This window comes from Equus asinus, chromosome 26, assembly GCF_041296235.1.
Source record: "Equus asinus isolate D_3611 breed Donkey chromosome 26, EquAss-T2T_v2, whole genome shotgun sequence".
NCBI classification, from domain to species: Eukaryota; Metazoa; Chordata; class Mammalia; order Perissodactyla; family Equidae; genus Equus; species Equus asinus.
The window spans coordinates 35,266,784-35,403,363 of record NC_091815.1 but is presented as its reverse complement, the minus strand read 5'-3'; the positions used below and the strand labels follow the sequence as shown (position 1 = coordinate 35,403,363).

General features: G+C 52.9%; 9 protein-coding genes, 1 long non-coding RNA gene and 1 pseudogene across 16 annotated transcripts; 3 read left to right on the top strand and 8 right to left on the bottom strand.

Moving 5' to 3' along the window:
* Positions 1-1,246: 1,246 nt before the first annotated feature.
* On the top strand, positions 1,247-17,871 carry LOC106822354 (SIGLEC family-like protein 1). Of its 2 annotated transcripts, XM_044759848.2 has the most exons (7): positions 1,247-1,384; positions 4,104-4,181; positions 9,411-9,701; positions 10,037-10,318; positions 10,465-10,567; positions 14,965-15,104; positions 15,997-17,871. In XM_044759848.2, the coding sequence occupies exons 3-7, from the start codon at positions 9,680-9,682 to the stop codon at positions 16,044-16,046; spliced, it is 597 nt and encodes a 198-aa protein (XP_044615783.1). In that variant the 5' UTR covers positions 1,247-1,384; positions 4,104-4,181; positions 9,411-9,679; the 3' UTR covers positions 16,047-17,871. The 2 variants fall into 2 exon arrangements, 1 of the variants encoding a protein (XP_044615783.1); XR_011498537.1 differs by lacking the exons at positions 14,965-15,104; positions 15,997-17,871 and having other exon boundaries at positions 9,411-9,844; positions 10,465-10,824.
* Positions 17,872-27,968: 10,097 nt separating this feature from the next.
* Positions 27,969-44,719, top strand: IGLON5 (IgLON family member 5). Its single transcript, XM_044759026.2, has 8 exons — positions 27,969-28,165; positions 36,370-36,448; positions 37,379-37,611; positions 39,156-39,275; positions 40,530-40,664; positions 40,860-40,980; positions 41,509-41,663; positions 43,105-44,719. Exons 1-8 carry the CDS (start codon positions 28,087-28,089, stop codon positions 43,191-43,193), a joined length of 1,011 nt encoding a protein of 336 aa, XP_044614961.1. The 5' UTR covers positions 27,969-28,086; the 3' UTR covers positions 43,194-44,719.
* A 1,324-nt stretch (positions 44,720-46,043) lies between these two features.
* VSIG10L (V-set and immunoglobulin domain containing 10 like) lies at positions 46,044-57,940 on the bottom strand. 3 transcript variants are annotated; one of them, XR_011498550.1, is made up of 10 exons: positions 56,042-57,940; positions 54,083-54,922; positions 53,394-53,687; positions 52,968-53,252; positions 52,016-52,270; positions 51,266-51,544; positions 50,202-50,535; positions 48,421-48,534; positions 48,041-48,195; positions 46,044-47,242 (listed from the first exon to the last, which is right to left on the bottom strand). XR_011498550.1 is itself a non-coding variant. In XM_070498929.1 (10 exons), exons 1-10 carry the CDS (start codon positions 56,172-56,174, stop codon positions 47,171-47,173), a joined length of 2,724 nt encoding a protein of 907 aa, XP_070355030.1. In that variant the 5' UTR covers positions 56,175-56,619; the 3' UTR covers positions 46,044-47,170. The 3 variants fall into 3 exon arrangements, 2 of the variants coding, with proteins under 2 accessions (XP_070355030.1, XP_044614958.2); XM_070498929.1 differs by having other exon boundaries at positions 50,202-50,498; positions 56,042-56,619; XM_044759023.2 differs by lacking the exon at positions 56,042-57,940 and adding an exon at positions 55,005-55,284 and having other exon boundaries at positions 50,202-50,498.
* Positions 57,941-58,089: 149 nt separating this feature from the next.
* Positions 58,090-73,152, bottom strand: ETFB (electron transfer flavoprotein subunit beta). Of its 3 annotated transcripts, none has more exons than XM_044759029.2 (6): positions 72,962-73,152; positions 64,913-65,071; positions 64,173-64,331; positions 62,086-62,148; positions 59,504-59,662; positions 58,090-58,421 (listed from the first exon to the last, which is right to left on the bottom strand). In XM_044759029.2, the coding sequence occupies exons 1-6, from the start codon at positions 73,016-73,018 to the stop codon at positions 58,281-58,283; spliced, it is 738 nt and encodes a 245-aa protein (XP_044614964.2). In that variant the 5' UTR covers positions 73,019-73,152; the 3' UTR covers positions 58,090-58,280. The 3 variants fall into 3 exon arrangements, with proteins under 3 accessions (XP_044614964.2, XP_014682967.1, XP_044614965.2); XM_014827481.3 differs by having other exon boundaries at positions 58,090-58,303; XM_044759030.2 differs by having other exon boundaries at positions 58,090-58,378; positions 72,962-73,133.
* A 688-nt stretch (positions 73,153-73,840) lies between these two features.
* Positions 73,841-91,118, top strand: LOC106822350 (uncharacterized). 2 transcript variants are annotated; one of them, XR_011498551.1, is made up of 4 exons: positions 73,841-73,979; positions 74,215-74,360; positions 89,634-89,877; positions 90,564-91,118. It is a non-coding gene; the product is annotated as an uncharacterized lncRNA (long non-coding RNA). The 2 variants fall into 2 exon arrangements; XR_006520305.2 differs by lacking the exons at positions 89,634-89,877; positions 90,564-91,118 and adding an exon at positions 74,546-74,681.
* On the bottom strand, positions 73,884-76,168 carry CLDND2 (claudin domain containing 2). Its single transcript, XM_044759031.2, has 5 exons — positions 76,032-76,168; positions 75,089-75,269; positions 74,642-74,779; positions 74,220-74,339; positions 73,884-73,969 (listed from the first exon to the last, which is right to left on the bottom strand). Exons 1-5 carry the CDS (start codon positions 76,095-76,097, stop codon positions 73,896-73,898), a joined length of 579 nt encoding a protein of 192 aa, XP_044614966.2. The 5' UTR covers positions 76,098-76,168; the 3' UTR covers positions 73,884-73,895.
* Positions 77,340-78,443, bottom strand: NKG7 (natural killer cell granule protein 7). The gene is made up of 4 exons (XM_014827482.3): positions 78,029-78,443; positions 77,792-77,938; positions 77,571-77,705; positions 77,340-77,476 (listed from the first exon to the last, which is right to left on the bottom strand). The coding sequence occupies exons 1-4, from the start codon at positions 78,189-78,191 to the stop codon at positions 77,418-77,420; spliced, it is 504 nt and encodes a 167-aa protein (XP_014682968.1). The 5' UTR covers positions 78,192-78,443; the 3' UTR covers positions 77,340-77,417.
* Positions 78,574-91,550, bottom strand: LIM2 (lens intrinsic membrane protein 2). The gene is made up of 4 exons (XM_014827429.3): positions 91,155-91,550; positions 86,934-87,083; positions 85,704-85,838; positions 78,574-85,488 (listed from the first exon to the last, which is right to left on the bottom strand). Exons 1-4 carry the CDS (start codon positions 91,462-91,464, stop codon positions 85,427-85,429), a joined length of 657 nt encoding a protein of 218 aa, XP_014682915.1. The 5' UTR covers positions 91,465-91,550; the 3' UTR covers positions 78,574-85,426.
* A 2,084-nt stretch (positions 91,551-93,634) lies between these two features.
* Positions 93,635-95,645, bottom strand: C26H19orf84 (chromosome 26 C19orf84 homolog). Its single transcript, XM_014827428.3, has 2 exons — positions 95,530-95,645; positions 93,635-94,883 (listed from the first exon to the last, which is right to left on the bottom strand). Exons 1-2 carry the CDS (start codon positions 95,562-95,564, stop codon positions 94,334-94,336), a joined length of 585 nt encoding a protein of 194 aa, XP_014682914.1. The 5' UTR covers positions 95,565-95,645; the 3' UTR covers positions 93,635-94,333.
* A 14,327-nt stretch (positions 95,646-109,972) lies between these two features.
* On the bottom strand, positions 109,973-117,798 carry LOC106822333 (sialic acid-binding Ig-like lectin 10). The gene is given in 12 exon segments (XM_070498928.1): positions 109,973-110,768; positions 112,724-112,813; positions 112,816-112,840; positions 112,979-113,072; positions 113,358-113,642; positions 113,725-113,982; positions 114,113-114,160; positions 115,773-116,036; positions 116,166-116,213; positions 116,525-116,809; positions 116,950-117,333; positions 117,413-117,798. Coding segments are annotated over 12 exon segments (2,085 nt in total). The 5' UTR covers positions 117,450-117,798; the 3' UTR covers positions 109,973-110,501.
* A 15,383-nt stretch (positions 117,799-133,181) lies between these two features.
* LOC106822315 (myeloid cell surface antigen CD33-like) lies at positions 133,182-135,855 on the bottom strand (annotated as a pseudogene).
* Between the last annotated feature and the right edge of the window lie 725 nt (positions 135,856-136,580).

Below are 136,580 nucleotides of genomic sequence, written 5' to 3'. Positions count from 1 at the left end.
AGGAATAAAAAGGACGGAATGACCACAACTAGAAGGACCCACAACTAAAAATACACAACTATGTACCAGGGGGCTTTGGGGAAAAAAAGGAAAAATAAAATCTTTTTTTTTTTTTTTTTAAAAAAAGGCAATACTGAGAAAGTATAAGAGGAGGCACCTAGTTTGGATTAGAGAGTCAGAGAAGGCCTCTCTGAGAAAGCGACATTTGTGCCGAGACCTAAGGGATTATTAGGAGCTAGTTAGAGGGAACAAAGGATTCTAGGCTCCGAGATGAGGAAGGTCTGGTGAGTTCAAGAGCCCAGAGGAAGTCTGTGCGGCTGGAGCTCAGACTGAGGGAGGAGCTCCCGAAGGGGCCAGAGCCTTCAGGACCTCAGGGGCTCTGGTGAGAAGCTGAAGTTTTATCTTCACTCACAGAGGGCTATTTCGTCTTGTGCTTTGTAATTTTGGAAAGTGGACTCCTATTCATCAGGCCCTTATCTGTGAGAATCTTGTGCCACAGAGCTTCTGAGGTGAGAGTAGAAGCCTCGATAATCTATCAAAGAAACAAATCCTCTATTAGGGAGAGGCGTACGAGGATGGGGAGAGGGAAGGTGGGTAGGTCTCGGGGAGAAGAGATTGAGATCTAGAAGAGGAATGGGGCAGAGGATGGGAAATGGGTTGGGGTAGCTCAGGGATGGATTTTTGGCATGAGAATGAAGAGCTGGGTCTTCGTGTGTCTTGCTTTGTCTATGATGGTGCCTTGGTTGCAGGACAGGAAATGGGGGTACCAAGGTGCCTTCTGATTCTCTGGGGTTACTGAGGGTCGCGCACTTGGCATTTTATTCCTTGATCAATGGCTTCCAATCTGCCCATCATCTGTTTGCCCACAAGTACTGGGTTAATTAGCCCGGGGTCTTGAGGTCTAGCAGGGGTCTAGAAACGCCTGGTCAAGAAAGACGATTCTCCCGAGGGCCCGGGGAGGCCCCGCAAGAGCCCAGGGAGCCTTATAGTAACGGTTGCTCTGGACTGGCTCAGGCTCTGGTGACCCACGAGTTCGAGAACCAACCCCGCCCGAGGTCCCAGCAGCTCCCGCGCGCATCGTCAGGCCCTGATTGGCTCCGACGGACTCGCGCATGCTCCTTGGAGCGCCTGTGGGGCAGGGTTTCGCAGCGGGAGGGCGTCCTGGCCTCGTGTGACCTCTGGCTGTTGGGACCTTGGTGAGGCTCGGGGACTCCCAGGCGGCCTCCTGAGCTGGTTGTGAGCCAACCAGTCAGTTAACCTTCCTCTGCCGTAATCGCTTCTCGGTGAGTCACTCGGCCGTGGTGCATACGGTTGTTCCAAGGATCATCAGTTCATCCGGCTGGTCGTGAGACGTTAAATCCGGTCCGAGTCGTCCCTCTGGACAGTAAGTTCTCCAGTCACTGTTTCTATAGGAGTAAGTCAGCCAGCCCGTCACTTGATGCGCTCAGCAAAAATCGAGGAGAACGTTAAGTTTCAAGGAAACAGCCGGGTGGAGACGTGCTGAGGAAGGGCCAGGCTGGAACTGTCGCAACCCGAGAAGAAGGGGTAAATTCGGAAAGGGAAATGATGGTTTAGAGGGAGGGGAAGGAGGTCGCCTGTGGAGATGACCCGTGGGTGCGCCAAGGCCTGGGAGGGCATTGAGGCTGGGAAGAGATCAGAGTTAAAGTCTGCAGGACCGTTAAACACTGGGCAAAAAACCCTCTCGGTTTACGGATGAGGAAAAGGAGGGGAAACCAGAGAGGGGACAGCGCTTGCCTAAAGGGCGTTACTGGCGAAGCCCTGGCTGGCACCCCAGGGCTCTTCTCAGTCTTCAATTTGAGGTTGTAAATAAATCAGTGTATTCTCTGAAACAATTAGATTCTGAGAATTAATTACTAACTAAAATTTTTTTAAAAAACTAATCTAGGGGCCAGCCCCGTGGCCGAGTGGTTAAGTTGGTGCGCTCTGCTTGGGTGGCCTAGGGTTTCACAGGTTCGGATCCTGGGTGCAGACATGGCACTGCTCATCAGGCCACACTGAGGCAGCGTCCCACATGCCACAACTAGAAGGACCCACAACTAAAAAGACACAACTATGTACCCCGGGGGGCTCTGGGAGAAAAAGGAAAAAAAAAAAAAAAAGCTAAGCTAACTAACAGGAGAACTAGACACAGCAACTCACCCCTCTCAGTAATTGAACAAATAGATGAAAAAATTGGTATAAATTGGTATAGATATAGAATAGTATCAACCAAACTGACTTAAGTGACATTTAGAGAATGTTTCACCCATCAGTAGTAGGATACACATTCAAGGGTTTGTGGAACACTTACCAACATAGAACATATTCTGGGCTGTAAAACAAGTCTCAACAAATCTAAAGGAATTGACATCATATGAAGTATGTTCTCTAACCACAATAGAATTAAACTAGAAATTAGTAACAGCTAAAAAATCAACAAATATCTGGAAATTAAGCAAGGCACTTCTAAACAACTAATGGATCAAAGAAATAACATCACAAGGTGTCTTAGTTTTCTAGGGCTGCCATAACAAAGTTCTGCAAATTGAGTGGCTTAAGACAACAGAAATGTATTGTCTTATGGCTCTGGAGGCTGCAGGTCCAAAATTAAGGCGTTGGCAGGCTTGATTCTTTCTGAGGGCTCCAAGGGAGAGCACGTTCCGTGCCTCCCTCCTGGATCCTGGTGATGACTGGCAATCCTTGGTTGTCCTTGGCTCGTAGATCCATCACTCCCGTTCTGCCTCGTCTTCAAATTACCACCTTCTTGTGTGTTTCTGCATCCAAATTTTCCTCTTTTTATAAGGACACCAATTGTATTGCATTAGGGCCCACCCTTAACCTGATTGCAAAGGTACACCGCAAGGCCCTATTTCAAATTACGTCACATTCACAAGTATGTGGGAATAGGGCTTCAGCATATCTTTTCTTGGGGGCACGATTCAACCCCTAGCACAAGAGAAATTAGAAAACATTAGATTTGAATATACTTTAAAACACAATATATCGAAAGTTTTGAGATGTCACTAAAGCAGTGCTTAGATTAGAAAAGAAGAAAGGGCTCAAATCCATGGTAAGTTGCCACTTTAAGAAACTGAAAGAAAAGAAAATAAACCTGAAGCAAGCAGAAGGAAAGAAGTAATAAAAAGTAGAAATCAACAAAATTAAAAACAGAAGTAATACATAAAAATCAATGAAATCAAAAGCTTGTTCTTTAAAAAGCATTCAGTTGATAAATCTTGAGTAAACTGATCAAGAGAAAAAAAGAAGACACAAATTATAAATATCAGGAAGGAAAGAGTGGCTATAACCACAGATCCTAAAGACATTTAAACGATAGTAAGGGAATATATGAGTAACTTTATGCCAACAAATTTGATAACTTAGGATGGAATTCCTTGAAAGATAAAAATGACCATATTTCATTCAAGAATAAATAGATAGCCTGAAGAACCTTATACTATTACAGAAATTGTATTTGTAGTTAGAAATGTTTTTGTCAATAATACTCCAGGGGCTGGCCTGGTGGCACAGCAGTTAAGTGCGCACATTCTGCTTTGGCGGCCCTGGGTTCTCCAGTTTGGATCCCAGGTGCGGACATGGCGCTACTTGGCAAGCCATGCTGTGACAGGCATCCCACATATAAAGTAGAGGAAGATGGGCACGGATGTTAGCTCAGGGCCAGCCTTCCTCAGCAAAAAGAGGAGGATTGGCAGCAGATGTTAGCTCAGGGCTAATCTTCCTCAAAAAAAAAGGAAAGAAATGTCATACATATTGGGAAGGAAGAAATAAAACTGTCCTTATTCACAGATAACATGATTGTCTACATAGAAAATCCCGAAGAATCTGCAAAAAAAAATCTACTTGATTTTATGAGTGAGTTTAAGAGAGTTCCAGGAGACAAGGCCAACATACAAAAACTGATTTGATTTCTTTGTACTAGCTCAAAAAAAAAAAGGCCGATAAAAGCATTCTATAGCTTGACTGGGGTGGTCATTAAGTGTGTGCACTTGTTTGTCAAAACTCATTGGACCCTAGATAAAATGGATACCTTTTATTTGATGTACACTATACCTCAATAGGATGACTTTTAAAAATATTTTCAGATCCCCAGCAGACTTCTGTTTGCATCACATTGATCAGAACTATGTCATGTGGCCACTCCTAGCTGCAAGGGAAGCTAGGTAAGTGAGTATTCTTTATTTCTGTCCCTTATGCTGGTGCCAGAAAGAGAGAGCATGGTTGGGGATGTCCAGTGGGTCAGCAAGAAAGTGGTGCCAGGCACAATGAACAGCTGAGGCTCAAAGTCAGGCGTCCCAGTTCCAGGCAAACTCTCTTCAAAAACCAGGAAAAAGAGTACCCGGAAAGGAGAGACTTGTGCTTGTATATTTTTTTTCAACAAATACTTATCAGACAAGAACCTTTCTAAGCCCTGTGGAGGACACAAAGATCTGTTTGAGGCAGAGCCTTCTCTCGAGGAGCTCACTCTTGGGTAGATTCCCTCATAGGATGTTTCACCAGTTTCCCGGCTAGAACAACAACCAAATAAAGACGACACACGGCAGTGGGCTGTGCAGGGTGGATATAGCAGCTGCGCACGGCTGTCAGAGAACCAGGATCTCCATACTGGTGTCAGTCGGTGGCTTTGATCCTCGTGGTTGCCAGATGGCTGCTGCCCCTCCAGTATCACATGCGTATTCTGGGGAAGAAGAAAGCAACAAGGAGAAAGAGTGGTGCCAAAATCAGAAAAACTCAAGTCCCCAAAGTCTCCAGCAGATAGCCTCATATGTTTGATATTTTAAGTAGCTAGTCTCTCAAAAGTCTTTACTTAATAATAAATCTATCAGAGTCCAAGATGTTTATTTTTGCATTGTACATGTGGGAAAAGAGAAGAATACAGACAAGTATACAATTTAGGAAAATAGAGATGTCAATTACAATGTCATTGTTAGCAGAGCAAGAAACTATCAAGTCAGACCACGAGTGAGAATGCCATTCTACTTGAATATCATTTTCACAGACATGGAATAATTTCTAATGTCTTTGGAGTGTCATAAGACCACTTTGTTCAAATTGTTCTTCCAAGGGAAGATTTGTATTAACAGAGAACAGAGCAAGTCAGTAACAGTCGTGAATATTCATATAAAACTATATTGTAGAGGGGAACATAAGTTATATTCTTATAAACATTCTCAGTTTTGCACAATATCAAATCAGATTCCTTGAACCCTTTTATAACACAGAACAATATCTTTTTTTTCCTTTTTTTTTTTTTGAGGAAGATTAGCCCTGAGCTAACATCTGCTGCCAATCCTCCCCTTTTTGCTGAGGAAGACTGGCCCTGAACTAACACCTGTGCCCATCTTCCTCTACTTTATATGTGGGACACCTGCCACAGCATGGCTTGCCAATTGGTGCCATGTCTGCACCCGGCATCCGAACCAGTGACCCCTGGGCCAGTGAAGTGGAATGTGCGCACTTAACCACTGAGCCACTGGGCCGGCCCCAGAACTATATCTTTTGATTTATAGCTGCAGGGGAAGGGAACATCTCCTTCAATTCTTTCTGACACTTGTTTCCTTTATTATGAAAACATTTTTTTAACCAGGATTTGGAATTTCATTAGTTAGTGTTATATACAAAAACACCCCAGACCTTCAGAGTTCAATTGTGATGGCAAAAAAAAAAAAAAAAAAAAAAAAATGGGGTGAAGTCTGAATAGGCTTTTATTTGCTGATAATAATTTAATAGCATTGTTCTTGTACTTGGCTCATTGGCCAGAACTGTTACATGGCAGCCCTGAGATATTAAGGAGGCAGAGAAATAGAGTTTTTCTCATTTAACTGGGGACTTGATCACCTGAACAAATTTGAAATACTAAGAAGACACAGGAGGGTGGGTATCACATAAGCAACTCTCGGGGTCTGCCTGAGACATTGCCCTAAAAGAGATGGACAGATAGGAGTGCGGAAGAGAGTGTGAGAAAGGAGGCTGCTTGCTGGTTGTGAAGATCCTGGAAGGATACCAGAAGGAAATTACATCTGACCAGGACTTGAAAAGAGAGGTAGGATCTGTATGGGGGCAGAGGAGAGAGTTGCAGAAGGATGCTGGGAAAAGGGTAGTGGCCTCAATAAACATGCAGAGGTAGGAAGGTATGGAGCATATGTAGAAAGGTACCTTTTCCTCTTTGGCATGCAAGGAATGGCGGAGGCTTAGGGAAGGGGGCAGTGGAAATAGGGCAAGTGAGGGGCAAATTCATGGAGAGCCTCTGATGCGAGGCAAGACAGTTTAGAATTTATTCTGTCAGCCATAGAAATGTCTTTTATTGGTCAGATATCTCTTAAATAAATCCCAGCCTCTCCTTCCCCCATAGCCACTGTTCCAGCACAGGCCACATCGTCTCTCTCCTGAACTCTCGCTTCCTTAATGCAGACCCGGAGGGACTTTTTTAATGCCCAAAACTGTTCCCCCATGGATCAAAACCTTTCCGTGATTTCCGTGACTTCTTCATCGACTGGGGAGAGAGCCCAAGCTCCTCAGCCTGGTATTTGAGGCCCTTTAAAGTGGTAAGGGGTGGAGTGAAGACTATGGGGGAGAGAAGAAAACAGACATGGTGTTGGGGCTCCACAGAGGGTCATGGGGACACTCTTGTCTTCTTGAAGCTGCTAGCTGCTGGTCCCACGAAGCTCCTATTTGCGAGATGAACAGACCTTAAGGGTGGTGGAAGAGACAATAACCCCTAGTAAGCAGTGAATTTATTTATACCCCCATCCCATGCCTCTTACTGCTGCCCCTCTCCTCATCCATTCCAAATCCTTTCCTCCAGGACGTACAGATCTGAGGTCAGAGTTAGCAGCAGGGTAGGTCCTGGTCCTCTCTTGTCCCTGAGATCCTGTTGGTGCTGATGGCACTACCACTGTTGCGGTTGGGTAAGTAGAATGAGAGACAGGGTGGGAGGTGTCTGTGGAAGCCATGAAAGGGCTGAGATGGGTGTGAGTGGGAGTGGAAGATGGGCAAGACTGAAGTAAAGTGAAGAAGTGAGGACCTAAAGAATTAAGTACTTGATAACTAATAAATAATACACACCTTCCATGTGCATATTCTGTGATTGGCGTTGTGACCCACCATGTGTTCCATTTCATCAACCCAACAACTCCCTGAGGAATTGTTATCCCCGTTTCGCGGATGAGGAAATAGGCTTTGGGGAATTAAGCAACTTGCTCAAAGTCACTAGAAATTTGCCTGATGCTGTTACTCTTTCCTCCATAACCTGGGGCAGGGCCCTTTAATCTCTCTGAGCCTCACTGTCCCCGTCTGTCTAGGGGAGTAATAACAAAACCATTATGAGAATGACTTAAGCTGATTTCTGTGAAGGTGTTTGGAAATCTATAAACGTTTACACAGGTTGGTGTTACAAGAGTCATTTTAGAATATCATTACTAGAAGTGGCCTCGGGAACCAGAAAGTTTACCGATATCTCCATTTTGTACCTGAGAGAGTTGCTGCCTAGGAAATGGAGAAGGAAGGAAAAGAAAGAATTGTTCACTAAGAGCCAACAGCTAAGGTACAGTCTGCAGTTATCATCACCAGCGCCATGTGCCTCTGTAGTTAATATCTTTAATTCTCACAACATTGCAGCTTTGGTATTATCGTACCCCTTTTTCTGGTTGAGAAGCTGAGATTCAGAAATGATGCTACATAGCCAAGGTCAAAAGATACACTTACTACCAACAACAAGAACAGTGGAAAACCCAGCAGTCTAGATTGGGTGGTGCAATTTAGGAGTCCCCAAGATACCCTAGGTTCAGTGATTTACAAGAAGTACCTACAGAACTCAGCAGAAGAGTTATTTTCATAAAATTTATTATAGCACAAGAATAGAGATTAAAATCAGTAGAAGGAAGAGGCACATCAGGCAGGGTCTAGGAGAGACCAGGCATGAGCTTCCAGTTGTCTCTCCCAGTGGCATTGTGCAGACAGTGCCTACTTCTCCCAGCAACAACGTGTGGCAACACGCATAGTATTGCCAAGCAGGTACACTCACCAAGCCTTGGTGTCCAGGGTTTTTACTGGGGGTCTGGTCCTGTGGGCATGGCTGATCACGCCCACGTCTGACCTTAGTCTCCAGCCCTTCCAGAGGTCAAGCTGATATCATGTGGCCCAAGGTCCCACCATCAATCACATTGTTACATAGGCTATCTGGTGTGGCCCAAGGCCCCAGGTAAACAAAGACACTCTTATGAGGCAGGATATTTCAAGAGCCTAGAGGCTACCTTCCAGGAGCTGGACAAGGGCCAAACCTTTTTAGGGTAAGGTTAATCCTTTAATGCACCAGTGGGATACTGGGGCACACTAGCTGAGTCTGTTTTTCAACTTGAATCCCCACAGGGTTGCTTTCTCATGTTTTGATGAAAGTCAAGAAGATATCAATGGAAGAGGGCCTGTGCACTACAATCTCTGGCATATTTGAATTTCCTGAAGAATCCCCAAGCAATTCCATGATCTTGGCCTACTGGCTCAATAAAAATACCACCTCCCCAGTAGACACAAATCAACCAATGCTACCATGGTCGATAATACCACGGACAGATTCCACATTATTTGGAATCTTGAGGAAAAAGACTATACCCAGCTGATCTACAATATACTCCAAAGGGACAGCATATTTATTCTATGCAGATCTAGGAGAACACAAGAGTGCTTTCCTGAGGGAGAATATTGAACTTTCCGTCTCAGGTGACATTCAGTCTCATGCGATGGGTGCTATGGAAACAAGAAACTCCAGAAGGGGTCATGGTAGTTGTGTGGTTTTTATTTCACTAGGCACTGGGCTTTACATAACCATAGGTATTTCATTTTTACAACAATAATACAATGCGATAAGTACAGTTGATAAGTATTTTTCTACATAGAAATGGCAAAGAGGGGAAGAGACTTGCCCAGCAGCATCCAGCCAGTAAGAGATGGAGGCGTAAATGATCGCAAATCAGCTGGGAAGGGGCAGAGCCTAAGAGGAGAGTTGGACTGGGAGAGAGGGAGGCAGAATAGGAGCTGGCCTAGGAAGTCTAGGCTGGGAGACAGGTAAGGGATGTTAGGCAATGTAGACACAGGAAATTCACTCACCCTCGGTCTTGAAAGTCCAGGGTCTGGTTCAAGCTCTGCCACCTTAAGCAAGTATCTTCAGTTTGCTCATCTAGACAATGGGGGTGCCCCTTCCACACAAATACGCTTGTGAGAAGCCAACCAACAATAACAATCCCAGGTTCCATGAGGTCGTCGGAGTGGGGGAGGGGTACCAAGTGAGCTAATGGGTGGGAAAGCACTCTGTAACCTGGAAACACTGTGCATCAGTGAAGTGTCCACGAGGGTCCCTTGTCTCCAAGGTCTGAATGCAATCTGTCTCTCTCCTCCAGACCTGATCCCGAAACCGGAGCTTCACATTCCTGAGATTCTTGTGGCTGAGGAGCCTGTGACCTTGACCTGTACCTTCAAAGGCACCTGCAAAGAAACCAAAGCCCCACTCCTCTCCTGGAAAGAGCCCATCACACCCTCCAACACAGACAGCTCCAGCAACTCCTCCACCTCCTCCTCAGTGCTGCACGTCAGCTAGAAGCCTGAGGACCATGGCACCACTATCAGATGTCATTTGAACTTCTCTCTAGCTAACTTGACCAAAAGTAGCATGCTCAAGCTCCAGGCAGTCTGTGAGTGCTGGTGGGTCAGGGAACGTTCAGAGTCCGGGAGAAATGGTGGTCCCAAGAGAAATTCCTGAGTCCAGGGAGAGAAGGTGGAGAAGTCTGGGAAGCAGTCACGTCTTCCCCTGGTTTCTGGGGCTGAAAGGCCAGAGGTAAAAACTGAGCCCAGTCAGATGGGGAGAGAGGGTGAAGGGGAGCTGCTCGGAGTCCCGGTCCCTCTGGGCTTCTGGAAAGTCTTTCTGAAGCTCCCTGTGAATCACCAATAAGGAGAAGGCTGGGACCTGGAGGAAACAGAGAAGGGACATCAGGGTGCCTTGCTGACTCCTGACCCTCCCTCCCCACAGCACCTCCCAGGCTGCTCTATTCCTCTTGTTCCTTGAAGAAGACTCTGCAGTGCAGCTGTTCCTTCCAGGGGATCCCTACACCCTCCGTGCAGTGGTTGATGGACCGTGTTCCCGTGAGTGTGAACAGCATGAGTAACATCCTCCACATGACTTCAAGCGTATCTGTGCCCTGGGCCAACAGCACCATCAGCCTCACTGGGGATCCAGAAATAGTCACAAAACTCCACTGTGAGGGGAAGAACGAATATGGAATCCACACTTCAAGCATCTTCCTCATCCCACGTGAGTGTACGGAGGTCTAGTGACTGGGCTAGAGCAACACCACCTAAGGACCAGGATGAGGATGGGCACAGGGCCACTGGAAAGAGTAGTAGCTCGAACTTCGCAGCCTTAGGAGGAAAACTACTCTTGCTTCTCTCTGATTCCAGATAAGAATTCAGTTTCCAATGTGTTCTTGAAAGGGCTGATCCAGGGCGTTGTATATGGATCCATTGCGTCAGCACTACTCTGCTTCTTCTTTGTCCTTCTTACGTGAGTATCAAGTTAAAATTCATCAGCAAGCCTTTCCTAAAGCCTACTACATTTATTTATGTTCTTTATTTCCTTCCTTATAATTCTTCCCAGTTTATTCTTCTTTTTCTGCCCTCTTGGTATGGTCTCTTGTATCAGTAAATTTCAGCCATTCTTCTTTTCCTTTATTTGCATTTAAGGCTGTGAATTTCCCTGTAGCCGTGACTTTAGCTGCATTTCACAAATTTTAATATAAAGTATTTTATTATCATTTGGTTAAAATATTTCTGTCTCATTATGATTTCTTGACCCATGAGGGTTTTCTTAGACACATCGTTTTCTAATAATCCTCTTTATTTCTGGCTTAAATCAAATAAGGTCAGAGAATATACTATGCTTGGTTTCAGTTCTTTATTTTCTTTGTGGCACAATTTTTGTTTAGTTTTTATAAATATTCCACGTGGGCTTGAAAAGAATGTGTATTCTACACTTGTTGAATGCAGTGTTCTACATATATATAGCCTTTAAATTGAGTTCATTAATCATGTTGTTTAAATTTTCTCTAGTTGTGCTGTGACTTCTGCTTGGCGCCCTTCTCTACACTTCATCTCCCAGCCCTGTGCCCCTCTCACACCTAGCTGATGTTTCCTCATCATTTAGGACTTCAGTCATGTGCTCTAGGAAACCTTCCCTGGCACTGACTGGGTACCTTTTCAGAGCTCCCATAGCCATCTGGGCTTTGGGGAATTAGCATTAGTGATTTCACTCTGATGTGACTAAGTGTGTATATCTTTTTTTGTTTGCTGTTATTTATATTTCTTTGGCCTCTTTAATCTATGCTTTGGTGTCTTTTATCAACTCTGGAAAATTCTCAACCATTGATTCATATATTGCCTCTGCCCTTTCTTTTCACTATGAGGCTCTTATTCAATATTTGTCAAATTTTATTTTTTTCTTTCTGCCTCTTACCCTGTATCCTGTATTTTCTAGGGATATAGACAAATAAGCAAGTGCTAGGTTAGAGGTCTGTACAAGGAAAATACTAAGGGAACCCTACCCATTCAGCATCTCCATCCTTGGGGTCAGGGGGCATCAGTGCTGACCAGAAACCCTTCAGCCTACCTCTAGAGAGCCCTCTCCAACATAGTACTTTGTCACTATTACAAATGATTTCCTTTTTCCCCAATTATCTTATCTCCTCCTTTCTCACTCTCAGCAATAAGGTTTACCCGCTTCACAGGAAAAAAGCAACTCCCCAACACCTACAAAGTTATCACCATTGGCACTGATGATTTATCCTTACCTTTTTCAGGGAAAGAGGCATCCCTCTTCCTGCCCAAGGTTAGCCCCACCTCTTGTGCTTGGGAATCCATCTTCTCCACATTCCATTAATCATCCTTTCTGTCTCCTAAATTTCCACTCATTCTTTCTTTACTGGCTCGTTCTCTGAAGGATATAAACATGCCCAAATCTCTCCCATCTCAGCCCACAAACTCCTTCTCTGTACCACCCAACATTTTTTTAGAGAGAATAGCTTACACCAATTCCTGATTCTCATCACCCTTACCTTTTTCAACCCACTACAACTTGCTCTCCAGCACCATGCCACTGAAACAACAGTGTCTAAAGCAACCAGTTATCCTTATTCTCAAAATCCAGTGGCAGATGTTCTGTGTTTTTCCTGTTCATCTTGAGGCGGTGGTTATGATTTGGGTGGGTGGAGAGAGGCCTTTCTACCCAGTGGCTTCTTTTCATAGTGAAGGAACATGGCAAGGCCATCTGCTGAAAGTGACGTGGGTAGGAGCAGGGGTCGGGGAAGGGAACTAAGGACAGTGGGGATGGTATTAGGGGTGGCTGGAATAGCCACTGAGGAGAATGAATGGGATGTGTACAGGGACAAGGAAAACAATTGGTGAGCAGCAGCAAAGGCCCAACAGTGACTGGAGATTATTCATTGTTAATGGCATCAAGTGTCATTGCTGTGTGGTGTTCCTCCCAGCAGTGGTCATTGGAAGAGAAAGTAGATGGGAGCATTGATCTAGGTTTGGGTCTTTGTAGACAGGATGCCATGGAAGGGTGATGAGGTGGGAGACAAGGGAGGTGAAGAGGCTGGAGGGAGAGAGCACTTCAAGCGGGTTGCTGTTTGTACCCAATTGGGTAGGGAAAGAAGGAAGAGAAACCAAGAGAGTCTTTACAGATGCTAGAGAATGTGATGTCTTGGAACTGAGGCTTCCACCCGTGAGATCCAAGAAGAGTAACATGTGATTAGAATGAGAGCATGAGAAAGCTGGACGGAACGGAAGAACCAGCAGAGCATGAGGTAGTGGGATTTAAATTTTCACAGGTAGAAAAGTTTGGGAGGATAATGGACCCCTGGTAGCTAAGAGAGATGAGTCACATTAGTCAAGACTCTTCCAATTATGGGTGACAAGAGCTGAACTCAACAAGTTCAAGGAAAAAGGAAACAGTTCTAGTTATCTGTTGCTATGTCACTACCACCCAAAACTTAGTGACTTTAAACAATGGTCATTTGAGTATATCTTGCAGTTTCATGAGTCAGGAATTTGGGTAGGACTCAGCTGGATGATTCTTTTGCTTCCTGACACATCCATTGAGGTCACTTGGTGGTATTCCGCTGGCAACTGGGCTGGGCTGGAGGATCCAAAATGCCTTCACTCACGTGCTTAGGATTGACTCAGCTGAGCCCCTCTCCCTTTCCATGGAGTCGCATGGCCTCTCATCTCTTCCAAGACAGAAGTTGCCAGTCCTTTTTAAGGCTAGGCATGGAATTGACAGAGTGTCATGTCTGCCATATTCCCTTAGAGCAAGTCATAGACTAGCCAAGCATCAAGGGGAGAGGAAATAGACCCTGCCTCTCCATGGGAAGAGTGCCAAAAATTTGCAGCCATCCTTAATCTGCCACATATTGACCATCTATTAAGTCTCAGACTTAAACAATGAAGATTTGTTTTCTCATAATCCTAGAGGCTGGAAGTCCAAGATCAAGGAATCAGTGGGGTTGGTTTCTCCTGAGGCCTCTCTCCTGAGCCTGGAGATGGCCACTCTCTTGCTGCCTCTTCACATGGTCGTCACTTTGTGCACACACACCCCTAATTTCTTTTCCTCTTCTTACAAGAACACTAGTCATATGGAATTAGGGCCCCACCTAACAGCCTTAGTTTAACTTAATCACTTCTTTGAAGGCCCTATCTGCAAGTAGAGTCACATGGATTAGGGCCCACCCATATAACCTAATTTTACCTTAATTACCTCTTTAATGGCCCTGTCTCCAAATACAGTTACATTCTGAGGTACTGGGTGTTAGAACTTCAGCATATGAAAGGGCGGAACACAATTCAGCTCATAACATGAATATCTACACTTCAGGCATGACTGGATCCAGGCACACAAATGATGTCATCAGGAGTCTGTCTGTCCCTGTCCTTGGCTCTGCCTCATTCTGTGTTAGCTTGATATCTGGGAGCTCGCTCCACCTAGTGGGCAAGGTGACCAGCAGCAGTCCCAAGTTCACACCCTCCTACCTCAGCAACTTTAGCTAAAAGAGAACTTGTCTTCCTCGTAGTGATAGATCAGTCCCAGAGAAGACTCTGACTGTCCCTGCTTGAGCCACAGGCCTGACATGGACCAATGGCCGAGTCCAGGTGGGCAAGGTACTTCGATGAGCCAATCCTAAGTCTGCTTACCCTGCTGTGTCCATTCCCACAGAAACCACAGTAAAAGCTCCTAGCGATGCATCTCCCTCACTCCTTCCACCTCCTGACAACCTGGGGCTTCACTGTGTGGCCCCGCACACTATGGCATGCCCCCTCTTCTTGGAACTTTGAGTAACAAACTGTCTTTTCAATGGTAGTTGTCCCCTGATCTGTTGGCTTCACCACACCTGAATGCAAACACAATTCCAGGTACATTTTGAAACTGCTTGGGAAGAGCCAGACCAGGCAAAGCAGGGGACCAGCAAACAGGCCCTTGCAGTTGCCAGGGCAAGAGAGAAAGGGACTGGTTATCTAGTCTTCGGTTCACTCACTGAGCAGAGCACTACACAGCTCTGAAAAAAGAAGAGAGGTGCAAAAAAGATCTGTCCAGAAAAAAAAAATGTATACGTATCCAAACATTACGGGGCTGGGAAAGAAGCAGAGGAAAGGCACAGTCATGAAGGGCCAGTGGGCCAGAAGGCTGGGACTCTGGGGATGCTGGGGAGCCATGGGAGGGCTGCGAGCCAAGAGAGGGCCCAGGCCAAGAGAGTGCGGATTCATATCCCTTTTTGCTGAGGGAAGGGGAGTACTGGTCACAGAACCAGCCAATGGAGGGAGATGCGGTCTTCTGACCCCGAGCCTAAGCCTCCCTCTGGGAACCGGGGCCACTGAGCACAGCATTAACCACAGGGCTCATTGCCTTAGAATGAAGATCCTTAAATGGTGGGAGGAGACTCAAATCCCCAAGGCCAAAGAGGCCCTGATCCTCAAGGAACCAGAGCCGCTGGAGGAACCAGAAACACCCAAGGAGTCTGAAGCTGAAACCCCATGGGCCTCAGTTGGAGGTAAGTCCCTAGGCCAGTCCGAGCCCGGGCTGTCCACCAGCCAGGCTGCCACACAGCTGAGGCCAGCGCTCACCCACTGCCTGTTGGGAATACCAAGGAGCACTCGTTATCAACAAAGATTCCCGGGGCCCCCCTGCAGAGGGCGGGAGCCCAGAGGGTCTGCGCTGGCGGCAAACTCCCCAGCTCACTACGATGCATGGCCGCCAGCACAGAGAACCCGGGCTGAGCATCTGTCTGGTTCTTCAAGTCGAGGCCCCCTTCCGGCAGCAGGGAGCCCTGCACCATAGACAGTGAGAACCCGAGGGATGCCAGACCAAGCCCCTGCCCCAACAGGGGAGGCAGACTCCGCCACAGGCCGCCGCCACTCTGCCAGAAAAGACAGGAAGTACTAGAAAGGGGGCTTTACTGGTCTGCTTGGGCTGCCATAACACAGTACCGTGGCCTGGGCAGCTTAAACAACAGAAATGTATTTGCTCACGATTCTGGAGACTGGAAGTCTGGGATCAAGGTGCCGGCCAATAGCATTGGGCCCTTCTGAGGCCTCGCTGCTTGGCTTGTAGACGGCCGTCTTCTCTTCGTGTCCTCGCATGGCCTTCCCTCTGTGTGTCTGTGTCCTAATCTCCTCTTCCTCTGAGGACAGCGGTCACACTGGATTAGAGCCCACCCTGAGGCCCTCGTTTTTTACCTTAATCACTTCTTTAAAGGTCTGTCTCCAAATGCACTCGCATTCTGAGGTACTGGGATTAGGGCTTCAGCGTAGGAATTAGGGGGGACCCAGTTCAGAAGAGAGGCTTCAAGGAGCTACTTGGATCCCTCCATTTGTGGGAGACCCAGGGGGGAAGGGTCTGCCCACGGCAGGGGAACGGCAGGATCTGGTTCTCCTGCGGTCTAGGGCTCTTGAGAACGAAGACCGTGGCCGCTCGAACTCCAGATGGATCGTGACAAACACGTGGCGTCGCAGACGTGTGGATCTGCCTGCCCAGTCAGACCTGCGCAAATCTGCAGAGCAGGAGCCGCGACTCCATCTCAGACTCTCAGACCAGAGGCCACAGCTCAGCCCTCACCCAGTCACTCACTCGGCAGATGTCCCCCGAGGCCTCCGAGTGCCTGGCCTCTCATCAGCGCGCTCTGGGGACACACCTGCTCCCTGCCCTTGAGGAGCAGGCCGTCTGCGCAGGCAGGCCGACCCCTGGGGCACAGACGACACACAGAGCACACTGCAGGGAGGCGGCACTAGGAGGTGGACTGCTGCTAATGCAGAGGCCACACGGGCACTGTGAGCCCAGAGTGACAGCGACCCTTCTGCAGCCTCAGGGGCACCAACAACCCAATCCAGCCCCAGCATGCTACCAAGAGAGAAACTGAGACCGTAGGAGGGAAGCAACTGAAACATTAAAGAAGTCCCCAAAGTCTCTCTGCAGGGACATTGGGGATCGTGAGGCCCCACCCTCCACATCCCCACATCACAAACGGAAACTGAGGCTCAAAGTGCCTCAGGCCACACCACAAGACTATGCCCTCCTCAGGACCCCTGAATCCCAGGGGCCTTGGTGCCTGGAGCAGCTGTTCCTGCCCCTGGCTTTTTCTCCTGACCTTATAAGACTCTAGTGCAGGGGTGACAGACTCAGAAGCCCCCAGGGGCTCAGCAGGAGACACAATGAGCGCAGAGGCCTGGGGGGCCCGCCTCCCTCTGGAGAGCAGGTGCCGCCCAAAGGGGGCGCTAGCGCCAGTGAACTCCGCTCCGCCACCATCTCCTTCTCCCACCTCTGAGCAGAAATGACATTTCTATTGCCAGGTCTTCTGGATTTATTTTTAGAAGAATCCGGAGGTCTAGATTTCACTGTGAAATTTCTGGATTCGAACACGTTACTAATTGAGACCATGTTTTTAAAAAGCAGCATGAGTCTAAGCAAAGCCATATGTGGACCTCTCATTTGCAAATGTAATCAGAAGCATAGACGTAGAGGGGACACCCTTTTTCTAAATCCGTCTTCCACCAGAAGAAGGTGTCGTTCTTCGGATGGTAAACCTTGCCAAGTGCAGCAGAATCCCGGGCACTAGGAAGAGCCTTGGGTCTGGAGGGATGGGGAAGACTTTCCCAGGTGGAGGAGGATGTTCCAGGTGTTCATTCCCTCCTGGGGCCGCAAACATCCCCTGAAGCCGCCCCTGTGCCAGGCCCTGGGTTGGAGATACAGAGATGAGTCAGATCCGGGTTGTGCCCTCAAGGATCTCCGGGTTGTCACAGCCTGCATGGCCAGGGCTGTGCAGAGGGAGCATCTGGGAGGGGCGAGGGCCCAGCACTGGGGAAGGCAGGGCTCGGTCTCCTGGGGAGCCGGGGCATGGCCACCTGAGCTGGGCAGACATGCTGGGAGGGCTGGTGGCATTGCAGGCCTAAAGCAGGAGGCACGTTGGGGCCCCGGAGCACTCCAGCAAGGGCAGGCGACAGGGAGAAATGAGCCAGACAAGATGCCACAGGCTGGGCCCGGTGAAGCTCCCCTGCAAACAGGCCTCAATGGTCACCCGACCCGCTCTCAGAGAAGCAAGAGGGCCTGACTCCTGGGCGGCTCCCCCTCCCCATGAGGGACACACATGGCAGTGACAGCATCCTTGAGTTAGACTTCAGAGGCCCAATGCCTCATTGTTTAGGGGATCATGGAGACAGGGAGACCGACTTCAGGAAAAAAGTGATGTCCCCATGGGTGGGCAGTGGGGTGGGAGTGGCAGGGAGCCAACAGCAGCTCCACAAATAAAGATAAGATTGGAAAGTGGATCATCTTCCAAAAAGTGGTTACAGGGCTGACTTCTTTCTCCAGAGTCAAGGGAGAGGCATGAGAGGGCAATAAGGGGTCAGACAGACACGGCTCCAGCCCCAGGCTGTGCAACCTTGGGCCAGTCACTTAGCTTCTCTGAACCGGGCTAAGCATCAAAAGCTTGAAGGGCAGTCATGAAGCTCATGGGGAGATCCCATGCAGAGGACTCAGAGGAGCCCACAGCTCCTCCCCTCCTCAGCGGACATTTACTGATGTCTCCTGTGTTGGGGGTCCCCAAGACCACACTCGGGTTTGACAATTCACTAGAAACACCAACTCAGCAAAGCTGTTCTACTCACCACTAGGGTTTATTACTAAAGTCAGCAATGGGAAGAGGCACACAGTGCAGGGTCCCCAAGAGACCAGGAGCGGGCTTCCAGCATCTCCCGGTGGAGTCATGCAGACGGCGTTTGAGTCTCCCAGCAACCACGTGTGACAGCACATGCAGAGTGTTGTCAGCCAAGGAAGGTGCCTGAGCTTTTGTGTCCAGGGTTTTATTGGGGGTGGTTACCTAGACATTAGTTTCCAGCCCACACAGAGGTCAAGTGGCACCACATGACCCAAGGCCTCCCCCGTAAATCACGCTGTTAGCATTGACTATCTGGTGTGTCCCAAGGTCCTCAGATAAACAAAGACTCTCTTATCAGGCAGAATATTCCAAGGGCTTAGAGGGTCCCTCCCAGGAGTTGGTCAAGGGAGAGACCCCTTTTTTTGGAAGGGACAGAGTTTGGACAACCCAGGCCCGCTGAGTTAATCCTCCATTGCACAGCTGTCTGGTGCCAGCTCCGGGGCTGGGGGTGCAGGAGATGCAGGCGAGTCAGCCGTGAACTGGCAGGAGCAGCAGATCCAGACGGCCCAGGACAGAGCAGGACATGTGGTGGTGGAGGTGGCATGGGCGCTGCAGAGGCCAGGGAGGCACCTCTCCCAGCATGGCAGGTCGGGGCTCACAGAGAGAGGCCTGAGTTGAGTCCTGTAGGAAGCGTGGTGGTTCCCCAGGCAGACGGGAGGAGCGGGACTTCCAGACAAAGAGACACACGCTCTCATTCATTCATTCAGCAAACCTGTCCCAAGGCTTTCTGAGGCCAGGCTGGGCTGGGTGGTGCTGGGGATCCCACTGTGCCCTTGCAGGTGTGTCACACACAGTCCATTCCCCAGGCTGGCTTTGTCTCTCCTTTCCACTATTTTTGCTCTCTCTCCCTCTGTGGATCTCTCTTTTCTCCCTCTCTCCACCTTCCTCCTTCTCTCCATCTGGTTTATCTCCTGGTCTCCACCTCCATATCATTCTCTACCTCAGCCACCCCTCTTCTCTCTCCCCCTTTCTGTTCCTCCCTTTCTGTCTCTCTCTTACTGTTTCTCATTCTTCCTTCATTTGCTCATCTAGCAAACATTTCCCCATGGCCCCCATGTGCCACACTCCGTGCTGAGCACTGCAGGGACACAGAGATGAGACAAGCCACTCCTTGTCCAGAGCGGGACACCAATAAACCCAGTGGGGGTGGGAGGGGAGCGGGGAGGGGCTCTGTGAGTGGGGGGCCACCAAGGCTAGAAGTGGGCGCTAAATGGCCTGAACTGCAGAGACCCATCATCCATCAAAGGAGGATGCTGTTGTCCCCATCCAGGCCCAGCTCACTCCTGTCTCCTCAGGATGCCCCAGCGGGGCCAAAGAGAGGGTCTGAGTCCCTGGGACAAACTCCTAGTCCTCTGATTATCCGGTCAACAGTCAGTCACGTAGCTGAGTAAATCTTGCCGTTTCTTCTCTGGATCCAAGGAGGAGATCATGGGGAGACGGACTTGTATAAACCTCCTCTGTTCCTTCAGGAGATGATGGAAACAACTGTGATAATGTCACTCGCCAGGACAGAGTGCCTTCGCTCACTTAACCCAGTGCCCCTCGGGAAACAGTCCGGTCATCATGCTCATTTTACAGAGGAGGAAACTGAGGCCTGGGGAGGTTAAGAAGCCCCCCTAAGGTCACACCCCAACCTTATGAGACAGGAGCTAGTCCCCAGCCTCCAGAAAGGGGAGGGTCCTTCCCAGGGGCTCACAGCCTGAGGGGCAAGGCTAGTTGTGGGTGCCCCTGCCCTCTCCTGCCTGTTCCTGGGAGCTAAGTCCACCAGGATCGCCTCTCCCCATCTCGGAGACAGGGAGGCTGAAGCGTAGACTGGGGAAAGGATCTGTCTGGGGCCACACAGCCACTGCAGGCTTTGCTGCCTGAGGAGCCGGTCCAGGTGCCCCATCTCACCCCTGTGTCTGTCTCTCTCATCCGGTTCCATTCTCAGGCAGTTAATCCTTTGCATGCCTGCACCCTGCTGGGTTTGGAGAATGGCCATGATAGGGCTGTCAGTGCCCCTGCCTCTCCAGGCTGGGGCCCCCACTGGCCACTGCAGCAGGGTCACGGGAGCACGAACCTTTGTGGTCGGCCGCTGCTCGTGGAGCTGAGCTACCTGTGTTGGGGTTCCGGCTCTGCCCCTGAATGTGGGTCACGTCCCCCAACACAAACTTCACCTGCAGAATGGGAGCATAACAGACCCTGCATCACTGTGAGGCAGAAAGGTGTTCATGGCTATCCAGCACCCAGCATGGCATTAAGGGCACCGTAAGGGCAGCTCACGTCTATTGAACTTTTTGTCTGCCCCAGGCCATGTTCTAAACATTATATAGATTCATTTGCACCCATCAGAGTTCAACCTGAGAAACAGAACCAGTGGCCAATCCATATTAAGAGATTTATCGCAAGGAATTGGCTTGTGTGACCAGGGGGTGGGCTGGCTGGTCTGACGTCCCAAGCGGGGGCGGGCAGCACAGGTGGGCTGGAGACTCTTGGGCAGCAGCTGAAGCTATTGTCCACGAGCAGAATTTCTTCTTCTTACGGGAAACCTCCATTCTGCTCTTAAGGCCTTTCAACTGATCAAATCAGGCCCACCTACCTCACTGAGAATCCTCTCAACTTAGAGGCGTCAGTCACATCTCCCAAATGCCTTCACTACTTCATGTTTGATTGAAGGACCGGGGACTCTGGCCTAACTAAGCTGACACATAAAACTCACGGTACCACCATTTGATCCCCACCACAGCCCTGTAAGCTGGACGCCATTATCATCCTGATCCTATAGAGAGGGACAGTGAGACTCAGAAAGGTTAAGGATCCTGCCTGACTGGACACAGAGACACCTGAGCCAGTGCTCAGAGACCCCCAAGTCCCACCTCACTCAATGACTGTCTTCAGGTGCTGTGATGAGCACCCAGCACCGTTCCAGGGACAGGACAGCGGCAAGAATAAGGAAACGCCATCGCAAAGTGGCTAACCGTGCATGACCTCTTCTTGGAGAAGGAAGCCAGTGAAGAGGGAAGGGACTCATTTATTCTTTCGGAAATACATTGAGTGCTAGCTGCGTGCCCAGCACTGAAGACATAGCACTAAATAAGACAGACGTGGTCCCTGCCCTCAGGGAGCTTAGAGTCTAGTGGAGAAGAAAGACAAGGAGCAAGGAAGAGGACAAGAATAAATGAAGGAAATGCACAGCAGGTAAGAGAGCGACAAAGACAGCGGGCATCCCTGCTTGGCCAGGGTGGCTGAGGAATGCCTCGCTGGGGAGGTGAGACTTAGAAGGTCTCGGGAGAAGAGGGTCCGGGCAGAGGGCAGAGGTGAGTCAAGGCCCAGGGGCCGAGTGCCCGTGTGTCCACAGAGCTGAAAGAGCTAATGAAAGAATTCTCCAGAAGGATGCAGTGATTCTCCAGGGACCCAACCAAGAGCCCCTTGAAAATCCACAAACACGAGCATGGGCCACTGTCAACACCTGCTATTCTTAACTCCCGACTTTTGGGTTTAGTGAATTACTCATTTTCGAAGAGGCTTTGCATGAACAAGTTATGAAAGGGGATGAGACAAAAGTGCAAGACCCCTGCCTCAGTCTCACTCCCCAGAGACAAGCGCTGTTCCTGGTTCCTAGTGTGGTTCTCAACAGGGAGCCATGTGGTCCCTCCCAGGGGACACTTTGGGCCGTCCTGACTGCAGGAAGGCTACTGACATCTAGTGGGTCGAGTCCCGGGATGCTGCTCAACACCGTACGACACACAGGACAGCCCCCACCACAAAGAATCATCAGGCCCCAAATGTCAGTCATGCCAAGATGGAGAAACCCCATTCTGGAGGAACAGGGTGGACATACAACCATATGTGTGTGCATATTCATTTCTTAAGTTATTACTCAGCATTACATACTTTGCTTCTTTTTGCTCACAGAACACTATAGAATCCATATCATTACCCTCTCTTTTCAACAGGTGCCTAGGAGTCCATCATATCAATACCCTGTCGTGTATCTAACCAGCCCCTCCTTGAGCGTTTAGGTAGTTTGTCCTCTGAGCACAAACACTACCTTGATGTCTTGCCCCTTTGCCTCTGGGCGTCTACAAGAGTACCTGTAGGAGAAATCTCTAGATGTGGACTTGCAAGGTCAGAGGTCATGTGCATAATTTTCATGAATAATGCCAACTTGCCCTCCATAGAAAGGGAATTGATTTCACTCCCATCAACAACTAGTGTTGCCAACCTGATGTGTTACAGGGTTCTTTGAACTCTACCCATCTGATGGATGAAAAAATGGTATCTGTGACCATCAAAACTTGTATCTTGGGGCCCGCCCGGTGGCATAGTGGTTAAGTTTGGCATGCTCTGCTTCTGCAGCCCAGGTTCGTGGGTTCAGATCCCAGGTGCGGACCAGGCTGTGGTGGCGACCCACATACAAAATAGAGGAAGATGGGCACAGATGTTACCTCAGGGCCACTCTTCTTCACCAAAAAGAAAAAAAAAATTGCATCTCACTTGTTAGGTGTGAGTTAAGCATCTTTTACACTCCTGAGATTTCTAAGCATGATCTTTTTTTTTTTTTTTTCCTTTTTCTCCCCAAAGCCCCCCGGTACATAGTTGTATATTCTTCGTTGTGGGTCCTTCTAGTTGTGGCATGTGGGACGCTGCCTCAGCGTGGTTTGATGAGCAGTGCCATGTCCGCGCCCAGGATTCGAACCAACGAAACACTGGCCGCTTGCAGCGGAGCGCGCGAACTTAACCACTCGGCCACGGGGCCAGCCCCTCTAAGCATGATCTTCAGTGTGCTTTGGGCCTTGACTATAAAACACCTAGCAGAGGCCGGTCCTGTTAACCGGAGAGGTTAAGTTCATGCATTCTGCTTTGGTGGCCCAGGGTTTTGCCTCATCAAGCCATGCTGAGGTGGCGTTCCACATAGCACAACCAGAAGGACCTACAACTAGAATATACAACTATGTACTGGGAGGCTTTGGGGAGAAGAAAAAGAAGGAGGAGGAGGAGGGGAAAGGGAGAGGAGGAGTGGGAGGAGAGGAGAAGGGAAGGGGGGGGAAGAAAAGAAGATTGGCCACAGATGTTAGCTCAGGTGCAAGTCTTTAAAAAAAAAATTGCTGAGGGAGACGGCCCCTCCAGCGAGATTCCTAAACAGGCTCTCTGTTAGAGGTGCCATTTACAGAGGTGTGAGCAGGGTTAGGGCTCCCAGGAACCAGCAACAGAAAGAAAGGGTTCCTTCCAGATTCTGCTGCAACCTGGAGGAAACGGGGAGAAATGGTGTCACTGAGGCCTAACTGAGAACCAGAGCCGTGGCAGAGGTGCCATCTGATGAGAAAAACCACATTTGAGGAAAATAACTTTGTTTTTCTGAGTTGCTGCCTAGGCATTTTACAGCACGATAACCCTGCTCACTCCCAGAGTGTGGACATTTAGATAAGGACCCCGAGTCTAGGATTCCTGCCAGAGGTTCCCACTTTGCCTTTCCTAGGGCACCTTTTAGGATAACGACTTAGAGTTGAGCTCGCGTAAAGTTAGTGACTTCCACCCCAACCATCTTATAAGTAACGAGTGCTTAATACCCTTCTCCCTATCTCCTGCTCCCTCGTGACCTGGGACAGAGGACCACCCTTCCCCAGGCTCGTTGCATCCCCCGCCTGCTTCTGGGATTTGTAAGTTACAAAAAAAAAAAAAAAAAATCTTGTGACTCTGCTTCCTTTGTGTGGGTGTATAAAACAGGCACCGTCAATCAAAAACGACCCTGTGGGCTTCACTTCCCCAAAGTAGGAGCTGGGATGCTGAGGGAGCCACTGCCTCCCTGTGTGAGTTGCTTGTGCCTCCTCATTCTCCGGGTCATAATCTGCATATTCTCAATTCAGTATGCCAGCTCTGGCTTCTCCACACCGCCAGCCGCCTGACAGGCACCACGGCAGGGCAGCGGGCAGGGAGGAGAACATTCCCCAGCCCGCCCCCCCAGTGCCCAACCTGTGCCTCCCTTTGACCAAACCCACCTCGAAGTCAAAGGGCAAGGGATCTGCTGATGTGGTCAGTAGAGGTCAGCCTCTAGGCATAGAGGAGGCTGGAGGAGGATGCTGTGGGAGGCTGAATAAGGGCCCCCAAAGATATCAGGCCCTAGTCCCTGAGACCTGGGACTGTTACTTTATTAAGGAAAAACGGTATTTGCAGATCTGATTACATTAAGGATCTTGAGATGAGGGGATTATCCTGCATGATCCACGTGGGCCCTAAACACAATCAGCATGTCCTTACATGAGGGAGATCTGACTGCAGACAGGAGAGGGAGAGGCCCTGTGACACAGAGGCAGAGCTGGGAGTGATGTGGCCACAAGCCGAGGAATGCTGGCAGCCACCGAAAGCTGACAGAGGCAGGGAACAGATTCTCCCTCTGTCCCCCAAGATTTTCGCCCAGTGAAGTTGATTTTGGACTTCCGGCCTCCAGAACTGTGTGTGGTCTCGAGCTACCACGTTTGTGGTAAGTTGTCACAGCGGCCCTGGGAAGCTCAGGCAGGTGGGGAAGGTGGCAAATGGAGAAAACCCAGCACACCAGGAACCGTCACTCCAGGCCCGAGGCTGGGCTCAGTGCTTTTCTTATATTAGGGACCTCCATTCTCACAGCAGCTCTAGCAAGCAGGGGCTATCATGACCCCCAGTCTTTTGGAGGAAGAAACGAAGGCACAGGAAGGTTAAGAGCTTGCCCTGCCAAGTATTTTCTTTTTTAATTTGAACAGGGAAAGTTTAACATAAGGAATTATCAACCATAACAGGTAACAATCTATAAAAGGATAAAAGATAATTGCAAAGAATACTGTAGGACTCAGGGCGGATGCCCAAGGAAGGAACAAACTTGGAAAGGGCCCTTTCCCCCAAAGCTGGGACTCAGCCCATGTTGGAAGAGGCACGGTGGTGGCTCCGTGGATGGTGGGGAACTGTGCTGGCTTGCACGGACCAGAGCTGGTCCACGGATGCTGAGCAAGCCAAGAACACCCCTCCCAAGTGCAGGCAGGCTGAGGCTGGGAAGCCATCAAGTGAGATGCCATGGAAACGTGATGAGAAGACATCCATATGGGTGCCACTGAAACCCGATGGAGGTGAGTGCCACTGGACTTACCCCACACGTGTCACTGGCAACCACAGGACAGGAGCAAGAAGAAGCCCAAGGGAAAACCAGAACAAGGAAGAGAAGCCCCGTCCCTCCAGCCGTGTCCCTCTGCCTTCCTCTACCAACAAAGTTCAACACCCTACACATTGCGAAGGAGGAATGTTTAGAGGTTCCAGCTCCATTTTTGCAGAGCAGGTAGTGGAGGATGGGCTTGGAGCCGAGAGGCAATAAATAGCCAAGGAGCATTCTTACCCACTTGTCGTGTTGGGTCTGGAAGGGGCAGGGTATTTTTCATGTGATTATTGAATATCCTTTTTTTTGGTGAAGTGCTTGTCCAAGTCTTTCGCTCATTTGAAAAATTGAGTTGTCTCTTTTTTGTTGATTTGTAGGAGCTCTTTATATATTCTGGCTACAAGTTCGTCATCAGATTCACAAATGGCAAATACCTTCAGCCATATCTATGGCTCTGGGCATTTTTTTGCTCCTCTATGTCTCCGCGTCCTCATCTGTGAAGTAGAGATAAAGATAAGACACACCTCGTAAGGATGTCATGAGGCTTCAAGGAGATAATGTGTAAAAAGTGCTCAGAAAGACGCCAGCATGCAGTAAGTGTTCATATTGTCATCGGGCCTGGGATTCCAGGAAGAGGGAGCTCCTGTCTTCCTCCTAAGTCTGAACGGCCCTGAATTAAAAGGGGAGCGATGAATGGCCTGTTGGCAGGGTCACAGTGGACTTTGTACAGCTGCATGCTGGTACACCAGCTCTCCCAAAAAGACAGTCCTGGTTGTAGCGTTTGCCAGTTGCCATGGTGTAAATACTCCCACCGTGGCCTATTTCAAGCTAACAATGGTTTAACACCCAGCTTAGAAAATTCCTGAAAATTTAACAATCAGTTGGAGCCAGCAGCAGCATACCATGAGCACTCACACCACAGGTGTGTTCACGAAGGTGGGCCTCTTCCCCTCCCTGCATCTAGGCTCCCTCCATCTGTCCAGGTGAGGCTCATCCATGAGTACATATTTACTGAGTACCTCCTATGTATCAGTCACGGGGCAAGGCTCTGGAGGTACAGCCTTGAGCAAAAGCAGGCCCCAAACCCTACCCTCACAAAGCTTACATTCTAGAGTCAAGGGGTGGAGGGAGGCAGTGGTTGAAAATAAACCAGTGAACACATGAAATAAAGGAATCGTGAAGGCTAGGAAGACAACACAACAGGTATGAGAGCTCTTGTGTTGGGAGTGGGGGTGGCTTTGCATATAGCACGATCAACAAAAGCTTCTTAAAGGCGAGACCTAAATGATAAGAAAGAGTCTTGTGCCATTCTGGTGGGAAAAGCATTCCAGCAAATGGAACAGCAAGTGCAAAGGCCCTGAGGCTGGAACAAGTTTGGCTTGCTCAAGGAACAGGAAGAAGGCCAGAGAAGCTGGAGCTGAGTGAGCCTTTGAGGCAAGATAGTTACATCAGCTAGTTTATGTGTTCAGTGGTTGTCGATCTGAAGGTGGAAGCAAAGGTGGAGGCCAGGAGACCAGGGCAGTCACTGCTGCAGTCAGAGCAGCCGTCCAGGGGGAGATGGAGGCAGCTCAGACCAGGGCGGAGCGGGAAAGAGAGAACAGCACAGAGATCCGCTTTGGAGGCAGAGCCAGCCACTCTTGCAGACAGATTGGATGTGGGGGGAAGAGGCAGGTATGGAAGATGGATCTGCTTTTGAAGTAGAACGGCCTTTATGGGATGACTTGAAAAACTCCTGCCTCCAACTGCCCCAGACAGGCAGTAGGCTCAGGCAAGGGGACAGGGGACAGGGACATCTCACCTGGTGGGCCAGGAGGGAAGGTGACCTTAGTAAATGGATGCCTAGTGGGACCAGGAAAAAAGAACAAACCACAGGTTGTTGGGACGCTGGGCAGAACCAGCATCTCCCCCAGGGACCTCTCTTATTTTTGTCAACAACCTTGGGAAATAGAGATGATTCCATCTTGCGGGGGAAGACGCTGAGGTTCTGGGAAGAGAAGTGACCTGTCCAAGGTCACACAGCCAAGTAAGGAATGGGGAGTGGAGATGTTTTGCACCTGGATGACCATGTCCTCCCTACTCCCATCCCCAAGATCAGACCCCTCAATTCCTCCCTATTCCCTTATTATCCTGAGGATGAGGGTTGGGGCGGAGGGAAGAAGGAAATTTCACCCCAAAAGTCAGTGTTATTCATGAAAGTAGATGAAGAAGCTGAACTGTGTTCCACAGGAAGCGGGGGCTGGGGGCCTGGACTCCTACATCTGAGGGAGGAGGGCTGGGGGCCCGGACTCCTGGGTCTGAGGGAGGATGAGATTGAGACCTGAAGCAGGAGGGAGGTGGGCTCCAGGAAGTGTCCCAGACGCGGGGTTCTGGGGATCCGAGGTTGGAAGACGTGGGGACGCCCGGAGCAGGAGGGGGTAGGGACCGGGCCGCAGTAACAAAGGCCTCTCCCTCCAACAGGCACCCACCTAGGCCCCGCCTCCCCGGCCCCCCGCCTCCCCTGATTGGTCGGTCTTCCTGCCCGTCAGCGCCGCCCCCCTCCCCGGGTCTGCAGCAGCTCCGGCCGCCTCGTCGCGCCCCCCCGGCCCCCTCCCCCCGCCCCCGCCGCCCCCCGGGCCGGTGCAGCCGCAGGCGGGGTCCCCCTCCCCCTTCCCCTCTCCCCCCAAGCCTCGCGCGCCCCGGACCGGCCCCCCCTTTCCCCTCCCCCTCCGCGCCGCCGCTGCCGCGATGCCCCCCCCTGCGCCCGGGGCCCGGCTCCGGCTTCTCGCCGCCGCCGCCCTGGCCGGCCTGGCCGTCATCAGCCGAGGTACCGCAGCGCCGGGGACGGGGGGCTCGGCCGGGACGCCAGGGTCCTGGGCAGGGATTGGGGGCGGGGAGCTGCATCCTGGGCGGGGAAGGAGAGGCCCCGGGACGCCGAGGTCTGGGCCCGGGGGTGGGGGCTGCGTCCCCTGGCTGGGAAGGGGGTCCTCGGACGTCTGGATCCCTGTCTGGGGGCGGGGTTCCGCGTCTTGTCGCCCGAACCTGGGCCTAGGGGTGGAGGTCTGCTTCTCCGGGCGGCGAGGGGGTCGAGGACATCTGGTCCCGGCCTGGGGGCGGGAGTCTGCGGCTCCGGATGAGATGAGGGGGATCAGATCCCAGGCAGGATCTCTGAACTGAGTTGGGGTGTGGGGGGAAAGGGGGAGATGCTCTGTCGGGGGCATCATCTCTACATGGAGAGGGTCCCTGTGGGGGTCCTGGCCTGAGGCCTGGGGTAGGCGTTTATGGGCAAAGGTGGGGGGATGGTGTCTTCCCAGGGTCAGTAAGAGGAGGGGGCAGGCGTGTCCACAGACTTCTGTCCCAGGGCCAGGGAAAGAAGGGGAGGGGGGTTCTGGTCTCCCAGCTGGGAAGGGGCTGGAATTCCCCAGCTGGGTCCTCTAGGTTGGGGGAAAGTGTTGGCATTGGGGGGTTGCAGTTATGTGGGGAATGGAGCTGGTGATCCAGGAAGTTGGGGGTGCTGGGCTGGGCACTCAGATGTGGGAAGCTCTGGCTGAATATGTGGGTTCCCCAGGCTGGACAGGGGCTGAGAGATGAGCAGATTGAGAAGGGAGAGTCCACTCCGAGAGCAGGCATGGGTTAACACAGGGTCAAAGGGTTAATCTAAGCCCTGGTCGGGGGAATGCTGGGGGCTGGTCTGTGGAGCAAGGAAGGGAGAATAGAAAGTAGGGGCGTCAGAGGGTGAACTGGACAGTCTCTGGATGGAGGATGTGTAGCTGGACCTTATGTCTTCCCAGCAGGCTGGCAGGCTGGGGATGGTCCAGAGATGCCCCCTAAGGAGGGGGAGGGGAGAGCAAGAGGCAGGAGGCAGGGAACAGGGTTAATTCAGTGCTTCTGGAGGATTCCCCCAGGCCCTACCCTGAACCAAGGATCAGAGTCAGGGACACACGTTCAATCAGGGACAATCTAGAGCCCCCAACAGTCTCAGCCAGGCAGCCACTCTTCGCCTCCTGCCCACACACATACCGGGTCACGCACAGCCACGTAAATAGCAGTCACCGAGTCTGACCCTGAGCCGCACCTACAGACACCCAGTCACACAAACACCGCCCCATGCACGCAGGACGCCCGTCTGCACACGCAGAGGATGCCCGGCCTGTGGGTCGGAGCGTCAGTCCCTCCCTGGTGCAGACTGTCTGAGCGCTCCTCCCGCCTGACCTGTCTGAATGGCTGTCTGACTTTCTGACTGTCTGTCTGTGTCTCTCTGTCTCTGTCACTTGTCTCTTGAGGTCTCGCAGCGTCTCGGCCATTTCCGGAGGCTCCCTAGCTCTAGGTGACATTCCGTTTGTCTCTGTCTCTGGGTCTCCGTCTCTCCAGCCTTGCTGGTCTCAGCACAATTTCACATCTGTCCGTCGCTGCCTCTGGAACTGGTCCCCATTATCACCCCATTATCACATCACATGTGTCTCCGTCTCTTCCTGGTTCCCTCACAAGAGGCTTGGTCCCCATTCGCCTCTGGGAATCCACGTCCCATCAGTCAGGGCACCTCTCATTTTTCTCCTTGTCCTTCCCTTGTCTCTTGACTTCTCTCTTCTGCCTCTCCTCCCCTCACTCCTTCCGCTCTTTCTCCACCTCCCCCGTCCTCTCTCTCTTTACTCTCAAGAAAACTTGCCGCTTTGCACTTGGGCTCTCCAGGCCCCCAGAAATCACTGTCGTACGCGCTTCCTGGGCTGGGAGCGTAGCGCAGCCAGGAGTTGGATGGTGACCTAGGGCGAGTCCTTTCCCACCTCTGGGCCTTCGGTTCCCCATCTGAGAACGGGGCAGGAGGGGATGGGGCGGGAGTGGGGCTGAGAGAGAACCCACCCCCCCACCCACTGACAGTCAGGCTCTCTGAGAAAAAGCCCACAGCCAGAGAGACAAAATTGCATCTTCTCCTCTCTTCTCTTTTATTCATTTGGTGTTTTCCAAAGTGAACAATCCACTACAAATATGCGCAAGAGTAAACCGCATCTTGCCCGGCCCCTCCCCAAACCCACTCTCAGCCGAGCACATCCTCCCACAGCGTTCTCTCACTTACACAGAGTCAGACACGCAGCATCTGTAAGGGACTGGTTGGTTTGTTGATGTTTTCCCCAAAGTAGAAACACAGTAAACCCATTTCTCTGCAACTGGATTTTTTCCACTTAACTCCACCTCCCTGGCATCCATAGATATTGTTCTATCTTTATTTTTTTTTAATTCTTTCTGCCATCACAACACACATACACTTACAAAAGTAGCTGCAGCAAGTGCAACAGTTCCTTTGCTCCGTGGCTCCGTGGCCCGTGGTGTGGCTGGCGGAGAGGGGGCGGGGTGAACCCGGGAGCACAGACCACTCTCCACGCACCCTCTGGGCACCTGGTCTGTCTCAGCCGTGGGCTCTGCCTCATCGGTTCGTGTGCCACGTATTCACTGAGCACAGAGCGGCTGTTCTAGGCCCTGGGGGTCTGTATGTGCACAGCAGTGAGGGAGCCAGATGAAATCACTGCCCTCACGGAGCTTACATCCTAGTGCGGCAGAGAGATCCAAAAACTGAAACAAAACCTGAAAACAAGCAAGCAAGTAAACAGGTAATTTCAGCACATGACGGGGAATGTAAAGAAAATAAGAGCGACCTGGGGGACTACTTGGCCATGTGGACTCAGGTGCCACTCAGGGGGTCGAGGGCGTCGTCTCTGAGCAGCTGAGAGTGGAGTTCAGACTGAAAGGAGAGAAGTCAGCCTATAAAAGATCCCAAGGGAACAGCAGAGGCAAAGGCCCTGAGGTGGGAACAGCAGAAAGGCGCAGCCAACGTGTTGTGGAAAGTTCCAGGGCTCTTAGCTCAGCATCTGAGCTCCAGGCGTCAGTGACTCAAAGGTCCCTAGATTTCTGAGGTCAGCAAAGAGGAAGAGAGGTCTGGGGGCTCCTCAGTGCCAGCACGGCCAGGCCCAGCCCCTGCTCACAGCTCTTCCGTGCCAGAGCCACACTCCCTTCCCAGCGTTCCCCCACCCCTCCCTCAGTCCAGCCAGGCTTCTGCCACCAGCTCCGAGTGACCACCACAAGCCCACACTCCTTCCTGGGCCTTGGGTTTCCCATCTGTGGGTTCTGGGACTGTGGAATCCAAGCATGCCCCCATTGGAGGGTCCCAGCTTCACCTAAGTTCCTTTGAGGGGCAGCCGGGGGTTCTTATCCCCAACTCACGTCGTTAGAAATCCCCTTTTCTCTTAAGGGACGGGAATTCACCTACCTTCAACCTTCGTCCTGTGATTTATCAGAACGGTATGAGGACCACTAGTCTGGACTGTCAGACCCTGTGGTCCACCGCTGGACCCCCGAACAGGCTGGCACCTGCCGCATAATCATCCGCTCAGCCAGCACATGTGCAGCTGTTTGCAAACACTTAACTAGCAGGCGCTGTATTAACCCGTTACTTGGACGACCTCTTTTCATCTTCCGCCTGCAACCCGATGAGGGAGGCACTGTGATCTTCCCGCTTACAGGTGGGGAAACTGAGTCCCAGGGAGGTGAAGTAACTTGTGCAACTCAATGGCAGAGCTGGGATTTGAACCCAGGCAGCCCAGCTACCCAGTCCATCCTCCCAGTGGCCTGGTTGTGCTGGCCTGGTGGTGTGAGAGCGGATGTTGGTGGGCATCTGTACCTGAGCCGCTGACTCGGGTGGGTGCTGGGCAGAGAGCAACCTACAGCCCGGACCTGCCCTGCCCTCCCCCCACCACACTGCCGGAAACCGAGTCCGAGCCAGGGAGAGCAATGGCTGTTTCTTAAAAAAGGAGGTGCTGTTAGGAACAGCTGGCATTTACTGAGCCCTTTCTGCATGCTAAGCGCTGAGCTAAACGTTTTGCTTGCACGTTCCCACGGAATCCCTCACACAAACCCTCAGAGGGAAGAACTGTTATTTTTCTCCTTTTACAGATGGGGAAACTGAGGCTCAGGCTGTCCAGGGGTCACCCAGGCAGGAAATAGAGGAGCAGATATTTGATCTCCCAGGCCAGGCCCCTCAGGGCTTTCTTATCCAATCTCTAGACATCATCCATTCCCTCTACAAACGCTTCCCTGCTCTGAGCTGAGCCCAGCTCCGGGGGACACAGCCAAGATTCAGACCCTCGGGGAACTCCTGGGCAGGTGGGGAGGCACCCCTGGACACTGTCCCAGCTGAGTCAGATGGTGCCTAAAAGAGGGAGTGGGGACTCCCTGCCTTGAACAATCAGGGAGGTCCTCCTGGAGGAGGGGGCATTTGAGTTTGGGTCTTGAAGAATGAGTAGAAGTTCAAGAGTTGGAGAAGCGTGTCATAGGCATCCATTTACATTTGTTCATACAACAGATATTTCCCAAGTCCTCATAGCAGCCAGGCCCTGTGCTGGAAGATGCTGGGGACACAGACCTGAGTCAGATCCAGGTTCTGCCCTCAAGAAACTTCTAGTCTGATGGGAGAGACAGTCACCAGTGTGATCTGAGCTGTAATGGAAGTAGTCCAGGCATTGTGGGAACTCAGACCAGGCCTGGAAGGGGCAGGGAGGGCATCCCAAAATTGAGTCGGTTTTCCAAGCAGAACTACTATAGGGTGGCCCTCATGTGCACTAGCTTCTTTGTTTATGCATTTAACATCTCTCTCTCTTTTTTTTTTTTTTTTTTTGAGGAAGATTAGCCTTGAGCTAACTGCTGCCAATCCTCCTCTTTTTGCTGAGGAAGACTGGCCCTGAGCTAACATCGGTGCCCATCTTCCTCTACTTTATATGTGGGACGCCTACCACAGCATGGTGTGCCAAGTGGTGCCATGTCCACACCCAGAATCCGAAACGGCAAACCCCGGGCCGCCGAAGCGGAACGTGCGCACTTAACCGCTGTGCCACCGGGCCGGCCCTCATTAAACATCTCTTGAGGCCTCCTGGGGGAGCTCCTCCAAGGCCGATGGAGCCTTGGAGGTGGGTCAGACCCAGGCCCTACCCTGGAGGGGCTCCCATCTGGCAAAGGAAGCAGACCCAGACACAATCCAGGAAGACTGGGACCAAGACAGGGAGGAGCCGGGCCCAGAGACAGAGCGGTGGTGGAGTGGCTAACCTGACCCCCATCCCCATTTCCTGAAGCCCAGACAGGGGAAGGGACTTGCCCAGGTCACACAGCATGGAGGAGCCGCCCGATCCTGGTGTCTGGGAATTATGTGAGACAGATATGCAGACCCGAGACATCTAGATTTATAGACACACAGACCAGGAATCAAAGACTCACTTGAGACATGGACCCTTTATCACACATCTCCTGGGACTGTCCTGAGCCAGGCCCCAAACTGTGTGTGCTGGGGACACAGATGGTCTGAGCCACGCCCTGCCAGGACAGGAGCTCAGATGGGCTCAGCTGAGCTGTCTCTCCTAGGAGAGGCCCCACTCTACGAGGTCCCTGGAGAAGAAGCATTTTGACGGGAAACTATGGGACAGAAGGATGGGGAGAAAACTGGGTAACCCAGAGCTGGGCCACACAAGCACCAGGGGAGAGCGCAGCAGAGGGACGCCATTGCCCAGGAGGCCTGGCTGAGCGCTGGGGGAGGCGGGGATCTACGGGAGTGGAGGGTGCAGCTCTGAGTGTCAGAAAGGTGCTTCTGGCAAGGGGTGCGTGTCTGTATTTCTGTCTGCCAGGACATTTGGTGAGGGTCCTGCCTGCCTCTGTGGAGTCTACTCCTCACCCAGGGCCCTGGTTTGTGGGCCCAGCTCCTATGGGTGGCACCTGGTTGGAGTCGGGCTGAGCCTAGGAGCCCTGGGGTCCCTGAAGCTTTGGGGGCACCTTGGACAGATCCCTTCTCAGCCCAGGAGGGGGTCCCCCTCCTTTGATCTTAATCTTGAATAGTGGCTGTTGCGGGGCGGGTAGGAGGAGGGGGCGGTGGTTTTGCCCCCATGGGGCATCTGGCAATGCCTGGAGGCAGCTGTGGTTGTCACCACTGTGGGGTGGGGGAAGCTAGTGGCGTCTAGAGAGTGGAGACCAGGGATGCTGCTGAGCATGCTGCAATGCACAGACAGACCCCCAGAATCAAGAATCTTCCAGCCCCCAATGTCATGGTGCCAAGGTTGCAAAGCCCTGGCCTAGAATGTGTGTGACCAGGAAGATGACAAATCCTGCGTGGGGGTTGTGTGGATGTGGGCGTGTGTGATCTGATCCTAGGTGACAGCATGACTGCGTGCACTCGATTCTTGGCCCAGGGCAGCCGCTTTGTATCTGAGAGGCTGTGACGGTATAGCTGCAGCTTCATGCATGAATTTCCAAGTGGGCGGTGGGGATGAGCACGGCCCTCAGGCTGGGAGTGTCAGAGTGACTGATTAGGCCAGCGTGTGTGTGTGCACGCACGCATGTGTGTGCGCGCGATGGTCCTCTGGGTAGGGCTGTAACTGTGCGTGGACATTGCACCTGCGTGTGTGGGGCTGTCGGTGTCAGTGTAACCATGTGGATCCAGTTGTATATGGTGGGGTGACTCGGTGTACAATGGCTGTTTGGCCTACAGCTGTCCCTCTGTGGCTGAACCTGACAGCAGAGTGCTCCTGAGAGAGAGGTGTCCTCCCTAACTGACCTTCTGCTGGGTGTGTGTCGCCAGGCTGTGTCGCCAGCCTGAGTGTGTGTGCACCTGTCCTTCTGAGCAGGGCCCAATGCCGTGTGTGGGACTGAGCGCGTGGGACTGTTTGCTGGGCTGGTACTGGCTCTATGCGTCTTTCCGGGGTCCTGTGACTGTGTGTGTCCAGCCCCTGGCCGTCTCCTGCTGTTACTAGGGCTGCGTGTGGCAGCGTCCACTCTGCACAATTCATGGAAGGCGAGCCCCTTCCTTCCATCCAGGGCTCTTCAAAGCCTGGGGCACCAGGAGGACCCACCACCCTGGCTCTGCCCCAGCCCCGTCCTGAGGGGCTGTGATGGAGAGGGCCCCCCGGGAGGCATTGGGGCGGCACGAGCAATTCATTCATTAGATTAATTAGCTCCTCATCCCCAGGCGGGGCGGCAGGGCAGAGCCCAGGTGTCCAAGGTCATCCAGCCTTCTCCTCTCCCCGGCCTGGTGCTGTCTCCATGCCGCCTCCGCATGCCCAGCCCCCACGCCTTGGCCCCGGTCCAGCCCGCTGGCCACAGTCCACAGAGAGATGAAGGGGTGGGGGTGGGGGCCCTGCTGGGCAACGGGGCCTGCAAGCTGCTCTGGAGCGTGCGGGCAGGCGTAGGTGTGCGCCTGCGAGAGTGTGCCCTGGTGAGCACGGCCCATGGGTGTGTCTGTGTAGGCATGTCTGTCTGCAAAGGATGGGTGTGGCTGTACACCACGCCTAAGGGTGCGTCTGTGCGTCTGTGATGGATGTGTGCCTGCGTGGACGTGCATCTGTGTTTGTGTGCATGTGTCCGCATCTGTGTGTCTGTATGTCTGTGTCCACATATGTGGGTGTGGAGTGTCTGCATGCAGCTGGCTGTGTGTGTATGGCTTTCGATATATTTCTGAATTAATGTGTGTACATGTGTGTATCTCTGTGCATGTTTGTTGCATATGTACATGTATCTGTGCACACATGTATGTGTCTGTGTACTCATGAATCTGTGCATATGTGTGCCCGTGTACCTGTGTGTGTCTGTGTGTATCTGTATACGTGTGTTTATTGCATGTGTATCTGCGCACCTGCGGATGTATATGTGGCTGTGTATTCCTGAATCTGTGTACACTATGTGAATATTATGTGTGTGCGCACATGTACATGTGCATATGTACACGTGTGTTTGTGTGCTGTGATTGCAGTGTTGACTGAGTGTCTCTGGAGGTGTGTGGGTTTGGGCGTCCCAGTCTGTCTGAGTCATTGAGGGCCTGTGGGAAGGTACATGTCCAAGTGTCTGCTCTGAGTGCGTCTGCCATGTGTGTCTCTGGAAACATCAGTGAACATGTGTGCCGGGGGTGTGGGAAATGTCGAGTGTGTGTGCGTGTGCATTCGCATGTGCACACGTGTACTGTGCCTGCTGGGCTGCCAGGCTGAGCTGGCCCTCCCTTCCTGTCCCCAGGGCTGCTGTCCCAGAGCTTGGAGTTCAGCTCTCCCGCAGACAACTACACGGTGTGCGAAGGCGACAACGCCACCCTCAGGTACCTCCCACCACGGGGACTCGGAAGATCTCCCGGAGACTGCCGGCCGTCCTGCTCCTCACCTTCCTTAGGGGAAAACAACCCTGAGCTGCAGGCACAGCCCGGCATCTCCCACATCAGGAGAGAGGCGGTTAGGGGCACTGACTCTGGGCCTGGTTCAACCCCCGGGCCTCAGTGTCCCGGTCTGTCAAATGGGCAGAGGAATGGTAACCACTGCATGGGCTGTTGTGAGGATTGAAGGGTTTGTACAACCCCCGAGCTTAGGGACCTTGGCTGTGACAGCTTAATACATGAACGCCAGGAGTATTATTCCCCCAGACTCTCCTCTCCCCACTCTCGGTCGCTGTCCCCCTCTCTCTGGGTCCCTGTCCCCCTCTCTCTGGGTCCCTGTCCCCCTCTCTCTGGGTCTCTGTCCCCTCTCTCTGGGTCCCTGTCCCCCTCTCTCTGGGTCCCTGTCCCCCTCCCTCTGGGTCTCCGTCCCCCTCTCTCTGGGTCCGTGTCCCCCTCTCTCTGAGTCTCTGTCCCCCTCTCTCTGGGTCCCTGTCCCCCTCTCTCTGGGTCTCTGTCCCCCTCTCTCTGGGTCTCTGTCCCCCTCTCTCTGGGTCTCTGTCCCCCTCTCTCTGCATCTCTGTCCCTCTCTCTCAGAGTGCCCCACACACCTCTTCTCGGGTCTCTGGTACACAGCAATCACTCAGTAACCATCAACTACCATTCCATTGTGCCTTGGGCTCATGGCTTTCCCTCTCTGAGCCTCAGTTTACCCACCTGAGTGGGTAGAGGGGGAGTCACCTCTGCCTCACAGGGCTGCAGTGGGAACTGGAGAGGTATGGGCCTTTCTCTCCCCCCTTCCCAGTCCTGCAACAGGGGAACCTGGAGGGCCAGCTGGGATGGGGGAGAGAAGAACCTTCCCCACTTCATCCTCCCCAACAGCTGCTTCATCGACGAGCATGTGACCCGCGTGGCCTGGCTGAACCGCTCCAACATCCTGTATGCGGGCAATGACCGCTGGACCAGTGACCCGCGGGTGCGGCTGCTCATTAACACGCCCGAGGAGTTCTCCATCCTCATCACGCAGGTGGGGCTGGGCGACGAGGGCCTCTACACCTGCTCGTTCCAGACCCGCCACCAGCCGTACACCACTCAGGTCTACCTCATCGTCCACGGTGAGCCCTCGGCAGAGGCCCTGGGGGTCCGGGGGGGTGGAGGTCACAGGATCGAGGGGACTCACGTGTATTCACCAAGTGCCTGCTCCCCAGTCCCAGGGGCACATCCGTGTGGAAGGCAGACACACCCTGCCCTTGAGGGTTTCACAAGCAGAGGGAGGGTCAGTCACACAGATAGTGACCCTTCAACGTGACAGCTTCTAGGGCAGGCGAGGGGGTGCTCAGAGGAAGACCACATTCATTTGCTCAGCCCTATTTATTGAGCACCTGCTGTGTACAGGCGTTGCTCAAGGCACTGAGGATAGAGACGGAGCCAGGCAGGTTGTCCCAGCCCCTTTGGAGGTGACTTTCCAAGGAGAAGTGGCTTCCCAGACATAATGTCTGAGCTGAGACCTTCAGCTAGGCACAGAGCTGGCACAGGAAAAGGGACAGCACGTGCAAGGGCTGGGGGAGAAAATGAGTCAGGTGTGCAGGGACAACTGTGGCTCGATGGACAAGGGACAATTCTGGCTCGATGCGCCAGAATTCAGAGCAGGAGAGACGGGGCTGCAGAGATCCACAGCGGGGCAGGAGGCAGAGAGGGATGGGGGGACCGAGCTCAGGAGGCTGCCTCCCATGGCATCAGAATGGGTCTGGAGGGCAGGGGCCACTCAGAGACATGGGGCGCAGACACAGCCCAGCATGGGCCAGGCCACCCAGGTTCCAACCTCAGTGCCACCAGTCACCAGCCGAGGGACCCTGAACAAGCAGGGCGGTCTCAGACCCCTCATCTGCAAGATGGGATGACGCTGTCATGCACCCAACCCAAGACATCGTCAACTGGAAGGGGCACCTTTATTTTATGCTCTGCTAGAAAAGGAAAAAAAAAAAAACCTACCAATTAAACTCTGGCATCTTACATTATAAGGCCAGCTTGATTGGAGAAATGTTCAAATGGGGGGAAAAACACCCCGATGTCTTAGAATTAATGAATATAGCAACATCTACCCCAGAGCGGGATAATGAGGGCTGAACGAGTTAATTTGTATAAAACACTGAGAACAGGGTCTGCCACCCAGTAAGCACCATAGGTGTATTTGTTAAATTTTCAAAATAATAATGATAATAAATAAGTAAAAATAGAGATGGGGAGGGGGAGGGAGGAATTCAGACCAGAAGATAGAGAAATGAAGGTGGAGAGAGAGACAGAAACTGAGAAAGAATGACAAAGACAGAGGACCAGCAGGTAGACAAGGAGCCAGACCCAGAGGAAGAGAGAAACAGAGGAATTCTTACAGAAAGACATAGGGAATGTGCTGGACTCCTGGGTCTGAGGGAGGAGGAGCTGGGGGCCTGGACTCCCGAGTCTGAGGGAGGAGGGGCTGGGGGCCTGGACTCCTGGGTCTGAGGGAGGAGGGGCTGGGGATGGACTCCCAGGTCTGAGGGAGGAGGGGCTGGGGCCTGGACTCCCGGGTCTGAGGGAGGAGGGTCTGGAGGCCTGGACTTCTGGGTCCTGGGAGCCCATATCCAACCTCTGGCTGACCTCTCCCCCCACTGGCCTGCAGTCCCCGCCCGCATCGTGAACATCTCCTCGCCTGTGACGGTGAATGAGGGAGGCAATGTGAACTTGCTTTGTCTGGCTGTGGGGCGGCCAGAGCCCACGGTCACCTGGAGGCAGCTCCGAGGTGAGGACCCCACCCCTGACCCAAAGCCCCTTCCCCGACTCCACAGTTTGGGCCCCTCGACTCCCTGTATCCCTAGCTAGATTCCCAGAATCACCCTTCCCCCATTCCTGATACCCCCAACCCTTGTGATGACTTGATTTCCCCCTCCCACCCTGATCTCCAGCTAGACCCCAGCTTGCCCCCCATCCCCACCCCCAATATCCCAGTCTCTCCCCACAGCCCACAGGATTCTCCCGGACTCAGATCCCCACCACTAGATGGCTGAGCCAGGGTACAGCCAGTGCCCCGGCCCACGGTCCGGTCTCCTGGTCGCATCACTTTATCTCCTCTGTTGGATGCACCAGCCCAGTGGTTTTCAAAGTGTGGTCCCCAGACCCACAGCATCAGCACCACTGGGAACTTGCTGGAAATGCACATTCTCGGGCCTACCCAGCCCTCATGAATCAGAAGCGCCCCCTCCACCACGGCCACAGTCTGCTTTAACAAGCCCTTTGGGAGATTCTGATGATGGAGCACCAGTGCTCTAGTCTACCCCCGAACATGGTGCCAAGGTCCCTGAACATGACCTCCCAGATCCCAGACTTCTCCCACTGCCCTTTTTACCTGGATCCCCACCACCAGTTCCCAGATCCCTAGATCATCATTCGCTGGGTCTTCGGAGGCCAAAGGTGCCAATCACTGGATCCCCTGAGACCCCTGAACCTGATACCTAGGTCTCAGATCCCTGGCTCCTCCCCCACTGAGTCATCTGAGCCCCACAATCCTGCTCTTGAGATCCTGGATCCCCAGAAGCCCTGAATGCCAAAGGGTCTTCTGAGCCTGGAGATCTGTCGTAAGACTCCACATAGCTGGATCGCTGATCCCAATCACCAATTCCTGATTCCCTGGACCCCCCAAGCTAGATCCCAGAACTCTGGACCCTCCCCCTTTGGGTCTGTATTCCTCGGATCTTTCTGAGTCCCAAGATCCTAGGATCCTCCCCACTGGGTCCTCTGAGCCCTGTGAGCTGGGTCATGAGCTCCCAGATCCCTGGATCCCCTGACCCTCAAATTCTAAGGCCCCTCTCTCTGGGTCCTAGTTACCAAGCCCCAGAACCTCACTCCCTGCCCCACCCCTACCAGGAGGCCCCCACTGACCCGGGCACCCAAGGCCCTGCGGTGCCCGCCCCGCTGATGTGTGTCCGTGTTGTGCCGTGTTGTCCCGTGTTAAGTGTTTGTGTCCGGCCCTGCCCCCTGCCCTCCCCTCCCCCCACAGACGGCTTCACCTCGGAGGGCGAGATCCTTGAGATTTCCGACATCCAGCGGGGCCAGGCCGGGGAGTATGAGTGTGTGACTCACAACGGGGTTAACTCGGCGCCCGACAGCCGCCGCGTGCTGGTCACAGTCAACTGTGAGCCCCCCGGCACCTCGCACGAAGGGGAGGCGGCCCCGGGTCCCTGGAGAGGAAGGGTCTGAGCGGGGAGGAAGGGTCTGAGGGAGGAGGGGCTGGGGACCGGACTCTTGGGAAGGAGGCAGGAGAGGGCTGGGGCCAGGACCCTCAGTCCCCACCTGGCTAGGAGAATCTGCTGACTCTCACCCCTCGCAGATCCTCCAACCATCACGGATGTGACCAGCGCCCGCACGGCCCTGGGCCGGGCCGCCCTCCTGCGCTGCGAAGCCATGGCGGTGCCCCCCGCGGACTTCCAGTGGTACAAGGATGACAGACTGTGAGGACAGCATGGGGCCGGGGGGGGGGGTGCGGTTCTTGGTCCCTTGGGCTGGGGGGATGAGGGGGCGCGCGGAAGATAGCGGAGTCCTAGGTTCCCAGAACTGGCGGGTGGGTGGGGGGTGGTCCAGCTTCCAGGTGATGGGATCCGCTGGGCCCTGGCGAGATTGTGGGGACTTTCTGGAAACTCGGGTCCCGCCATCATGAACGCTCCTTGGGCTATTCAAGGAGAAGGTCGGGGGTCGATGCTGTGGATCTGGCGGGGAAGGTTTAGGGGACATCTGGGGTCGGGGTCCAGCAGGGTCTGGGAGCCTCTAGAGATTGGTGGCACAGACCGGGAGAATCCAGTGCCCCTGAGGGGCTGGGGAACCTGCAGAGGGGCGTCGGTGAGAGCGGCCCGGGGTCCACAGGGAGCCAGAACCCGAGGCTAGGGGTCGCTGGGGTAGGGGGCAGAATCGGGGAGCCTAAGAGTCAGGGGTTGGGCTCTGCGCCCCGAGGGGGTCCGGTTCCTGACCCAGGTGCCCGGCAGGCTGAGCAGCGGCACCGCCGAGGGCCTGAAGGTGCAGACGGAGCGCACCCGCTCGATGCTTCTCTTCGCCAACGTGAGCGCCAGACATTACGGCAACTACACGTGTCGCGCCGCCAACCGGCTGGGAGTGTCCAGCGCCTCCATGCGGCTCCTGCGTGCGTCCAGCGAGGCGGCCGGGCGGTGGGAGGGGCGAGGCCTGGTGGCGTGGGCGGGGCCTGGGAAGAATGCGCGGGGGGTGGGGCGGCGAGAGGAGCCCGGGGCCGAGTGGGCGGGGCCTTGTGGAGTGGGCGGGGCCTTGTGGAGTGGGCGGGGTCAGGGCAGAATGGGCGAGGCCGGGGCGGCAGAGACGCTGGGACCGCCCCAGATCGACCCCGAATTCAGGAAAGAGACAGACGCTGAGACTCAAGCGATGCGACTGAGCAAGAAACCGATCGGTTGGATGAATATCGATTCACTGAGCGCCACTAAGGGTCGGGTGTTGGGCGCTGGGGGATACCACAACGCACAAATGAGACAAGGTCTGGGGACTCACAGAGTTCACAATCTAGTAGTAGTAGGAAAGCAATAAACAAGTAGGCATAAATCAAATAAAAAGCAAACAAATACGTATCCACATAAATAAGCAAAAAGTAATTTTGGATATCGATAAGGGCTACGGAGAAAATAAATAATAGGGTTGGGGATGCTCCAGGAAAGCTTCCTGGAGAGGTAACATTTGAACTGAGACGAGAACGGTAAGAGGAAGCCCACTTTGCCAAGACTTGCGGGAAGAGCTCTGCGGGCAGAGGGAACAGCGTGTGCAAAGGCACAGCCAGGAGGCTAGCAGGACCCCAGCAGAGTGATCACGTGGAGCCTGAGGTTAAAGAGGAAGGGAGAGCCAGTCTCATGGGCCGTGGTAAGGATTTTGGATTGCATTCTACTGCAGGGCGAGGCCACTGGAGGCTGTTAAGCAGAATGGCATGCAGTTGATGCTTCTAAAGAGAATCACTTAGACTACTATTTGAGGGGTGGACTGTAAGCGGCGCGAGAGGAAGGCAGCGAGGCCAGAGAGGAGGCTGCCCCAAACCCCAGGCCAGGAGCGGTGGGGGGTGGCACAGGGTCTCTGGATCCGTGAGATGTTCTGGAAGTGGAGGGAAGAGGGAAGTGGGGTCGAGGTGCTTCCAGAGTTCTGGCTTGAGCGGCTGGATGGATGCGGATTTATGAAGTGTTGAAACAGAGAAATACTGGGTGGGGGCGGGGAGAGCAGTAGCCAGTCTGGGGGAGAAAAGTCAAGAGTGCAGTTGGGGACGCGTTGACTCTAAGATGCGCGCTGACAATGCTGGACAGACGGAAACTGTACGACAGACAGACACCGAGAGCCCCAGGCTGAGACCGTGAAAACGAGGTGGAGAAGATGTGAGAAAGACAGGAGTGAGACTGAGCGGCAGAGAGACAAATGCTCCGCGAGATGCTAAGACTCAAAACAGTCAGAAGAGCAGGCACGCTGAGTGAGAGAGGCCCAGAGGGGCCCCTGGAGAGGAAGGCTCGGACGAGACCCACACAGACAAGGCGTCTCCCCTCCCGGGCCTCCTCCCGTGACCCTCTCTCTTTCCGCAGGCCCAGGATCCCTGGAGAACTCGGCCCCGAGGCCCCCAGGGCCCCTGACCCTCCTCTCCGCCCTGGGCTGGCTGTGGTGGAGGATGTAGGAAGAACCCAGAGCAGCTGCCTCCCGCTGCGGGGGGCCTGAGGCCGAGAGGGAGAGAATAGGGGAGCAAGCGCCGTGGGTCTCGAGGGGGCAGAAGAGCTCTCGGCCACCGAGGAAGAAGAGAGGAGGAAGAGGAAGAAGAAAGATCTTTAGAGAACCCATCACTGTGAGGGATAACGCAAAATTATGCATCTTTCTACAGCCATTCTCGCCACCCTTCACGTTTCCGATTGTGACTCACCCCCGGCCACCCCACACCCCTCTCTTAGCTCAGGCTGTCGACCGGATCGCGTGTGTGTAGTGGGTGTGTGTGAGCGTGAGCCCGCACGTGTGCGTCTGTGTGTGTGTGGGTGGGTGGGTAAGGAAGGGGGCTCAGCGATCTTCCCTCCCCCGACGCCCCCACGTCCACCGCTCCCAGCCCTGCTGCCTCTCACCTCTGGCTGAGGTAGGCATAAGGGCTTCGTGGTAGAAGCTGTGAGATGTTTCCAGGCTCCCTGCTTTCCCGATATATGCACGCACACCGCCCCGCCCCTCCCTGTTGAGAGGGTGTCTCTGGTGGCGACTGGGGAGGGGTGTCGCGCTCCCCTGTTGAGCTGTCATTCAGCCTTTGCTAGCCGGTGGGGGATCTCATCTTGGCTCCGGGCCTCCCTGCTGTCAACCACCAGCTGCCTGCAGCCAGAGGCCCCATCACTGGCTCAGCGGCCTGAGACCTTCCCACTTTCCCTGTCCCCCAACCCTGGACTTTCTGGCCCCCTCCTGGGCCAATCGGTGCTTCCATTTTACTGTCAGGCTGGTGACTGTAGTCACCTGTCTGTCTCAGAGCTTTGCCCTGCCCACACCCCCCACTCCGCCCGCCACCTGCAGCGCCAGCCAGCTGCCCTCAGTGCCCCTGCAGCCGACCCACAGGTGTGGGCTTGCTGGCCTGCCACCCCCTGCCTCTCCACCAACTGTACCTCGCAAAGGCTGACCTGACCACCCTCACACACACTCAGATAGACACACACACACACGCACCAGCGACTGTGACCAGCAATAGCCCCCTGGCTCCAGCTGTCCTGTAGCTGGTGACCAGCTGTTGTTCACTCAAGGGTGGGCAACTGTCATCGGGAGGGGGCGCTGAGAGGCTGCGACCTCAGCTCTGATTGTAGGAATACCCCACCCTGGCCACACCACATCCCACAACGCGAGGGAGAGAGGCATCACACAGACATCCCCAGCCCAGATCAAGATGTCAAGGCACCAGCTCCAACTCCCAGGAGACCCTCTATAATCACCCACCCGGAACCACACCACCCAGAGCTTGGGGGGCACGAGGGCAGAGCAGGGGCTGGGGCAAGGGGCAGTGACTGTACCTCAGACAGGGGCGTGGGCCCCATCCCACATCGTCTTCCATTCCCAGGGTCCGGGGGACAGGGACGGGAGGGGGAGGGATACAAGGGAGGGGGCGGGGGGGCCCTGGGGGCCGTGTGTTCCGATTCATGGGGAGTGTTGAGACCACCACACCAATAAACGCCTTTTTCCAAAGTCTCTGCCTGCAGCTGTCAGTGTCATTGAGGATTTGGGTGAGTGGAGGGCAGAGTCTTGGTCATTTGGTGTTGCCTCCCCAGCATCATTCCTACCCTCTCCGATTTCTCCTTGGTAGATTTGACATTGACCCATTGCAGGGGTGGCCCCTGATTGGCTTAAGCCACCCGACATAGCCCATTTCCCAAAGTGATGGGTTCAGTGGTGGGCACGTGACCCAGTCAGGCCAATGAGAGTGACAACCAGGGCTGTATGGAGGCACAAGGAGATGCTCTGCTGGATAATGTGGCTGAATGACATGAGGTCTAGATCTGCAGGGCTGCTTTTCTCCATCACGTGGAGAGGTCTTGGGTCTGTGGGACAGCAGTGATGGGGAAGACAGCATCTGGGGCCTGAGAATGAGAGAAACACCATGGAATGCAGAGTGGAGTGTCTAGAAAAACTGAGTCCTTGAGGACATCATTTGAGCAGCTGGATCAAAACTTACCTGATGGCCACCTTCATTTACATAAGCAATAAAGTCCCCTGCATGTTTAAGTGGATTTGTGTTAGGTGTTCTTTTAGACACTAATATGATAGTAAATCACAGTCTCTAGTGACTAAAAACGAAATGAAACTCTGATGTTATAGAAGAGATTTAGAGGGTCCAGGTACCCAGGACCCCAGCCCTCACTTTTTCAAAGGATCCAAGAGCTCTATTTCCCAAGGGCCTCTTTCACCCCAATCTTTAACCAGAATGCCTCATATCCTTTCCTCCCTGAGATGGATGGTGGTCGCCTATGCTTTAGTTATTTGCTTCCTCTTTCTTCTTGGCTGTCAGACCCACCTTCCATGACACAGGTTGAGAGATTTAGTTTCCCAGCCTCCTTTGCAGTAATGTGGCCAGGTTTTGGTCCATGAGACATAAGGGAAGTTCGCTGGAAGGCTTCCAGGAAAGTTTTCTCCCCATTCGTGAGGTGGGTTGAGGGGAGGGGGAGGGGAAGGGAAACTTGTTCCCTTCCTTTTCTCTTCAGATATAGTTGTATGAAGATGTAATACCTGGAGCTGCAGCAGCCATCTTGCTACATGAGACAACATGCCAACCCACTGAGGGTGGCAGAGCAGAAGGATGCAAAGACTTCAAGTCCTTGATGGGGTCACTAAGTTGCTGAGCCAGCCTGAAACCACCCACCTCCAGATTTTTTGCCACTATTTATTTTGTTCCTTGCAGCCAAAAGAATCTTCATTGACACACTCCCTAAATTTCCAATGAGAAACCCAGCTAAAAAGGAAGACGACGTGCTGGAGAGAGCCACAGCCAGCCCAGCCCTTCACTGGCACCAAAACATTTGATCAGTCAACCAGTATTTATTGATTGCCTACTGTGTGTCAGGCTCTGTGTTAAGAGCTGGGGATAATGGCACAGTCTCTGCCTTCAACAGGCTCTCAGTTTAGAGAAGAAGTCAGAGGCTAAACCGATAATTACGTATTTACTTAGGAGGAGCGGGATGTTCAGGGACTCTGGGACCTAATCATGACGAGGCAGGGGTTAGGGAAGGGTCCCTAAGACAGTCATGGTTGGGGGCCGGCTCCGTGGCCCAGTGGTTAAGTTCGCGCGCTCCGCTGTGGCGGCCCAGGGTTCGGATCCTGGGCACGGACACGGCACCACTCGTCAGGCCACGTTGAGATGGCGTCCCGCATCCCGCAGCTAGAGGGACCTGCAACTAAGATATACAACTATGTACCGGGGGGGGGGGGGGTGATGCGCGGTTGGGAAATAGAGCAGAAAAAAAGAAAAAAAAAAAAGACAGTAATGGTTGGGCTCACACTTGAGAAATGAACCACACACGGGAAAGAGCCGTGCTCCAGGCAGAGTCAACTCTAGGGGCCACTGCCTGGGGGCAAAATAAAGTGTGGTGAAGAGGCAGCCTGTGCTACTGGAGTGTCAGAGGGGAAAAGTACTGGAAAGGGAGATCCAAGAGGCCGACAGAGTCCAGACTACTGGGCTTTCAAAGTCACAGGAGACGTCTGGACAATGTCTGCAAGGCAATGGGTAGCCCTAGGAGGGTTTAAAGAGAAGAGAGATGGATCCGATCGGTTTTAAGAGGAAGACTCTGGGAGCCGGGTGCGGCGTGTCCTGGAGGAGACAGAGTGGATGGACAAAGACCATTGCAGAGAAGTAGGCTGGGCCCCTCCCTGGCTCAGAGCAGCACAGTCCACCCAGGGCCGGCATGGCTTGAGGTTGTGCAGACCACACTGTTAGATGGGCAGGAGTCTCTCCCAGCCCAGGAGTCCCATCTCCTTAGTTGCACAAATTCAGGTAGAGTCTTTCTCTGCGCTGAGAGGCAGCCAGGAAGTCCCACTTCTGGCGCCAACCCTTAGTGGTAGCAGGACAGGAAGGCCCTGCCTGCTGCAGGGGGCAAAACAGGAAGTCCCACCCCAAAAGTCCTGCACGGAGCGGGCAGCCAGCCCTGGTCACACCTGCGTGGCTGTTCGAACAGTCTTCCGGCCCCCACCTGCAGTGATGACTGGACTGGGGTCGGTGACCTGGAAGAGAGAGGAGGGGTGGTAGGGGATGACCTCAGGGGTCACCCTGGATGTGACATGACTGGCCCTGTTCTAGCACCAGCGCACACCATTCAGAAATTATCTGGGTTCTCTCCATTTGCAGGGGGAAGAAATGCCTAGCCACCCTTGGGAGAGATAAGACATGCAACAACCCAACTTTTACAGGGAAGAAGACATTCCATCCCACTTCGGAGAGAAAATGGAAGTTTTGCCAATTTTTATGGAAAAGAATAAGGAGATCCCACCTTAACTTTTTTTAAAAATACCTTAATAAATGCTTTGTTCTTTGGGGGGAAATTGGAATTGCACTCTTCTTTTAATATACAAAAAAGTTGGATGGGAAGTCCTGTCCAAATTTTATATATTATATATATATATAAAAAGGGGTATAATGGGGGCTGGCCCAGTGGCATAGTGGTTAAGTTTATGCACTCAGATTCCACAGCCCAGGGTCACGGGCCCAGATCCCAGGCGCAGACCTAGCACTGCTAGTCAGCTGTGCTGTGGCAGCATCCCACATAAAATAGAGGAAGATTGGCACAGATGTTAGCTCAATGGCAATCTTCCTCATGCAAAGGAGAGGAAAATTGGCAACAGATGTTAGCTCAGGGCCCATCTTCCTCACCAAAAAAAAAAAAAAAAAGGATGTAATTTTACCAACTTTGTAAAACAACAAGTAAAGCTGGAGGAAGGGAATTCAAACCATCCCCTCTCTCTGACTAAAATACAAAAAGTCCCGCCCACGTTCCAGGAGGACAATGGGGCACCCACACTCACTTGGTGGGCCCTGGTTGGGCTAGAGTCCTCTAGCGGGACTTTGAGGGGCAGAGGCTGTGGGGTCCGCACTGGGGTCACACTCTGCATCTTCTTTTCAGGTAGGGGGACCACAGGGGTCAACGCCGGGGGACACTTCTTTTTCTTGGGAGCCTCTCCTGGGAAGGAGGGAGGAGGAAGAGAAATAGAAACACCTGATTGGCTGTTCCAATATGCGACCCAGCCAATGGCAAGGGAAGCTGGTCAGAGAGGTGGGGCCTTACTCTGATTGGCTGATATGGAGGCAGAATGGCAGGATGGATGACCTATCACTGTGCTGATTGGTTCAGTCAGGTTCCAATGAGGCTCTTTCTAGGGACCCTCCCAGTTGGTCCCTCACTCACCCCGAAAGCGGCACAGGCAGCAGATGCACAGGAGGAGAAGTGCTGCCAGGAGCGCCAGGCCCAGTAGGGAGCCCAGGACGATGCCAGCGATGGCCCCGGGGCTCAGGGTGGGGCCTGGAATAGACAAAGAGAAGGAGGATAAGCGCTGGACCTGTTTCCTAAGCCCCCTGCCCCGACTCTTTCAAAACCCAGGAATCTGGGACCCCAGCACTCAATTCCTTTAACATTTACTGAGCAACTGTGTTGTGCCTGGCATTCTACCAGGTGGTGAAGATCCATTGGTGATCAAACCAAGATACCCACTCTCGTGGGGATTAATTTTAGGAGAAAAATCAGAAATGAATGCGCAAATAAATAACATAATTACAGATTGCTCTAAGACGAAAAATAAATGTGCTGTGATAGAAATAATGGGAGAGGAGGTGACATTTAGAAAGGGTGGTGAGGGAAGGTCCCTGAGGAAGTAACATTTGAGCAAAGACTGGAGAATAAGGAAGGGGCCAGGCATGCTATACCAGGGGAGGAAGGGTGTTCCAAGCAGAGGGAACAGAAAATGCAGAGGCTCAGAGGTAGGGAAGAGTTTTCTGTGTTCGATGAAGGCCAGAGTGGGTGGAGGACATGGAATGAGGGGGGAAGAGGTAGAGGATGAAGTTAGAAGGGTTAGCAGGGGCCACAGCCTAGGGGGCGTCTTGTAGGAATTCATGAAAGGCCTTTAAGGAAGGCAACAGTGTCGCGATCTGATTTGCATAAATTTGGCTTCTCCCTGGAGAATGGATTGTAGGAGAGGAAGAGGGGCCCTAAAGAGACCAGATGAATGGCCGTTGCCGTCCAGGAGAGAGAGGACGGTGGTGTCTCACTAGGGTGTTGGAGTGGAGAGGGAAAGAAGTGGATGGATCGGGAAAGAATTTTGGCAGGAAAACTGACAAGGCTTCCTGGTATTTGGGATGTTGGAGGTGACTTGAGCATGTGGATGGTGCCATTGACCAGGACGGGGAGGATGGGAGAGTTGGGGGGGGGGGTGCAGTTTGGGGGAAAAAAATATCAAGAGGTCTATTTTAGACATATGAAGTTTGAGCTGCCGATTGGACATCCATAGTGAATGCGTCAAGTAGGGAGGTGGCTTTTCAAGCCCGGAGTTCAGAAGAGAGGGCTGGGCTGGGGATCGTTCATATTCAAGGCAATGAGCGTGGACAGGGTCACACTGGGGAGAAACACAGGTAGAGAAGAGATCTGAGGCCTGAGCCCTGGCACAGCCAATACTTAGAAGTTGGGGAGTGTTATGGGCTGAATTGTGTCCCAAAGAGATATATTGATGTCCCAACCCACAGCACCTGTGAATGTGACGTTATTTGCAAACAGAGTCTTTGCAGATGTAAGCAAGTCAAGATGAGGTCCTTAGGTAGGGGCCTACTCCAATATGACTGGTATCCTTACAAGAAGACAGAGAGGTGCACAGGGAGGAGAAGGCTGTGGGAAGCTGGAGGCAGAGACTGGAGTGATACAGCTGCAAGCCAAGGAGTGATGGCCATCGCCCGAAGCTGGAAGAGGCAAGCAAGGATTCTGCCCAGAGCCTCAGAGAGAGCACGGGCCTGCTGCCACCTTGATTTCAGACATCTGGCCTCCAGAGCTGTGAGAGAATACACTTCTGTTGTTTCAAGACCCTCAGTTCATAGTGCTTTGTTATGGCGGCCCCAGGAAACTAATACAGAGAGAGGAGGAGGAGCCAGCGAAACAGACTGAGGGAGGCAGCCCAGGAGAAAGCTCCGACAGCCCCAACTCACCGGCCCTGTAGACTCGGCTTTGCGATGGGGTCCCTGGCTGGCCCCCCAGGGTGGGCAGGATACGCAAGACCCAGGTCCTGGGGCTCTGAGAAGGGAGGGGCACCACGGCTGACCGCTCCCGGGGCCCCAGGATGAGCAGGGAGACCCAGTCCTTGTAGAGGGTAGCTCTGCCCAGGTCAGGCTGCTCTGACTGTGCCTGGATCTCAAAACCGCTGATCAGGGCCCCGCGCTCCACGTCCCAAGTGAGCACTGCCGCATCGCGGGCTCTCTGCAGCCTCCATGAGGAGATGGAGGGTCCTGCCGGGATCAAGGAGGAGGGCTGGATCGTTGGCTCCTTGAGGGGAAAGGGAAGGGGGCTGCAGCTTGGATTCCTAGGTCCCAGGGACAGAGGGTCTGGAGACCCAGACTTTGCGGTCTATAAGAGGAAGGGACTGGGGACCTGAATTCTTGGGTCTGAGGGAGGAGGGGCTGGGGCTGGACTCCAGGGTCTGAGGGAGGAGGGGCTGGGACTGGACTCCTGGGTCTGAGGGAGGAGGGGCTGGGGCTGGACTCCCGGGTCTGAGGGAGGAGGGGCTGGGACTGGACTCCTGGGTCTGAGGGAGGAGGGGCTGGGACTGGACTCCTGGGTCTGAGGGAGGAGGGGCTGGGACTGGACTCCTGGGTCTGAGGGAGGAGGGGCTGGGACTGGACTCCTGGGTCTGAGGGAGGAGGGGCTGGGGGCTGGACTCCTGGGTCTGAGGGAGGAGGGGCCAGGGGATGGACTCCCGGGTCTGAGGGAGGAGGGGCTGGGGGCCTGGACTCCTGGGTCTGAGGGAGGAGGGGCTGGGGGCCTGGACTCCTGGGTCTGAGGGAGGAGGGGCTGGGGCCTGGACTGCTGGGTCTGAGGGAGGAGGGGCTGGGGGCTGGACTCCCTGGTCTGAGGGAGGAGGGGCTGGGGCCTGGACTGCTGGGTCTGAGGGAGGAGGGGCCGGGGGATGGACTCCCTGGTCTGAGGGAGAAGGGGGCTGGGGTTCCAGACTCTCGGGTCTGAGGGAAGAGAGGGATGGACGACCAATGGGACTCACCAATGAGAGTGATCTGGTCGCCCCCAGCACCCAGCGCCCCACTGCACAACACGGAGTAATTTCCCAGGTCCCAATCCAGGCTGAAGTTGCCAATGAGGAGCCTCCGCCCATCTTGACTGAGCCGCAGGCGTCCCCCACCTCCCGGGGCCAGGGGGCGCCCTTCCCGGGCCCAGGATGCTCGCGAAGGTGGGAGACAGCCAGAGGCCTCCAGCGCCACCTCTGCCTCCCCTGACCGTGTCTCTGCCACCATCGGATGCAGCAGCACCTCTCGAGGGGCCTCTGCAGGTGCAAGAAATCTGGTCAAGAAAGTCAAGCCCCTACCCTGGAGTCAAAGAGCAAGTCCTGGGTCCTTCGGTAAATCCAATAGCAGTGAAGCCCCAGCAGCTTAGCCAGATGAGGAAGCACTGCCCATTCATTCATTCACCCACCCACTCACTCACTCATTCATTATCTGATTTCCTTAACGAGGATTTATTGAGTACATACTACAGGCCGGGTCCCGTACTGGGAAACTCACTATTTTCACCCATTTACAAGGGAAGGTGGCAGCCTTCTTCCTGGGTCCAGGGAAGAAATTTTGTCCCTGCCCTTCCTCGGGATATAGGAAAAACCTTGGTTCTACTATAGGCTTAAAGCAAAAGGAAACTCCTGTTCCTGGAGTTAGGAACTCCCCCTTTCCCATGTCCTGAAGGAGCTGAGAAATACCTCCTCCTCCTCGGGAACCGGGGAAGAAGTCCCACCCGTTCTCACCTGGCGTGACGGTGCAGGTGCGTGTGGTCACCAGGTGGTGAGCGTGGCAGGTGACGGGAACGCCGCTGAGCCGGGGGTGAGCGGGGACAACGGCCAGGAGCGCAGAGGGTACCGGGCCCGCGCGGACACCTTCGGGGAGACCCTGGAACTGCAGGGAGGCGGCAGGGACCCCACCGGGCCACGAGCAGCGGAAGCGGAGGCTGCGGTCCCCGGGACCCCCTTCGACTGAGCACTGTGGGACCCCAGGGGGCAGATCTATGGAGCGAAGCCAGAGGTCTAAGGCAAACAGTGGGAGCCAAACTGTCTCCCCTCTAGCCTGGTCTCCGCTCGCTCACCCCACCCCTTCTTCACCTAGCCCGCCCCAATTCTCTTGCTGACCTGGCTCTCTTTCCCCAGCAACCCGCCGGCCAAGTGGGCTGCCGCAGCCACGCTGCCCGCCTTGAGTAAGGAGACTACATCTTTGCACACGGACCCCCTTCCTTCCAAATGTAACCGCCCCCCTTCCTTGCTAGCTCCACCCCTTCTGCCGGTCACTCGGCCCTTTTAGCCAGATATCTCCGCCCTTCATGGTGGACCCCGCCCCCCGCCAGAATGATCCTACCCGTTTCCCTTATGACTCCGCCCCCTTCTCCAGGTAATTTATTTGCTGATCTCACTTACTTGGCCCAAGCAACTTAGTCCCCTTCCTTTCTGGCTCCCACTGTTTGCCATTTAATTCTGCCGCTTAATTTGTTGTGCTTGCTCCTTGCCCAGGAATCTCTGCCCGCTCAGGGCTGGCCTCGTCCCTTCTCCTAGCCATCCTGCCCCATCGCGCACGTCCATCTGGCCCTTGCTGGTTCCGTCCCTTCTCCAGAGCATCCCATCCCCTTTTACGGGGAGTACCCCGCCCTCTCTGGAAACCCCGCCCTTCCTTGCTGGCCCCGCCCCTCCACCCCGCCCCGGCCGCGCTCACCTGCTACCGTGAGGTTGAACAGCGAGCGGCGCCGGCGGCCGGTGCGCGGGTTCGCGGCGAGGCAGGCGTAGGCGCCGGCGTGGCCCTGCCGGACCGCAGGCAGCAGGAGGCGCGGGCCCGCGGGCACCGCGGCCTCGGCCGGGTCGGCCAAGCTCCACGCGATGTCGGCGGGAGGCCGCGAGGCGGCGGAGCAGCGCAGGGTCACGTTGCTGCCCGCGGTGACATAGAGGGCGGGGGCGGCGTTGCGGTCCGAGGAGACCGTGATGACCGGCGGGTCCGGGCCGTCTGCATGGAGGGACAGCGGGAATCGCAGTCACCGGGAGTCCTCCAGGACCCGGGGGGGCTGCACCTTCAGCCCCTCCTCTCCTGGGACTCGAGAGCCCGGGCCCCAGATCCCTGGCCCGACCCGCGGATCCCCCCACTTACAGAAGACGCTGACGTCGGCCGAGGCCTCCCTGTGGCCGAAGGGGCTGCGGACTCGGCACGTGTAGCGGGCGTGGTCGCTGCGCACCGGGCGCGAGATGAGCAGCTGGTTGCCCTCTGCCCGGACCCGGGGCGGCTCGGCTCCCGCAGGATCCGCAGCCTCCAGGGAGCGCCCGTCCCGGCTCCAGCTCAGCTCCCCGCGACCCGGTCCCCACCCAACGCAGCGCAGCCGGAGCTCGGCCGCCCCCTCCTCTGTCTCCGGGGTCTTGGGCTGCACCGACAGCTGGGGCAGGGGCTCTGGGAGAGGGGGAACGAGCTCAGGACCAGCCCCCAGCCTCCCCCCATCCCCACCCCTCCAGACCCTTAGGTCCAGGACTCCAAGCCCCAGCCCCTTCCACCCCTTATACTCAGGACCTTGGGACCCAGCCGCGGGCCCCTCTTAGCCCCAAGAGGCCTCCTCTTCTCATAGACCCATTGAGTCTGGGTCCTAGCTCTCTCCTCTCCGGGCCCCCAGGAGCCTTGATCCCCAGGTCCAACTTCCCTCAAGCATTCCTATCTTGGCCCTCAGCCCCTTTTCTCCTCCCTCCCTCCAACCCAGAAGTCCTCTCTCCCCTGACCAGGGACCCTTCCTCTGGGCGGGTTTAAACATATCCTCAGAAGACCAGTGTCCTGCCTGAAGAGTTCCCACTTACCATACACACCCACCGTGAACTCCCGAATCTCCCGGGAGACTCCGGCACGGATGACTTCAGCCGTGTACACCCCGGCATCCTCTAGCTGGGCAGAAGTGAGTTCCAGACCCCCTCGGGCCTGGTCAAATCGTAGGCGGCCTCGGTTTGCGGGGTCCAGGCTGATCAGAGGGGCCCCTGGCCCCAGGCCCCCTGCTGCCAGCACCTTGGAGCCCCTGCGCCAGACCACCAGAGGAGCAGGGGGTCCAGGGCTGGGGACTGGAACCAGGGGCAGCTGGATGGTGGCCCCCACCAGCACTGAGAGAGGCCCCCCCACCTGCTGGGAGAAGCTGGAGGCTGGACGGGCCTCCGCAGCAACTTTAGATTCGGGGATCTGGGCGGAGAAGTCAAGATCCAGATCCCCGGGGGAGGACGTTGAAACTGCAGCCTCAACAGATACTTTAGTATCTTGAGCAGAAATGTTTGCAGCTGGGGTCTTAACAGAGAAGGAAGGCTCCGTGTCTTTGGCAGGAACTTGAGAACCCGAGACATCAGAAGATACTTCAGGGGCGGGGGTTTCAGAGAAGGTGGGATCCAGGGTCAAATTTCGGGCCTCAGCAGAAACATTTGACCAGAAGGACCCAGGCACGTAGCTCGAATTCAGGGCCCCGGGAACCCATTCGGCATGGGGAATATCAGCCGAGGCTTTTGAATCTGGAGACTGATCCGGAAATTTCCAGCTGGGGGGTTTGATGGTGGGAAGTTTTGAACCCGGGCCCCGGGAAGAGCCTTCTGAGTCCGAGGAGAAATCGGTCCGCTGAACTCCAGAAGAGGTTCTGAGGGCGAGGACCCCTCCTCCAGAGGCTGCAGGGGAGAGGAGGGGAGAGTGTTGGGGGGCGTTGCTGAGAAGGGGGACTGGCGCGGAAGGGCTGAGCAGGGAGCTTACCCAGGAGCAGGAGGAGCCGCAGAGCCCGTGAGGTGTCCATGGTGCTGGCCGCACCCGGGAGGACACTGGAGGAGACCCAGAGCCAGCACCTGTCCCTCCCTGTCCCTCCTACCTCCTGGGTCGGGCGAGTCAGACAGGACTGGTAGCTTCCTGGGCAGGGAAGGGAGCCAGACCCAGTGGGAGGTGCCAGGATCCCCCACCCAGGTCTGGTGGCAGAGCTGCTCGCCCCACCCGACTCATCCTCATCAGCTGGTCCCTTCTGAGGGGAGATCCAGCCTCTGACCCCTGCAGTTCCAAGCCCGGGGCGGGGGGGGGGGGGGGGGGGGGGGAGATGGTGAGAGCTGAGTCTTAGCTGCAAACTTGGCAGCAGCCCCAGCAAAGCCAGGAAGACTTCCTGGAGGAGTGTGAGATGACCTTTTAGAGAGCCCCACCTCTGACAGCCTTGGTCTCAGCTCAGGCTTCCTCCTCCCCAGCCTCCTGGCCTCTGGTCCACTCTGTCCTGCCTGCAGCCTCAGATACCCGCGTCTGACCCTGCTTTTCCTCTGCTCCAAACCCTCCCATGGCTCCCTGTTGCCCGCAGACCAAGTGTCAATTGGCTTTCTCCCACCCAGTCTCTCCTGAGACCCAGAGCTGCCTCTGTGCTCCCCAGGGCCCCACACGCCCTGCGTCCCACTAAACCCAGTGCCTTCCCTCTAACCCCATACTTCCCCAAGGCTCCACCATCCATGCAGAGGCTGGGAGCCTTCCTCCCTCTGCCCTCCCCCTCTCTGCTGTCATTCTCTGAATTCCACCCCTTCTGCCCCCTCTCTTCCTCTCTGTTCCCACTGGCCAGGCCCCAGCACAGGCCCCCTCACTAGCCTCCTCCTTCCAGCCTCCAGTCTCCTCCAGCCATGGATGCCCTCATGGCCTCTGAGTCTTTCTGCCCCCAGAACTGACCCTGCCCCTCCCCCATTTACAGCTGTCCCCCAGCACCCTCAGGAGACATCCAAGCTGCCAAGCTTAGACCCACCCACTCCCTCCCTGCTGCCAGCACTTACTCTGAACACGCTGCCATTCATATGCCCCATCTCTCCCCTCCCAGCCTTTGCAGGCACAGTTTCCTCTGCCTGGAATGCTCTTGCTCACGCCTTGCCCCGCTCCCCCAATCCTGGCTACACCACAACCTGTCATTCAGGTCTCACCTTATTAAGAACCATAATAATAATTACCACTTATTATGTGCCAGGAACCAGGAAAAATGCTTCCCAGGCATTATCAGGCTCAACCCATCCAGATACCCTATGAGCTACGTGGTTATCCTCATTTTACAGGCCAGGGGACTATGGCTCAGAGAGGTCAAGGGACCTACCAGAGGTTGCCCAGCCAGAGGGAGGAGCTGGGCTTCAGCAAAGGACAGACTGCTCCCTCCTTCTGAAAGCTTTTCCTACCACCTCATGCCAGGCTTAGGGCCCCTGCACAGCTCCCAGTCCTCTGAGTTCACCCAGGCACAGTTCTGGCCAGGCTGCTATTAATAATAATGTAATATATAGCAAGCATTTTCTGTGTGTTAGCTGTGCTTCTGGGGGGTGCTACATTAATTAATCCTTCAAAACCCTCTGGGGGGGGGGGGTGTTGTAGTTTAAAGACGGCTGCAAATTCGACCCTCCTCCCTTTAAGGAGTAGGGCCTATGTCCCCTCCCCTTGGATCTGGGTGGTTTCTGTGTTTGCTAGACCAAGAGAATAGAGTGGAAGTGACCTCATGCCAGTTTGTGCATCTTAGCCTCGAGAGACTGGCATATTCCACTTCCCGTATCCTCTTGGAACCCAGCTGCCATGGTAAGAGGAAGCTCCAGCAGCCCCACAGAGAGGAATCTCGGCCTCTGGTCAACGGCCAGCTCAAGCCAACAGCCCCAGCCAGCTCACAGGCCATGTGACTGAGCCACCTTGGAGATGGATCGTCTGGCCCCATGTGAGCCACCCCAACTGATGCCGCTCGGAGGAGCGAAGCGAGGTGTCCCTGCCAAGCCCCAATTTCAGATTTATGAGCAAAATAAATGATTGTTAGTTTAAGCCACCAAGTTTTGGGGTGATTTTATTTTTTTGTTTTTTTATTTTTTTTAAAGATTTTATTTTTTTCCTTTTTCTCCCCAAAGCCCCCCGGTACATAGTTGTATATTCTTTGTTGTGGGTCCTTCTAGTTGTGGCATGTGGGATGCTGCCTCAGCGTGGTTTGATGAGCAGTGTCACGTCCGCACCCAGGATTCGAACCAACGAAACACTGGGCCGCCTGCAGCGGGGCGCGCAAACTTAACCACTCGGCCACGGGGCCAGCCCCCCTTGGGGTGATTTTTTTAGATCACAAGAGACAACCAGAACACGGGTATTATTACTAACGCCATCTGATGGAGGAGGAAGCCCAGGCTCAGAGAGCAGGAAGGTGCCGAGGCTCCCCCCAGAGCCAGGGTCTGGCCAGGCTGGGATCTGAACCTGGGGCCTCGGGACCCAGACACTACACTAAGTTCTTACTCCTTCAATCTGCCAGATGAGCGAACGGCAGCTCAGAGATGGGAAGTAACTCACTCACGTCCTCACAGCTGGTAACTGTGGGAGTGAGGGTCTGAAATCACGAAGTCTGCCTCCAGGCCCCAGGTCCTCATCCCCGCGCTGGGTGTTGAATGTCTGTGCTTCCGGCCTCATCCCTTCTTGCATCTGAAGTTCTCGGTGGGGGCCTGGCACCCGGGAGTCCCCAGCAAACCCTTGGGGGATCAAAGTCCCTATTCTCCCCTACTTCACCAATGTCTGTCTTCCCAGACTCAACTTAGGCGCCATCTCCCTGGGAAGTCTCTCTGACCCCACAGGCCAGGTCAGATGCCCCAAGTGCCCAGAGCTGCCTCTGCTCACAGCAGACAGCACCCCACCTCATACCTTGGCCCATGTCTGTCCCCCCATCAACATGGAAGCATCTCAAAGGCAGGGACTGGCTGCGACTCACCTGGGTCCCCGGCGTTGCCCAGCCCAGAGCGCAGCACACAGGACACTTTAAGTGAATATTTGTTGAATGAATCAAAGAACAGGTCTCCAGGGAATGAGGTAACAGAGACAGACGTCAGGAGCGTCACACTTTTATTGCCAAGTTTCAGGGAAGAGGCTCAAATTCGCCCAACCTCCTTCAGCTTGGCCACCAGGTCCTCTGTGGTCTCCACCTTGACGCCAGCTGTGCGCTCAGGCGGGTCCTCCACGCTAACCACTGAGAGCTTGGAGGTCAGGTCCACGCCCAGGTCCCCGGGCTTGATCACCTCAATCTTCTTCTTCTTGGCTTTCTGCACACGGGAGGCCACGGTTCACAGGGCGGCCCTGGCCCAGCCTCCTGCAGCCCGCTTCCATGGGTGCCACGTCTGCAGAACCATTCCCACTGGCTGAAGCCTTGGGACCTGCCCCCTGACCAGGACACATGTGACCTCCTAGATAGCCACACTTGGTATGGACAATTCCTGCTGGCTGAGATGCCCTGGGAAGCCTCCTATTGCAGGAGTCCTCCAATGGTCAACCTCCTTGGGAAGCCCTTCACTGGCTGGAATAGACTGGCAAACTCATCCATCTGGCAGCCATAACTCCATGGGCTATTGGCCAAAATGACCCACTGAACTCTCCCTGTTGGCTGAGAGGACCCAATGAACCTTCCCTACTGGATGAGATGACCCAATGAACCCTCCCTACTGGCTGAGATGACCCAATGAACCCTCCCTACTGGCTGAGATGACCCAATGAACCCTCCTACTGGCTGAGATGACCCACTGAACCCTCCCTATTGGCTGAGATGACCCACTGAACTCTCCCTATTGGCTGAGATGACCCACTGAACCCTCCCTACTGACTGAGATGACCCACTGAACCCTCCCTATTGGCTGAGATGACCCAATAAACCCTCCCTCACAGCTGAGATGACTCTTGAACCCATCCTATTGGATAAGATGACCCACTGAACCCTCCCTATTGGCTGAGATGACCTGATGAACCCTTCTATTGTCTGAGATGACCCAATGAGCCCATTCGACTAGCCATCACAGCGAACTCTTCCTGTTAGCCAAGAGAGCCCAAAAACCCTTCCTAATTAGCCATATAGCCTAAATGATTTCTTCCTGTTGGCAAAGAATACCAGGGGCAGCTCCCTAATGAACCAAGACGACCTAATGAATCCTTATTTGGCTAAGAGTACACAACGAACCTTTCCCGTTGGTTGGAAGGACAGGGGAACCCTTTTATGGTCCAGTGAAGGCTTTCTGTTGGCTGAAGTAACCAGCAAACCCCCCCTGTTGGCCAAGCAGCCCCCATGAATGCCCACCACTGGCAGAAATGACCCAGTGAACTCTCTGTTGGCCAAAATGACCAAGAGACGATCCCCTTCCTTGGGATGAGATGTCCTTTGGATCCTCTCCTCCCCTCTGACCACTAGGCAGGCGCTGGGGCTGCAGCACTCACCCATAACCAGGCCCTCAGGGACCCATCTGCCAAGCGCTCACCATGATGTTGGGCAACGTGGCGTAGCGGGGCTCGTTGAGCCGCAGGTCGGCGGTCACCACGGCAGGCAGCTTCAGGCGCAGGGTCTCCAGGCCCCCGTCAATCTCTCGCTCCACTTTCACTTTGTCCCCTTCCAGCGTCACCTGGGAGGCGAATGTGCCCTGGGGAGGAGCGGCATGGGGGGAGAGTGGGCGAGGTTAATTCAGGGCAGGCACAGAGCCGTCCTCCATGGGCCACTGCTGAGTGCACGCACGGATGAGGGGACGGAAGAGGGAGAGGCCCACGACATTGAGCTCAAAAACAGGAGGAAGCCACAGAAGGGGGGCTCAAAAATCCGGGGTGGTGGTGGGGGGTTCTTTACTTTCACCGGGAGCCCCGGTGTAGGTCCTAACTCCTGAGCCTGCCGGCTGGGCCTCCCCACCTTGGTAACAAGCAACAGGTGTGGAGTGTTGGGCACCATTCTAAGCAATTTACTCAGATTAAGTCACCAGATCCTCACAAGAACTCTATGAAGCAAATGCTATTATCCCCACTCTACAGATGAGGAAAACTGAGGGAGAGAGAGGCTCAAAAACGTGCCCACTGGGGCCGGCCCCGTGGCCGAGGGGTTGGGTTCGCGTGCTCCACGTCAGCAGCCCAGGGTTTCGCCGGTTCGGATCCTGGGCACGGACCTGGCACCGCTCATCAAGCCACGCTGAGGCGGGTCCCACATGCCACAACCAGAAGGACCCACAACAAGAATATATGACTATGTGCTGGGAGGCTTTGGGGAGAAGAAAGAAGGGGGGACAAAAAGAAGATTGGCAACAGATGTTAGCTCAGGTGTCAATCTTAGAAAGAAAAAAAAAGTGCCCACTGTCACCCACAGGTGGAAAATCCAACAGCTGGCAGTCTGGTTCTGGGCTCCAGGTCTTGCTCTCACCCACCCACCATCCTGTCCCCAAGAGCTCCCTTCAAGGCCCCTCTGCTGGGCCGACAACAGAGTCTCGTGTGCTCACCTCAACCCTCGAAACATCTCTGGGACCCCATCTTCTCCACCCAGTGCCCTGTCTCTGGCCGAGGCCCCCGCCCCTCAGATGAATCAATATTTCCTGACATACCTACACCCTCTTTGTCTGAGCCATCTCTTCTCTCCGTTCCCTTATTCACTGGACAAACCTTTCAGGCCTGAGGTGGAATCATGCATCATCCCCAGTTTTATCTGGGGGCCCCATGAGCCTGACTCCGGGAATACACCGTGAGCACGACCAACGAGGCCCCGGCTTTCACGGAAGACAGCCAGTAACCAAGGAACATGGGCGGCCCCAGCCACATGTGGCTTCGGAGCACATGAACTGTGGCTGGTGCGATCGAGGGAGGGACGGCATTTCTCATTTTGTTTAATTAATTAAAATTGAAAAACAGATAAGTGGGGGGCCGGCCCGGTGACACAGCAGTCAAGTGCGCTCGTTCCACTTCGGCGGCCCAGGGTTCACTGGTTCGCATCCCAGGTGCAGAGACGGTACCACTTGGCACGCCATGCTGTGGCAGGTGTCCCACATATAAAGTAGAGGAAGATGGGCACCGAGGTTAGCTCAGGGCCAGTCTTCCTCAGCAAAAAGAGGAAGATTGGCAGCAGGTGTTAGCTCAGGGTTAATCTTCCTCAAAAAATAAAAACAAAAAAACCCCTGATAAGTGAGATACATTATCACAATGGTGGTGATGGTTTCATGGGTGTGTATACCTGTGTCAAAGTTTATCAAATTGTACATTTTAAATAAATGCAGTTTATTGTAGGTCAGTGACATCTCAATAAAACTGTTAAAATATGATACAGGGTGTAGTTACTGGAAAACATTTAAGTCTGTTTGGAACAACTTGGGTGTGTGACCGCTTTTCTACTTTTCAACTACTTTTTCTACTGTGAATTTCAGGAATCTAAATTAAGTAGTTCTGAGGGAACTTTCACATCTGAATTGAGACGTGTTGTACATATAAAATACACGCTGGATTTCAAAGACTTCGTACAAAAAGAAAAAAGAATGTAAAATAGCTCCGTATTTTTTATATTGACTACCTGTTGAAGTGATATTTTAGATATAGTGGGTTACATAAAATATTATAAAAATTAATTTTGCCTCTTTCTTTTCACTTGTTTAACGTGGCTAACAAAAATTTTACATAACTTATGTGGCTTGCATTTCTGTTAGACTGGCACAGGGTGGATTCAGGAGTGTGGAGTGTGGAAGGGCATGACTATTTCATATGGGGGGTGGGCAAGGAAGGCCTCTCTGAAGAGGTGATTCTGAGCAGACACCTGAAGGAGAAAGTGACAAGCCATGAGGCAATGTGAGGGAACCGTGTTCCAGGCTGAGGGAACAGCAAGTGCAAAGGCCCTGAGGCAGAGATGAGCTTGGCGTGGTTGAGGAACAGCAGGGCTGGTGCGCAGGGAGCACTTGAAGGCCCCGGTGAGGCCTGGTGCCCCAGCTGTGCATTCCTCCTTCCTTCCCGCTTTATGCCTGCCTCCCTCCTGAAGGGACAGGGGTGGCCGTGCCCTGAGCCCCCAGGCCTGGTCCTCAACAGATGCTCCCCACTCCAGCCTCACCTGAGGCCAGTCCAGAAATCCGGCTGTCATCTGCCCGGTCTGGTTACAGTCATCATCGATGGCCTGAGTGGGGAAGAGAGACGATCGTATGATGAGGGGGCTTCTCATGTACCTTCGCCTAGACAGGCAAAGGTTTTCTATGCAGGAACAGACAGGAAGTATCATACGGTCTGTGTCACAGCTACTCAGCTCTGCTGCTATGCATACAAGCAGCCACAGACAATACGTGTCTACGTAAACGAATGGGTGTGGGGGTGCCAATAAAGCTTTATTTACAAAATTAGTGGTAGCCACAGGCTACAGGTTGCTGACTCCTCTTCTAGAATGATCCCATCCCCTTGCTTAGGCCCAGAAACAGCCAGTCACTCATCCAGGGACATGTGAGGGCATCTGGCATCCCCAATGTCAGATCTTGGGCCCCTGTATAAATATTCATAGAAGACTTCCATGAGCCAGGCCCTGGGAACTGGATGAACAGGATCTGGGCCAAGGAGAATGCTCTATTTCCTGATCCCAAGGATTAGTTCAGGGATGGGCACGTGACTCAAGCTGGATCAATGAAGAGTTAGCCCTGGGAGCTTTGCTGGAACTCTTGAAAAAGAGGCTCTTTTCTTTCTGCTGGGATCGCCAGCCCAGTGGGATGTGAGCCTGGAGATGCAGAGATTGAAGCCAAGACAGAGGAGCAGAGCTTAGGAATCATGTGTGACCCTGGATCAAGCCGTGCCTGAAGCTCACCTTACATGAGCTTATAAGTTCGATTTTTGGCGTAAGCTAGTTTGAATTGTAATTCTGTCACCTACAGCAAAGAAGGTCCTGACCAGTTCACCTGGCGTCTCTCCAGCTGGAGGCCCTAGCCCTAGGAACTGTCCCTGACAACCAGCACAGGTAGGACAGCAGAGTCTGAGACCCACCAGCAAATGCAGGAGGCTTCACTAGGCCATGCAACCAGCACCCGTGCCCTGGGGAGCTGGTGTGAGACTGGGCCCCCCAAGCCTGAGCCAGACTGTGACTTTTTGGCGTATTCTATGGTTAGGCCCTCTGCCTCAGTTTACATCCTATAGCCCACATGGGTCCCATCAGCCGCCTCCTCTCCCTAGGGGGCTAATCCAGCCCACTAGAATCCCCATCTGTCTCTCCCTGCTGGGGCCCCACTTCCAGCTCCCACGCCCTGTCTCTGTGCCCCGTTTGACTGTGCAGTCTCTGCCCTTCTTTCTCAGCCTCTGTCCCTAACCCCCTGTCTCTTGATCCCTCCCTTTCCACTCCTGTCTGTCTGTGGCTCTTCCAATGGCCATCCTCTGCCCCTGCCCTGGGTGAGGCCACCACGAGGTCTGTCCTCAAATGGGCTGGGGTGGGGGAGCTACCCTCCTGGAAGGGTGTCCCGGGTCTCCTGAGGGGACAGCTGAGCCGGAACACGTGCCTGTCACCCGGGCGTGCCGTGCGGCGGGCAGGGTTCTAGCTGAGTCCTCGCCACAGCTCGCTCTGTTAGCCCTCAATGTCCTCCCCAGATGGCCAGCCTCAGTTTTCTCTCCCTCCAGGCCCCTCCTCGGCCCCACAGGGGTCTTCCTGCACCCAGAGCTGACCCCGTCACCCCTGCGCACAACCCTCCTGTTGCTCCCCAGTGTCTCCAAAGCCCCAAGTCTGCTTCAAGCTCAGGCCTCCATCCTGAATCCACACGACGTCCCCCGCTGCCCTCTGACCTGTTCTTGCAGAGTCTCCCCTCTGCGCCTCCAAACCAGACCCCTGCACTGTCCCTCCCTCCACCTCACTGCCTGTCCCTCCTGCCACATCTGTCTCTCTGTTCTGTCCCTTCCGCCTCGGCCCAGGCCTCCGTGTCTCCCACATGGACCATCAGCACGGCCTCCGGGGCCCCAATCTCACCCCACAGGACCACAAGGGATCTTTCTAAGGCCCACAGTGACACTGCCCTCCCCTGCTCACGCTCTCTAGGAGGGGTGACAGTGAAGTCCCAAGATGCTCATCCTGGGATGTCTGGACGCCCCAGGCCTGGGCCACGGGCAGTCTCACCTCCCGCCCTCCCCACCTCCGGAGCAGGGATGGGGGGTGGGGAAGAGGCTGGCGACACCTACCTGCTTCCCCAGCAGTACCAGGTCCACCTTCTCCTTCTCTGCCAGCTTAGCCAGGACCCGGGCCACCTGTAGGGGACCCAGGCGATCCGCCTCTGCAGCTGGCACCTCCACGTGGATGCCTCGGTCTGCGCCCATGGCCAGAGCGGTGCGGATGGTCTCCTGCCAAGGAAGGGAGGCGCTTGACTTGGCTTCTAGTCCCAGGAGGACCCAGGAGTCCAGCCCCAGCCCCTCCTCCCTCAGACCAGGAGTCCAGGCCCCAGCCCCTCCTCCCTCAGACCCAGGAGTCCAGGCCCCAGCCCCTCCTCCCTCAGACCCAGGAGTCTAGCCCCAGCCCCTCCTCCCTCAGACCCAGAGGTCCAGCCCCAGCCCCTCCTCCCTCAGACCCAGGAGTCCAGCCCCAGCCCCTCCTCCCTCAGACCCAGAGGTCCAGCCCCAGCCCCTCCTCCCTCAGACCCAGGAGTCCAGCCCCAGCCCCTCCTCCCTCAGACCAGGAGTCCAGCCCCCAGCCCCTCCTCCCTCAGACCCGGGAGTCCAGCCCCCAGCCCCTCCCCGCTCAGACCCAGGAGTCCAGCCCCAGCTCCTCCTCCCTCAGACGCAGGAGTCCAGGCCCCCAGCACCTCCCCGCTCAGACCCAGGGGTCCAGCCCCAGCCCCTCCTCCCTCAGACCCAGGAGTCCAGGCCCCCAGCCCCTCCCCGCTCAGACCTGGGACTCTGGGTCCCAGCTTCCCTCCCCGGAGCACCTGGCACTGGGCGGGCCCACAGCTGACAGCAATGATCTCCTTCACCAGCTTCTTCTCCTTGAGCCGCACGGCCTCCTCCACCGCGATCTCGCAGAAGGGGTTCATCGAGTGCTTCACGCCATCCGTGACCACACCGGTCCTGTCTGGCTTCACCCGGATCTGCCCACCAGGACAGGAAGGGGCAGGGGGAAGCAGGCGAGAAGTTAAGGGCCGTGGCGCCAACCCTCCCTCGGGCCGATGGGACCACAGGGGCCCGGAAAGGGGCGCAGCCTTGTCTGGGGTCCCACAGCTCCAGGGACGCAGCAGGGTTAGAGTTGACAGGCGGGTGGAAGGTCACCCTCATTTCTCATCCGGACATTCCCCGAGCACCAGAGACATGCGACATGCTCGTCCCTACTGTCACTGGTCCTTGGACCTGAAATAGTATTTCTCAGATTTCCGATTACCATAACCCACAGCGAGAAACACATTTTATGACCTCCCCGCGTATATTATAAATACATAACCGATATTTCACATCAATGTAAATACACTGCAACACGAGGTTCGGCACACCTTATTACCCCGACTTTATACACTGAACCGTGACATGGTATTTCCTCTTCTTTTGTTTTTGTTTTTTTTTTTTTTTTGAGGAAGACTGGCCCTGAGCTAACATCCGTGCCCATCTTCCTCTACTTTCCATGTGGGACGCCTACCACAGCATGGCTTGCCAAGCAGTGCCATGTCCGCACCCGAGATCCGAACCGGCGAACCCCGGCCGAATAGGCGGGACATGCGCACTTAACAGCTGCGCCACCAGGCGGCCCCTCTTTTTTGCTTTTAAATGCCAGCCGTCTACGTGCATTTCATGACCAACGCATGGTCACGACCTAGTCTGAACACCAGCACCAAAGGCCTCCCTCCGCCAGGCAGGCAAACAGCGCGGGGGGCAGGCCAAGCCGGCTCATCCCTTCCCTCCCCGCCCCCACCGGCCCCCCCCCCCGGCACCGGCACCGAGGTGTGCTCTGGGGACCCCGCCACCCGCGGGGAGAGAGGCCCGGGGCGGGAGCCTCTAGCGCAGGGCGGGTGCGAACACTATCCTCCTCTGAGCTGCTGTGGCTGCTCTAAGACCGCAGACTCGGTGCCTTCATGTCTCGCGGGCCCGGAGGCCAGAAGCCCCAAATCAGTTTCAGCGCTGCCGTCGAGGGGTCACAGGGCCGCGGTCCCTCCAGCGGAGGCTGTGGGGAGAGTCCGTTCTTGCCTCCTCCAGCTTCTGGGGGCTGCCTGCCTTCATCTTCAACTCCGTCTCTGCTCTGTCTCCACAGGGCCCTCTCAGTGTGCGTGTCCCCTCTCCCTCTGCCTCTCTTACAAGGATCCTGGAGGCGGCATTTAGGGCCCACTCGGGGGAACCCAGGATAATCTCCCCACCTAAAGATCCCTAATCACGTCTGCAAAGACTTTGTTTCCAAATAAAGCACCATTCACAGGTTCCAGGGGTCAGGGCCGGGATATCCCAGGGGAGCCACTTCTCAGCCCACCGCAGTCCTCTCGGTAGTGAACAGGGATGGTACAGTCCCTGGGCACTGAAGAAACAGCACGTAGGAGCCCTGCTCTAAGCAACTACACGTATCCTAGCTCATTAATTCTGGTGACAGCCCGATGAGGGAGGCACTGGCATCATCCCTGTGGGCAGCTGAAGAATTGAAGTACCTGGCCCAAGGCCACATGGCCAGTCAGCGGGCGGGACTCGGGGCCCCAAGCACTCAAGTCCCCTGCGCTCCCACCTGGCAATTCCCTGAAGAAGTTGGGGAGCTGTGACACAGATCGATGGGGGACCGACCTAGTCTGATGTTGGAGGCTGTCGGGGAGGGCTTCCCTAAAGCTGTGGCACCTTAGCTGAGGCCCGAATGATGAACTGGTGTTGAGTAGGTAAAACGTGAGGAAAAGTGTTGGGTGGGGAGCATGTGCAAAGGCCCTGAGGTAGAAGGAGCAGGGAGGGGTTGAGGGGTCCCAGGAGGCTGGAGTGGCCCTGAGGCCAGAGAGGCCAACAAGGGCTGGACGGTTGTGGTAGGCACAATAACAGATCTTCAAGATGCCCACATCCTAATCCTGGAACCTGTGAATGTCACCTACATAGCAAAGGGACTTTGCAAATGTGATGAAGTTAAGGATTTTGAGAGAGGGAGGTTATCCTGGATTATCTGGGTGGGTCCGCAAGGGTCTTTCTAAGTGAAACAGGGAGGTGAGAGAGTTAGTGTCAGGCTCAGAGAGAGACTGAAGATGCTACACTGCTGGCTTTGAAGGTGGAGGAAGGGGCCACAAGCCGAGGGATGCAGGCGGCTCTAAAAACTGGAAAAGGCCAGGAAACAAACTCTTCCCTGGAGCCTCCAGAAGGAAACAGCCTCCTGCTGACACCTTGATCTCAGCCCAGTAGACTGATTTCAGACGTCTGACCTCCGGAACGGTAAAAAGAACAAATCTGCGTAGTTTTAAGCCACTAAGTTTGCGGTAACTAGTGACAGCAGCCACAGGAGGCCACGGTGGGGAGCGGCTCTCGAGCCAAAGAATAACAACGAAAAGTAAAGAAGGGGGTGGATCCAACTTAAGTTTGTACAGGATCCTTCTGGATTCCTGGTGGAGAAAACTGGAAAAATGGCAAGAGCGGAAGTGAGGAGAGAGCCGGGCGGCTGTTAGTCATGGAAATAAGAGATGACGGGGAGACAGAGGGGGACAGACTGGGGAGGTCTCTGGAGGTGGAACTGACAGAACTCGGTGCTTGGCTGGGGGAGGGAGAGGGAAGAGCCAGGCAGGACTCGCCGGCTTCTGGTCTCAGTACAGCCGGGAAGATGCTGAGTTCGAGCCCAGAGGCGCCTGCATGATCTGGCCCAGGACCTGCCCCCACTCTCTTCTCCCATGTGGCTGCCACCCAACGGCTTGGCCAGAGCAGACCCGAGGTGACGGCCTGGCCCAGCTGGGGACAGTGGGACGCTCTCTCTTTCGATCTCCCTGCGTCTTTCTCTGTGGGGCTGTGGGGGTGTGGCTGTCCCTCCCATCAGCAGGACAGAATCAGAGCTGGGAATCTGGGATTCCGGCAGGGGCTTCCCAGTCTGGCTGTGTCTCATGGACCGGTAACATTCAAAGGGGGAAGAGAAAGAGAAAAAGGGCAGCTATCATTTTTTATCACCAATATTTCATTTTTAAAAAGTCATTTTAGGGGCCAGCCCAGTGGCGCAGCGGTTAAGTGCGCATGTTCTGCTTCGGTTCGGATCCTGGGTGTGGACATGGCACCACTTGGCAAAAGCCATTCTGTGGCAGGCGGCCCACATAGAAAGTAGAGGAAGATGGGCACGGATGTCAGCTCAGGGCCAGTCTTCCTCAGCAAAAAGAGGATTGGCAGTAGTTAGCTCAGGGCTAATCTTCCTCAAAAAAAAGAAAAAAAAAAAAATCCAAGATAGGACTTTCCCCTTGAAACAGCAGGGCCGCCCCCGATCCATAACAGGCCTGTGCGGGTGAGCCCGGAGCTGTGGGAGCCGAATCCTGCTCCAACTCTGGAGGACTCTCGACCTGGGCTCTGAGTCCCCAGGAGATGGGGCAACAACCCTCGGGCACCGAGGACACCTGCCAGCGTTTCTTCTCCATGAAGACCTTTTGAGCTTGAGTTGCTTTCAAGCTTCAGAAACACTGTTTAGTTAAATTACATAAGTCAGGAAACAATGGGTAGCCTGAAAAGTCAGCGGCAGTCTTTTTTTTTTTTTTTTAATAATGACGCTTTATAAAGTGAGGCAGAGGACTCAGCATGAAGCTCCCAGGCTTTCTCTCAAATATGCAACGTGTTAACCTTTTGCGGAAACAGCCACGGCCCTGACGGGCAACGCTCCCAGCGCTTCGTATCCATGAACTCATTGATCAGTCCTAACAGCCCAGGAGATTGGTTCCTGACGTGACCACCCTCATTTTAAAAGATGGGGCAACTGAGGCACAGAGAGGCCAAGTGCCTTGAGCAAGGTCACACAGCAAGGAAGTGGCAAGACCAAGGGTGTAACCTCAGGTCAGTTTTGGGGACCATGAGTCTCTTCAGGATGCCAAATGTGCCCTTGGAGGTAAGAGAGTCGGTCTTTTCATTGGTTGCCCACTCTATCCAAGCGGCTTTTTATAACGTGATTTCTGACAGCTCTTCTTGAAGCCCCGACACAGCTCAAGGATTTCTGGTCAGTTCTGTCCTCTAGACTTTTTTATCAGGTGAGTCACTGTGCGTGTGCTGGGGCAGAGTGACCAGGACACAGAGCTACCAGGTCAGCCAAGGCCAGACAGGCAGAGGGCGGCCAGGAGCGATGCCAGCCACAGACGGCTAAGGCGGCGGTCAGTGCGAGGAGACCCTTCCAAAGGAGACCTCATCTGGGGCAGACGGAGAAGATCGACATCCCCACGGAGGTGACATGTGTGGCCTGAGGGACGAGGAGGTGCCAGCCAAGCCAAGAACAGGAGGAGTAAGTAGGGGAAAAAGCCGTGTGCTCCCAGAACCGACAGACGGGGTGGCTGGCCAGGGTTGGGCCCCGAGATGGAAATAGGGTTTCTGGGGCCTGAAGTTTCCATTCTTTGGAGAGACCCCTTTAAGAAAAGGAACACTAAATTATGAACGCAAAACTGCTCCAGCCTCTCCCGGGGCTTCAAAGAAGCCGTCAAGGGTCGGCTTCATCAGCCTCCCAGAACACGGGCCCCCCTGCCGGAGCTGGCTATCACTAGATTGGCTATTAATGTCCTAGACACACACCCCCAGAGATGCAGCCACACACACACTGGGCAGAACATGTGTTACGTTTTGAAGAAAGGACTAAATAAACTTACATTACTATGACTATCAATAATAACAATACTCACCGAGGACCAGCCAACCCTTATGTACCAGGCACTGTTCTTTTTTTCTTTCCTTTTTTTTTTTGAGGAAGACTGGCCCTGAGCTAACATCTGCTGCCAATCCTCCTCTTTTTTTTTTGCTGAGGAAGACTGGCCCTGAGCTAACATCTATGCCCATCTTCCCCTACTTTATATGTGGGATGCCTGCCACAGCATGGCTTTTGCCAAGCGGTGCCATGTCCACACCCGGGATCCGAACCGGCGAACGCCAGGCCCCCCGAAGCGGAACGTGCGCACTTAACCGCTGCGCCACCAGGCCGGCCTTAGGCACTGTTCTAAAAGCTTGTTTAATCTTCACTACAAGCCAATAAAGGAGGTACTACCACTATCTCCAGTGTACTGGGGAGGAAAATGAGGCTCAGAGTGGTTAAGCAACTCCCCCAAGGGCACACAGCAGGAAGCAGATCCGCGTGGCTGGGCTCGCTCGGAGTCCCTGCTCCGAGCAGCTCTATCAGTGTACCCACCATCTAAGGCAGCAGTCACTGCATCAGACAGACTCTCCTGCCCATCCTGGAGCTCCAATTCCAGAGGGGGAGACAGACGCTAAAGCAATAGATGGGTATATCACGCTGTGGGTTACAAAGCAATGAGTATGGGGGAAAATACAGCAAGGAAGGGGACAGGGACCATGGGCACTGTGATTTTAAGAAGGTATCCAGGGAAGGCCTCACAGGGAAGGTGACATTTGAGTAAATACTGGAAGGAGGTGAGGAAGCAATGCTGGGAACACAGAGGTGGGTCAGACCCTGCACTCCCCAAAAGGAGCTGCCAGTCTAGGGGTAGGGGTGACATCTGGGAAAAAGAGGGTCCCAATCCACTATGAGGGGAAGCTGAGACAGGCAAGCCCAGGGGGCTGCAGGAGCCTGAGGAGGTGGGGTGGCGGGCTTCCTGGAGGAGGTGATGCCAGAGAATCTCCAAAGGGAGGGATAAGAAGCAGAGGTTGGAGGGTGGAGCGGCAAGGGCACCCAAGGCAGAAGGCACAGGAGGGGCAAAGGCCCACAGCAAGAAGCGGCCTGTTCTGTGAGGAAAGTACAAGCCAGTGGGAGCAGTGGAGGCACCCAGGTGAGGGTGGGAGAGGGAAACGTGGATGGCTGAACAGGGGGCCAGGGCCAGACCACGAAGGGCCTCGAACGCCAGGCTGAGGGGCTGGGGAGCCACGGGAGGACTCCGAGCAGGGGAGGGGCGGGGTCTGCTCTGGGTGCAGGAAGACCCCTGAAGCTGGGAGGGGACGGACTGGAAGGGGAGAGACTGAAAGGTAGGGAGGGGACTAGGGCGAGGGTCCAGGAGGGAGAGATGAGGCCTGAACAGTTGGGGCCATGAGGATGGAGAAGAGGGGACAGGGCAGAGAGAGGAGAGGGCAGGAGGCAGGGGGCTGAGGAAGGACAGGCGGTGGGCAGTGAGGGGAGGAGGGGCAGGTGCTGCCCCGGGCCTGGCCCGGTGATTAGGTGGTTGGCAGTGTTTGAATATTTGGTTGTTGAGAAAGGGATGTCCACAGACACAACCAGTGGGACAGGATGTAACAGAGGGCACCCTGGGGCCCTGTGGGAGGGGCAGGCAGCACCGAAACCTGGGGACAAGATAGGAGCTCATAAAGGACACGTTCATGCTCCCTGAGGCAGCACACGCACTGAGGCACCCATGTGCCAGGCCCCCCGCTGGGCAATGCTGGGACCCAGAGCCGAGTCGAACACGGGCCTACCCGGTAGGAGAAACAGATACCACCACCCCAGACATCTCAGGCCAGGGGCCAGGGCTGGGGCAGAGGGAGGCCCAGGGGCTCTGGAGCCCAAAGGAAAAGTCGGAGGCGGGAGGCAACCAGGAGAGTTGGGTCCCAGGACCCCAAGACGAGCACGTGTCCAAAAGGCTGGAGCCCACAGCCCTGCCATACGCCCGCCAGAGCTGTCAGGAGGCAAGTGGCTGTTGAGTGGAGATGCGAGGGGCACAGAGACCGGAGCAGGACTCGAGTGCGTTTCAATCCCGACTCTCGTTGCCTCGCTGGGTGATCTGGCAGGTGAAAGACCCTCCTCGGGCCTCAGTTTCCTCATCTGTCCATCACGATTACTAATATCTAGAGGGTATTGAAAGGACTGAATGGGCTCATCTCTGTCAAGGACTTAGATGGCTGCCTGGTGCACAGTGAGGACCCACTCAAGGGGACCTGTTAACGATCACTGAAGTTTTCCTGCCCGGGTCTGGCTCCCGGGCCCTCCTCCTCATCCCACCCCCGCAAGCCGGCAGGGGCAGTAGCAGCATCAACTTCCTAGCCCTGGATTCATCCACCCCAAAGCCTCGGGGCATGCCAGGCCCCTTGCTGGGCAAGGCTGGGGACACGGAGGTGGGCTCCCAGTCTGATGGGGGACAGACATGGATGGACAGTCACCACCTTCAGTCTGGTGTAAGTATTGGGAGAAAGTGGAGGGACTGTGTCTGATTCACCTCTGTCCAGACCAGCTTCTCTCTGGGGACAAGCCAGGCCACGGAGACACTGTCCCCAACCCTTCTCATGGAGCACATGAGCCAGTCCACCAACTCAATCAGACTGGCTTTCATCTCTAGCAACCACGCCTCCGTCCCTTTCTAGCTAAAGCCTCCTGGCTCACCCTGTGGCTATCTATATAGGATGAAAGACGGCTCTGGGCTCCCGCAGTGCCTTGTCTGACCTCCCTTATAGCTGGTTCCTATGCTGAGTCAACAGTGTGCAATGCAGCCCAGTAGGTGAAAGCTCGGCTTGCATGCAAAGCACTCGCAGGGAGGAGTCAGAGGAACCTGGATAGGAATCTCGGCTCTGCCCTTTCCCAGCTGAGTGGCCCCTCTGTGCCTCAGTTTCTCCGTGTATTAAACAGGGACCACGACTCCCCCAGCAGGTAAGAAATAGCGAAGGTAACTCGCCCTGCACCAGTGATCCAGAGAGTGAGTCCAGAACTGGGGAGAGGGAACGAGCCCATGACTCCAGAGGGGCGGGGTGTGAGTGAAGAGGGATCGGCTGGCAGACCCTCAGTCCTTGACCTTTGCCCTCAGGTGTGACTTTGATGTTTGGAGGAAGAGCGACAGAGATCAGAGGTTACGAGGAGACACCCCCGCATGCGGTGTGCGCTCGTGAACCTGGACGCACACGGCCGCGGGACACAGGGAGGTGGGAGGGGGCCCGGTCACCTTCACGGCGAAGTCGATCACCCTCTTGACAGCCACGAGCGCGCGCAGCTCCGCCATCTTCCTGCCGCAGCCACCTCGCCGGGTCGGTCCGCAGCCTCGGCCTCGGGGTCCAGACACCCAGGCGCCGTCCTTCTCTGCGCCTGCGCGGCACGCCGCCAGCCAGTCAACCGCTGCAATGCCCGCCTCCGCCCCGCGAGAGGACCAATCGGAAGGCCGGAAGGGAGGGAGGTGTGGCAAACCGTTGCGGACCAATGGGGAGCGGATCCCGGGGAGAGAGGCGGGACCCGGGGGAAAGGGGAAGCCGGCTTTGTGAAGGGGGCGTGACCGGGAACTAGGGGAAAGGTCGGGCGGGGGAAGGAAGCGGCGCGGGAGTGGAGCTGCTCCCGGTTGTCCTGAACCTTTCCCAACGCCCTCGGACCTATCCGCTCCTCCAGTTCCCTACCTCCTCCTCGCCGCTCCAAGACGCAGTGCCCGTGTCCCCACGCCTCTGAGTCCTCCTGTGTCCGTGTCCCCCCATTTTCTCCACGTTGCTTGTCCCATGATCACGCCTCTACCTCCCTCCATATCCGTCCTCCCTTGTCCGTGTCTCCACTTTCCCTCATATCTCTGTCCCTACATCCCTTCTATGTGCACATGTCCCCTCCTGACCCCACTCCCCTCGTGTCCCCGTTCCCCTCCAAATCCGTGTCCCTTGTCCACTCCATGCTCGTGTTTCCTTGCCCGTGCCCCCCCATGGCCCCACGTTCCCTATAGGTTCATATCCTATGTTCTTCCTCCCTGAGCCTCCATGTACCCCTGTGCCCGAGTCCCTGTTCATGTACATGTTCCCACGTCCGTTCATGTCGCCCGTGCCCGCGTCCTCACGTCCCCAGAAAGACACTCGGAGCTGCGGCGGCGGAAGCGCGTCCTTTATTCTACCCCAGGCAGGCTGCGGTCACAAGCACACGGGGAATCCACTGATGGCATCCGTGCCCTGCACGATCATATCCGCCAGCAGAAAGCAGAAGCCTGGCGGGGGGTAAGCGGAGGGCGGGTGGAGGAGGGTGGGTCCTGGGGCGGATGACCAGGAGGGCCCCGGGGACTGGGCTTTGGGGTTCAAGGGCATCTCTGCGGGGTCTGCAGGAGTCAGGAGAGGACTGTGTTGGGGAGTTCCTAGAGGGTCACTGTGGGGTTTCCTGGTAGGGGGCTGGGGAGTCTCTGCGGGGAAGGGGGGTCCTCTAGGCAGTTTTGTCCACCCTCTTCCCACTGTCCAGGTTACCCGCAAGAACAGAGAAGGGTAAGGCCAGCCACCCCAAAAAATAGGACCAGGAGAAGATGATGTCGTTTTCCCACGCGTTCTTCACCGTGTAGCCTGTCAAGGCGATCAGCAGCAGCAGGCCTGGGTCGCCCCACCCGCCAGGTGAGCTTGGCCCGGGGGCTGCAACCAGGCCCCACGCAGACCGCGCCCACTGCCCCTAGCCACGCTCCCTTCTGGCCCGGCAGGTCCCTGCTCCACCAGGCCACGCCTCCGCCTCCCCCTCCCAGTCCCTGCTCCGCCACTCCACGCCCATCGTCCCAGCACCGCCCCTGGCCCTGCTTTTCCAGCTCCGCCCCCTCCTCTGGGTCTCCAGTGCCTCCAGCCGCGACCCCTGGGTCCCGGTCCCTCCAACCCCCTATGCCTGGGGGCCCGCTGCCTCTCACCGCAGAGGAAGAAGATGGCGCTCGTGGTCTGGCCCCGCGAGTTGCCCTCCTGGCACAGAATCCGCAGCCCCATCACCAACCCCACGATGCCGCAGCCGGCGGCCAGCACCATGCACGCCCCAGTCACTGCCAGCATGGCTGGGGAGAGCCGGCCGCATCAGCCCCACGCTGGCTCCGTCCCGACCCCCCCCCCCGACCCCCGCCCCAACACACCCGCCGGTGCAGGACTGGGAGCAGAGTCAGAGGTTTGCATCGGGGCTTGAAAACTGTGTCATGAGGGGCTGTTAATGTCGCGGCAGGAGGATCTGAGACTGGAGTGGAATGGGTGGGAGTGGGGGCACCGCAGGATGTGCCCAGCGGTTGTGTCAGGAGATGGGGCCAGCTGTGGTCAGTGCTAGGGCCTGTCTCTCCAGTGGGGGTCTGACATCTGGGCGAGCGGGGCCTCACTCTGGCAGGGGATGTTGGAGCAGAGGCTGCCGTTACACTCCTGCCACAGGCCGCTGTGGCCCCCAGTAGAGTGGTTCCAGTAGTTGGTGGCAGTGGAGAGAATCGTCAAGACGTTGCCCAAGAGGCCCAGCAAGGTGCCCCCGCTCTGAAGACTCCGCTTCACCCCCATCCAGAGAGGCTGCTGCCGAGGGGCCACAAGTGCCGGATTAGCCAACACCCCTCCCGACCCCAGGTCCATCTCCCAGCTCCTTCAGACCCCCTCCCTCTTGTCCCTCCATATCCCAGACCCCTGCGTGGGGCCCCTACTTCTGGGGATCTGGAGACCCCTTTCCCTCAGGTCCTCCCGTGCTCCAGGCCCGTCCCCCAGCACCTCTGCCTGGGGACCCCTCGCTTAGGTCCCTCCCAAACCCAAGCCCTCCTTCCCCCGTGCCCTGGTGCTCCTGCTGGGGACTTGGAGACCTTCTCCCAAGGAACTTCCCAGTCTTCCAGAGACGTCCATCCCCCAGTGGGATGTTCTTTTGGCCTGTCCAGTGCCCTCCTCCCACCCCCACCCCCACCCCCACACACACCTACCTAAGTGACTTACACCCAACTCCCAGGGCCTCTTAGACACAGAGCACAGAGGGGTGGGGGAAGGGAGACTGGGTCTCTGTGAGGCAGCAGGAGTTCCAGAACCGTCTGTCGCAGCAGCCGTTTAAAGAGATAACCACCCACCCACCCATACACACACACACACACACACACCGAGGCAGCTCTCCTAGCAAAGTGACAGCTGAGAGTTGGATGGGAGCCGGTCTGTGGGGAGCCTGAGGGCCATGGCATGGTAGACCGTGTCCTAGAAGCTTCTCCTCCCTCTCTGACTGTGCCCTCCCAGCTCCTCCTCCTCCTTCCCTTTACTTCTCAATGCCAGTTTTCCTTGAGGCTCCATCCTCCACCTTCTTACCAGGTGAGCCTCCTCGCTCCTGCAGCTCCGGGGGTCACTGATGCTCTGCGGCATCCCAAACTCCATCTCCAGCCCAGATCTCTCTCCCGAGCCTTAGACTGGAGTCCTCACTTCTGAATGTCTTCCAGACGCCTGACGCTAGACCACCTCCCAGCTGAGCTCAGCATCTTCCACCAAGCCAGGGATGACCCCACCATCCCACCCAGTTCGTCGGGTCAGACCCCTGGGTGCTATCCTTGCCCCCTTCCTTCCTGCCACCCCCACAAAGCCCTGGGATCCCCAAGTCTGCTTCCTCCTGCCCCCAAATCTTTCTGGCTCACTCCTTCTTTTCCATCCCGTGCCCTGGTCCAAGTCAGGCCTTTTCCTGTCTCCTGTCCCACCTATTGCATTGCCAAGCTTCTCTCTCCATTCTGGCCTCCCGGCACGTCCCAGAGGAGTCTTTCTGGCATCTGGAGCTGACGCTGACTCTCTTCCTGCTCACTACCTTCTGCTAGCTCCCCACCACCCTTACGAGAGAGTCAAGTGTGGTGTTAGAGGCCCTGCCCCTCCCACCCCCCCCCATCCTCATTTTCCTCCACCCCCAGTTCATTCCGGCCACAAAGCATGATTCTCCATCCTCCAAAAACTTCCAGCCATTCCACGCCTCCACCTTTGGGTCCCTCTGCCTGGATTACCTTTCCTTGGCTCTCGAGAAGTCGCTAAACACCCTCTCCCCAGAAAGCTCACCTCCACCCTCTTTGACGGGGACAGTCTTTCTCCCGCGCCCTCTCTGCTGTCTGGCCTGTATTAGCCACCTGCCCCCACCAGACTTTTAGCCCCTGGTGGGCAAGGCCCAGGTCTGACTCATGTCCGCATCCCAGCAAGGCCCAGCGGAAAGGATGTGGTCAGGAAAAACCAACTGAAGGAAGGAAGGAATGAATGAATGAATGAATGAATGAAATGAGCAAGGAGGACTAGGGTGACGGCGAGGGTGACAACATCAGCGAGGGAACAGGAAGGAAAGAGCTAAAATGAGAAAGACAGGGAGGAAAAGAGAAGGAAGGGCGAAGAAGAGAGATGGAGACAGGGAGAGAGACCTGGGGCAGTGCCTGAGTCCACACTGGTCCCCACACTGGCCGGGAGCACCCTGAGGGCTGGCGGGAGGCTTGACTCCTCTGGTGTCGCCTCCCGTGGAGCTGGCGTATGGTTGGCTTATGTCGTGATTGAATTAATCTTGGAATAACCAGATCTCGGCCAATTTTTGTTGAATAGATGAAGAAACAAATGCAGGGGGCTGCGGGAGGGCTGGGGGTGAGGGCTGGAGGGGGCATCGTGTAATCCCATGGCTCCTGGCGATGCCTTCAGAGGACAGTGCTCCAAACCCGTCCTGCTATTCTCGCCCTCAGCTCACACGGCTTCGTAGCCAGGAAGGGGGGCGCTGCAGTGAGCACCCAGGCTCAGGGCACCTGGGGTGGCATAGAGAGGTTAGCACCTGTCCCGCCCTGCTTCCTGAGAGCCCCCAGCTGGCCCTCCCGAGCTCCCAGGGCAGCAGTCACCTACCTGCACAGACCCAGAAGAGGGCTGAAACCCAGCCCAGGTAGAAGGACCAGGAGAAGAACGTCTGGATCTGGGGATTTAGAGGCTGGTTCCACCGCTCAATGGTATAGACCGTCATGGCCACCATCACGAAGAGGGCTGAGGATGGAGAGGAGAGAGACGGCTCAGCCCCTCTGTAGGAACTCGGCAGTCCCCAGTGCCCAAGGGCAGCCCGGAGCCCTTACCTGCAGCAAAGGCTGTGACAGACGAGACCAGGGGCCCACGGCCCGGGACAGACAGTGAGGGGATGCAGGACAGGACCAGGAAGCTCACGGACACCAAACCCCCCAGGGAAGCCAGAATGCTGAAGGCCTGAGTCACGTGGATGTAGCCTGCTCAGAAACAAGACCTCTGAATGCCTGTCCCGTCTGGTCATTCTCCCCACCCAACCCTGGCCCGTAAGAGAGATCTCTCCCTGTTACCTGCTACTGGGTCCTGATGCTCTTTTGGCCAAAGGCCCGAGTGAGATGATGTGGTCCCCATGGCCACGAACCAGAAATCCGTGCTCAGAGCAACCAGGACAGATAGAAGGCCCAGGGAGCCAGAGAGGAGGGCCAGGGACCGACAGGGTTCCATGGGGGGCATGCTGGGTTTCCAGGTCCAGGGCGATGAAGGGGCTGGTGATCCAGACTCCTGGGTCCTCTGAGCTCAAGAAAGAGAAGCCAGCAAGCAGTGGGCACCAGTGCTCCTGAAGCCCAGGCTGGTTTGGTTTCACTCAGTTCCCGGTAACTGACTTGTCTCACACCCTCCCTTCCTGGGTTGTGCTGACAGCATCCTCCCCTCCCCCAAGGTTGTTCCCCTGTCAGTGTGTGGTGTGGACTGCACTGAGGGTGTCAATCATCAGTGGTGGTGGGGGTGTTGGTTCAGAACTTGCCTCTGTCTGCGGCCTACCTTAGAGGCCTCAACACCAGAGGGGGCTTCCTGGAAGAAGTGAGAGAGAAGCTTGGGGGCCCGGGGGTGGAAGGTGGTGAATGAGGCCAGAGTGTGAGTTAAATAGGAGGGGGAATGTGGCCAGAGGAGATAGTTGGGGGATGTGTCATGTTTTGCTGTGGGTTTTGCTACCTTCCGTTCTAGGAGGGCCGGGGACCCACTTTAGGGTCTCCATAGAAGGAGGGCGCTGGAGGGCAAGATGCCTGGGGCTGAAGGCGGAAGGGTCTGGAGGCCTGGACTCCAGGTCCTGAGGGAGGAAGGGAGAGGCAGGTCGGGGACTCAGACTCCTGGATCCCTGCTTGAAGTTATGCCCAGGGCCAGCAAATGGTGGAGAATCACAATTCTAAAAGTTTGTGGAGGGGAAGACACCCACATCCTCATCTGATAAGTGCGTTCACACACAGCGCTGCTTTGAGTGGGGCCTCCAGTGTAGTGGGCTTCCTCATCAAGATCAGAGCCTGGGGGGGCGGGTGGCACAAGGGTGTCTGTGCAGGACCCTCCAGCCCTCCAAGCACGAGACCCCTCCTCCCGCACCAGCATCAGGTCCCGAGCAAAATGTCACCTGATATGTGAGCAGATATAAGGTGAAGGGGGCACAGCCCAGGGAGAGACCCAGGCAAAATTGACCTCTATGAAGCAGAGAATGGCCCGAAAGAGGACCTCTGTCATGAAATCAAACTGAGTCAGCAGTCCCTGGACAGCCGGCAAGGGGAAAAACCAGAGGGACCCAAGAGGCCAGGTCTTCTTCTTTTAGTAGAGACCAACTCGCAGGCCCCCATCTGTCACTCACACCCTCACTAATGCGGTAACTGGCCACGCTGAGAACATGCTCATGAGGACAGGCTGCCAGGGGTGGATCCAGGTCCTGAGCAGCAGGGAGCCGGCGCAAAAATGGCTGTGGATACGGCTCTGGCTCTGGCCAGACAGGCTTCAGGGAGTCTGGGCCATGGGTGTGTAGTGAGGGGGCAGTCAGATCACAGAGCCCATGTGTGATCTTGACCCCATCGCAAACTCAACCCCTAAGGGATCCTTAAAGCCATCCCTTTCGTTGAACCCAACGCCATCCCTGCCCTCCAACCCAACCCCATCCTTAACCCCAGCTCCAACCCCATCTTTAACCCTAGCTCCAATCCTATCCTCAACCCCATCCCCAACCACAAACATAACCCCAGTTCCAATCCGAAAATCAACCCATGCCAATTCCCAAACCTAACCCCATTCTCATTCCCAAACTCAACTCTAAACTCAATCCCATCTCCAAACCCAAACATAACCCATTCCTTAACCCCAGCTCTAACCTCTAATTTAACCCCACCCTCACCGTCCAACCTAAGCCCATTCTTATTCACAAACCTAAGCCCAAACTCAACCCCAAACCCAAACCCATCCTCGTCCCTAGACTTAACCCTGTCTTCATTCCCATCCCCATGCCAGGTTGCATTTCCAGTCCCAGTCCCACGCTCACTTCCTTCTTCATGCTTCTCCCCACCCCCTATAATTCCCACCCCAAACCCCCATTTTCATCTTTGTCCCACCTCTAGGTCCAAGGCTGTAACCCTGTTTCTCATCTCCCTGAGTCCCACCACCACCATTGCACACACAAATGCATGCACATACATGACCTGTGCCGGGCTCCCACAGGCTTCTGCATGCATAGGCATCACTGGCTGACTACAGGCCCAGGTCCTTGGTGCCCCCTGGTTCACACACCTCAAGCCAGTAGGGGCAGACAAAGGCCACCAGGAAGAGCCCAAAGGAGCAGCAGCTGAACAGGACACTGAAGAGGGAGTTGTCCCACAGAACCTCCATGTCTGTCCTTGGCAAGGTGTTGTAAAGCTCCCTGATGACCTGGGGACCTGGTCTCCATTCTGTTGTTTCTGTCTTCCAAGCTGAGGTCCCCCCAGTCCCAAGGCCCCATGCTCAGTCCAGGGCACTGAATGCACACCCCCAACCAAATTATTATCTCTCCGGCCCTCCTTTATTGGCTTGATCCACAGTGTCTCTCCTTCCACCACTTCTTATTCTCCAGACCCCAAGAACTTGAAGACAGGAACAAAATCTGATTAATTTGGGGGCCCCCAGGGCCCAGCATAGGATCTGGCCCATAGGAGGCCTCTGGAGATATTCAATTCAACCAGCCCTTCTTATAGTTCAGGCATTATGCTAGGCCCTGGGGCACAGCAATGCGCAAGACACACCAGACTCGCCCTCATTGAGCCTACATTCTATTAGAGCAAAGAAGTGATGGCTGTTTATAAACAGTTGTTATGGAAGGTGCCATCATTTCTATTGAGGCCCACTCAATAATATTTAATGTGGTCTCTTATGATGATAAAAATATATTAAATCTCAGTGAATATTGATGCGGGGTCGGTGAGCCCAGGAGTCGAAAGAAAGATTTCTTAGACTCTTAAGATCTGGCAGTGATGTGGGGTTGGTAAGCCGAGGGTCAAAAGAAAGATTTCTTAGACTCTTAAGATCTGGCAGTAGTGCTCTTTTATTTAGAGAATAGAATAGCATGGGGACAGGACCCATGGGCAGTCAGAGCTTCTGCTGCCGCCGCTTCTGCTGACCCCGCTGGCATGGGGACAGGGCCCATGGGCAGGCAGAGCCCCTACTGCTGCCCCCGCTGGCATGGGGACAGGACCCACAGGCAGTCAGAGCTGGTGCGTGGGGACAGGACCCACAGGCAGTCACAGCTCCTGCTGCTGCCTCTGCTGCTGCCCCGAGTTGAGGGTTAGGTCTAAATTTAAGGCATAGGTATGTGAGTTATCTCTTTACGAGACAAAGAAAAAAAAGTTAAAATGGTACCAGTGCCGGTAGGGTCCGGCCGTTGTGCGGTCCCACAACTTTTAGATAAGAATCAAACCGGATTGAGTAAACGGCAGAAGTCACCGCTCAAATATTATCTTCAACTAAAGACAAAGGAGGATTTTGGGGTGGGGGGTCAGTTACATGAGGTTGCCAGACAGTAAACAACTTAAGTTCTTGCCTTCCCCATTAAGAGTTTCCAGAGATAAGGCCATCCCCCCTTCCTCCTGGCGCAGAGAGGGAGGCATGGAGATTTCCTTCACAAATGCAACTGTCTCTGATCAAAGGGCAAACAAATTCCACTCCTCAGAGCCTGCTTCTTATCTGTAGTTTTAAAAGTAACCAGCCTAAAAATCCTCGTCATAAACCGTTTTAAAATTAAGCAGCCTAAAAATCCTCATCAAATATCATTAGGGTAAACTCCAATAAATAATCTAAGTAGATAAATATCATTTTTTTCCAATGCTTTCGGTGAGGAAGACTGGCCCTGAGTTAACATCTGTTGCCAACCTTCCTCTTTTTTTCTTTTCTCCCCAAAGCCCCGGTACATAGTTGCATATCCTAGTTGTAGGTGCTTCTGGTTGTGCTATCTGGGAAGCCACCAGAGCATGGCTTGATGAGCAGTGCTAGTTCCGCACCCAGGATCCAAACTGGTAAACCCCAGGCTGCCAAAGCAGAGGGTGCGAACTTAATCACTCGGCCACAGGGCCAGCCCCTAAATATCATTATCAATGGGCCTGAATAAATATTTACTTTTCAACAAATATTCTTTAGAGTCATTACCGTGTGCAGGTGCCGTCTTATAAGCACTGAGGATGTAGAGATGACCAAAAACACATTTCTGCATTGGTGGCATCACCATTCCAGCTGGAGAGACAGACAATATGATAGATCTGAGAAAAATATGTAGTATGTTTGTGAAAAGTGCTGTGGGGAGGCAAAAGCAGAGAAGGAGGGGAGGGATGTGATTATAGGTGGGGTGGCCAGAGACACCTCAGTGAAAAGGTAACTTTGAGGCAAAGACCTGAAAGACGTCTGGGAAGCGTGGTCCAGGCAGAGGTGGGCGCATGCCTGGACCAACATGGAGGCTGGCAAGGCTGGAGCAGAGTGAGTGAGGAGCAGAGCATTAACCTTGACCAAAGAAAGGGTTAGCTTTGCCTGGCTCCTGGGAGGGAACCTCTATGTCCTTGGATTGTCCTGCCTGATAAGAGTGTCTTTGTTGGGCCGGCCTGGTGGCATAGTGGTTAAGTTCACGTGCTCTGCTTCAGCAACCTGGGGTTCACAGGTTTGGTCCTGGGCGCAGACCTGCACACTGCTCATCAAACCACGCTGTGGCGCCATCCCACATATAGAATAGAGGAAGCTTCTCTATTTATCTGTGACTCCTTCTAGTGAGTCAGAACCCGAGGCTGGTCTTGGGGACCCCTGAACTGCCGTGAGGGAGGGCAGATCAAGTCAGAGAATTAGCAGGGTCCAGAACACATGGCACTTTGTACGACCTTGACAGACTTTAGCTTTTCATCTGAGATGGGAGCCACTGGAGGGCTTAGAGCGGAGGAGTGACAGGATTCGAATCACGTTTTAACAAAACTCCCTCTGGATGCTGTGTAGAGAATGGACCACAGCGGGCAGGGGGCAGGTAAGGGCGGAGGCAGAGCTGGTTAGGAGGCCGTGGCAGTAAGCCAGCTGAGAGATGATGGTGACTTGGATCTCCGTGGTGACTGTGGATGAGCAAGGAGTCAACCTCCAGACATAGTTTTAAGGAAGAGCCAACACGGGGGCCGGCTTCGTGGCCCAGTGGCTTAGTTTGCGTGCTCCGCTTCAGCGGCCCAGGGTTTCACCAGTTTAGATCCTGGGTGCCGACATGGCACTGCTCATCAGGTTATGCTGAGGAGGTGCCCTACACACCACAACTAGAAGGACCCACAACTGAAAAAATATACAACTGTGTACTGGGGAGATTTGGGGAGAAAAAGCAGAAAAAAAAAAAAAAGAAAAGATTGGCAACAAACAGTTGTTAGCTCAGGTGCCAATCTTTTTTTTTTTTAAAAAAAGGAAGAGCCAACAGTATTTGCTGATGAATCAGATGTGGGATGAAACAAAGAAAGCAGCTGAGGATGCTCCCAGCGTTTTTGGGTTGAGCAGTTGGATAAAAATGGAATCCTTTACTAAGATGCAGGAGACCATGGGAGGAGCAGATGTGGGGTTGTGAGAGATCAGGAACTCAGTGTTAGAGATGTGAGGTGCCTCTTCTTTTCAAGTGGGAATGTTGAGTAAGGAGTTAGAGATATGAGTCTGCAGTTACAAGTACAACATCCTTATTCTTGCTGGAGGAAGCCCCGATAAATATGATTACTGGGATAAGCCTCAGTAAATATTCCTACTTAAATAGACCTCAATAAATTATTATTAGAGAAGGCCTCAGTTGCCATTATGCAGGAAGCCTCTATAAATACGGCATTACTGTTATTTGAGGAGGCCCCCAATAAATATTATTTCTAGGGAGTAAGCCTCTGTTAATATAAGTTATTAGCATAGGCTGTAATAAATATTCTTCTTGATAGAATCGGCCTTGCTAAACAGTCTTATTATTTTATGATCGACATCAGTAAATCTCATGGCCGTTGGTATCCGTTTATTGAATGAACTAATGAATGAGTGAATGAAGAGAAGGTCAGGGTCACGAAGGGCGTGTGCAGAGGCAGTTGCTGGAGGCCGAGGTGCAGGTCAGAGTTCTGATGCGTCTTGTTGGAGGGGCCGAACCAGAGAGGGGAAGAGAAGGCTGGGAGATGTGGCCAGAGATGGGGTGAGGAGCCAGGGTGGTGGCTTTATCACAGGTCTCTTCAGGCATCCGATTGTCCTGCTGTGAAATCATGATTAATAATAAGCAATACCTGTTTGGTCTTTGTCCCTGTTTCCGGCACAGTGCTCCTAAAACCCTTGGAATTTCCTAAGTGATGAGAGCTGTAAATATGTCTTGTTATGTTAATGAGGTGACTTTGGGAAAGCACCTAAGGGTGGGGCCTGGTTGCCAGGGAGCCAACCCGGTGATTAGAGGGTGGGAACTCTCAGTCCCAATTCCTGACCTCCGGCCACGGGAGAGGAACTGGAGGTTGAATCGGTCAACTGTCAAAGATTTAATCACTCCTGCCTGTGTAATGAAGCCTCCAGAAAAACCCAAAATGGCCAAGTTCATAGAGCTTCCAGGTTGGTGAACACGCGGAGGTTTGGAGAGAGTGGTCTGCTCAGGGAGCGTGGAAGCTCTGCGCCCTGTCCCCATACCTCACCCTATGCATCTCTTCCAACTGGCTGTTCCTGAGTTATAATATCCTTTTATAATAAAACAGTGCTCTAGGAAGTAAAATGTTTCCCTCAGTTCTGTGACCCACTCTAGTAAATTAATGAAACCCAAGGAGAGGGTCGTAGGGACCTCTGATCTATAGCTGGTCGGTCAGAAGCACAGGTGACAACCTGGACTTGTGTTTGGTGTCTGAAGTGGGGGCGGGGGACAGTCTTGTAGGACTGAGCCTGGAAGCTGTGGGATGTGACACTATTTCCAGGTAGATGGCATCAGAATTGAGTTAACTGCTTGGTGGTGTGGGGTTAAACACACACACTCATCGGAATCGGGATCAGAACTGGACCTGCATGTCAGTTTCCTGAAGTTGAAGTGTAATGAACCCCTGGACGGGGACTGTGGGATTTGCTTCCGTCCCATCCCCACAGAACCGAGCAGGTTGGGTTGCCGTAATACGACCCCCAACCCCATCCACCAGACTCCCACCTGTTTCTCTCCAGCCCCTCGGGGACCACACTTCAGTAGTTTCACAACGGTTTTATTAGACTCCAAAAAGTCGCTCTAACGCACATTCCATTTCTCTAACACCCCCCCAATGGGTGGGGCCTTGGGTCCTCTCAACTGCCGCCCACCAGGCCCCATTCTTCCTCCTTCCCCCTTGGGACACAGGAGTCCGGGGCCCCCACCCAGAGTCCAGGCCTCTGGACCCTCCCTCTCCTCTTCAGTGACCTCATTATAACTTCCAGATGCAGGTGGGTCTGGGATGCATATGGATGTGGGCTCAGCGGGGAGTGGACAGGCGCCGGCATTCATGCATCCGGTAGGCACACATGTAGAAAATACCTACAAGACAAGAGATCCCAATGGATTTCCCCCCTCAAAAGCCTTCCCAGCCCCTGCTCCCACCCCAATCCCCACCCCACCACTCCCCATCTCCCTGGAGTCGGCCTTCCGGCTCAGTGCTCTGCCCGTGGGGGACACCCCATCGTCTTGCCCTCTGTAGCGCTGCCCACTCTGCCACTGCCGCTGACCTTCCCACCCACAAGCCCCGCTCGTACCTGCAAAGAAAGTCATGAGGAGGGCCACCCAGCCCACGATATAAGACCAGGAAAAGCGCCAGTCCCCGAAGCGGCGACCGAGGAAGCTGACGGTGACTCCAGTGTAGATGGCCAAGGCCAACAGCACGAAAAAGGCTGGGGAAAGAGGGGCGAGTGTGGCTGGGCTGGGTTTGGAGGTGGGGGTGGGAGCGAGACTGAGGAAGGGGTGGGGTGGGCACGGGTAGGGATTGGGGTGAGGAGGGGAGTTGAGTTGGAAGTAGGAATAGTGATGAATGGGGCATAGGTTGGATGGGGACGGGCAGGCATGGGCGGGGTTGCACCAGGTAATAAAGAATCTGACTGGTCTTTGTCTCTCCTTCCTGGGAGGGAGAGTATAAATCCTTGAGATTTCCTGAGTCATAGGAGCGCCTTTATCATCCTAGAGCCTCTGGGATCACATGTGAGTTTATGCTGCTGAGCTGAGATGACTCAGGTTAGGAGCTGCTCACTGGAAAGACCAACGGTGAGAGGAGAGGGTTGGGGCTTTGAGCCACTGGATGTCAGCCCAGCCCTGGGGAGGAGCAGGGAGCTGGAGATTGAGCTCAATTACGTGGCCAGTGATTCAGTCGGTCCCGCCTTCGTAATGAAACTCCAATAGAAACTCTGGATGCCGAAGCGCATGGAGCTTCCTGGTTGGTGAACACATCGATGTGCCGGGAGGGCGATGCAGCCTGAGCCCACGGGAGAGGCCACGGAAGCTCCGCATTCACGCCTCTCTGGCTGCTCCCTGTGCATGTCTTTATTTGGCTGGTGCTGAGTTGCATCCTTTATGCTAAAACTGTAATTGGAAGTGTGGTGCTTTCCTGAGTTCTGTGACCTGTTGTAGCAAATTTTTGAACTTGAGTGGGTCCTGGGGAGCCCTGGAGTCTGTAGCCAGTTGGTCGGAAGCACAGGTGGCCTGGGGACCCACATTGCAGCTGAAGTAGGGGCAGGCTTGGGAACCGAGCCCTTAAACCTGTGGGATCTGACGCCAATTCTGGGTGGTTCGTACCAGAATTGAATTGCAGCACATGGCTGGTGTCAGAATAAGCCGGAATTAGAAACAGTCCTGGAGTCCACACTGGGGGTGAAGACGAAGTTGAGAGGGAGAAGGAGTCGGGGATGAGAGGGGTGGGGGTGGGGTGGGTTGGGTGTGAGATGGGCAGGGAGTTGGGGGTGGGGAGTGGTGTAGGGTTAAGGGGGTCCACTCACTGGAGGCAAAAAACATGATGCCCGCGGAGAAGGGCCGGGAGAGGCGGGCAAAGGAGGGCTGCTGAGCCAAGGCCAGGATGCCCATGATGATGCCGGAGGTGGCACACAGGGAAGACAGGATCATGAAGGCCCGGGTGGCATTCCAGTATGCTGTGGGAACACCCCACGGTCACTCTCACGCCTCCCCTGCCCTCAGTGGTGAATGCTGCTACCTCTGAGGGCCAGAGTGCCTTGCCTCTCTCCATATGCCTGACCCAGCTTCTCTTTCACCTCTCTGCAAATGCCCTCCTCTTCACCTGGCAAACTCCTATTCATCCTCCAAAGCCCAGCTCCCAAGTCCCCTCCCCTGGGAAACATCCCTCCACCTGCCAGGTATCATCCTCACTCCCTGCTCTGGGTTGGAACACTCTTTATCTGTCTGCCCCTCCACCTGATTGCTCTCTGAGGACAGGAAGTGGGTTGTTTCCATGTGGAGAAATGTTCGTTGGATGACTGAATGACTGAATGAATGCTGATTCCCCATATCCTCCTGCTATTCACTCTCTATCCTCTCTCCTATGCTCTCTTTCATTTCCTTCATACTGCTTGCCCATATCTCAAAAAGTCCTATTTGTTTCTTCCAAGAGCCTATGCTGTGAGCATTATTTTCATCCCTATTTTTCTTTTTCTTTTTTTGCTGAGGAAGACTGGCCCTGAGCTAACATCCATGCCCATCTTCCTCTACTCTAAATGTGGGACACCTGCCACGGCAAACCCCGGGCCACCAAAGCAGAACGTGCTTACTTAACCACTGCACCACTGGGCTGGCACCTATCCCCATTTTTCAAGTGAAGAAACTGAGGCTCAGAGAGGTGAAGCGACTTGCCCACGGTCCCATAATTAGCAGTGGGGCTGGCGTTAAAACCCAAGCTCCAAAGCCCTCACTCTTAACTGCATGGTGAGTCTGTTCCTCAGAGCACCAGGACCAGTACTTTCTTATTGAAAAGTAAAAAGTCTCAGATCTCGGGCCAGCCCAGCGGTGCAGTGGTTAAGTGTGCACATTCTGCTTCTTGGCAGCCCGGGGTTCGCCACTTCGGGTCCCAGCTGCGGACATGGCACTGCTTGGCACACCATGCTGTGGTAGGCGTCCCACATATAAAGTAGAGGAAGATGGGCACAGATGTTAGCTCAGGACCAGTCTTCCTCAGCAAAAAAAAAAAAAAAAAGAGGAGGATTGGCAGCTAATATTCCTCAAAAAAAAAAAAAGAAAGTCTCAGATCTTTGCAAAATGTAGTCTTCTGTCTTGCACGAACCTCAGTGAGAAAAATCCCTGGCTATTTCTCCATGGATGCTGTTATGGGTTATACTGTGTCTCCTCCCACCCCTACATTCATATGTCGAGGTTCTAACCCCAGTGCCTAGAATATGACCTTATTGGAAACAGGGCGGTTGCAGACATAATGAGTGAAGATGAGGTCACACTGGAGTAGAGTGGGCCCCTAATCCAAGATGACTGATGTCCTCATAAAAGGGGAAATCTGGACACAGACTTGCACACAGAGAGAACCCCATGTGAACTTGAGGACAGAAACCAGGGTGATGCATCTACAAGAAACACCAAAGATGGACACACAAGCGAGGGGAGAGGCCTGGAACACGTCCTCAGAACCCGCAGAAGGAACCGACCTTGCCGACACCTTGATAGTAGACTTCCGGCCTCCAGGACTGTGAGAATAAATTTCTGTTTAAGCCACCCAATGTGCTGCTTCGTTATGGAAACACAGGAAATTAATGTGATGCCTCTGGGTATTTAAATGCCTGGAGGACTTGGGGCCGGCCCGGTGGCGCAGCGGTTAAGTGCACACATTCTGCTTCGGCAGCCTGGGGTTCGCTGGTTAAGATCCCGGGTGCGGACATGGCACCGCTTGGCAAGCCATGCTGTGGTAGGTGTCCCACATATAAAGCAGGGGAAGATGGGCATGGATGTTAGCTCAGGGCCAGTCTTCCTCAACAAAAAGAGGAGGACTGGCAGGAGTTAGCTCAGGGCTAATCTTCCTCAAAAAAAAAAAGTCTGGAGGACTTATGGGTACGTTGTAGCCTATTTCTTTCCTGTGGTTTTGCTCATGCGGGGGTGGAAAACGCAAATGCCTCTGAGGCCTCACTGCAGCTGCAAATAAGGGCAAGATGTGCTGGGAGACCGCAGACTGCGTGAACCAGACAAGCATGTCCCATGTACCAGTGGTCACTTACTGCCTCTCGGCTCCAACTTTAGAGAAAACCGTCTCTATTCAAGGCACTGTGTGGTTTCTGCCTCCTGAAGGGACTCTGACTGGTCCACCCCGTTTGAAGGGGACAGCTGTTGCTCATCCTCAGCTGACCACTGTGGACCAGGAGGGAGACGCGCCAAATTGGATTTTTCAAAAAGATCTGCAAGTCTAGACTTTTATGTAAAATCTCCAGATTTTTTAGTCCTGGCAACAACTTTAGAAACTTTAAAAACACTCTGCATACACATCCACGCCTGGGTTCGGCCCCTGGGAAGCAGGCTCAGGATTTCTGCTCCAATTATGGTGAGCGGATTACCATTGATGAGCAAATTAAGCCAGCTGTTTGGATAAATACCCAAGGATCAATTGGAATGAGGTATGTCCCCGTGGTTCTCGATTTTGGTGTCAAATGAACTTGAGGATCTCCATCACTCTCCCTCTCTCCCCTCCCCAGCAGAGAGAAGATGCAGAGGGGACTCAGAGATGTCCCTCGGGGTGTCCCTAGTCTGAAGCAGGAGAGATGGTCGAAATGAGACAAAGCAGACAGCCGGAAATGAAAAGGATGCACAAAGTCAGGCAGACTGGGCTCTGAAGCTGGCGGCCCAGGGCAAGTCTTTCCACCACTCCCTGCCTCAGTTTACCGCTCTGGCAAATGGGCACCTGCTGCATCTCTCTCAGGGCAGGTTCAGCGAGGTGGGGTAGGTGAAATTTCCTGGCATGGGCCTGTCAGGTTGTGGGGCTCAGGGAGGGTCAGCTCCTCCTCTCAAACCCCCTCAAGACAATGTTTGGCTTTTTGAGGTCAAGTCTCGTGTCTATTCCCAGACACAGTGGAACCGCCCTCTTGTGTTCTTGGGAGACAGAAGGGAGTTAATCCACAGAATGTACTCAGAATATCATGTAACACACAGTAACACTCAACAAGTGCCAGGTATTATTATTATTATGACTACTACTATTATTGGATATATAATATGCAATATACCATATATTATTAATTTATTAATGTATAATGTATATAGTATAATATGTATTATGTAATATACTATATATATCTCTATGTATCTCTCTTTCCATATACATGTATGTGTATAATACACGCAAATATATATGGAAAGAGATACATAGAGATACATAGAATATGTATATTATTATAATATAGGTTGCAAGAGCCCTATAGTGTAAGTACTATTTTATCCCCATTTTTACAATATATATTGTAATCTATACATGTATATACATATATACACACATGTACATTACATGGCATGGTACGCAGCAAGGATTAAAAATACCTCATCCAGTATTTAGCAAATTTAGGGTTCGTCTTGCTTCTGTCTCCCCTAGTACCTAACATAGCTCTTTTTTTTTTTTTTTTTTTTTTTAGGAAGATGAGCCCTGAGCTAACTGCTGCCAATCCTCTTTTTGCTGAGGAAGACTGGCCCTGAGCTAATATCCGTACCCATCTTCCTCTACTTTATATGTAGGACGCCTGCCACAGCATGGCTTGCCAAGTGGTGCCATGTCTGCACCCAGGATCCGAACCAGCGAAGCCTGGGCCGCCGAAGTGGAATGTGGGCACTTAACCGCTGTGCCACCGGGCCAGCCCCATGGCCAATGGGTTGGGTTCACAAGCTCTGCTTCGGCGGCCCAGGGTTTTGCCAGTTCGAATCCTGAGTGTGGACATGGCACTGCTCATCAGGCCACGTTGAGGCAGCATCCCACATGCCACAACTAGAAGGACCCACAACTAATATATACAATTATGTACCAGGGCGCTTTGGGAGGAAAGGGAAAAACGAAATCTTCAAAAAATAAAAAATACTATTCCGACAACCCCAGCCCCAACTGCTGTACCTGATATCTATTCCTGCCAGGAAATGTCACCTCTCTACTTAACTCCTAAATCAGTATATTCTGTAATTGTACATACTAGAAAACCTGAAAGCCCAATTCTGCTCCTTCCATGCTGAGTGACCTTGGGCTTGTCCCTTTCCCTCTCTGAGCCACAGTGTTTTCCATCTGCAAAACGGGTGGCCCTTTGGCTGTGAGGTTCTGCCCTGTGAGGGGCTCCGACCCCAGGCGTGGCCCAGACCCTGCCCCAGAGCCTCACCGATGCTGTCCGTCTGCAGGTAGCACTTGCTGCCCAGGCAATACCGCCACAGGCCCTGGTGGGCGAAGGACCCCGACAGCCGGTACTGCATCCAGTGGTCTGTCGCTGTGGCCACCACCAGGAGGATGGTCCCCACCCAGGCACAGAAGAGGCCGCCACCCATGAAGCTGTACATGGTGATCTGTGGGGAAGGGGAGAGACGGGGCAGGAGCTGGACTCCTGAGTCCTGGCAGAGGAGGGGACTGGCGGCCTGGACTCCTGTGCCTGAGTGTGAAGGAGCTGGATACCAGGACACCAGGTCCCTGGGAGAGGAAAGAGGTAGAAGACAGAACTCCTGGGTCCCTGGGGAGGAGTGGACTAGAGTCCCGGACTCCAAGTCTGAGGGAGGAGGGGCTGGGGCCTGGACTCCTGGTCTGAGGGAGGAGGGGCTGAGGCCTGGACTCCTGGGTCTGAGGGAGGAGGGGCTGGGGGCCTGGACTCCTGGGTCTGAGGGAGGAGGGGCTGGGGGCCTGGACTCCTGGGTCTGAGGGAGGAGGGGCTGGGGGCCTGGACTCCTGGGTCTGAGGGAGGAGGGGCTGGGGGCCTGGACCTCTGGGTCTGAGGGAAGAGGGCTGGGGGCCTGGACTCCTGGGTCTGAGGGAGGAGGGGCTGGGGGCCTGGACCTCTGGGTCTGAGGGAGGAGGGGCTGGGGGCCTGGACCTCTGGGTCTGAGGGAAGAGGGCTGGGGGCCTGGACTCCTGGGTCTGAGGGAGGAGGGGCTGGGGGCCTGGACTCCTGGGTCTGAGGGAGGAGGGGCTGGGGGCCTGGACTCCTGGGTCTGAGGGAGGAGGGGCTGGGGGCCTGGACCTCTGGGTCTGAGGGAAGAGGGCTGGGGGCCTGGACTCCTGGGTCTGAGGGAGGAGGGGCTGGGGGCCTGGACTCCTGGGTCTGAGGGAGGAGGGGCTGGGGGCCTGGACTCCTGGGTCTGAGGGAGGAGGGGCTGGGGGCCTGGACTCCTGGGTCTGAGGGAGGAGGGGCTGGGGGCCTGGACCTCTGGGTCTGAGGGAAGAGGGCTGGGGGCCTGGACTCCTGGGTCTGAGGGAGGAGGGGCTGGGGGCCTGGACCTCTGGGTCTGAGGGAGGAGGGGCTGGGGGCCTGGACCCCGGGGTCTGAGGGAGGAGGGCTGGGGGCCTGGACACCTGGGTCTGAGGGAGGTGGGGCTGGGGGCCTGGACTCCTGGGTCTGAGGGAGGTGGGGCTGGGGGCCTGGACTCCTGGGTCTGAGGGAGGAGGGGCTGGGGGCCTGGACCTCTGGGTCTGAGGGAAGAGGGCTGGGGGCCTGGACTCCTGGGTCTGAGGGAGGAGGGGCTGGGGGCCTGGACTCCTGGGTCTGAGGGAGGAGGGGCTGGGGGCCTGGACTCCTGGGTCTGAGGGAGGAGGGGCTGGGGGCCTGGACTCCTGGGTCTGAGGGAGGAGGGGCTGGGGGCCTGGACCTCTGGGTCTGAGGGAAGAGGGCTGGGGGCCTGGACTCCTGGGTCTGAGGGAGGAGGGGCTGGGGCTGGACTCCTGGGTCTGAGGGAGGAGGGGCTGGGGGCTTGGACTCCTAGTCTGAGGGAGGAGGGGGCTGAGGTCCTGGACTCCAGGGTCCTCGAAGAGGAAGGAGCTGGGGGTCTGGGCTCCTGGCTTCTGGGGGAGGATGGGCCTGGGGGCCCAGACTCCTCCGTCCTAGGTCAGGTGCGGCTAGGACTCCAGACTCCTGAGAAGGGACGGAGGACCTAGACCCCTGGTCGCTGAGAGAGAAAGGGGCTGGGGGCCTAGGTTTCCAGGTCCTAAGCCGGGGGGGACTGGGCACTGGGACACTGAGTCCTTGTGAAAGGAGGGGGCTGGGAGCCTGGACTCTTGGGTCCTAGGTGAGGAGGGTGCTAGGTCCCACCAGGTCCCTGGGAGAGGAAGGAGCTGGAGGACTGGACCCTTAGGTCTTGGGGGAGGAAGGGGCACCCCAGGTCCCATCCTGGTCCCTACCTGAGTGGCAGAGCCTGCCCTGAGCCCTCCGTTTGCCTCGGCCCCTCTGTGCACACTGAGCCGAGCCAGGCCGCTGGCCTCTCTGCTCCCCGGCTCCCCCAAATCCCTTAAGCCTCCCCACACAATGGCCCCTCATCCCAGCAGCTTCCAGCAGGCAGAAGTGCAGTGGTGGCAGAGGCCCCAGCTGGAATTCGCTGAAGCAGGCATCTGGGCGCTCCCCCGCTGCAGCCCCTGGCCCCACTGGCCTCTCTCTGTGACCCTCCCAACGACCCTACCACCCTTCCCAGGCCTTGCTCACCCCCTGGGTGAGCCTGAGCTTTAAGCACACACAGAGACACAAGACATAGAAACAATCATCCATTTATTGTCCAACCAGGGCCCCTCACCCCCAAGGGCAAGAGACGGGGTGGGGGCTGCAGGTGTCTGGATGTATCGGGTCAGGGGGCTCTTTGCAGGGTGGGGTCACAGGACACATGACAGTTGGAGCTGGGACAGGAAGGAGGTGGAGGACGAGATGGGGCTGGCTGGGGTTGAAGATGGGCTGGGTTTGGGGTGAAGTGAAGGATGAGGGCGGGGCTGGCGTGAGGTAGGTGTGGAATGAGGTGGGTTGGGGTGGAGATGGGGACATGAATGGGAATGCACGGGATGGGGACCATGGTCCTAGAGTGGACATGGCCCAGGGGTTGCTGAGGGAGGTGAGAATGGCTTTGGGGCTGGGGTTGGAAGAGCCCTGGGGGGTGAGAATGAGGGTGGGGTCGTCACTGTAGCTGAGGATGGTGTCAGGAACCGGGAGAGGCATGGGTTTGGGCCTGGGTATAAGGTTCAGGGTTTTTTCTGGCTTGGAATCCTAAGTCAGGTCCGGGTTTCACCAGGTGATTTGCAGGTCTCACTCTTGAGGCCGTGGTTTTGAGGGAAGAGGGGTGGGAACACGATGCTTCTTGGTGTATCTCTGACAGGGCTGAAGTCACCCTGGGCTCTAGGACAGCCCTCCTGGTGACCCCGACGGGCCCTCTCCAGAGTCCGGGGTGCTGGACTCCGGAGCTCCTAATACTCTGCCTCCCAGTCCTCAGCAGCAGGTGGCCCGTCCGGGGGTGTCTCCAGACCGCGGGCTTCCCTCTTCACATCCTGGGCAGGCGGTGTTGGTGGTGGCGTTGGCGTCATCAGCGGGGTCTTGGGGCCAGCCCCAGAGTACCCCGCCCAGCTCCTCTCTGGCTGCTCAGCCCTCCCAGGTCCCCATCGGCGCTGGCCCTGGCCCCGGCCCCGGCCTGGCCTGTGCCAAACTTCCCACCCCCCGCGTCCCCTGGATGGCCTCTTGGCGGTGCCTGGCCCGGTGCAGCACGCCTGGTGGGAGCAGGGACAGGAGGGCAAGGACTGCTGAAGGGTGTAGGCCCCCAGCAGGGCGCTGTGCAGGAGGTAGGAGAGGGCATCCAGGCGGATGGGGATGGTGACAGAGGCCAGGCTCTCGGGGAGCCCCAGGTGGGCTGGGTCTGGGGTGCCCAGGAGAGAAGCTGGCAGGGCTGGGAAAAGTGCCGGGGGCCACAACTCAGTGCCAGGTGACGACTCAGTCCCAGATGACAGCGGGGACAGGTTGTTCCTAGAATGACAAAGGACAGGTCAGTGGGTCTCACCACCTGCATGAGTCGTTCCTTACAGCAGCCTCGCTACTTCTGTGCCTCTCCTGGGAGGGAGTCCAGCCCTCTCCGCACTCAGTTCTGTGTCCGCCTCTGACCTCCTCACCCCCTTCTCTCTCTCTCTATTAGTTTCCTCCTGTCTCTCTTTACAGAGAGACACACAGCTCTGTAGGAGCTTCAGCGTCAGACAGAACTCAGTTCCAATTCCAGGCTGCCTCGCTCACGGTGTGTCTCTGGGCCAATCATTTTTCCACCCTGAACCTTAATTTCTCATACCGAAAGATGGCTTTTGATGGTACCAAAGGTGCGTATTCAAGGGTTAGGTCTGGAGAGCGTTCAGTGAAATGTGGACAATTATTATTATTATTTCTCCAGCCCTACGCCTGTTGCTGGCATCTGAAATTCTCCTGGTTCATTCTTGAAATTTCTCTGTGTTCCACGAGTAGCTGCTTCTAGCGCTCCCCTTATTTCTAAGTATCTCGCTCAGCTGTGTCACCAAGATTCTCTAAGATTCTGTTTCTGCGTGATGACACCTGAGACTTTTTTTTTCTTTTTTGATACTCTCTCTGGGTGTCTGTTCCCCCCAACGGGAGTTCTTGTGTCTCTCACCCCTCTGGCCCAGTCCTTTCCTTCTGCTGTTCCATCTTCACAGGGGTCTCCGAAGTCTCTTCTAGCACCTTCCCCTCGAAGTCTCTAGAGCGCAGGGAGGCGGGGAGGGGTCCGGAAGAAAGTGGGCGGGACTTTGTCGGAAACGGGGCGGGGCCCTCGGGGCGGGTCGCGGGGGATCTAATTCCTTAACTCCACCTACCTCAAGTCACAGCCCCACTCTCCCGGCCCCCGGCCCCTCCTCCCTCGGACCCGGGAGTACAGCCCCAGCCCCTCCTCCCTCGGACCCAGGGGTCCAGCCCCAGCCCCTCCTCCCTCAGACCCGGGAGTCCTATATGCTATATTCTAGGCTGCAGGCTCGGCGCTGGGGATCCAGCCCCGGACGGTAAATGTGGCCCCTACTCTTATGAAACTTACTTGCTGCGAGAGAGGCAGACAAGACACAAATAGTACATTTCCTATAAGAATAAATACTGCGAAGATGTGAAGACAGAGCAAGGAGATGGGTTTATTTTAGGTGAGACGGATATGGAAGGCTTCTGTGGGAAGGAGCCAGAAGACCTGAGAATTGAGTATTCCCGGTGGGGAGAACAGAGGGTGGAACACGTGTTTGAGGGGCTGGAAAGGAATGAGCTAAGCGGAGAGGCATAGGTCCATTTTTTCTTTTAAATAAATTTTTTATTTTGGAAAACTTATATGTACAGGCAAGTTGCAAAGATAACACAGACCGTTCCCAAATACTCCGCCCCCAGCTTCCCCTCATGTTATCTTCTTACACCGCTGTGGTACATTGGTCACAAGTTTGAAACCAACATGACTCTCAACTAAACTCCAGACTTTAGTTGGATTTCACCAGTTTTTACACTAACGTCCTCTTTTTTCTGTTCCAGAATCCAGAGCAGGATACCCTTAGGTCAGCACAGCTCCTAAGTCTTCTCGGGCCTGTAGTGTTTCAGTTTTTCCTTGTTTTACCCAACCTTGACAGTTTTGAAGGATGCTCGTCAGTTATTTTATAAAACAGAGGTCTATTTTAATTAATAATTGTAACTTATTTAATCCAGATTTCACACATGATCAAACTATGCCTCAGAGAGGCTAAGTAAGTTACTCAAGGTCACAGAGCGTGTACGAGGCACAACTGGGATTTGAACCCGAGGAAGCCTGGCTCCAGAGTCTGTGCTTTAAGACGTATTCTGGAGGAAAAACCATCAGGACTTGCTGCAGGACTGCTGGGGGCCGGGAATGGGGAATCAGAGATGATGCAAAGTTTTTAGCCTGAGCAGAGCTCTTTGAATATGAATTTTCTTCCAAGAAGGTCACAACATCCCACTTTATGGATGAGAAATCCCAGATACTAGCTCTCACTTTCTGAGTCCTCTCGAATCCAGTCCTGTGCTGGATGCTGCTGCTGACACCTATCATGCAGAACCAGTACCTGCCCTCGAAGGGCTCTCAGTCTTGCGGGGTGGGGAACAGATACAGAGATGGACACTAACATTCTAGGGTGACCAAAGCCCAGACACTGGGAGGGACAAAACGGGAGGGGGAGGACAGGGACACGGGAAACGACAACGGGGGTACGGGGCTGAGCCTGGACCTTGCCTGGAGGGGAGGGGTGGAGAGTGAGGTCAGGACCAGGAAAACACTGTTTCCTGCAGGCAAGGGCCTCGAGGGGAGGCTCCTTTATTAGACGGCCTTGGGGCAAATTCTAGGGTGAGTGGGTATTTGATGCACAAGACACTGTGAGCAAAGGCCAAGTGGCTGGAATCGAAAGACTTTTATCAAGAAGGGGGGCTTTCCTAACGACTACGATTAGGATCTGGGTCTCATTCATCGGTTACGTTGAATCGGTTATCCCAAAGAGGCAGCTTAGGTCGAGACAGGCCTCGGAAATCAGGGTTCGAATCCCCGCCCCGCTAATTACAAGCGCGTGACCTAGACCAAGTTGCTTCAGCTTTTCGAGTCTCTGTTTCATCTCGAGCGCTTACCGCTCAATTCCAGCATAAAAGGATTGCTTCCGTTTTTGTTCTGTCATTGTTTCTCCTATTTTTGCGACTAGGGTCCAACCTCATCAGTCGCCAGGTACCTGGCCCTTTAAGACCCTCCCCCGCCACGCTGGGAGAGCGGAGGCGGGATCTTGCGTCTCTAAGGAAATGCCTTTCGCCCATCTCCCAAGATTGACAGGCAACTTCGGAAAAGCGACCAATCAACTCCTGCGTCTCGGGGGGGCGGGGAGCAAAGCTTCCGAATCGCGGAGGAACTCGGGCGACCGTTGGTGTGAGCCCCGCCCACTCCCTGTTTGTATAGCTGCGCGAGACATCATCCTCGGCTCTGATTGGCTGGTGAGCTCGCGCTGCGGTCGAGGCCCTCCCTGCGGCCGTGAGGACCGCCAGCCAACACCCTCACTCTTTGATTGGCTACGTTCCTGAGCGCGAGCCTCGCTCTCGCCCTCTGATTGGTCGTTCCCTTCCCGCATCTTCTCGGGCGGTATCTGACGTGTTTACTCCGGTGTTTAGCGGCTTGTGTGGTCGGCGGTCCGGCAGGGTGGCAGCGGCGGCGTCGCGGGGACCCAGCCCGGATCTGGAGGTGCCGAGCGAAGCCTGGAGGGGGGAGGGGCCCCGGGCTGAGAGGGGAATCCCCCGCCGGGGTCTTTTGGGCGTGCCCAAGAACTCCATTGCCCCGTCCCCGCCGTAGGACCAGACTCTTCCTTTCACTGCCCCCTGCAGTCCTCGGACTGTCAAAGTCCCCAAATCCGGCCTTCAGGGCCCCCAGCCCACAGGGCTCGCGGATTCCAAGCCCCGCTCCCCGCCACTTCTGTCCCTTCCAGGACACTGTGCGATGCCGTGGGGGGGCCGCCCTCTCCCTCGAGCCTTACCCACTAATTCAACCCCTCCAACTTGGGGGCCCTTCCAAGTGCAGGGTGGGTGTCAGGGCCTCCTGGTCTTGGGGGCTCCTCTCACTGCCACCCCGACCCTTATATCCTCCCTCCACCCCTCAGGTCCAGGAGGTCGTCCTTGCCTCCCTTCCTTGGAGAATCTCTCCACCTGTGGAGGCTCTCACTTCGCTGATCCCCTCCAGCCCCTGCAAGGGCCAGGGGTCACCCTTAGACTTTGACCCAGGAGTTATACTTCCTAATGTCGATGCAAAATAACCAATAACCATTCTCTAAAGGCAGGCTTGAGGACTATAATCTGGGAAGGCAGTCTAACAAAGGGAGAAAGCCTTCTGGAGAAGCATGGTTTTTCAGTACGTTTTCAAACCTTTTTTAGAACAAAGAACGTACATTAAACTGGCCCAGGATACATAGTCATCAAAGTTTCAAAGAAGTATTCAGTTGCAAATTAGCAGGTCAACAAGACCCTGATGTCTAGGAAAGGGAACTTATCTTCAGTAGTACTAATCTGGGCTACTGATACTGGTGGGCGAAGGAGGGGAAGTATGCCTTCTTATTTTAGAGCGCCTTTTACGTTCAGATAAGGTTTAGTGAATTCTTTAATGATTAAAGCGGATGTATAATGTATGTGTGATAGGCCATAAATCAGGCTTTTTGAATTAGAGCTGAATCAGTTTTGAACCAGAATAGCTATCTCATATACCTCAATTTGTGAAAATCTCTTATCACTAACTACCCCTTATTTCTAGCTCCCAATCCCCTTGGAGGACCTGGAAAATCCTGCAGACTCCAAGGAGTGGTCCCTGACCCACAGAGTCAGGATTCCTACACTTCCTGTTGTTTGTGCACTCCCTCCCCCTCCTCCAATTTCTAGGTCCTTAGGGATGTGGATCCCGACCTCCCACCTTCAGGAGTCCAGCCTCCCCTCCTCTTAGCCCCTTTCCTCTTTGTTCCAGGCCCACTATTCCCTTGGGAAGTCCTTGAACCCTGCAAGTTCTAGGGAGTGGCCATGCTGGGGGCCCCCACTCCTTCAGGAGGCCCCAGGCATCCTTCAGGATCCAGGGGAGGTGGTCTCCAGGGAAACCTCCACCTTCAGGTGCATGTTCTTTCCCCTTCCTTTTCCTAATCCTTAGGGCCTAACCCTCACTACCATTCTCCCCTCCTCCACCCCCATCTTTTCAGGTGTTTTTAAAGATTTTTTTTTATTAAGATTATGATAGTTAACAACCTTGTGAAATTACAGTTGTACATTATTGTTAGTCATGTTGTAGGTGCACCACTTCACCCTTTGTGCTCTCCCCTGGCCCCCCCTTTCCCCTCGTAACCACCGATCAGTTCTCTTTGTCTATATGTTAACTACCACCTATGAGTGGAGTCATACAGAGTTCGTCTTTCTCTGTCTGGCTTATTTCACTCAACATAATACCCTCAATTTTCAGGTGTTTTATTGACACTTTTGAAATTTGACAGGTCATACTTAAGCCAGCTAGGGGTCTTCTCTGCCAGTTCCTCCCCTGCCGGATTCCCTGCCCCTTAGGCATCCTGCTGTCTCCCTAAGGCCTCCCACCTCACTGCTAGCTCCTTCACACTCAGGGTACCGCAGGGTGTCCTTCATAATAAAGGGGGGTCAGCCCTGCCCTGTAAACCCTGCTCTGCCTCCCTAGGGGCTGCCCTCTCCTGGTTCGCCCCCACCCCCAATTGTCAAGAGGACTATTCAGGGATTATCCTCAGGGCTTCTCCCTCCTTTGGAGCTGCTTCTCCCCTTTTAACACACATTTGGGATCATCCCTTTCATTGTCATCTTTTTTTTCAGAGTCCCCTGTATTCAGGGAGTCACCTTCAGGGCTTCCTCACATTTTGAGAACTTGCACACAGCACTTCCCCAACACCCGGACGGTCCCCGCAGCCCTCAGCGAGCAGAAACTACCTTCTAGGCTCACAAGGTAATCGTCAGGGCTGCCCCCAGCCTTGCGAATTTCCCCACTCTGAGGGGAAATTTTCTTCCTGCTGACTCCCTCATGCTCCTGGAAACCCAACGTCTTCTAGATCAAAAGTTTCACTTTCAAGTCCTCTGGATTCCTCCCTGATACATAAGTGACAAGCAATAGGAGATATTGGCGTATATGAGGAAGCCATTTGGTGTAAAACTAATTCGGCCTGACCTTGTTTTTCCAAAAGGGCCTGCCATGGCTGTGGAGCATGCGTTGTAGATCTGCTTTAAGATTTGGTATGTCCCAAAGACAAGAACAAATGCCCTTAAGATAAGGATGTAACTCTCCCCACACTGGCATTTCCTTAAGGATAAGCATCTCTCCCTGGGCTAGGGACTCATTGCTCTGCTCACCTGTGACCACCCAGCTGGAGACAGCAGACCTGCTACCTGCTGTGCCCATCAATCTACAGGGCAATCTCGTGACTGTTGTAAAAGGGACATTCCTATCATATGTGATGTATGCTCTTTGTTCCATGACTATACAAACACTTTGTACACCCTACTTCTTTTGTACCGTTCCTTCCTTGGAGAAGGAAGGTTCCAGGCTAGTCCTCAGATCTGGCTCATAATAAACTCACTCCAATTTTGATTTATAGATTGCTTATGGGTTATTTGCTTTGACATCCCATTCTTCCAACTGCCAGTTTTCCCTTCCTCCCGCAGTCACTCTCTTAAAAGCCCCCCTTCTTCAATTTCCACCGTCATTGCCGCCCACTCTCAGGCACCCCGGGTCATCCTCAGCATCCAGGCCATCACTCTTAGGCTCTCCTGTGCCTCCTCCCTCAGCAGCGTAACCTCCTGGGCTCTCCCTTTCCCCCACATCTGGGCCGGCCTGCTCTTACCCTCACAAACGCCTCCCCTAGAATCAACTGTGGGGCCCCCCAAGAATCTTCTCTCTACAGCCATCACACACAGAAGTCCCTCACTCATCCACTTGACTTCAGGATTCCCGACCCTCCCCTAACACCTCCCCAGCCTGGTCCACACTCTAATTTGTGCTCCCGATTCCCTGCGCCTTCGAATGATACATGGAGAGAGCTCTCCTGCTTGAATGAGGAAACTGAGGGGCCACATTGCTGGACTCCAGTCCAACATGCTTAGCCTTTAGCCAGCAGTCACTCATTGGGCCCGAGTCTCCCTGGAGCCTCCCAGCCACGCAGTTTTGTCACCTGTGCGGGAAATGGCTGGGCAGCTTGGCTGGAGGCTGTTGGCGTGAGAGTGACTTTAGCGGTCAGACTTGTGGGCTGAGGTCTGAGCTGGAATGAGTCTCTCTGGGTTTATGTGGCTGCCATGAATGGTTTTCAGACTGCTTGAACGTCAGGATTTGCTAGAAGCATCTGCTGACGTGGCAGTGGGGGTCTGGAGGCCAAGGGGGCCCCAAAAGAAAGATCACGTAGACACTTTCACTTACGTTATTTAAATTTCATCTTTTAAAAAGTGCTCAACGTATTTTGTGTTTGTATTACGTATAATACAGTAAGATTCACTCCCTGAGTTTTGAGAAATGCATAGAGCCGTGTAACCACCATAAACAAGATGCAGAATATTATAATCCTCAAATTCTCATCTTGGCCATTTGTCATAATAACCTTTAAAAAAAAAACCCAGGGGCCGGGCCGGCCCAGTGGCGCAGCGGTTAATTGCACACGTTCCGCTTCAGCGGCCCGGGGTTCGCTTTTTCAGATCCCAGGTGCGGACATGGCACCGCTTGGCACACCATGCTGTGGCAGGTGTCCCACATATAAAGTAGAGGAATATGGGCATGGATGTTAGCTCAGGGCCAGTCTTCCTCAGCAAAAAGGGGAGGATTGGTGGCAGATGTTAGCTCAGGGCTAATCTTCCTCAAAAAAAAAAACCCAGCATTTCCCTGGGGGACAATTTGGCCTTATCTAGAAAAACTGAAAAGATCCGGCTCCTTAGACCTGAGAATACTTTTGCTGTGGGGTCACTGATGGTTAGATGAGCAACCCCCCCATTTTACTGATCAATAAATAATGGCTCAGAGAAGTTCCTCATGTCATATTAGCAAACAAGCAACAAAACCAGCCAGGATTGAACCTGTCGTTTTGACTTCTTTTTCTTCTTCCACATACTGGATTCTAGAACTGGTGGCGATGATGATATAATAACAGTAGAAATAAACTAATACCTATTTTTGAAGACATACAAGGTATTAGACTCTATTCTAAGTGCTTTTATTGAATTCTCACAACAACCCTGAGAGGTGGTATTATTCTTGTACGGATGAGGAAACAAGGCACAGAGAGGTTAAGGACTCGCCCAAGGCCACACAGCTAAATATATGTACTTTCTTAGCTGCTCTGGCTACATTCCTCGTTGGGTTTTATATCCTCTTGGAGCCTTGAGGAAAATGAAGGAATTTTGATGTCACAAATTAGGTGGAGATCCACCTGTGAAGAATGAGGTGGATGGTGTAGTGACAGCTTCTGGGGAAGAAAGTATTGAGGGCAGTCTCAGAGGAGGAGGAACAGGACACCTGTTATTTAGGGTGAAAAATAGTTGGCTTCTGTTGTGTAATGAAGAATTTGTCTGGCCTTTGTCCCCGGCTCCTGGGAGAGACCCTCTAGACCCTTGGAACATTCTGAGTGAAAGGAGTGTGTGTTATTTCTGGTGGGGCCCCTGGTCCACACTTGAGTTGATGCTAAGAAGGCATCCCATGGGGGACCCCTAGCTGCTTCCAAGAAGGGGGCTGTCCATGCCGGAAACCAGAAGGACCAACCATGTAGTTAGGGCTTTGAGCCTTGTGATGTCAGCCTGACCTCACAGGAGGGAAGTGGGGCTGGAGATTGAGTTCCCCCACATCCCGTGTCCGGTGGTTCAGTCATGCCTGCATGAAGAAACCCCACCCAAAACTCTGCGTACCAGGGCTCAGGTGAGCTTTGTGGTTGGTGACACCCATCGACGTGCTAGGAAGGCAGTGCATCTTGAGGACACAGCGCTTTGCCTTTGGGACCCTCCCTGACCTCCCCCTGTGCATCTCTTCTTTTGGCTTGTCCTGATTTGTATCCTTCATAATAAAGCTGTGATCATATAGATAGCACTTTTCCTGAGTTCTGTGAGCCGTTAGAGCGAGTTACTGAACCTGAGGAGGTTGTCGGAACCCCCGAAGTTGTTGCCAGTTGCTCAGAAGTGCTGGTGGCCTGGGATCTCTGAACTTGTCGCTGATGTGGGATGTGAGGGCAGGGCTGGTGCAGCTGGCCCCATGGTCCAGCATGGTTAGGATGTATGAGGCAAGAGGACACCCAGGAGGGTAGCTAGGCTTCAGCCAGCTAGAAGGTGCCTCACCCAAGAGGGCCATGTGGCGTCTGCCAGTGCTGGAACTGGAGAAAGTGTGTGAAATAATAGAAAATATATATATTGGTCTCTGCCCCTGGTTCCTGGCACAGAGCTCCTAAAACGCCTGTAATTACATGAGTGAAAGGAGCATTTTGTTCTAATGAAGCCCCTCTGGGTGGGCTCCTGGGTGGGGCTGGTCACCAGAAAGACTAAGCCACGATTAGAAGCTTGGAATTTTGAGCCCCACCCACAATCCTTCAGGAAAAGGGGAGGGGCTGGAAATGGAGTTAACGATCAAGCACGCCTCTGTGATGGGGCCGCCATAAAAATCCCACCAGTATGAGGTCTGAGGAGCTTTCAGGTTGGTGAACACATGAAGATGCTAGGACGAGGGGTGCATCCGCCGAGGGCATGGAAGTTCTGCACTCTTCCCCATACCTCGCCCTGGGCATCTCTTCCATCTGGCTGTTCCTGAACAATAATATCCCTTTACGATAAACTGGTGAACGTAAGTAAGGGTTCCCCTGAATTCTGTGAGTCATTCTAGCAAATTATCAAACTCAAGGAGGGGGTACTGGAAACCCCGATTTATAACCGATGAATCAGAAGCACAGGTAACAGCCTGATCTTGTGATTGGCGCCTGAAGTTGAGGGGGGCCGTCTTGTGGGACTGAGCCCTTAACCTGTGGGTTCTGCTGCCATCTCCGGGTGTATAGTGCCAGAACTGAGTTAAACTGTAGGACACCCGGCTGGTGTCAATGAATTGCTCGATGTGTGGAAAATCCACACATCTGGGGTCAGAAGTGAAAGGAACTTTCTTGGCCCCCCCAGTCCACTTTTGCTCCATGAGAGAGCCAGTGTTTGGATACCTGCCACGCAGAGGGCCAGCCAGGGTTGGCCAGAGAGCAGCGTCAGCCAACAAGAGGCCACAGCTGTGGCCAGTTAGGTCAGGAGTCACATAGTATGGTCCTCATACCTGTCCTTCCTCTAAGCGCCAATACTTTGAGGAACCAGGGCTTGAAATGGGAATGGAGAAAAGGTGTGTTGGGGACAGGTGGTCTCCAGTTCTTCTCCAAGGCGTCAAGTCCCAGCTTAAACCTCCGCTGGATGGACAGAGGAGGTGATGGGGTTTAAATCGAGGTTGAGGTGAATACTGAAGACCAGGCTGAGTTTTAATAATCAGAACAGACCGGAAAGTTATAAAACATCTGAGACACTGTCAGGGGCCGAGAAAAAGAGTTTTAACGGAGCACAGTTGAGTCAGTGATGAGAAACACAGAACTTTGTGTACTTCTAGTTCCTGGAGTTGATAGTCTCCGATTAACGGGTTATAGCCAATATCTGGCAATGCAGAAAGTCTGAGCTGGGTCTTCTGACTCTAAGCCTGTTGTTGCTGTTTTCATTTACACAACATCGCTTTCCCTGAGAGGAATGGATATCAACACCCTCCCCTACCTCCTCCAAGGTCCCCGTCATTATGGCAGAAGTCAGGGACTTAAAAGACAGTATTTCAAAGTTACTGACCCCTGGTCAAAGTTGTTGCCGTAGCAACACAATCTTGTAATTTCCCAGGTCAGACAATTCTATTGTTCTGTGTAGACTGACTTCCAGTGGCCAACATCAGTCCTTGAAGTTAACTCAGTTTTTTAAATGTTACTCAGCACCCGGAGGCATTGGTACACTTAGGAGGCAAAATGTGTCCGAGAGGGCCTCCATATCGTGTCATGAGTTACCGGGAACTACCCATCAGGACTCCTAGGGTGACGGGGGGGAGAACAGAGAGAGCAAAGGAGACAGCGAGCGTGGCACTGTCCTTTTGCTCTCCATCTTATCCTCCAAAGCTGTTTGCATCCCCCTGCAGACTGGCATGCCATGGCGAATTAAACTGGGTTAGTCAGTTAATACCATTTTTTTTTTAAAGATTTTTTAATTTTTCCTTTTTCTCCCCAAAGCCCCCTGGTACATACTTGTGTATTTTTTAGTTGTGGGTCCTTCTAGTTGTGGCACGTAGGACGCCACCTCAGGATGGCTTGATGAGCGGTGCCATGTCCACACCTAGGATCCAAACCGGCGAAAGCCGGGGCCCCCGCTGCAGAGTGCGTAAACTTAACCACTCGGCCACGGGGCCGGCCCCAGTTAATACCTTTGATGAAAAGAAGAGTAATAAGAAGTTTTCACATATCGAGGTATGTGGGTTAAATCTATTCAGCTTAAAACTTGTTTTTCCCAGAGCAGCCTGACTATGGCCCACCAAACCTGCATCCTCCACCTGCTTCAAATATTTTCTCAAAACGAAGAATGCCCTCTTTACAGAGATGGATGAATGTCTCTTTTTCCCTGATGCTGATACCAGGACTTCTTTGAAGATGAGCTTTTCTTCCCAGAGAACCAAGGTCAAGCTGACCTGCTGTGTATGTGCTAAACTGGGGCAAACATCGCCTTGTGACTGGAAAAAATTGTGTTCCTGTCATGCGTGATGTATGTTCTTTGTTCTCAAACGTCTATAACCGTGCTGGAAACCACGCTTCCCCACAGTGCTTTCTTGTCTGAGAAAGAGACCGCTTCTGGGCTAGCCCTCACATCAGGCTCGATAAATATCACTCTATCTTTCTCTTCTGTAGATTGATTATTCATTATTTGCATCAACCCCTTCTACAAGCTGGGAAAATTTAAAATATTATAGTTGCCATTAAACAAATGCAAGATTTGCATCTTGAGAACATTCTCTGTTCTGCGTCAAAGAAGGATACCCACCCTGCTTAGATAATCGTACTTATTGATCCTCAGAGAATCACATGATGTCTGGTTTTGGTTTACAGTTTATAAAGAGCCTTCATCTTTGCTCTCTCCCTCAATCATGATGACACCCCTTTGAGACAGGGGTATTACCCTCATTTTAATAGGTGGGGAAATCGAGGCTCAGAGAGAGAAAGTCACTTGCCCACACTTATTCTGGGAAGAAGTGGTGCCATCTGGACACCAGTGCAAGTGCTTTGTCCTTTCCATATACTGCACCTGCCACGCCTCTTGCTGAGATGTCCTCCATTCAGCAATCCACCAGGAGGCCAGTATGGGGTCTTGACCAAGAGCTCTGGCTCTGGGGTCAGACTGCCTGGCATTGAATCTTACTAATTGTGTGGGCATGTTTGGAGCCTTTCTCCGCCTCAGTTTGCTCAGTTGTATAATAGAGATAATATCTGCATAAAGGAACTCTTGGAAAATTGCAACTCAAAATCTTGTTTTTCTTTCTCTTCTTTCTTCTTCTCCTGCTCCTCCTCCTTTGAGACGATTTGCTGTGGAGTGATCTTCATCTGGGAAACAGACTGACTTAGACTGTCACCAGGAGAGCTCCATACCACAAAGCTTGGGCCATTTCATTCACAACTGGGGATTGTCTTTTTTTTTTTTAATTGAGTTCATAACAGTTCACATCAATGTGAAATTTCACTTGTACATTATTTCTTGTCTGTCACGACATAGGTGCTTCCCTTTCACCCCCTGTGCCCACCCCCACCCCCTTCCCCTGGTACCACTGAACTGTTTCCTTTGTCCATGTGCTTGTTTATATTCCACACATGAGTGAAATCATCTGGTGTTTGTCTTTCTCAGACTGGCTTATTTTGCTTAGCATAATTCCCTCCAGGTCCTCCCCATGTTGTTGCAAATGGGATGATTTTTGTCTTTTTTCTGGCTGAGTAGTATTCCATTATATATATATACACACACCACAGCTTCTTTATCCAATCATCAGCCAATGGGCACTTGGGTTGTTTCCATGTCTTGGCTATTGTGAATAGCACTGCAATGAACGTAGCGCTGCATATGTTACTTTGGATTATTGATTTCAAATTGCCCAGCTGGGAATTTTTATAAGCTATGACTAGTAAAAGGAATAAAATTATGAGCTGCTCTATGTCATGAGAAGTTTTACATGTCAACTTCTTTGTAATATTTATGTTGGAGGAAAGTCAGAACCTGCCTCTTGGTGCCTCTAATGAGAAGAAAAGTTGTGCTTGGACATAGGGCCTGTCAGTCATCTCAGACACAAAGAGAGGCTACCTGGTCACCTCATCTCAGGAGCAAGCAGTGGCTAGGCTGCGTCCATGGAGCTGGCCACCATTGAGCTTTTTTTTCTGCCTTTCTGAGATGATGACGGGGGTGGGTGTGGGTGTGGTGGGTTGATGTCTTTACTCCTTAAAAGGATAAACACAATTAGATAAAGAAGTGATGTCAGTAAGTGACTAAGAAGCCAGTGCAGGAAATGGCTCATTATTATTGACTATTATCTTAAGTAGACAAATTAAGAGGTTTCCTTGAGGGCCAGCCTGGTGGCTAGTGGTTAAATTCATGCTCTCAGCTTCCGCCGCCCAGGGTTTGCGGGTTCAGATGCCAGCTGCAGACCTACACACCGCTCATCACGCCATGCTGAGGCAGCGTCCCACATACAAAATAGAGCAAGATGGACACAGATGTCAGCTCAGCGACAATCTTCCTCAGAGACACAAAAAAAGAGGTTCTGTTGAACTCTTCTGGACTAACATCTGTCTCTCTTAAAGTTCTGAACCTTTTCCTGCAGCCTTATTAAAAGAACCAGCTAAATAGGGCCTGGCAAGATGAAGGGAGATTTCCCCACTGTTTGGCCAAAATTGCCCTTAAGGCTTTTTGTGAATATTAAGGGGGATGATATGAGCATTAAATGACAGGGCCTGGGTTAGGGGCTCAATATGCCTTAGTCAGTGTTATAAACATTTTCACAAACAAACAGCTCTGGAACTCGAGAGGGTTTAGCTGAAGGGGGTGTTATCTGTGACCACGCTCTATTCTCACGCTCAGACATGATGGATGCCTCAGCACCCGGCCAGACACCTCTGCACGTTCTTGGAAAATGTGAACATGTCCACTACTGACTTTTTCCTCTCAGTCTGAGTCATCACCTTTTAAAATGATACCCCTTCCCTTCGCACCCTTCCCCTGCTCTGTAGCATCTTGATCCTGTTGACTCTGACTTAGGTCAGAGACGGGGTCTTCACGTCTCAGTTCCTCCACGGAGCAAACCACGCGCCCCGGGTGCTGGCCTGCTGTTCTCAGTCCTTTCAAGAGCGCCCCATCAGGCGGGATTGCAAAAAAGAGGGGAAAGCTTCGGTTTTAGAGTCAGACAGCCACGGGCGGGACTCCTAATTCTGCTGGTTTCCCCTGGGTGGCTTTAGGTAAGTTACTTCACCTCTCTGAGTCTCAGACATCTTCACAATGGAGATGCTCTTTACTAGACATATCGGCTCCCAATGTGATCCTGGTGGGTGCTCTTTATCTTATACTGCCACTTAGGGACCATCTCTGACCTGAGAAAACCCTACCTGACCTGCTTTACCCGTTTTTTTCCCCAGCTCTTCCTGTCTTCCAATTGTGTAATTTATCACTTTTTTTTTTTTAATGCAAAAGCCAGCATCTTTTCCAGGCTCCTTCGGTTTCTGCCTGACAAGTAGGAACCGTCCCCCGAGAAAGCTTTCTGTGAAGCAGTCAGAAGTGAGCTCTGGGGAAGGAGGAGGTGGGGCAGGAGAAGGGACATGTCCCGCCCTGAGACATAGACTCTCACCCTTTCAGTTCACCAGCTGGCTGACTCAGAGCGCGCTGTCAGTTGGTATTCTTTCCATTTTGCAAATGTGCCTCCACATGTTTGCTCTTTCTTGGATTTGTGGGTCCAAGGCCGCCTTCACCCCCACCCTCTGTGTGGTCTCCCTGCCTTGGGGGTCCTCCCCTTGGGAACCTCCCATCTAGTCGCATAGCTAGTCATTTTTGACTTGGCTACTCTTTTCCCTACTCTTTTTCCTTCTTTCTTTCTTTCTTTTTTTTTTTTGAGGAAGATTAGCCCTGAGCTAACATCTGTCACCAATCCTCTTTTTGCTGAGGAATACTGGCCCTGAGCTAACATCCATGCCCATCTTCCTCCACTTTATATATGGGACACCTGTCACAGCATGGCTTGACAAGCAATGCCATGTCCGCACCTGGGATCTGAATCGGCGAACCCCGGGCCGCCGAAGCAGAACGTGCTCACTTAACCGCTGCGCCACCGGGCCAGCCCCTGCCTTGGCTACTCTTGAACTCTTTCTGGACTTCTGCTTCTGTTTCCTCTTCTGTAGAAAGAAGTGGGTGAGTTTCCTTTAGGTTAGGATTCCGCAGACTTTTCCTGTGAAGCCCAGGTGCTAAATATCTGAGGCTTTGCAGGCCGGTGACTCAACCCTGTATGAAATGAGCCACAGACGGTAGGTGCATAAAGGATGGGCACGGCTGGGCTCCAACACAACTTTATTTACAGACACCGACATTTGAATCTCGTATCCTTTCCACGAGTCACAAAGCAGTCTTCTGCTTTTGATTCCCCTCCCCTGCCCCCAAGTATTTCAAATGTAAAAAGTTTTTTAGTTCACGGGTAGTACGAAAATAGGCATGGGGCCGGGCTTGACCTGTGAGGTTAGCTTGCTGACCGCACAGATGACTGCTTAAACATCTTTAAAGGCCCTCACACCTTTGAGAAGCTGTGAGATTGTGAGTAATCGGCTAGGGTGGTGCCTCGGTAGGTCAGAGGAAGAGCTTTTCCTTGCTTCTCAGAAGAGTGCATTCCGAGAAGGCCACTCTAGAGAGACTCATCGAGCTGTGCCAGATGCTCAGGTCTGGGATGGGATGAACCATCCTTGGAGGGATTTTTTAAAAAGAGAGCGAGAGCTTTGGCACTCTTTCCCTCATCCTCATCGCCCTGCCTTTCTCCCTAGCCCGGATGTGAGCCCCAGTTCCTCAGTGGAACTTGACTTCCGCATACTCCCAGCGGGTGTCTTTGGGCACCCGGGGCTCCCACGGTCTGAAGCCTGGGAAGCTGAGGGCAGCATAGTGGGGCTCCTTTTGGTCGTTCTCCGATTCTGGAGCTTGAGTGGCTGATTTGGGTCCTGGACCACCGTGGGAAACAAAACGCAGCTCCTTCTGCTTCTTCCTGGGCTCCGGGCAGTGAGCATCTGGAGGTGGGGGCCGGGAAGGACTGCTTGGTTTGTCCTTGCGATTCCGAGCCTAAGGGGAAAACATCCTTCCTTCCTTCATTCATTCAACAGACACTTGAGCACCTACCGTGCGCCAGACACTGACTGAGGACCTGGGGTTACGTTAGGGAGGAAAAGTCTGCTCTCGCTGAGCTTGCCTCCCATCTTGGAGCAGAACAAACAATAAAGAAATGTCTGTCACTAAGGCACCCAGTCTGTGGTTTTTGCTATGCCAGCCCTTGCAAACTTACACAGGTGGATGTGCGCAGCCACTACCATCAAGATACAGAGCTGGTCCATCACCGCAAAGATCTCCCTCTTGCTATCCCTTTATGGTCCCTCTTATCACCTCCCGTCCCTCACCCTCACTACGGATCTGTGCTCCATCTCTACAGTTTTATCAATGTGCAGTTACATACGTGCTGTCACGCACAAGAGACCACCACAAGATTGGCCCTGAGATTAGCCCTGAGGTAACAGCTGCCAATCCTCTTTTTGCTGAGGAAGACTGGCCCTAACATCCATGCCCATCTTCCTCTACTTTATACGTGGGACGCCTACCACAGCATGGCGTGCCAAGTAGTGCCATGTCCCCACCTGGGATCTGAACCGGTGAACCCCAGGCCGCTGCAGCAGCACGTGTGCGCTTAACTGCTGCACCACTGGGCTGGCCCTGCTCTTTGGTTTTTTTTGAAGATTGGCACCTGAGCTAACAACTGTTGCCAATCCTCTTTTTTTTTTTTTTTTTGGCTTTTTTCTCCTCAAATGCCCCCAGCACATAGTTGTGAATTTATAGTTGTAGGTCCTTCTAGTTGTGGTATGTGGGATGCTGCCTCAACATGGCCTGACGAGCAGGGCCATGTCAGTGCCCAGGATCTGAACCAGCAAAACCCTGGGCCGTGGGAAGCGGAGCTCGCGAACTTAACCACTCGGCCACGGGGCTGGCCCCTGCCTGTTTGGGTTTTGAAAGGATATTATGTACAGAGCAGTAGACTGGGGCAGGGAGTGGGGTGTGGGGGGTGGTGGTGAGCGGAAGCAGAGAGGACACACAGCAGGTGGCGGGGGCGTGCGGGGGGAGAGATGTCAGTGCATGGACCGGGGAGGTGGGGCGAGAAGTGGTTTGGCTGTACCGTAGAGGAGATTTGCTCATGGGTTGATTGTGGGGTGATAGAGAAGAGAGGAGGGAAAGATGGCTGCAGGGCTTTGGCTTGAGCAGCTGGGCGGACATAGTGCTATTTGCCGAGATGGGGAGGATGGAGAAGCATGACTGATGTAGTTAGCCATGGGTTTGGTTAGACATCCAAATGGAGATGCTGCCTAGACAGCTGCATATGAGTCTCCAGTTCAGGGGTGAGTCTGGGACATGTAAATTTTGGAGTCGTCAGCGTACAGATGTTCTCTTCTGAAAATATCCAGCATTTACCGAATGCTTACTAGGTCCCAGGTATGATTCTAAAAGTTTTACTGGTACTGTATGAGCATATTGAACACCTAGAATGATCCTAGTTAGTAGGTACCACTATTGTCCCTATCTTAAAGAAGTTGAGGCACAGAAAAGTTCCATGACTTGTCCAAGAACACATAGCAACAAAAGCAGGATTGAACCCAGGCAGGATGACTTCAGAGCATCCCGTCTCGATCATTAGACGTCCTGCCTCTCAAGGATGTTAATCATTAGTATATCAGTTATTGATGGTGGTAATAATGGAACAGCTGCTACCTATGGAGCCAGCGGACGCGTTCTAACCCTCAGACCAACTCTCAAAAGGAAGCGGAGGAAGAAACGGAGGCTCGAAGGGAGTGAGCGATTTCGCAGAGGTCTCAAGAGTCAGGATCTGAATCCCACGCCCAAGCTTCTTCCACCTGGACGTCCCTCGGGCGAAGGTTGGGACAGGGAAGGGGAGGAGCGCGTGCAGGAATCGGAGATGGGGCGCAGGATTTAGGGGAGGGGAAGAAAGGGCAGCACATCCCATCCGGGCCACTCACCAGGGCAGCAGCGTTAGGGACCACATTGATGTAATCCAGGATGGTGCTCCTCCGCGAGGCCCTGAACCTGCGGGCCTCCGCCTGGGTTGGAGCCTCTGCCGGGGTCTGAGCCTCTGCCTGGGGCCGAGTCCCTGCCGGGGTCCATTTCCTCCTCAGAGTCTTCACCCTGAGGAAACCAGCCCACCTTGGTGTGTAACCCGGCACCAGCCCAGTTCCCGGGGCCCAGACCCCATCGCTCTCCTGCTCTGAACTCACATGATGGGGATGACGCACAGGAAAAGGAGGGCCGTGACGCCAATTCCCAGAAATACTCCATGGGAGAATGCTTTGGAGATGAGCCCCTTCTTATCTGCACGAGGAAACCGTCAGACGTCTCTGAGCCCGTCCCATCAACGTGGGTCTTCATGCCCACCCGTGCTAGACCCTCAGGCTTCCAGCTCTCATTCCAGGTGCCTGACCTGCAATTCTTTTCCAAGTACTTCTTGGAAACCCTGCTGCACCCCAGGCCCAGGGGTCAGGCCTTCCAATGTGGATTTCCCCCTATACATCCCCAGCTCCTGCTCTGACCACAGGACCCTGTTTCCTGTCCCACTCAGCCCCCGCCCTCCAGGGGGCATGCAGTTGGCCCCTTGACCTGGCAGCAGCAGGACAGTGGCTCTCTGGGCCCCGTGGACGTTCGTGGCCTCGCAACTGACTCTGAGGCCAGAGCTGAGCCCCTTGCTGAGACTCAGGGAGCTGTTGGCCCAGGGCCCAGAGGAGCTGGAGGTGATGGTGAAGGAGGCGTTGCTGCTGTTCCCCTCCAGCAGACCCTCCCCCAGCCGCCAGCGCAGGGAGGGGGCCGGCTGGGCTCGGGATGAGCAGCCACAGTGCAGACTCTCGTCCTCCCAGGAGCAGGAGGGTCTGAGCAGCTGTGGCGGGTCTGTGGGGAGGGATGAGAAGGTCAGCGGTGCTGCTCCCCTCCCCAGGACTCAGGTGCTGCCCCCCCCCCCCACCTCACTCACAGTGCACACAGAGACTCAGAGAGAAGTGCTGGGAGCCCAGCTGGTTCTGAGCTCGGCAGGTGAATTCGCCTTCATGCTCCATTTGGATCTGAGGCAGCTCCAGGACCCCAGGGTCTGAGGACTGGGAGGGGCTCAGAGTCTGTCCCCCCCAGGCCCAGCTCAGCCCAGCTGGGGGGTTGCTATGGGTGACACAGAGCAGATGCAGGCTTTGGCCCTCCAGGACCGGGAGGGACGTGCCATTCCCGAAGCTTTCTAGGACTAGGGGAGGGAAGAGGCAGGACAGATGCACAGCTGAGGGCACAGGGACCCACTGGCACGCTGACATTCCAGATGCCTGGGCCCCCATTGTGGCACCCAGAGGCCCTGACTCTCTGTCCCTTTTTCCTACCTGTCCTGTTTGCGTAGGAGACCAGCACTCTCAGGTTCTCTGGGGCATCTGCAACAGAGACAGAGCATGGGGTCTCAACCAGCCGGAGGCTTCACTCGGGCAGAAGGAACCATCCCTGGCGATGATGGGGGGGCGGGGCAGGGAGGGGATACTGAGGTCCCCACTGAGTGACACAAACCTCTCAAGAGAACAGATGGGGAAGAAAGGCTGGTCCCTGTGGCGTTGTGATTTATAAGAAAAACATATATTTGGTCTTCGTCCCTGGTGCAGAGTTCTAAAACCCTTGGAATTTTCTAAGTGATAAAAGCCATAAAGATGTCTTTTTTTTTTTTTTTAAAGATTGGCACCTGAGCTGACAACTGTCACCAATATTTTTTCTTTTCTTTTTTTATTCTTCTCCCCAAAGTTCCCCAGTACATAGTTGTAAATTCTAGTTGTGAGTGCCTCTGGTTGTGCTATGTGGGACACCGCCTCAGCGTGGTCCTGTGCCCAGGATCCCAACCAGTGAAAGCCTGGGCCACTGAAGCAGAGCGTGCGAACTTGACCACTCAGCCACGGGGCCGGCCCCATGGTGTCTTGATATTCATAATAAACCCCTTTCAACTACACCTGAGTTTATATTAATGAGGCAACTTTTGGAGGTCAGGTAAGGATGGGGGCTGGTTGCCAGGGGAACCAACCACATAATTAGAGGACTGGAACCTTCACTCCTACCCCCTTTACCTCTAGGGAGGGGAGAGGGGCTTGAATCAATCATGAACGGCCAATGATTTAATCAATCCTGCCTAGGTAAGGAATCCTCCATAAAAACCCAAAGGATGGGGTTTGGAGAGCTTCCGGGTTGGTGAACACGGAGGGATTCGGGGAGAGTGGCTTGCCTGGAAAGGGCACATAAGCTCTGTGCCCTTTCCCCATACCTCACCCTGTGCATCATCCAGCTGTTCCCCAGTTACATCTTTTTTTTTTTTTTTTGAGGAAGATTAGCCCTGAGCTAACATCTGTTGTCAATCCTCCTCTTTTTGCTGAGGAAGACTGGCCCTGAGCTCACATCCGTGCCCATCTTCCTCTACTTTATATGTGGGATGCCTACCACAGCATGGCTTGCTGAGCGGTGCCATGTCCACACCCGGGATCCGAACCGGTGAACCCCGAGCTGCCGAAGCAGAACTTGTGAACTTAACCGCTGCGCCACCAGTTATATCTTTTTATAATAAACTGCTGATCTAGAAAGTAAAATGTTTTTCTGAGTTCTGTGAGCTGCTGTAGCAATAAATTGCACCTGAGGAGAGAGTCATGGGAACCTCCGATCTATAGCCAATGGGTCAGAAGCAGAGGCAACAACCTGGACTTGAGATTGGTGTCTGGAGTGGGGGAGGGTTGCAGTCCTGTGGGAATGAGCCCTTGCCCCGTGGGATCGGATGCAATCTCAAGGTAGATAGCATCAGAATTGAGTTGAATTGTAGGGCACCCAGCTGGTGTCACAGAGAATTGCTTGGTGGTATGGGAAAAAAAACAACCCATGTTGGAATTGGAATTTGAATCCTTAGTCCCATAGGGCTGGGGTTCAAGGTCCCTTTAGAGCTCTGGGACCCTACCTCAAGCCCCTGCGTCCTCACCCTTCTCCCCTCCCAGAATCCAAGCACCTGTCGGTCCCACTCACACTGCACAGAGAGGTGCAGGCTGCGGCTCTGGGAGCCCAGCCCGTTCTCCGCTCGGCAGCTGTAGCGCCCGGCATCCTCAGGCTTCACCCTGGGCATCACCAGCTCCAGCGTTCTGGAGCCTGAGGGGTGGGACCAAGAAAGGACTTGGTCGTCCCGGGCCCAGCTCAGTGTGGCGGGGGGCTCGCTGTCAGCAGCACACAGCAGCCGCAGGAACTGGCCTTTCTGGGCTTCCAGATACAGGGTATTTCCTTGGGGCTTCAGGGCTGTGAGGGGAGAGAGAGAGAGCACAAGAGAAGTGCTGCAGGGAGGAACACCGCTTCCCTTGGCCTCCTGACACCTTTTCATCCCCCAAAGAGGACCGGCCTGGCCCTGCCCCAGTAGGCTCTCAGTACCTGATGCGTTGGCCTGGGAAATGCTGATAACCAGGTTTCTGGGGGCATCTGCAATGAGATTATGAGCTGACATTGGGGAGGAGCGTTGGGTCCCCGCAGCTGGAGAGAACCCCGGGGAAGAAAAAATGTGTGACTACCCTTGGAGAAGACAAGTGACAAATGAGTGCCAAAGACACACTTGTGCATGGAGGACCAGTTGGCATCCCCACTCTGCTCCCTGGCCTGAGGCGGGGTCCCAGGACTCCACACCTCCCTCTCTGTGGCCCCACTGAGAGCTGCCCACTGCCCAGCTGCATCTTTCCCCTTCTCCCGCCTGCCCCACCTGCCTGCAGACCCTGACAGCCCTCGGCCAGACTCACAGGCCACATTCAGTCGGACGGTTCTCTCTGCACTCACACCCTTTCGGGAGAAGTCCACTCGACAGGTGAGGTCAGTGTTGTGGTCCTGGGGTCTCGGTGTGAGGGTGAGCACTGAGAAGCGGGAGGTTCTTGGACTGGTCTCTTGGGAGGAGAGGGCAGCCCCCTTCCAGGAGAAAGTAGGGACTAGGCATTCCTCAGAGGCTGGGTTAAACACACAGATGAGTGCCACCTGACGCCCTGGCTCCAGGGTCTTGGGGACGTAGACATCTGGCTTCTGTGTCAGGGCTGGGACAGAGAAAGGGTATGACCCTAGCCCCAGGGGGTGACCGATGGTCCATGCCCCACAGCCCCTGCCCAGTATTAGACACAGGGGTTGGGGAGGGAGGAGAGGTCCCACCCCATTCCACCTGGAGCCAGTTCCATACCTGTCACTTCCAGATAGAATTTGTTTTGCAAAAAATTGAATTGCACATAAATGCCTCTCTCTATCCGAAAGAAGTACGCCGCGCTGTCCTCTCTCTGTGCATCTCTGATGACCAGGGAGCAGTCCTGGTTCTGGGGACTGCCCACGAGCTGGAATCGGCCCTGGGTCCTCGTTTTCACCTGTCGATTCTGGTCGTTTGTGGCCACAGGAGAACCAGTGCCCGAGTGGGTCCTCTCTTCGAACCAGTAGCCGTGAGCTGGAGTAGAGTCAGTCCAGCCAAATTGGGGGTAGGAGACGCTGCAGGGCACAGACACACACAGGCCCTCCTGCACCGTCACCAACTCCTGCACTTGCAGGTGGAATCCTGGAGCCTGAGCCCGAGACCCTAAGGCGAGACAGAGACTCAATCTGCGTCCCCAGCCCCGGCCTCCACCCGGGCCCCTCCTGGCCCTGGGCCCACTCACCATCCCACAGCCAGGCTAAGAGCAGCGACAGGAGCATCTCTGCGTTAGGAGGCACTTGGCCCGGCCCCGAGACAGGCTCCTTCAGCAGATGCTGTTCAGGGGCAGAAGGAGAAGCCACAGCGGGCGGGCGGAAGCTGAGCCCCGGAGCACCGATGCACGAAGTGAGCTTCTGATTGGAGTCCCACTGGAGGTCCTCTCCTCTTCTCGTATCTCCTCACCCCTATCTCGCCCACTTGGGCTCTCAGTCTTTCCTGGAGGCCCGGCCTGTGTTTGGGCTCACTCAGCTGGACCCTCCCCAGGCACCTCTGGGGAGGGAGCGGAAGGAGTGTGTCTAGCCCTGGGGCCTGGCTGTGGCGCCGGTGGAGGGCAGGGGCAACCCCCGCTGGGCCTGGGTCACTGAGGAAGCGGAAGTGAAAGTCCCCAGTGAGGCCTTCTCACAGGGGCCCCCGGTGATGGTGGTGGGTGCAGGGGAGGGAGGGGGCAGGGCTGGTCTTGCCAGATAAGATGCAAGATGCCCAGTTAAAGCTGACCTTCAGATAAACAATGAAGAAGTTTTTCAGTAGAAGTATATCCCAAAGATTGCACAGGACATACTTATACTGAAAAAGTGAATCGTTCTTTGTATCTGAAGTTCAAATTTAACTGGACACCTTGCATTTTTATCTGCTAGATCTGGCAACCCTAGGCCTCGTCTCATCCGACCCCTTCATCCTCCCTGGTGGGCTCTCTGACCTCCGTCCCCCAGGAACACCCACCCCCAAGACCTTTGTCCACTTCCCAAGTTCCCCTTCTTTTTCTGCCGCCACACTGTGGGACACACTCACTTGTAACACCCATTGTGAGAAGAGCACCTGCACCCAGAGGTGAGGGGGATGTGGAGTGAGGGGGATAGACTCCCCCAGACGTTGTCCCCCTCGGCTTGAAATGACTCTGTTTTGGACACATAGAGACACTGTGGTCTTCCATTTGACCTCCATGTCCTGGGACCTCGTGTGTGGCAGGCGCCATCCTGCATACGGGGGACACGCAGGGAAGTCAGACACAGTGTCTGACCTCAAGGGGACCCAGTTTGTTAAAGGGAGATCCTTAGCAATGGAAAAGCACTGGCAATGTGCTCGTAGACGCCCCTCCCCCCATGCTGCCACAGGTGTTCATTATGGTCCGGGGGGAGAGGGAGCGTCACTTCTTCCTGGTGAAGTCAGGGAAGTCTCCTGGAGGAGGTAACGCCAGCTGCCCCTGTCCTCACGTCCACTGTGTTCGCTTGTTCTGGCTGCCACGACAAAGCGCCACAGATCGGGGGCCTTCAACAACAGAGATGTGTTTCCTCACATTTCTGGAGGCTGAAAATCCAAGATGGAGGTGTCAGCTGGGTTGCTTCCCTCTGATGCCTCTCTCCCCTTGGCTTGTAGATGACTGTCTCCTCCCCGTGTCCTCACATGGTCTTCCCTGTGTGTTTGTGTCTGTGTTATAATCTCCTCTTCTTATGAGGACACCAATCCTATTGGATTAGGCCCCATCCTATGACCTCATTTTAACTAAATTACCTCTTTAAAGACCCTTCCTCCAAAAATAGTCACATTCTGAGGTATTGGGGGTTAAGACTTCAAAATAGGAATTTTGAGGGGAGAAGACACCATTCAGTCCATAACATACCCCTTCCTCTTCATTCTGATCCCTGGATCCCCACCTCCCAACCTGGGCTTCCTACAAGGGCACTGGGTTCCCTCCCGTCTCCTAGGGGAGTCCTTGAGTCAGAGACATCACCCCCTCCACTCTGCTGAGCTCACAGAGGAGAGGGAGGGGTGGAAGTCTGCGTCCTGCTGGGGGCTTGCCTTGAATGCGCTGAGAACTGAGCACCCCCCAGCTTAGGCCCAGCTCCACTGTGCCTTTGAACATTTCCACCCCTCTGTGGGACCCATTGGGGTGGGAGCCAGGAGAATGGCAACATCTCGGTCCTTCCGTGGGTCTGTCCACACCACTCTTCCCTGTTGCCCCCTCCGCTGGAGAAGGGAGGAAGGACCCTCTGCCATCCTGGGGCTGAAAGGTGCCAAGCCTGCCTCCCTGGGGCTCTCCAGGCTCACCTGGAGGCCCCACAACCCCTCATAAGAATGTGGGCCACCCTCAGGGTTAGAGATCCCTTTGAAACTGTAGGGGAGGAAGAACGATTCCTCTACCTTCTAGGTCCTTCTGGCTGATCTAAGAATTAAATTGACATGAGACAGAGTAACAGGAGAAAGTCAAACAAAGTTTATTTTTTTAATTAAATTAATTTTTAAAAATTTTTTAGATTGGCACCTGAGCTAACATCTTTTGACAATCTTTTTTTTCTTTTCCTTCTCCCCAAAACTCCCCAAGTACATAGTTGTATATTCTAGTTGTAGGTCCTTCTGGCTTTGCTATGTGGGAAGCCGCCTTAGCGTGGCTTGATGAGCAATGCCATGTCCACCCCCAGGATCCGATCTGGTGAAACTCTGGGCCGCTGAAACAGAGCATGTGAACTCAACCACTCGGCCATGGGGCTGGCCCCTAAACAAAGTTTAATAACACTTATACAGGGGAGAAACCCAGGGAATCTGAGTAACTCACCAAACTGGCCAAAGCCACCACCTTAAATACCATCTTCAGTTAAAGACAAAGGAGGATGTTGGGGGTAGGGGTTTGGGACTTCAAAGGGGAGGAAGGCAATTTACATGGAGATGGAAAAGCAAATATTTGGTAAACAAATGTTTGCTGGGGCATCTAACTTTGATAAAAATGGGCCTTGCCGGGTGCCTTCCTGTCTGACCACCTAGAGTTCTCTATGGTGATAGTTCCTTCCTGGGACGGGCTTTCTATCTTAAATTCTTTTAGGCAGTTAGAGGAAAGGCCAAAGTTTCCTCTGGAGTTTTTTAGTTCTTAAAAATAATCAAGCCAGGGGCCAGCCTGGTGGCACAGTGGTTAGGTTCGCACATTCTGCTTTGGTGGCATGGGGTTCACCAGTTTGGATCCCGGGTGTGGACATGGCACCACTTGGCAAGCCATGCTGTGGCAGGAGTCCCACATATAAAGTAGAGGAAGATGGGCACGGATGTCAGCTCAGGGCCAGTCTCCCTCAGCAGAGGAAGGATTGGCAGAAGTTAGCTCGCGGCTAATCTTCCTCAAAAAACAACAAAAAATCAACCAATGGGACACATTTTGGGGTGGTGAATTCTGATGTTACCACACAAAATGGGGTTCTCTTGCCCAATGTGCATAAATAGCCAATTAATTACTGCATCATCTTTTGGGAAGAGATCAGCTTTATTCTGCGAGATTGACCTGCTTGTGCTCTCACACCTGTCTCTCCGATTCAGGATTTGGGGAAAATTTAAGAGATTAGGGAGAACAGGCTGGCACACAGAAATGCTGGTGGGACATGCTTTTTTTTTTAAGGAAGATTAGCCCTGAGCTAATTGCTGCCAATCCTCCTCTTTTTGCTCAGGAAAACTGGCCCTGACCTAACATCTGAGCCCATCTTCCTCCACTTTATATGTGGGATGCCTGCCACAGCATGGCTTGCCACGTGGTGCCATGTCTGCACCTGGGATCCGAACTGGTGAACCCCGGGCCACCGAAGTGGAACATGCACACTTAACCCGCTGCACCACCGGGCCGGCCCCTCAGTCACCCATTCTGATACGTGCTCAACACAAGGTTGACATAAGGGAAGCCATATTACGGAAAAGAAACCATATGGTAACTTTAAATAACCTCTGATTAACTAATCCATGCATGCTCTGTAGATTTTATGGACTCTCCCAGCTGTCCTAAGTTGACAACTTTGTTCCTTTGAGTTCCTTAGGAATGTGATGACCCCCAGGCAGAGTCTATGCTAGTAGCCATCATCAATGACAACTGAAAGATCAGGGTATAGGCCGTTGCTCTGGTCTGTGATGCATATCCAGCAAAACAAAAGACTGTCAGGAACTGAGACCAGATGTCTGCCCCCACCTGGAGATCTGATGGAGGCCCCACTGGGATTAGGTCTATTTTTCAGGGACTGTTAAAATTTGGGTTGTCTATACTTCCTATCCTTCTGGTCAGATAGTTGATTATAAAATGTGCCTTTAGATGTTGTTCCAAAACTGTTGAGCAAGGTACAAAATTCTGATAATGCTAAATGTCAACCTGAAGTCAGGAACAAGAGAGTATTTCCAAATCACTGCTAAACAGTTTCATTCCTCTAACCCAGATCTAAGCCCGAATTCAGCAGGAAGTAGCTAGATTGGTCATTGCCCTGAATCCCTCAAGAATGAGGAATGACCAAGCAATAAGGGGATTGAAACTGGAAAACAGTTAGACATTGATGGTCAAGCAGCTAGGAATTAAAGCTTTTGTTCCTTTTTGCAATTACTGATTGTAGCTTTTAGCTGTTTAACCACCCATTGTTAACTGTACTGTTTAGGCAATATGTTATCTGACTCCCACTAGGTTTCTACAGATAACATCTCCCTGGAGCCTGGATTACAAGGGTAATGGGTGTGTGAGCTGTTTTTCAGGAATTAGAACCCCTTGTCCACTTCAGGCCAGTTGAGACCACCAACTCATCAACTGGGCCTGTGCAATCGTCCAATAGGTGACTTTTTGACATCAAGAGGCTAAAAATTTCACCCTCAGATCATGCTAACACCACCATTTTATGAACATGTGTCCTACGAAGACCCATGAAGCTTGACTACGCTTGCACAGATCATCAATTACCTCACCTCTCCTCACGTCTAATCATCTATCTCCACATTTCAGACCATTTTGCCCCCCTACCTCATAAATATCCCTGAGCCCTCATTTTTGAAGAAGTGGATTTGAGACTCATGCTCTTGCTTCCTCACATGGCTGCCTTGTGACTAAAATCCTCTCTCTTCTGCAATCTTGTCGTCTCGGTGTTTAGCTTTCTGGGTGGTGGGAAAAATAAACCTGGGACGGTAACAATTCCTTCTTGAAATGCTTCAGTCTGGCTTCCATGTCACCTAGAACTGCTACCTTCCTCACATCCTGGGGCACCATCCACTTATTCTTTGTGAAGGTGCCTGTACTTAATGTACAGAGGACACCACACTTCCTCGCTTTTCCCATGATCTTTCTAGACATACTTCCTCATCTCCCTTCATGGCTCTTCCTCTGACTCCTAAATCTTGGAATGCATCGGGACCACTTTTCCTCAATGTCCTATTTCATCCATGACTTTAAAAATACATGCTGCCTGTGATATTGGGGTTTATAATAAATATTTATTTTGGTCTTTGTCCATGGTTCCTGGCTCACATTTCCCCAAATTCTTGAGATTTCCTGAGCAATAATGATACTGACCCTCTTAATCTCAAGTGTGTGTGCCTGATGCATAGGAAACCAAACACTGAGACATTGGTGCTTAGAAATGGAGAAAGATTTATTTGAATAGGCCAAAACGAGTAGGTGGGAGCCTGGGTTCACTCATATCCACCTCCCCAGGAACAGAAAGCAAGGGGGTTTTATAGAGCTAAGGGGCGTGGCAGGAGGAGCTTCAGGGAAACAAATCGCTTCCAATATGCCCCTGGGCAATCTGACTTCTGGGCTTCAACAGCTGCTGAGGGCCATTCCAACCTCTTCAAAGGCACTTTCTTTATTCTGCAAAACAAGATCCCAAATTCTCAACACCCCTGAGTCACCCCTCAAGTTAAACAGGAAAAACAGCAAATTGGTTTAATATCTACGCTACCCCTAGGTACCAGGCTTCAATAAGAGCAATATCTTTTGTTATAGTATTTGGTCTCTTGTCCTCAGTTCCTGAAATCACTTCAGAACCATAAAGGTGAAATGGATGCCTTGTTATTCAAAACAAGCACCTTTCCACCACAACTGCGTTTATGTTAATAAGGTGACTTTTGGAAAGTACCTAAGGATGGGAGCTGGTTGCCAGGGGAACCAACCATGTGATTAGAGGGTTGGAACATTCAGTCCCACCCCTGGCCTCCACGGAGGGGGAGAGGAAAGAGGCTGGAGGTTGAATGAATTGCCAATGCCAATGATTTAATCAATCATGGCTATGTAATGAAGCCTCCATAAAAACCCAAGAGGACTGGGTTCAGAGAGCCTCTGGGTTGGAGAGTGGTGCTCCCACAGAGAGCATGGAAGCTTTCCCTTTCCCCATACTTTGCCCTACACATCTCTTCCACCTAGCTGTTAGCACACCAAGTTAATTTTTGCTCACTGGCTAGAAAGCCAAACACTGAGATGATGAGATTGCAGCAGAGACAGAGTTTAATCACAAGTCAACCATGCAAGGAAGTGAGAACAAGTCTCAAATTTGCCTCCCTAAAAATAGGGACTCAGGGCTATTTATGGGATGGGGGTAAGGTGGTCGGAAATGTGGAGATAGAAGATTGGAGGTGAGGAGAGGTGAGGTAATTGATGATCTGCGCAAGCGTAGTCAGACTCCATGCCTCTTCATAGGAGCCATGTTCACAAAATGGTGGCATTAGCATGACCTGAGGTTGGAGTTTTTAGCTTCTTGACATCAAAAGATCACCTATTGGATATCTGTGTGGGCCCAGTTGATGAGTTGGTGGTCTCAACTGGCCTGAAGTGGACAAGGGGTCCTAATTCCTGAAGAACAGCTGACACACCCATTATCATGGTGATCCAGGCTCCAGGGAGAAGTTATCTATAGGAACCTAGTGGGACTCAGATAGCATATTGCCTAAACAGCACAGTTAACAGTGGGCAGGTTAAACAGCTAAAAGCAAAAAGGAAAAAAAAACCTATAGTTCCTAGCTATTTAATCATCAATGACTAACTCTCTGTTCGTTTCAATCCCCCCTACTCTTTGGTATTCCTCATTCTTGATGGATTCGGGGTGACGACTGATCTAGCTTCTTCCTGCTGAATTGGGCATAGATCTGGGTTAGAGGAATGACATGGTTTAACATTCATTTGGGAATATTCTCTTGTTCCTGGCTTCAGGTTGACATCTTTGTATTATTAGACTTTTGTGTCTTTCTCAACATCTAAAAAGCACATTTTATAATCAAGTGTCCAATCAGAAGGATAAGGAGTATAGACAACCCAAATTTTAACAGTCCCTGAAAAATAGACCTGATCCCAGTGGGGCCTCCATAAGATCTCCAGGTCGGGGCAGACATCTGGTCTCAGGTCCTGACAGTCTTTTGTTTTACTGGATATGCATCAGAGACTGGAGCAGTTGCCTATATCCTGATCTTTAAGTTGTCATTGATGATGGCCATCAGCACAGACTCTCTGTCTGGAGGTGATCACATTCCTAAGGGACTCAGAAGAACAAAGTTATCATCTTATAGCATCTGGGAGGGTCCATAAAATCTACAGAGCATGCGTGGGTTAGTTAATCAGAGGTCATTCAAAGTTACAATATGGTTTCTTTTCTACACTATGGTTTCCCTTATGTCAACCTTGTGTTGACTGGTATCATAGCTGTTCTTGAGTTATATCTTTATATAATAAATCGCTAATCTGGTAAGTAAAATGTTTCTCTGAGTTCTGTGAGCCATGCTAACTAATTAATCATACCGAAGGAGGGGATTGTGGGAACCTCCAATCTACAGCCAGTTGATCAGAAGCACAGGTGACAACCTGGATTTGAGATTGGTGTCTGAATGGGGAAGGGAAGGACAGTCTTGTGGGACTGAGCCTTTAACCTGTGGAATCTGATGCTATCTCCAAGTAGACAGTGTTGGAATTGAGTTGAATTATAGAACCCCTGGCTAGAGTCTGGAGAATTGCCTGGTGGTGTTGGAAACCCCCTGCCCCAATTGGGATTGGCAATCAGAATTGCACTACTGATGGCAACTCTTTGATTCCCATATAGTACTACAGTTGTGTAAGATAACAGTTGGGGAGGAGTGCATGAGAGCTCCTTGTTCATTTCTTTGCAACCTCCTGTAAGCATATAGTTGCTTCAAAATAAAAAGTTAAAAAAACAAACCAAAGCAAATGATCTCAAATCACACAACAATAGCATTAAAGAAATATGCTGACGACTCATAAAATTATATTTCAGCCCTGACCTTTCCCTGTCTATTTGACATCTGTATGGGAATAGGTAATGCACATCTCAGACCTAACATGCTTCACGTGAACATGCAGCCCTCTCTATTTCTCACCTCAACCTCCTCTTCGGCAGCCTGAATATCATTGTTATGAGGTACCAACATCTGCCCTTACCCAGCATGATTCTGATGTCTTCCCTTGCCTCACTCCCATATACAACCTATCCCCAAGACCCGTTGGTTCAACTTTTTAAATATTAAATAAACTATCCACTTACTCCAATTCCACCACCGTTACTGTAATCCAACATTTCTCAATCTCAGCACTGTAGACATTTTGAGTCAGATAATTCTTGGGCAGTGGAGCCGTCCTGAGTGTTAGAGAATGTTGAACAGCATCCTTGATCTCTACCCACTAGACACCAGTAGCACCCTTCTGTCCCAGTTGTGACAATTAAATACACCTCTGACATTTCCACCTGCCCCCTGGACAGAAAACCTACCCTCAACTGGAAATTAAGGTCCAGGTCCAAGCCACCAGTGTCACTCTCTGCACGACAGCAGCCATCCAGCCATGCTTCTCCTTATTCTGCTTCTGCTCCCTCCATAGTGCATTCTCAACACAGACGGCACCACAGTTCTTTTTTTTAGTTAATTTTTTAATGAGGTAACATTGGTTTATAGAGAGTTATTTTTAAAATATAAATCAGACCAAGTCACTCTCTTACTTAAAGATTTCAGTGGCCTCTCATTATATTTGGGAAAAAACGCAAACTCCTTGGAGTTTTTGAGAGCGTCATGGTGGAGTGAGCTTGCCGGGGACTCTCTCCCCTCCAACATACAACAAACAGGAGCAACCATATTCCAACAGAAAAGATCCTAATAGCACAGGAATCCTCGGAGAGTCACGGCAGCCAAACGACAGGGGGTGGAGAGGCTGGTGACTCCCTTGGAGTAGCTGGAATGGGGTAAGAGAGAACGTCACTCCCTCCCCTAAAGCCTGGGATCGCTGCCGAGGGAAGCCCTCTAACAGGGCAAAAGGCTTCATGGTCCGGGTGGGGGAGGGGGTGACCTTATCAAGCCAAGACTCCAGGAGACCAGATAGCCAGAGCTGATTGGAAACCTGGAACTGTGTGCAAGAGAAAGCACACCCCCGCCTCCCTGACCTGCACTGTGCTGCCCCATCTTGGCTGAAGGCAGAGGGCTCAGAATACGCTGCTCTCGACCCCCACCCAGTGGCGATAGGCTGTAACTGCAACCGAATAATAGCACAGTGGGCAAAACCCATACTTCCAGCCTCAATCAGTTCATTAAAACTCCAGACTAGAGGGAAAACAATAAATACCCAGAATTATGTCTTGAGGACTCAGACATGAGTAAACTAAACAACAATGAATTCAGAATAGCTATCATTAGAAAGCTCAATGAGGTAAAACAGAATATAGACAAACAAGTCAATGAATTCTGGAGCTACTTCACAAAAGAGACTGAAACTATAAAGAAGAATCAATCAGAAATACTAGAGATGAAAGACACAACGGAAGAGATAAAACAAAATACGGATTCCCTGAATGCTCGTGTGGACATCGTAGAGGAGCAAATCAGCGTAATCAAAGATAGACGGGTTGAAATGCTCCAGACAGAGGAGGAGAGAGAACTGAGACTAAAAATAAATGAAGAAAGTCTCTGAGAAATATCTGGTTCAATGAGGAAATGCAACATAAGAATTATAGGTATCCAAGAAGGTGAAGAGAAGGAGAATGGAGCAGAAAGTGCTCAAAGAAATAATAGCAGAGAACTCCCCAAATCTAGGGAATGAGAGAGAAATGTGTGTGGAGGAAACTTTCAGATCTCCTAGATTTGTCCATGTAAAAAGACCTACTGCAAGGGATATATCAGTAAAACTGGCAAAAATGAATGACAAAGAAAGAATACTCAGGGCAGCAAGGCAGAAGAAAATAACCTGCAAAGGAACTCCTATCAGACTTTCAGCAGATTTCTCTGCAGAAACCTTACAAGCTAGGAGAGAATGGAATGACATATTCAAAACTTTAAAAAATAAAAATCTTCAGACAAGAATACTCTATCCAGCAAAAATATGCTTCAGATATGAGGGAGAAGTTAAATCTTTCCCAGACAAACAAAAGCTAAGGGACTTCGTAGCCACAAGAAATCCTCAAGAAGGCCCTCATACCTGAAAAAAGAACAAAAATGGAGAAAGGGGCCACAAAACACAGAGTAAGGAGACAGATAGAATCAGAATAGGATAGCAAATATTCAAGCATAGCATTAGGCTAAAGGGAAGGAAAATACCAAAAACAAAGACAATCTTGTCATTTTAGCCACAAATTCACAATACAAATTGGAATAAGATATGAGAGTAATAACTTAGGAGGGGAGGAGGAAAGGGACTGAGTCAGTCTAGACTAAATAAATAAGAGGCCATCAGAAAATGGACTATGTTATGCATGAGATTCTGAATACAAACTTCAGGGTAGCCCAAAACTAAAAAGCAGAACAGACACACAAAAAATAAATAAGGAAAAAACTAAGAAGCACAGCGTAAGAAACTGCAGAAGCTAACGGGTAGACCAAAACACACAGGACGAGAGACAAAGGAAATTCAGGAAAACCGGAAAACGAGTGACAGAATGACAGCATTAAGCCCTCATACATCAATAATCACCCTCAATGTAAACAAATTGAACTCTCCAATAAAAAGACACAGAGTGGCAAGATGGATTGAAGAACAAGATCCAACAATATGTTGCCTCCAGGAAACACATCTCAGCTCCAATGACAAATTCAGGCTCAGAGTGAAGGGGTGGAAGACGATACTCCAAGCTAATGGCAAAAAAAAAGAAAGCAGGTGTCACAATACTTATATCAGACAAAGTAGATTTCAAGATAAGTGAAGTAAAGAGAGACAAAGAGGGGGCAGTATATAATGACCAAAGGGACACTACATCAAGAAGGAATAAGGCTTATAAATATCTATGCACCCAAGTCAGGAGCACCAAAGTTCATAAAGCAACTATTAACAAACCTAAAATAAGATATCAAAAATAATAGTAGGGGACCTCAACACTGCACTCACATCATTGGACAGATCATCCAGATAGAAAGTCAACAAGAAAACAGTGGAGCTAAACAAAAAGCTAAAACAGTTGGACTTAATAGACATATATAGAACATTTCATCCACAAACAGCAGAATACACATTCTTCTTAAGTGCACACAGAACATTCTCAAGGATGGGTCGTATGTTGGGAAACAAGGCAAGCCTCTACAAATTTAAAAAAATTGAACTAATAACAAACATCTTTTCTGATCATAATGCTATAAGGCTAGAAATTAATTACAAGAAAAAAGCTGAGAAAGGCACAAGGATGTGGAGACTAAAGAATATGCTACTGAACAAGCAATGGATCATTGAAGAAATTAAAGGAGAAATAAAAAAATCTGAAGACAAATGAAAATGATAACACGCCATACCAACTCATATGGGATACAGCAAAAGCTGTATTAAGAGGGAAATTCATCGTAATACAGGCACAGCTTAACAAACAAGAAAAATCCCAAATAAGCAATCTCAAATTACACCTAACTGAACTAGAAAAAGAAGAACAAACAAAGCCCAAAGTCAGCAGAAGGAGAGGAATAATAAAAATCAGAGCAGAAATAAATGCCATTGAAACAAAAAAGGAAGTAGAAAGGATCAGTGAAACAAAGAGCTGGTTCTTTGAGAAGATAAATAAAATTGACAAACACCTAGTCAGACTTAACAAAGAAAAAAAGAGAGAAAGCGCAAATAAACAAAATCAGAAATGAAAGAGGAGAAATAGCAACAGACTCCGCAGAAATACAACGGATTATAAGAGAATACTACGAAAAATTATATGCCAGCAAAATGGATAACCTAGAGGAAATGGATAAATTCTTAGACTCTTATAGCCTCCCAATGCTGAGTCAAGAAGAAACAGACGATCTGAATAGACCAATCACAAGGAAAGAGATTGAAACAGCAATCAAAATCATCCCAAAGAATAAAACCTCAGGACCAGACGGCTTTCCTGAAGAATTCTACCAAACTTTCAGAGAGGACTTAATACCTATCCTTTTCAAGCCATTCCAAAAAATTAGGGAGGATGAAACACGTCCTACCACATTCTACGAGGCTGACATCACTCTGATACCAAAGCCTGACAAGGACAGCACAAAAAAGGAAAACCACAGGCCAATATAGCTGATGAACATAGACGCAAAAATTCTCAAACAAATTTTGGCAAACTGAATTCAGCAATACATCAAAAGGACCATACATCATGGATCAAGTGGGATTCAAACCACGGACACGGGGATGGTTCAACATCCGCAAATCAATCAATGTGATACACCACATCAACAAATTGAGGAATAAAAACCACGTGATCATCTCAATAGATGCAGAGAAAGCATTTGACAAGATCCAACAACATTTATGATAAAAACTCCTAACAAAATGGGGATAGAAGGAAATTACCTCAACATAATAAAGGCCGTATATGACAAATCCACAGCCACCATCACGCTCAATGGGCAAAAACTGAGCGCCAACCCCTGAGAACAGGAACAAGACAAGGATGCCCACTATCATCACTCCTATTCAATATAGTACTGGAGGTTTTGGCCAGAGCAATTAGTCAAGAGAAAGGAAGAAAAGGAATCCAAACAGGGAGGGAAGAAGTGAAACTCTCTGTTTGCAGACGACATAATCTTATATATAGAAAACCCCAAAAAATCCATTAGAAAACTAATAGAAATAATTAACTACAGTAAAGTTGCAGGGTACAGAGTCAACTTACAAAAATCAGTTGCTTTTCTATACTCCATTAACGAACTTACAGAAAGAGAACTCAGGAATACAATTCCATTTGCAATCACAACTAAAAGAATAAAGTACCTAGGAATGAATTTAACCAAGGAGGTGAAGGACTTAAACAATGAAAACTATAAGACATTACTGAGAGAAACTGATAATGCCTTAAAGAGATGGAGAGAGATTCCTTGCTCATGGATTGGAAGAATAAGCATAGTTAAAATGTCCATACTACACAAAGCAATCTACAGATTCAAGGCAATCCCTATCAGAATCCCAATGACATTCTTCACGGAAACAGAGCAAAGAATACTAAAATTCACATGGGGCAATCAAAGTCCCCGAATTGCTAAGGTAATCCTGAGAAAAAAGAACAAAGCTGGAGGTATCACAATCTTTGACTTCAAAATGTACTACAAAGCCATAGTGATCAAAACGGCATGGTACGGGTACAAAAACAGGCACACAGATCAATGGAACAGAACTGAAAGCCCAAAAATACACCCACACACCTACGGACAGCTGATCTTGGACAAAGGTGCCAAGAACATACAATAGAGAAAAGATAGTCTCTTCAATAAATGGTGTTGGGAAAACTAAACAGCCACATGCAAAAGAATGAAGGTAGACCACTATCTCATGCCATACACAAAAATAAACTCAAAATGGATCAAAGACTTGAAGATATGTCCTGAAACTATAAAACTCCTGGAAGACAACATAGGTAGTACACTCTTTGACATCTAACTAAAAAGGATCTTTTCAAATACCATGTCCTCTCAGACAAGAGGAACAAAAGAAAAAATAAGCAAGTGGGAATTCATCAGACTAAAGAGCTTCTCCAAGGCAAAAGAAACTAGGATCAAAACAAAGAGACAACCCACCAATTGGGAGAAAATATTTGCAAATCATATATCTGACAAGGGGTTAATCTCCATAATATAGAAGGAACTCACACAAATGAACAATAAAAAAAAAAAAACAGCCCAATCAAAAAATGGGCAGAGGAGATGAACAGACATTTTTCCAAAGAAGATATAAAGATGGTCAATAAACACATGAAAAGATGTTCAGCATCACTAATCATCAGGGAAATGCAAATCAAAACTGCACTAAGACACCACCTTACACCTGTTAAAATGGCTATAATCACTAAGACTGAAAGTAACAAGTATTGCAGAGCGTGTGGAGAGAAGGGAAGCATCATACGCTGCTGGTGGGAATGCAAACTGGTGCAGCCACTATGGAAAACAGTATGGAGATTCCTCAAAACACTAAAAATAGAACTACCATACGATCCAGCTATCCTGCTACTGGGTATCTACCAAAACAACTTGAAATCAGCATCCAAAGTAACACCTGCACCCCTATGTTCACTGCAGCATTACTCACAATAGCCAAGACATGGAAGCAACCCAAGTGCCCATCGACTGATGATTGGATAAAGAAGATGTGGTATATATATATATATATATATATACAATGGAATACTACTCAGCTATAAAAAAGACAAAATCATCCCATTTGGAATAACATGGAAGGACCTAGAGGGAATTATGCTAAGCGAAATAAACCTGTCTGAGAAAGACAAACACCAGATGATTCCACTCGTATGTGGAGAATAAACAAACACATGGACAAAGAAAACAGTTCAGTGGTTACCAGGGGAATGGGTGGGGGTGAGCATAGGGGGTGAAGGGGAGCACTTATGTGGTGACAGTCAAGAAATAATGTACAACTGAAATCTCACATTGATGTACACCATTATGAACTCAATAATAAATAAATTAAATAAATTAATAATTTTTTTAAAAAAGGGGCCAGCTCAGTGGCACAGCAGTTAAGTGCGCATGTTCCACTTCGGCGGCCCGGGGCTTGAAGGTTTGGATCCCGGGTGTGGACATGGCACCGCTTGGCAAGCCATGCTGTGGTAGGCGTCCCACGTATAAAGTAGAGGAAGATGGGCACGGATGTTAGCTCAGGACCAGTCTTCCTCAGCAAAAAGAGGAGGATTGGCAGCAGATGTTAGCTCAGGGCTAATCTTCCTCAAAAAAAATAATAATAAATGAAATTAAAAAAAAGATTTACTGATACAAGATTTATGGATCCAGCTTCAAACTCTTGTAAAGTGAGAGAAGCCAGACACAAAAACTCACATTTTGTACTAGTCCACTTATATGAAATGTCCAGAATAGGCAAATCCATGGAGTCAGAATGCAGAGTAGGGGTTGCAGGGGCTGGGGGAGGGGAGTACGGAGAGTGGCACGGGCACAGGGCTTCTCCTTGTGGTGATGAAAACATTGATGGATGGAAGTAGATAGAGGTGATGGTTGGACATCATTGTCAATGTACTGAAAACCAACTATTTTACACTTGCAAATGGATCAAATAGTGACTTTAATTTTAGTGAATTTTTCCTCAATAATAAAATAATACATATAAATAAAAACAACTATAGGGAGATACTGATTTTCACCTGCTACTGCCAAAAGTGAAGTTTTTACCCCATACTGGGTTGCTGAAAGCACACTTTCAGTTCTCCGTGTTGGGAATGTAAACTTTTCCGCCCTAGCTGGAGAACAACGTGGCCGTAGGTCTCGATACAGAAAGAACACGTGATCCAGCTCTTTCGCTGTTGGAATTTATCCCACAGACATAACGCACACGTGTGACAGGAGACAGGAGATTGCTGATTGCAGCCTTGCTGTTGGTTGAATAAACTTAACACCATGATTTTCCCATGAACAGAAGATGCAGAATCGGAATCCATCCAAACCACGGAAAACTCCACTGTCAGGGAGAAGAATGGGGACATCTGTGCTGTTAACACCAAAGGACCCTTGAGATCCTGTAGGGGAAGCAGTCAAGGTTGAGAGCAGCTTGCGGACACTGGTCACTTCCCTGGAGGAGACCGGGCATCTGAGGACAGACTCTGCTGTGCATTTTGAAGTTTTGGACAGGTGATTATATTACTTGTTCAAAAATACTTAAATTAATGATTGTTAGGGAAAATAAAAAGTCGAGGATGGAGCAATTGTCCAAAGATTGAAGATGAGGGGCCTTGAGAGGCAGGCTCTGCCATGGGAATGTTGCCCTGTTCTCCTTGTGGAGCCGAGGTGGGGTGAAGTCTGAGGGGAGTGAGGGGCGGATGGGGACAGCTGCTCACAGAGGCCACTGGGGCTGAGGGTGGGAGGGACCACTGGGTTCACCCACAAAGGGCTCTCTGGTCACCGGGGTGAGTCCAGGGTGAGGCAGGGACCCGCCCTCCCTTGAGCTGGAAAAGGTCCTGCTCCTTATAGCCCAGGAGGGGGCTCCTTCCTACCTGCGCCATCCCCTAGGCAGACACTGATTGCTGGGTCCTCTGAGGAACTTAGGATGAGAAAAGGGGATTCCCATTGCAGTGAGAGGAAGGGATGGGGGGAGATAAGTTCACCCCCCACTTGAAGCCACAAAAATGCAGGAGGGGCAGAGCTTGTGTCTTCTAGGTCCCCAGCATGGCCTTCCTGCCCCCAACACCTCAGGGACGTGATTGTCCTGGCCCCAAACTCACAGGTGGTGTTGAGCTGGATGGTCCTTTCCAAGGTCAGACCAGCAGCAGGGAACTTCACCTGACAGGTGAGGTTGGTGCCAAAGTCCTGGGGCCGTGGGGTGAGGGTAAGCACCGAAGAAAGGAGGCTCCTGTGGCCCAGGGAGGTGAGGAAGCCGATGTCCAGGAGAAGAGGAGGGGTGTGCCCTGCTCACAAGCCCAGGGCACAGAGCAGGTCATGTTCCTGGGGCAGCCAGACTCCAGGATCCCCAGGATGAGGATGTGGAGTTTGTGGGTCATGGCTGGTGAGGAGAAGGGGAGACATGGGGATTAGGAGGGAGGGTCCTAGGTGTGGCCCTTAAAGAATCCTCAGACTTTGGTTCAGCTGCTCCCTCTAAGCTCTGACACACTGTAGCCCCACATCCTGTCATGAGCAGGGTCCCACCCCAGCTCTGCCCTGTGTCTGCCAGGTCCTTCCCCGATAGTGTGACCTGGAGCCCACTCCTTACCTGTCACATGCACAGAGAGGATTAGATTTATAATTCCATTTTGTTCTTTCTGTCTCCACCTGAAAAGTGCATTTCCCATTATCCCTCCTTCTAGTATCTCTGATGTCCAGGGAGCAATTGTAGGGCTGGGGGTCTCCCAAAAGTTGATTGGCCCTGGGTCTCCTCCTGCACTTTATGATCTGGGTTGTTTGTGGCCACAGGAGCATCCTGGCATGGATTTTCCCCTTCCCAGAACCAGTAGCCATGAGCTGGGGTAGAGTCATTCCAGCCCTCCTGGAGATAGAAGACAGTGCAGGGCACTCGGACACACAGACCTTCCTGCACCGTCACTGACTCCTGTACTTGCAGCCCAAATATTTCACTCTGAGCCTAGGACCTTGCAGGGAAAAGATGGGCAGGCAGAGACCTCACCCCACTGACCCCCTCTTCCCTTGGCCCACTCATCTGCCAACAGCAAGGGCAGCAGCAGCAGCATCTCTGAGTTGGAGGGTTCTGGATGTCCATTCTGGGTGTAAAAAGAGAAATAGGTGAGAGGGAGGGGATGCTGTCGGGAGACCCAAGGAAACAGGAGGAGCCCACAACCTTGGTCATTCACAGAAGAGGAACTGCAGGCCAGAGGTTGTCCTCCTCTGCCAGAGCGGGTGGACAGCCCACAGCTCAGACACTTTGAGACGACCCAGAGGGGAGCAGATGAGGATCAGATCCCATGCCCTGCCAAAATCACAGGGATTCCTTCTAGCATGGGGACACGGTGAGTCTCTAACGACCTCCCATCTGAGGTGCTTTTCTGAGCAGTGTTGTCTACACCAGGGAGCAGATCCTACCAGGTGTAGGATTCCTTACAGTCTGTGTGATGCTCTAGGGCCAAGGAAAAGAAGGGGGTCCTAGGTGACGTGCAGGTAGCAGACAATCATTCATTCATTCATTCATTCATTCTCCAAACACTTAGTGAGCATCTCTGTGTTGGGGAGGCTGGAGACAAGAAGGGAGTTGACTGACCTGCTCCATGCCCAGGAGATGCTCCCCACCCAGTGGAGTCACTTCCTCCCCAAACACTCAGTCCTGTTGAGCTTCAGAGCTGCAGCCACTGGGGAGTCTGCTGTGTGTCCTGGTAGGATGTTGGTTATTTTCTAAAAATAGGAGTATGGAAAAGTTTTGTTTTTACTTATTGTATGTGGATTCGTGAAATTGCAATGGCATCTTCAAAATTATAACCGTGCAGCATCTTCATGGAAAACTTCAGGGAGAACAGATGTCCTAGGAGCCAGTGCAGAGGAACTTCTTTTCCCTGAATGCTGCTGTTCAGTGTTGTGTGGACTGGAGCGAATTTTCTTAGATCTTTGTCGTAGAGATGAGCATGTCCGGTCGTGAAAACCAACTTCTCACAGTTGTAAGTGTCTCACAAGGTGTAGTATTTCCAGCAAACACGAGTGGAACCTACAGCCACAGGTAAAATTTTGGGTTCAGGTCACGCGGTTTTGCATCTCACTCTGTGTCTTGCGGGTCTGGCAAATCCTTGACATCTGCGACATAATCGCATTTGCCGCCATTCATATTATCTTTCAAATACAGTTGGGTCTCGAGAACTGTTCCTTCGACTTTCCTCACAGAGAGAGATTTTGCACCATCATTTGATCTATGTGGAAGTGAGTCTCCCCTAAGTAAAATAACACCAGTTTTAGGTTGTTATAAAGAGTAACAATGTAGCAGAAAGTGGAAACCCGATACAATTGCTTTCGCAGTCAAGGAACTTACATCATGCTCATGGACTGGAAGGTTCTGTGAGTTCTCATTGTTTTTCTTTAACAAACTTTATAATTTACATAATACAAAATGTACTGACTTGAAAGTGACATGTCTGTGGATTTTGACAAATGTATACAACCCAGTTATGACTCCACAATCAGGAGACAGAATGTCTCCACCACCCCAAAAGGATAACCCACAACTATCGCAGCTCATCACCTCCACGTCCACCTCCACCCCAGGCAACCACTGACATACTCTCTGTCTGGATGAATTAATTTTGTTTATTTGAGAATTTCCTAGAAATGCACTCATTTGTCTCTAGATTCTCTCACTCAGCATAGGATTTTTGAAATGGATGAAGTTGCATGTTTCTGTAGCTCACAATGTCTGATTACTAAGTAGCATTTTATTATGTGGATATTCTGTAATCTTTCATTTATTCTCCTATTGATAGACATTTGAGACTTTCACCAGCCTGTCCCTCCCCTCTGCTGTCCACACCGGGAAA

Bases quoted from the DNA above. Each gene is read 5' to 3' on its own strand.
- IGLON5 (XM_044759026.2), top strand. From the start codon at position 28,087: ATGCCCCCCCCTGCGCCCGGGGCCCGGCTCCGGCTTCTCGCCGCCGCC. The intron at 28,166-36,369 runs GTACCGCAGCGC...TCCTGTCCCCAG, and splicing joins CCTGGCCGTCATCAGCCGAG to GGCTGCTGTCCCAGAGCTTG. The intron at 40,981-41,508 runs GTGAGGACAGCA...GGTGCCCGGCAG, and splicing joins TGGTACAAGGATGACAGACT to GCTGAGCAGCGGCACCGCCG.
- LIM2 (XM_014827429.3), bottom strand. From the start codon at position 91,464: ATGTACAGCTTCATGGGTGGCGGCCTCTTCTGTGCCTGGGTGGGGACC. The intron at 87,084-91,154 runs GTCACTCAGCAT...GTGTTCCCACAG, and splicing joins GGGAAAGGGACAAGCCCAAG to CATACTGGAATGCCACCCGG. The intron at 85,489-85,703 runs GTACGAGCGGGG...CTTGTCTTGTAG, and splicing joins CCTCATGACTTTCTTTGCAG to GTATTTTCTACATGTGTGCC.
- CLDND2 (XM_044759031.2), bottom strand. From the start codon at position 76,097: ATGGAGTTTGGGATGCCGCAGAGCATCAGTGACCCCCGGAGCTGCAGG. The intron at 75,270-76,031 runs GTAAGAAGGTGG...GCCCCTCGGCAG, and splicing joins GGAGCGAGGAGGCTCACCTG to CAGCCTCTCTGGATGGGGGT. The intron at 74,780-75,088 runs GTGAGGCCCCGC...GGCTCTCCCCAG, and splicing joins CTCCAACATCCCCTGCCAGA to CCATGCTGGCAGTGACTGGG.
- VSIG10L (XM_070498929.1), bottom strand. From the start codon at position 56,174: ATGACAGGTTGTGGTGTAGCCAGGATTGGGGGAGCGGGGCAAGGCGTG. The intron at 54,923-56,041 runs GTAAGTGCTGGC...TCTCCCCTGCAG, and splicing joins TGAATGGCAGCGTGTTCAGA to CCTCTGGAGGAGGGGTCCTC. The intron at 52,271-52,967 runs GTGAGCGCGGCC...TTCGCTCCATAG, and splicing joins GTTCAACCTCACGGTAGCAG to ATCTGCCCCCTGGGGTCCCA.
- C26H19orf84 (XM_014827428.3), bottom strand. From the start codon at position 95,564: ATGGAACAGCAGAAGGAAAGGACTGGGCCAGAGGG. The intron at 94,884-95,529 runs GTGAGAGACACA...TTGTCATTCTAG, and splicing joins GAAAGGACTGGGCCAGAGGG to GAACAACCTGTCCCCGCTGT.
- NKG7 (XM_014827482.3), bottom strand. From the start codon at position 78,191: ATGCCCCCCATGGAACCCTGTCGGTCCCTGGCCCTCCTCTCTGGCTCC. The intron at 77,706-77,791 runs GTAAGGGCTCCG...CTCCATCCTCAG, and splicing joins TGTCACAGCCTTTGCTGCAG to CCCTCTTCGTGATGGTGGCC. The intron at 77,477-77,570 runs GTAGGTGACTGC...ATGCCACCCCAG, and splicing joins CCTCTTCTGGGTCTGTGCAG to GTGCCCTGAGCCTGGGTGCT.
- LOC106822354 (XM_044759848.2), top strand. From the start codon at position 9,680: ATGCTCAAGCTCCAGGCAGTCT. The intron at 10,319-10,464 runs GTGAGTGTACGG...CTCTGATTCCAG, and splicing joins AAGCATCTTCCTCATCCCAC to ATAAGAATTCAGTTTCCAAT. The intron at 10,568-14,964 runs GTGAGTATCAAG...TCATTGCCTTAG, and splicing joins TTCTTCTTTGTCCTTCTTAC to AATGAAGATCCTTAAATGGT.
- ETFB (XM_014827481.3), bottom strand. From the start codon at position 73,018: ATGGCGGAGCTGCGCGCGCTCGTGGCTGTCAAGAGGGTGATCGACTTC. The intron at 62,149-64,172 runs GTAGGTGTCGCC...TTCCCCACTCAG, and splicing joins TGGTACTGCTGGGGAAGCAG to GCCATCGATGATGACTGTAA. The intron at 58,304-59,503 runs GTGAGCGCTTGG...TCCCGTGTGCAG, and splicing joins CCACGTTGCCCAACATCATG to AAAGCCAAGAAGAAGAAGAT.